We start from the raw sequence: 144,179 nt of genomic DNA on the forward strand, positions 1-144,179 counted from the left end.
GATTGATTTCATAAGTAATATTCCTTTGAAGTACCGGCAAATTCGTAATTCGTCCATGAACAGGAAGTTCATCTAGCTATGTAAACTGTCAAATTAAGTGATCCATTAAGTGCATGGCTTCCCTTGACAGCTTTGGTGTCAAACATACTGTTAATTTTAACACCAATTACCTTAGCTATAGGGAAAACGGTAGTATTTATTCTGCCATAGGCGACAATACTAACATTTTCTAAATTTACCAGTTTTTATAATAAAAACTTGGATAAAACAGTTATGTGTGGTGTTTGTACTTTATTACTGTATTCTAAAAATTGAAGCCAAATAGTATCATGACCAATTTCCAACGGAGCTGGTTTATGTTATCCATGCCCACCGTCATTTTGCACCAAATTAATGAAATTTTGGAAGCCTTTTCAAATAATTCTCTAGAAAATATTTCAATAGGTTTTAAAATTTATATTGTAAATATACAAACTGCAGTTATTCATAGATAAATAAAAAATATATTGTACCCTTACATCCAATCACAGCGCTCATAAGTTGACTTCCTTCACCTGTCTTGGGTACACAAAAGGCCAACCTAATGCTGGGAAAATGTAATACTACCGTTTTCCCTATACTGTGACACAAAGCTATAAAGAATTCTTATGACACCATCAATGCAATACTGGGTTATTGGGGAAACCTTGACTATAGTTAATACTTGTATATCCCCATTACTTAAAGAAACATGGATAAATGTATGTCCCCACCCCTACATGCTGATTTTCCTCTTTCTCTACTTCTTTCGGAGAAGGCTAAAGGAACAACCTGTTTCCAACTATATCTTATCTTATTTAAGAATAATAATAAACATTTCCATTTAAACAAATAAAAATGACAATTCCATTCAATTTGTATACATTTTATCCAAAATTTACAACATAAGCACAAATTCAAGGTTTGTCATACTAATCTCCATTCCATGCTTTAGTATATGCCATATTGTGGTTCAAAATTTCAGAGCTGGTTATAAAATCCATTATTCTATCTTGAGATTATAAAAACAAGGATATTAGACACTTAAAACATTAAATCTGCAAAATACTCAGCTGTAAAGTTGCCTTTGTTGCCTGTATTAATCTATGAAAAAACTGAATTATGTCCCTTGGGAGTATTAAATTCCAACAAAAGTCCTTTCAAACAGTTCAAAATGACAAATTGCATATGCCTGATATAATAAAAGATAGAAACTACAAAATGAAGCACTATTGAAATATTTGCTGCATGAGTTGCCAACAATGTGAGCAATTCTTTACACAGGAGAGTATAAATTCTATCTAAATTTAGCCTCCAGTGGGCTCTTTTTTTCTTAGATGAACAATTCTAACAGTGAAAATGCCTCTGGTATGACCAAATACTGTCTTACTATATAAACAGTACAAACTTAACCTGACAATATCCAATTTTAATAGATTGTGTCAAGGGAAATACCCAATTTATACATTTAGGGAATTACACAGCAAAAAAGGCAAATATTTCAGTTAAAAATATATGTCGCGACTTAAAATCTGGGTTTTCAAATTGAATTAATCATTGCGAATGGTGAAAACAAATACAAAAGAACAATACTTTGGTGCAGTTTATACAATATAGTTAATATTGACACCCTAGAATAAAGTTTTATATCAGTACCCATCAATTTGACTTATTATGATGACTCAGCACTTTTCTCAACACTGTACTGTCCTCAGATAAAAATTTCTATTCTTTGTGATAAAAATCAAATGTTCTTATCAAATGCTTCAAAATAGTATAATATGACTGAAGTCTGATTGATTTTGATTTCCCTTGCTATCTTGAGTATAGGGAAAACGGTAGTATTTATTCTGCCATAGGCGACAATACTAACATTTTCTAAATTTACCAGTTTTTATAATAAAAACTTGGATAAAACAGTTATGTGTGGTGTTTGTACTTTATTACTGTATTCTAAAAATTGAAGCCAAATAGTATCATGACCAATTTCCAACGGAGCTGGTTTATGTTATCCATGCCCACCGTCATTTTGCACCAAATTTATGAAATTTTGGAAGCCTTTTCAAATAATTCTCTAGAAAATATTTCAATAGGTTTTAAAATTTATATTGTAAATATACAAACTGCAGTTATTCATAGATAAATAAAAAATATATTGTACCCTTACATCCAATCACAGCGCTCATAAGTTGACTTCCTTCACCTGTCTTGGGTACACAAAAGGCCAACCTAATGCTGGGAAAATGTAATACTACCGTTTTCCCTTTAGGTCGTAGGTTTACAAAAATATTTCAACTTAGTAGAGTTACTTTCCCTTATTTGTCACCATTCAAAATTATTCCTAATAGTTACGTTTTATGGGTGAAAAAGATAAAATCATTAAAAATATAAAATTCAAATACATATTGGAAAATAACTTTGAATTATTTTTATACCTTTATACATTTTTTTTTTTTAAATTGAAAACTATTTTTTACATTTATACCTCCTTTAACTGTATTGCAATATGCATTTTGTTTAAATGAATTATCAGTAAGAAGGTCTAAATCAATCCTTATTCTATCTCATTATTGAATGATAATTTTTCAAATGTGACGCCATGCTGTTTCTAAATTTCATAAATTCAAATGTGGCATAACGTTTCTGCCTTTTCGTCATCGTATGTGACGTCACATTTTTTTAATTACGTTGACGCCTGGACTGATTCGGATGTGTGTCTATTTTGTGATAAACTCGGGTTTAGTTTTCTGTAATTAGTTAATACTTCAGTTTCATTATGTATATCTCTTTCATATTCATTTGTTAAAATTTACTGTTTGCAGTAGCATTAAGTGTTCTATATAATAAGGATGTTCTTATCCCGTGCATAAAAACAATGCCGTATTTGTCATAACCTTTTCAACTTTTGATCTTCAGTGCTGTACAACTTTGTACCTTTTTCACGTTCGATCTTTTATATCTAGACGTTATGTATTCAGGTTTAGTTTTCTGTAATTAGTTAATACTTTAGTTTCTTTGTGTATATCTCTTTCCTATTCATTTGATAGAATTTACTGTTTGCAATAGCATGAATTGTTCTATATAATAAGAATGTTCTTATCCCGGGCATAAAAACAATGCCGTATTTGGCGAAACCTTTTCAACTTTTGATCTTCAGTGCTGTACAACTTTGTACTTTTTTCACTTTCGATTTTTTATATCTGGGCGTCACTGGTGAGTCTTGTGTGGACAAGGCGCGTTTTTGGCGTATTAAATTTTAAACCTGATGCTTTTTGTTATCTATTAATCATATTTTTCTTTGTCTAATATGTTCTCCTATTTATTTGTATTGTAGTCCTGTAATATTATGTTGTCATTTTAATGTTATATTTAACTTTGCCATTAAAGTGCGAGGTTTGGCATGCCATAAAACCAGGTTCAACCCACCACTTTTATTCCCCTTTAAAAGTGTCCAGTACCAAGTCAGGAAGATGGTCATTGTTATATTATTGTTCGTTTCTCTGTGTGTTGCATTTTAACGTTGAGTCGTTTGTGTTTCCTCTTATTTTTGAGATATTGAGATAAGACGTGGCACGGTACTTGTCTATCCCAAATTCATGTATTTGGTTTTCATGTTATATTTGTTATTCTCCTGGTGTTTTGTCTGATGCTTGGTCCGTTTCTGTGTGTGTTGCGTTTCGGTGTTGTGTCGTTATTCTCCTCTTATATTTAATGCGTTTCGCTCGGTTTTGGTTTGTTACCCCGATTTTGTTTTTTGTCCATGGATTTATGAGTTTTGAACAGCGGTATACTACTGTTGCCTTTATTTTCTATATTTTATCACAGTCTAATTTCCTTCTTAATTATGTGATGGAAATTTTAAAAGCTACATAGCCTGTAGTTTCAAACATTTTAAAATTACATATGTAAAATAAATTTTAGTATTTGATAATCACAAAAAGTAAAAAACATAAGACTGTGTTACATAAATTTATAAAAAATCTTTTAAAATGCAATGAATTAATAAGATTTAAAATGACTTAACCAAGTGAACATGCATTGATGTTTTGGTATCTTTGATATACATTGTAAGAAAATGTACCATAAATACTGAAATTCAGCTCGAAAAAGTTCGTACGCGTTATGACCTGCATTTTCATCGTCACAGGTTGACAGGTATATATCACTATCAGGTTCACATTATATTTCAACCTATATTTATATTTAGCAATACACACTTATGGTTATATAACATTACAGTACCAAAATTGTACTCAGAAACCAAATTTGCACCTTTGAAGTAAAAAAAACTTCAAAAATATTGCAAGTTTTCTTTCACCATGTGGAGTTCTCTTATTATCATCTTTTTATAATGAGCAAACTAAATTTGTTACCAGCATCCTTTTCTTCAAAAAGTAATAGTTAAAGCATGGAATAATGTCAAATTATTCGAAATATTTGAAGAAATAAAACAAAGTCTGTTTATATCCCAGTTTTAAGGATTTGAAATTAATCATACATGAAATGATGTATGGAATTTGGGAAAAGACCTCATTACAGTATCATCATGATGGATTGTTTGGATGTAATTTCAAACCTATTTTTCAATGACTCTACATGGACTCAAAATTAAGTTTTAACTATATTTGAAAATGCCTGTACGAAGTCAGGAATATGACAGTTCTTGTCCATTCGTTTTTGATGCGTTTTGTTTTTTTGATTTTGCCATGTGATTATGGACTTTGATTTTCCTCTGAGTTCAGTATTTTTGTGATTTTACTTTTTTTTTGTAAACAAGGAAAGTCTACAAAATAAGCAAAGAATAAACTTTTGTCTGGTACATTTGTACATAAAAAAAAAGTTGGTGACAATTTAGGTGCAATTTGGGTATTCTCATGTTAGCAACTTCACAACAGAACTACAAATTTATTTTAATGAGTACAAAACTAAAGGCAATAAAATGTTTTGCCACGCATGTCTCGGGTGTCTTCCTCCATCTTGGATTTTAAATAAGCAGATATCTTTGGTCTATATATTTGATGAAATGTGCAAATTTTGAGAGTTGTATGTAAATTATGTAAAAGACTTTTGATATAAATATAGAAAATTGTGTGATTTAACATAACTTCAGTTGTAATTTTGTAAAAACGCCTTGTTTGTGTTTGATTAGATTTTTTCAAACTTTGCCAAATAAGGGGAGATAACTCTGATAAAGTAAATTTTACAATAGAAAGTGTTATGAATTTACCTATTTTGATATGTAGCAAGAAAACAAGTTCGGTGACCCCATTTTTTCTTTTGTTTATTTGAAAGCATGTTATAAGAGCAATATTCTCACATTTTATCTTAAAGTTCTTATAGTATGTTTTCGTTTTATCACACAAAATTTAATTTTCCATGAATAATCTATACAAAATCTGACAATTTTGCGCAACCTGTAGCGTGAAAAAAAGTCCGGTGACCCATACTTTTTAATACAGTTTTGAAAAAAGCATGATAAAAGCTTTATCTTGACAAGTTATCAAAAAATTCTGTCAGTTTTAATTAAGACGCCCTAGCCACCTTAAGCATATAAAAAACACCAAATTTTTTATGTCAGTTGAAATCAAACATATTTTAATTTTGGATCCTTTAAACTTCAATATGGACTAATTTGAAAACAGTTATCAGGTGAATCCACATATTTCTATTCAGAAGAAGTCTCTAACTACATATCTTCTTAATTTCATATGATAATAAGTCCTACAAAAATATTGAAAATGTGTACATTTAATTTTTTTTGTAGCTTCTCTCATGTGAAAGCAGTACCTTTTTGGTCACTATTTATGTGTTGCGTCTAAATAAGAATTGTAACACTTTATAGTGTCCGAACAGGTTAAACAAATTCTTCTGAAGAAACCGAAAAAGAAGACAACTTGAAACAGCACCAGCCATGCCAGTATACATGTATGTATGAATAAAAACTCAGATCAGAATAGCATGGACAATACAGGGGCGGATCCAGCCATTTTTAAAAAGGTGGGTTCCCAACACAGGACAAAGGGGGGAGGGGTCCCATTCAAATGCATTGATTGGCCAAAAAAGGGGGTTCTGACCCCAGGAACCCCCCTTTCAATTTCAATGCAATATGTTAGTTCTATGTCCTTGTGAATATATCTTGAGGAAAGTTATCAATAAATCTGCAGATAATGCAATTTTATCAAGAGTTTTGTACATTTTCTGTTATAATTTTCATACAATTAGTGAAACATTTAAACAGGCTAAACTAATTTTTTATTGCTGAAAGTGTCAAACAATGACAAGTGTTTTATTTACCACTCATGTGTTTTTGTGAGAGAACAAATCTTGTGCAATATTTGGAATTTAAGGGAAAGAAGATCCTTTTGCCTCGCACTAGCGCATGTCAATTGTGAATATATACTTACCAAATATATTTTCTTTATCTTGATACTCACAGAGACGTTATCAAGAAGTCCATATCATAGGAAAAATACACAAATTACAGATAAAATATTTAAAACACCCTATTTTAAGTGCATCTCCTCACAAATCAGTATTTGTTGCATCTATATATATACTAGATAAGTATAATCAATGTAAATAAGGTAATTTTTGGAAGAAAAGTCCAAAATAAAAAGAAAAATACCCCCAATAATGTTGTACCATAACCCCAAAATCAATTCTAATCTTCCTTTTGTGTATTGAACCTCCTAGTGAAATTTCATGGAGATCCATTATCTTATACTCAAGTTATTGTCTAACACCAAATGTGTCTTCTTGAAAACAACTATGACATGATTAAGCATTACTGGAAAGCAAATTTTTGACATGCTTGTATTTCCAATTTCCATTCTCAATTTTATTTTTGCTGCCATATAAGAACTTGAAAAGTAAGCTACATCATGTACATGTATAAACAAAAACAAATATATGCAAGAAATGACATAAAACCATAAAACCGACTCTGAATTAATAGTACATGATATTTATGTAGAACTCACAAACTTGAGATGATCAGAAATACAAATGGTTTTTATTCGAGTCAGATTTTTATTACCGAAACCCTTCAGCGATATCAATTAAAATTATTTATTCAAAATTTAACACTAGTATTAAGGTTTATCATAACAGTCAAATTGGCAAATATGGCCTTAATAATAATTATCACCTAAAAACAGACTGACATATGTGCGGTTTGGGAAGTTTTTATGTTTTTAGATATATAAAAGTTGAATTTATTTTGCATACCTGAAAGATAAAATCATTTTTGGTAAAGATCTTGATTCAAAATATTTTTTTTGTCCTATGCTTGAACAGATTTTTTATTCATCAATTTTGGAATCAGAATTTTTTTCAGGAAAAATAGCATAACCCCTCATGCCTTTTCAAGTTCTATGTTTGTTCCCTAAATATTTTCCATCTGAACTTTCTTTTAGACATAAACAATACGTTGATGTAGCCTTCTACATTCGTTCTGAACATGCATGAAATATTTGCCACTGGACGTTTAACAACAAACAACCATCAATACATAGGACATTGTCTTAGTTTAAAGCTGGCATTTAAGGTAGCGCCTTCCTCATATTAATAATATGAGAGGCATGAAAATGTAACTTTTCGTTGCTCTCACGATTCTACTACGTCCTCTTCATGCTTCTACAACGATCCCGCTACGATCATAACACGTTCTCATCGCGCTTATTCTGCGACCTTACTACGCTAATCAAGATCGTTCTACGCTCATCACGTTCTCACTACGACCATACCACGAATTATCCGATTGCAACACGATCTTACCACGCTTCTACTGCGATAATAGCACGTTCTTACCACGATTACACTACGTTCAAACCACGATCTTACTACGCTCTCCGCAATAAGGTCAACATCGTGTTCGATATCAATACTGTATCATGCCTTCAGTTATATTTCTGATTAATACGCAGATTTCTCGAGGAAAAAAAATACAGTCATGCCACCAAAATCTACAAGAACTCGTGGGTGTGGTGTTAGGGTTGATGTAGAGGCAGATGGAGCTCTGATAGTAACGAATCTTGATCAAGTAGAGATGTCGGACCGACCGGTCCAACCTAAATTTCAACCTTTTACTGGTCCATAAAGCTGAAATGACGATATTTTAGTGAACGATAGCAGATATGAAACAGATGTGTCAATAGATATAGGAAGATGTGGTATGAGTGCCAATGTGACAACTCTCAATCCAAGTAGCAATTTTTAAAAGTAACAATTATAGGCCAAGATACGGCCTTCAACACGGAGCCTTGGCTTACATCGAACAGCAAGACATGAAAGGCCCGAAAAACTACTAGTGTAAAACCATTTAAACGGGAAAACCAACGGTCTAACCTATATGAAAACAAGAAGCATGGTTGAGCCGTTAGAGAAAATGGACAAGAAGTCCCAATTACATACAGACAAACAAATCCTGGAGAGAATTAATATATTTTATGGGAAAATGACAATGAGAATAATGGTCGTAGTATGGACGTTGTCAGGTCGTAAGAAGAGCGTGGTGAGGACGGCAAGGGAGTGCTAGAATCGTACTACGGTTGTGAACAGCGTGGTATAGTCGTAGTTTGGTCGCGGTGAGAACTTGATGATCGTAGTGAGGTCTTAATAATGTCGCAATGAGATCGTAGCGCATTTTCTCCGAAAAGAATCACGCTTTCGCTACGCTCTCACTACAATGGTACAGCGACCTTTGCGATCTTACTACGATCTTAGTGCGCTCTCACTACGCTTCTATTACGACCTGATTTCGCCAAGACTGCACCACGATTGTTTTGAACATGTTCAAAGTTGGTCACGCTCATCACGATCTTGAAGACCTCACCACGACCTTGATACGACCTTACTGCGATCTACACGATCGTACTACAATCATCAAAATTTGCATTTGTTCACAGATCGTAGTGCGATCGTGGCCTAGTGGGACTGGGGTATTCTAAACTAAACTACGATCGCACCACTCTCACCGCGATCTAAAATAAACTTAGATCGTGGTGAGGTCGCGGTATGAGCGCCATGAAAATGTATTTTATCGTTGCTTTCACCATGCTAGTATATCCTCATTACGCTTCTACAACGACCCCACTACGATTATACTACGTTCTCATCGTGCTTATACCGCGACCTCACTACGCTTATCAAGATCGTTCTACGCTGAACACGTTCTCACTACGACCATACCACGAGTTATCCGATTGAAACACGATCTTACTTCGATTATAGCACGTTATTACCACGATTTTACTACGTTCACACTACGACTATCAATTTCATTGTCATTTGTCAGAATGAAATTATTTGTTTGCTTTCACTGCACAACCTTGCTTCTCGTTTTGCGATCGTGGCCTAGTGGGACTGGGGTATTACACATTGAACATGTAACCAACGGTATTGTATTCTGATGATGTTGCATGTTTAACTGAAAATGAAAATGATTTACAAAAACTGTTAGATACACTCAAAACATGGTGCAATAAAAATGATTTGACAGTTAATTTAGATAAGTCATACATTGTACATTTTAGAACACAGTCTGTTCCAAGTAATACCAGAGCCCGCATCCCCCCGTTTTTGGGAAAAAAATTGGTTGCTTATATAGGGAATCACTGAAGCGTGACGAAATCGGACCCCTTCCTAGGCTGCTAATGGGCCCCAACTTATGAAAAATTCTGGATCCGCCACTGAATACTTTTCAATTCTTATTTAATGGTAACAAAATAGATACTGTATCTCATTATAATTATCTTGGTTTACTTTGTACTGAATTTTTGAGTTATGATGATTTGGAAAAAGCGGTAGCAAAATCCGCTAGTAGATCGATAATTAGGGTTATTAATATCCAAGTGTTCGGCAAATCGAGGTTCTCAGTACTCCATATTTACAAAACTTTGCTGTGTACGAAGGATTTATCATTGTATTATAATAGTGTTAAGAATAGACACATGCGTTTTTTTCATGGGTATCGGAAAATACACATCAAATCTGTCATTATACGTGGTGATATGGGCTGGATGCCTTGTAGTATTAAGCAATGGTCTTGTGTATAACGTATTTAGAAACTGGTCACGATTAACAAAAATGTGTGATGAGAGGTTGAATAAAAAAGTTTTTTTATGGAGTAATTCCTACCGAAAGGGTTTAATAAAAAAAAAATGAAATTTAGAGTAAATGCCAAGTTTAATATTAGTCTTGGTATGAACACTAATTATATTCTATGTAAGAATTATATTAAAGATATCGAAAATGTATTATTTGAAAATTTAATGCGGGAGTGGTTAATAAAATTGATGTCTAATGATGCATGTAAATTAAGAAGTTACAGAGATTTCAAATGTGTATATATGGTGTTGAGAATGATTTGCTTGAAAATATGCCTGGTGCATTAAATACAGGAGAGCTATGACTAAATTTCGGTGTGGGGAACCTTGCACCTTTTAGAATAGAAACATGAAGATACGAGAATTTAGGTTTAAAAAAAGGTTGTGTTCTAATTGTCATGATGTTGAACTGAAATGAAAAATATGTTTTATTGCAATTAGGAGATAACTGTATTGTATTTTAAGCTCCGACGGCATCAATTGGGGATTTGATGGTCGCAAATTAAGTTTACTGGCGACGCGTTAGCGGAGACAGTAAACGGGTATTTGCGACCATCAAATCCCGAATTGATGCGTCGGAGCTTAAAATACAATATTGTTATCTCCATTCTAATGAAACTGACAGAAAACAACGTTAAAACATGTATTTAAAATCTGTCATATATCGTCTGCGCTTGCGCGTACGTCCCATAGCATCAATTGTCAATTGATGCCATGTAAGAAAGTGACGTTATCCAATCAAAATGAACGTTACAAACGTAGTTGCATTAGAATGTCCAATATATGCAGATTTACGTGATAGCTTTTTTAATCGTGCTTGTCACTTTGAGAATAGTTTTATTAGTATGCTTGATAATGAAAAACTTATATTTGTGTTTAATAATGATATATATATATATTTCTCTAACTCTATGGAAATTTATCCCTTTCCGAACCCATTGTATAAAAAAAAATTAATCAACGTGTGGTTGCTGGTGATCTCAAAAGATCATTCTAATGCAACAACGTTTGTAATGTTCATTTTGATTGGATAACGTCACTTTCTTACATGGCATCAATTGACAATTGATGCTATGGGACGTCCGCGCAAGCGCAGACGGCATATGCCAGATTTTAAATAAATGTTTTAACGTTGTTTTCTGTCAGTTTCATTAGAATGGAGATAACAATATTGTATTTTAAGCTCCGACGGCATCAATTAGGGATTTGATGGTCGCAAATACCCGTTTACTGTCTCCGCTAACGCGTCGCCAGTAAACTTAATTTGCGACCATCAAATCCCCAATTGATGCCGTCGGAGCTTAAAATACAATACAGTTATCTCCTAATTGGATGATTTTGAGGGTCATGACCTTTTAAGCTAACTGAATGAATCAAAATATGATAACAGGTGCTAATGAAATTGACAACTTCGTGCAATGTGAAAGGCACTCGAAGGGGATTTTCGGTTAACAAAAAAAGAAAATGTCTTTTTAATCATTAGAGAAACAGATTCTTACATAGTTACTCGTGGATTATTGGATTTATCCAATCTCGATAGTTAAATTATAAATTTTAAAGTCCTCGCCGAGGCGGCTCGGACTTTAAAATTGATAATTTAACTATCTCGATTGGATAAATCCAATAATCCACTGGTATCAATGTAAGAATCTATATTTATACTACACTCGTTCTATTTGAGCAGTCAAAATGCGTTGACTGTATATTTCAATGTCACATACAGTCTCTGACCGGATATCACTTTTCCTCACAAATATTTAAATAGAATTTGCCGAAATTATATTATTCATACGACCTCTTCAACCTGTTCTTTGTTCCAATGTTTTATACAACGATTCGTGGAACGACGTAAACCTGTTTCTTTTACAATTTTTGGAAAAACATGTTTCACTTGTTAATGTTTTTTGTTTGAACCTATAAATCATTAAGTTTTGTGCTTATTGTTGATATTTTAGTCACAATCAAACGAATTCGTTCACCATCGATTGAGGTTTTCAACAGGTTATGTAGGTTATGTACATTTCATTGTGCTGTTATATTTCTCCGCCTGCATTATGTGAGGTATTTTTATTGGGGGATTTTTTCCTAATATTTAAATCAAATAAATAACATTCAGTGGCGGATCCAGGGGTAGAGTCTAGTATGATAAATCATTTTACAAAAAAAGGTGCAAAAAAGGGGGCGCACGCCCACTACGCCCCCCCCCCCCTTTTTTTGCACTTTTTTTTGTAAAATGATTTATCAGACTAGACCTCGTGAACATTGCCGTTTCCTAATTGTATTTTTATGCGACAATTCTTTACTTTAAGATATTTGTCGCTCCGTATTTTCTGTTATATGTTATTGATTATGTTAAAGTCATGTGATTGATCGAGTATTGATCGGAAAATGATCGGATATTAGTCGCGCAAAGGTCGAGATGATCGAGTATTGATCAGTAAAATATTTGCATTCCGACCAAACTTGATCTATACACGATTTTCCGATAACTTCGAACGCTATACTCAACGAATATCCGGTCTCTTCTTAAGTGACGGGCCTCTGGATCCTTACGCGATTGTTTTTAACATGTCAAAAATTCTCGTTTTAATAACTTTCTTAAACTATTCTTGATTTCTACCAAACTTGGACAGCAGCTTGTTTATGATCATAAGATAGTGAATTTTGTAAAAAAAATATCCTGTTTTCCGTATTTTACTTATAAATGGATCTTTATTCGATTCATAAACTATCCTGGATGTTTACCAAATTTGGACAATCTATTAAAAGGTAATATCGAGTATAATATTAATTTTTGTTAGTTTTTTTCCCTCATTTTTGTTGAGCCTGCGATTAACAGCAAAAGTAGGCGAGACACTAGTTTCCGCAGAACCCTTACGAATTTCTACACCTTAACAGACAAGACAAAGACAAATTATTACAAGTCTCACCTTATGTACATACATCTAAACATATTAACGATATAAGGATGAGGCTTAGACACGGGGAATGCGAGGCTCTGCTTATGAGGCGTTGATATGTCAAGTCAATGCACTGTGGCACCGTTAAAGTCTACGATTCCTCCACAATGCACTATTATTGTCTTTATACTGCAATCTAAAAAAAATTGTTGTTTAACCCATTAATGTAAGTGGCGGATTCAGGATTTTGGAAGGGGGGCGAAGAATTTAAATTTTGCAGAGCAGAGCGAAACGAAAAAAAAAAGATTTTTTTTTGGCTAAAAAAACATAACATAAGTGTTCATTGCACTTTTTTTAACGGTTCCTGAATTGAGGCATGTATATTTTATAGTTAAAGTGATAGGGTAGAGTAGTGATAGGGTAGAGTATTTTTGATGCCGTATTCTCCCCGTTAATTGTCTATAATTATAAAATGATTGGATGGATCCAAAGCTATGTCAGTAAACAATGGACATTTCTCGTTTGTTGTATGTTTAGTTAGCATAACTTCACAGATTTCTTGTTTTAATAAGATATACGCCGGGCTATTCAATGAAATTTACAATACGACCGACACGATTTAAGAAAGAAAAACATGCAATTTTTATAAAAATGTTTGGTTAAAATGTTTCACCCAACAAGGGAAGTGATGGGTTCCAAATGAACCAAAGCCTACGAATGAGTCTGAAATGACAACGAATTTATGAATGACGGTCGACAAATGGAGATATAAAGGCCACACCCAGCAGGCAGGTTGCAGTCGGGCCATGAAAAAAGAATTCAATATGTCAGTTCGACGAAACAGACATTCCGGTCAGATATGGGATTTGCATGCCTTTAAAAAAAAATCGCCAGTTTTTTTATTAATCATGTTCATTAAATGCTAAATAATTCTGTTGGAAAGAGGACAAGATATCATTGTTTTTTATCCAGATACGTCCAGAATTTTTGTGTAAGGCAAAGATCAGGGTCAGATTTTTTTCTCTCAATTATCTCAGACTGTCCTTAAAATCAAAATTCGTACCTCTCGTTAAATATATATAGAGCTTAACTGATTCTGGGTCATTATTAAGCTATGTTATTAATAGGCTGGAGCGTTTGGGTAAATAATATTGCTATGGAAATTTTTTTCATGAGAGTGTATTAGAGTATTACTTTCTGTTTGGTGAAATTGGAATTGTGACTTAGAGGTCAATACGGTAATTCTTGCTCAATACCTTGTCGCTTTGAATGTGCCATGTCTGTCATCCTCAGCCGTGACCTTTGCGCGACTAATATCCGATCATTTCCCGATCATCGCTGACCTGTTTGATATGTGGTCCATTTTAATCGACCTATGCCTATTAGCTTCCAGATCACTGCGACTTCTATATTTTTTTCATTCCAGACAAACTCGGCCAATACCCGATCTCTATGCGTAAATTGAATTTCGTATGTACATAATTATTTCTGTATATATGTTACAGTGAATTTGTATAATCAGTGATTATGTAGAATCACTGAAATTTTCAGGGATTATGTAGAATACTGGCTAGTTTTGGGATTATATATAATCACTAAAATTTTCAGGGATTATGTATAATCACTAGCAAAAACGCCAGGGATTATACATAATCACTGAAATGAAAGAAATAGTATTTATTAAGAAAATTAATATAAGTCGAATATTTTTTTCTATCAAATCATTTTAAAACATCATTATGACATTAGAAATGTAAAATGTTAAGCATAATATATGAAAGTGATAACCCATTTTTTTTTTAAATGTAAGGAATGTAAGGCACAATATATTAATATGTTAAACACAATATATTGAAATAATATGCTTCACATCTGTTTTTACCACAATATCCACATTTTAAAAACCTAGTCCTTCACATATCGATTTTAGATTTAACGACACGCCTTAAAGAAATAAAGAGTTCTGTAAAAAAAAACTTCTGAAGGTACCACCCCCCCCCCCCCCCCTTTCCCAAAAACGCGCGAATTAGCAACATCTAACTGGTTCAAGCAAGATACCATATTTTGTGGCCAGGCGATATCCTTTATCAGACTTTTTTGTGAACAATTGCCTTTATGTTTTGGGTTTCCCTTTCCTTTTTTACCCTGGGGAATTGTTATGAGAATATTACACCAAATGCCAGCTTCCTCTTAAATGTTGTTCTATTGTCAATCCTTAGGCTTGTTTTTCTATACATTTAGATGCGTTAGTTCTCACAGTTTGAATTTCTTGTTAAAAAAATAAAACAAACAAAAAAAAACTATAAAAAAACCCTCACAAAACAGATATTTCATCATATTTTTCACCTTTATTTTACATGTACCACAAATAAAATGCTCTGTGGATTTACAAATAGAACATAAATATTCATTTGCATGACGCTGGCTTTTAATAAACAAACACTACATGTACATTATCGGTATATAAAGGGAATGAGAATATTATTAATTTTGAAGTCTCCAATTTTATCTCGAAACCCTGTGTTGATTAAATCTTTAAGATTATCCTCTGTGTTCAAAAGGAAAAGTAGTTCATCTGGAATGGAATATGAAAGACAAAAATTATAATTTGTCTTTGTTTAATTTTTTTTATCAAACAAAGGATCCTTAAATTATTGATAGTCACTGAAATCATACTAGGGAATTTGTTGATTAAAATTTTGATTATGTAAAATCACTGGTCATTTTCAGGGATTATGTATAATAACTAATGATTTTAGTGATTCTACATATTCCCTAAAAAATCAGGGATTCTACATAATCCCTGATTATACAAATTCACTGTAACATATATATACGGAATTCGATTTACGTATATAGTATACGTACAGAATTCGATTAGCGTAAACACGAAATTCGATTTACGTATATACACAAATCGAATTGCGTATATATATACAGAAATAATTTTGTTTATACGTAAATAAGTATTTTTGACCCTGATTCCGTGCCATAATCACTAAGTATAACTTTTGACAGTTACTGCATGGCTATGTCATTGGAGGGTCCAGGGGTCCGGGGGTTGGAACTCCCATTTATATTTTGGACGATCAATGGAAAAAGCGGTAGCAAAATCCGCTAGTAGATCGATAATTAGGGCTATTAATATCCAAGTGTTCGGCAAATCGAGGTTTTCAGTACTCCATATTTACAAAACTTTGCTGTGTACGAAGGATTTATCATTGTATTATAATAGTGTTAGGAATAGACACCTGCGGTTTTTTCCATGGGTATCGGAAAATACACATCAAATCTGTCATTATATGGTGATATGGGCTGGATGTCTTGTAGTATTAACCAATGGTCTTTAGAAACTGGTCACGATTAACAAAAATGTGTGATGAGAGGTTGAATAAAACAGTTTTTTTATGCAGTAATTCATACCAAAAGGGTATAATAAAGAATTGGCAATTTAGAGTAAATCCCAAGTTTAATATTAGTCTTGGTATGAATAGTTTATATAATACTAATTATATTCTATGTAAGAAATATAATAAAAGATATCGAAAATGTATTATTTGAAAATTTAAAGCGGGAGTGTCTAAATTTCGGTGTGGGCTTGCACCTATTTGATTAGAAACAAGAAGAAACTGACCAGAATGTATGTTTAGAAAAAAGGTTGTGTTCTAATTGTAATGATATTGAAAATGAAAAACATGTTTTATTGCAATGTCCAATATATGCAGATTTACGTGATAATAAAATTGAGAATGGAAATGGGGAATGTGTCAAAGAGACAACAACCCGACCAAATAAAAAACAACAGCAGAAGGTCACCAACAGGTCTTCAATGTAGCGATAAATTCCCGCACCCGGAGGCGTCCTTCAGCTGGCCCCTAAACAAATATATACTAGTTCAGTGATAATGAACGCCATACTAATTTCCAAATTGTACACAAGAAACTAATATAAAAATAATACAAGACTAACAAAGGCCAGAGGCTCCTGACTTGGGACAGGCGCAAAAATGCGGCGGGGTTAAACGTGTTTGTGAGATCTCAACCCTCCCCTATACCTCTAACCAATGTAGAAAAATAAACGCATAACAATACGCACATTAAAATTCAGTTCAAGAGAAGTCCGAGTCTGATGTCAGAAGATGTAACCAAAGAAAATAAACAAAATGACAATAATACATAAATAACAACAGACTACTAGCAGTTAACTGACATGCCAGCTCCAGACTTCAATTAAACTGACTGAAAGATTATGATTTCATCATATGAACATCAGGCACAATCCTTCCCGTTAGGGGTTTAGTATCATACCATCATAACATATATGAGAAGAACATAACCCGTGTCATGCCAACAACTGTTTTTAGAATAAATGTCTTTAGTTCCGACGCAAAGACCTTATCAGTGACTCAATATTAACGCCAAAATATGCAATCTTTAATGACTTGACAACAGTAATTATATCCCTTCTTAATCAGTCTATTTAAAGGTTTTGTAAGTTTCTGAGGTGAATACTGACACCTTTGTGCTTTATAAAGAATATTTCCATAAAAAAATGGATGTGAAATACCTGAACGTATAAAAAGTCTGCATGTTGAGCTATATTTACGAATGATGTCTTTATACCGATGATAAAATTTAGTAAAAGTTTTGACTAGTTTGTGATATCGAAAACTCTGGTGTAATAATTTTTCAGTAATACATAAATTTCTCTCGTTAAAATCTAAAACATTGTTACAAACACAAGCGAATCGTACAAGTTGAGATATATAAACACCGTAAGATGGTGACAAGGGAACGTCACCATCTAAAAACGGATAATTAACGATAGGAAATGAAAAATCATCCCTTTTATCATAAATTTTAGAATTCAGCTTTCCGTTAGTGATATAGATATCAAGATCGAGGAAAGGGCAGTGGTCATTATTAGTATTAGCTTTATTTAAAGTAAGTTCAGCAGGATAAATTTCATTAATATACATACTGAAGTCGTCATTATTGAGAGCCAAAATATCATCCAAATATCTAAAAGTATTATTAAATTTGTTTATCAGATGTTGTTTTGATGGGTCTTTGCTTATTTTTGTCATAAATTGTAACTCATAACAATACAAAAAGAGGTCCGCAATAAGTGGTGCACAGTTAGTCCCCATTGGAATTCCGATAATCTGACGATATACGGAATCCCCAAAGCGAACAAAAATGTTATCTAGTAAAAATTCAAGGGCATATATAGTATCAAAGCATGTCCAATTAACATAGTTTTTTTGTTTATTGCTACTAAAAAATGACCTAAAAGAGTTTGAACATATATATTGACATTCTGATTTTTTGAATGCCCATTTAATTAGGTGTGTGAATTTTTTCTTAATGAGAATGTGAGGCAATGTGGTATACAGGGTAGAAAAATCAAAACTTTGAACAGATTCAAAATCACCAATATGAGCATGCAATTTATCAAGTACTTCCAACGAGTTCTTGACACTCCAAAAGTAATTTATTCCACTATTTTCGAAGGTCTTATTTGAACAATTTATTATAAGGTTTTTAATTGTACCAAGTGTGCTGGTAAGAAGAATAGACAATTTAGTAGTTGAATAGCTTTTTTAATCGTGCTTGTCACTTTGAGAATAGTTTTATTAGTATGCTTTATAATGAAAAATTTATATTTATGTTTAATAATGATATTTATTTATATATATATGTAGGACTCTAAAGTGTGATGATCACGCTAAACGGTGTGATGGTCTACTCTAAAGTACGATGGTGTATCACGCTAAAGTGCGATGGACCAAAAGGGTATTGTTAAAGGGCTTTAAAACGGGATGTTAATAAGTTATCTTTTTTGGAAAAGCTAGTAAGCTAAGGTTTTATAGCATAAGCAATAGTCTTTATAAAAATTTAAAAGACCAATCACGTAATAATTGTTAAATATGTAACTTAGGAGTCACAAAATACTTTATTTCCTGATACCAAAATATTTATCAAGTCTTATTGTGCCTTCAAGTAGTAAACAATCATACAATACTCGACTTTCATCATCGGATAATTTTATTGTCCCTAAATCAAATACAGAATTATACAAATCAAGTTTTTCTTTTAGTGGTCCAAAAGTGTGGAATTCATTGTCCAGTGAAATTAAAAAATCAAAAAGTATATCTACATTTAAAAACTCTTACAAATCATTTTATTTTGAAAAGTGTTAAATTTTTAAGTTAAGCCACAATGTATTACTATACCATAGGTGTTTTTGTTGTTGTTGTTGTTATATTACTTTCTATACATCTATTCTTAACATGTGTGTAATAGTAGATTAATTATGTTTTATTCATATTGTTAACATTGTATGTATATTATAGAGAGCCTTATTGAAAATTGGTTTAATCCAAATAAGTTACTCTCTTTAAATAAAGCTATTATTATTATTATTATTATTATTATACGTTTGTACTATGATATATTTTTTTTTAATTCGGGCGTATCAAATATTTGGATAATTGGCGTAACTTGCCGTTCACACAGTCTATTACTAGTGTGAACATCTCCTCTAAAAGTCGTCATTGTAAATTACAAATACAAAAGTTCGTTCATTGTGTAACATTTATTTGTTAAATTCCTAATTCAAATAAGAGAGAAATGCAACTTTCTCCGCGCTTTCTCTTTTTTCGCAGCGAGTACAAAATACAGATTGAATTTTCATACATTGTACAAAGTAATGTTTAAGTGGACTGTTTATGTTTTACGCATGAAAGCATGGACCTTTATTTTACCGACTTCAATTTTAAATAAAATCGACAATATTTTAACGGCGACCGCAAAACAATGCTTTCGATGTATCTGTTAGCTTCTAATAGAAACAAGATATAGGATACTTATGCGTATACTTTGTATTTGTTAAGTAAAATGGTCGACTGCTTGACAAAAGTCCATCTTCCCGAACCCGAAAAAAAAAACACATTTGCCTCAGCCTACAAAAAGCAAGGTTAGGTTTAAATTTAAATAATTAACCATTCGGTTTAAAGTTGTTAATCAAATAAATTCTACATTTATAATTCGACATCTTCATTTTTTGTTTGTATAAACGAATGATCACGTCAAATTCCTTGTATGTTTATTACGTCTATACTTTCGCGGACCATCGAACTTTAGCGTGTGAAGGCATCGCACTTTAGCGAAGACTAGAGAAGACCATCGCACTTTAGCGTGACCATCGTACTTTAAGCGTTCCCATCGCACTTTAGAGTCTTACATATATATATATATATGTTCCAGACCGTATGAGTATTTGGACCGTACGCGTACGGTCTGTACCGTATGCGTACTTTTTTCAAAATACTCATTAGCATGTTGATCAGTAATCATGATTATTGAAATTGACGATATCGGAAGTAAAGATAATGTGGGAGGACATTTGTTTAGAATATTAGAAACTTTACAAAAACTGCAAATGCAAAGGAACAAGAATGAACTGCAAACATGTAAATGTAAAAAATATTACATTATTTGTGGTAGCAAGTGTCACCTTGGATGAGAGTACCAAAATAGGATTCAGATATACAATTGAACAAATATTTTCATTTCACTTGTTCATTTGTTCATTTTATCCATCTTATTGTAATAATAACAATCATAAAAATAAAAATAAAGAATGTGATAAATGTTTGTTTAAATTTAACCCATATATGATCCAATAACATGTATGGTCAGCTCAGTCGTACTGGACCATACGCGTATACTCATACGGTCCGACCGTACGCGTATGGTCGGACCATACGAGTATACGTATACGGTCCGGACCGTACGCGTACGGTCCAAACACTCATACCGTCTGTAACATATACACACATCGAATTGCGTATATATATACAGAAATAATTATGTTTATACGTAAATAAGTATTTTTGACCCTGATTCCGTGCCATAATCACTAAGTATAACTTTTAAAAGTTGCTGCATGGCTAAGTCATTGGAGGGTCCAGGAGGGTCCGGGGGTGGGAACCCCCTTTTTTTAAATTTTGGACGATCAATGCATCTGAATGGGGACATGTGGTTGGAACCCTCCTTTTTTGTCCTGGGTTTGTCACGTATAAAATTATTAAATTTAAATATTCCTCACTGAGAACTGAGGGATATGCTCAGACCTGGTAATGGTATATATGTTAACTTATGTTCCTGCTCATCGTGAATGGCAGTTAGTTTGGAATTTCCCATACAGAAAAAACTTGGAAGTGGAATCCAACTTTAAATGTTCATTTTAACAGTCTTACAAGGCATGCTCTTCTGAACAGGGACTAATTCCGGCTTTCTAGAAAGTCCCTGTTCTGAAACACACATTTTTACCCTTTTTAATTTATTGTTTGAAAAGGTACATAGTTAGAGCAGAGACCACATGCAGGCACTTGTTTTTATTCATCGGAAGGTCGAATATCCATATAAATATCTATTTATATGTATAGTTGACCTTCCGATGGATGGAAACACGTGCCGCTGTGGCAGACTCTGAGGTGGCAGAGACATACTACATTGTAGTTATTTCTCTGGTTATAGTGAATTAGTTACCCGGGATGCGGTATAAAAACCTTGGTTTCAAATTATCACCTTTTCCAGTTTAAATCTCTGATATATAACATTATATTTTTATTTTATATCACCCTATTGTATTATTGAACATGGTGGGGTCTTAACGCAAACTATGGTAATGTCCCGAAAAGAAATGGGAATTCCCCATACGATATGCGCATGCGTAAATGAAATGCACTTCCTTCAACACGGAAGTGTTGCCAGATGAAATAAGTTGATAGGACTTTTGATATTCTTGCGTTTTAGCAACTTTTTAATATATGGCAATATGAAGTAATTCACAATTATGATGTGTGAAATGTTTTGATTGCTTTCAAACTGACATAACATGAAAAAAACAAATTAAGACATAATGTCGCGTAAAATGGACGAAGATATGGAAATTTTGGATGACACGGGCGAAAGTTTAAACCTGGATTCTAGGTTAACATCTATCCCATTAGATGCTTTGCGAAGAAGTTCGAGGTCTAAAATTGCACTGTATTTAGACGATCAAAGTGATATCATAGACGACGAATGTGGCTATGTCACCGATTGGAATGGTCTTGCAGAGTTGATTGGATTTACAGCACTGGAAATGAGAAAATTTGGAAGACAAAAGAGTCCAACACAGGATTTGTTGGTAGACTGGGAAATGACTCCAGCTTTAAACCCAACACTTGGAAATTTGTGGAAGTATTTAATCGAACTAGGCCGTCTTGATGTGTTACAAGACTGCAGAAGCTTTGTCAGTGAGTAAAAAAAAAATTATGTCACTCAAAATTTTCATGTGTTTTTTCTGTGCAGTTCTGTCTACAACGTTTGCAGTCACAATTCATATGTCAATATTATCATATTCAGATCCAGTGTTGCCCAGTTTTGTGGGAAAAAATTGGTTGATTATACATTGTAAGGGAATCCCTTTTATTTTTACATTGATTCTCATGTACATGATGTATGGGAGGGAAATTCTAACTTTTATAGCTAATTATAGTGCTTATAGAAAAATTAAAAAAACCTTCAGGGTAGGCTGTTTTTAAGCTTAAAAATAGGGTATCTTTCATTAACACATATCTTTTATATTTGGCCTCATGGTGATTATGCAGTATTATGCTTTTATAAGTCATTGGATTTAAATGACATGTTTTTAATTGCACCTGTATATATTAAATTGCACCCATTCTTTTTGTTTATTAAATTTCAAAATTATTTTTGCGCTCACTCCTAAATGTGGCAGAATAGTCAACCAGTTGACGGTGGCCGCTTACCGGAAGAAGGAAGAAGAGTACAAAAAATGCATTTAGACAAATTAAAGGGGGGGGGGTAGGGTAAAAATGGTGGATGATATAGAAAATAGCTGGTGTACAAATGTACATGTATGACTGGAGCCGACCCCATCTTAGGTAGTCAGTGGGCATCCACTTATAAACATTTCTGGATCCATCACTGAAATGTACATGTAACAGGGTTTCCCCTGGGTCAATTATTTTTTTCGCCACCTCTTTCGCCAAAACAATATATTTTTCGCCACTTTATTATTTTTTTCGCCAAGTAACAAACATATTTTTCTTTTAAAATTTTCCTTTTTTACGGCCCCCCCCCCCCCCCCCCCCCCCTGTCCCTAAATAAGATGTGGTTTTTAAGTGAAAAAAAAACAGAAGCCATTTAACCATATCATTTTGTTATAAAATACAATCAACACCTTTATAAATTAGTCCTTTGATGTCGAAAGCTATGAATGCAATCAGCTGATTATTGATTGTCTGGTCAAAATCTTAACGAGTTCAAGATGAATTCCGAGTATTGTCTAATCGGTAAAGTCAGAGAAACCCGAAAAAAAGTAAATAAACAAGATGGCTGAAAATAAATCGTTATATATATTTCTTTCGCCAAATTCTTTCGCCAATGACGAATTTTAATCGCCACAATTATTTTTTTTTCGCAAATTGCGAAAATGGCGACCGCAAGCGGAAACCCTGATGTAATCAACAGAGATAGGAAGATGTGGTATGAGTGCTTAAGGACCCAATTGATGACTATTTGTGCATGCATACATGTATTTAAATTATAATGCTACAACATACTAGTATTAACATGATTATCTATTTTTGGGAGTGATTTCCAGTCCTGAAAAACCTGGGTTTTCCCACCCAGGATTTCCTGCAAGGTACTGGTTTTACTTTGCCTACCTGGCATAAATGTAAATTGCTTATGTAGAAGATATTTTTATTAATATATATACTATATGTATAAAATTAATTACATGTACTTCATTTTGACCTACATGTAATATACATGTAATATATATTTGTTTGGTAGCATTATAATGATTATAAACAATGATGGAGTTCCCAACATTAATATTGTATCGTTAAGAGTTATTTCCCTTTTATTATATTTCTAACCCATTTACTATGTCACTTGGCTCAAATTAAAGGGCCAAGTGATCTTCATTCATCACTTGGGTCTGTAAACTGTAAACATGTAAAAGTTTTCATGAGTTTCAAGCAAATTAATGATTTTTTTATTTTAAATCTTCCTCTCCTGAGTCTGAAATTTCAAGGACATTCACAAATTTTACCAAATGATCATCATACAATGTACATGTACTGCTACTTGAACAGTAACTTTGAAATTACCTATATACATGTAAGATATGGTTCTCACTAAGGAGAGTCTAGCAGTCCTGGAATCGTCAAAATCTGTCTGGAAAATGAGTGGAATCATCATTTTCAAAACTTGTGAGTCCAAAGATTCATCAAAATTATAAAATGTTGTATCAACTGAGCACATACGTACATGGAGACTGAAATTATATATCATATACATTGTACATGTATCAATACAATTTCATCCTCTCACTGCTGGACTTTCCATGGCAAAAAATATGAGCCCCTGGACTTGCCTTAAAAAATCATTAGTGATCACAGAACCTGGAATTGAAGTTGATACAACCCTCAGATTTCTCACTGAGGCGAGTTCATGAGTCCTGAACACCTCATTTCAAAATTTTTGAGTGCAAAAATGCAATAAAATTATAAAATGTTGCATCAACTGAGAACATATTTTATCATTATTTTATAACTAAAGTTAAAAAATAATCTAAATTTGATTTCATTTATTGCAAGAATCTTGTTTATGACCAGTAGATAAACAAAGACAAAATTTAAAGTCCCTAATCTCAGTTTTAGTTCATGTTTGCTAAAAATTTTATAACAAAATAGTCATGATAGTGATTATAGTGAAACTCTATCAAGCAAAATTGATCGGCAAGACGAGAATTATCCTAAACAGTTATGGGTACATGTAATATGTACAAATGTATACATTTTGTACATTCAACACAAATATGTTAAAGAAAAATGATAGCTAAACATTAACATTGTACATGTATATTGTATATATATATATATGGAATTGTTCATTATACATGTACTGTATGTACATTTGTACATGCACATGTATTTTAAGTTATGATTTTACATACATGATCAGTCATCATGCATGTCATGTTGTACATTTGTTTTTCATTGTTTAAAGCAAATTTAAGATATATATGTATTAATACATGTACATGATGTACATGCAGTAATATTGTTTGCCTTAAATTAATTTTTCCTCCATGGCCAATCTATGTAGTATAAAAATTGAAATTATATAAGAACAAATTTGTTTTTTTCTTTAAATTCTTTTCATATTTTGATTCTGAATTGTTAAGTATTTTAATGATGGCTGATGTCATGATCTGGATATGTGTCAAGTCAATAAAACAATATACATGATATATATATATATACCTGCGATGGATTTTGTGGTTTTAAGTTTGAATGTTTTTCATAATATAAGGAACTTCTATTGACTTCCTCAAAGTAGCATGCCCTTTAAACATGATAACTTTATATTTTAGGAAATTTATAGGTAAAAAGATATTTAAAATACATACACCATGCATATCATATGCATGTATATCATGTAGTCAATACTATAGAATAACAGAATAAAATCAATTTTTAAATAGCACAGTTTTCATGGCAGTTTTATTACATGATTATCAGCTGCATAAATATGTTGTTTAAATTTCTTGTCCTCGTTAAATATTGTTGTATATATAGGTTTACTAAAAGTATGATATAATGGAACATAAAGTACTTTGGTCTCGATAAAAGACTTTTATACACATAAAATATGGACTGGTAAAAACAGTTTTAAACATTCAAACAACTTACTTGTATATCAATGTATATATACAGTAATTCATACATGCAATGCATAGATACATGTATATCATGTTTATAGAATATCATGTGTCATAGTTCATACCACAACGATTGACAAGGCTGAATTTATAATAACATGCATTCATCCACTTGAAATCGTTTTAATTTTGAAAATAAAAAGTATCATTTAATGCGGTAAATTGGTAGAAACCAGCTACATGTACCTACATGACCTATTTATGAAATGGAAAAAAAAAACTGAAACAAATTTAAATTTAAATAGATTTGATGGAAATCATGCATATGGACAGGAATATATAATATATTTATCAATTTGATATCGGCCTCAGTTATGAACTGTTCAAAATGTTCTGAGCTACTGTACAATGCTGTACATGTGGAGTTGTTATAAGTCCCCTTCCAACAAAGTCTGTACAAAATGTATATATCCATGCTTCATATAGATGCAGGAAGATGTGGTACAATGTATGAGTGCCAATGAAACAACTCTCCATCCAAGTAACAATTTATAAAAGTTAACCATTATAGGTCAAGGTACATCCTTCAACATGGAGTCTAATGGCTCACACTAAGCAGGATTCTATGAATCGCCTCCCAAAAACCTTATGTAAAACCATTCAACGGGGAAAATCAATGGTCTAGCTATATAAAAATGAGAAACAAGAGACATATGACCTACATAAATAGACAACAACCACTGTGCATTAGATTCCTGACTTAGGACAGGTGCAGCGGGATTAAACATTTTACTGGTACCAAACCTTCTCCTTTTTTCTGAAACAATAGTATAACATCACCACATAGAAAGACACACGATAAAATATCAATTGGAAGTCTTAACTCAATCAAAACGTTTGATATCGTGACTTCCCTTATACACGGGTGTCATTCGGTTTATCGAGAGAAATGATCGTGAAAGAATATCTAACGGCGGTCAAGTATTGAGAGACGATCGTGAAAGTTCTGGTAACGGATCGTGAAAGACATTTAATCGAGAAGACATATGAAAGTTCAGTAAATATTCGAATTTAATTAATTGCACAGACACATTTACGACAAAATAAAACTGTCTGTCAAAATGGTTCAACATTATGATCAGCATGTCAGAATATCTAGTTTCAAAAGTACATAGTTATTACAAAACGACAAAAGGCAGATTGCTTCTCGACATTCCAATGACATAAAAAATGTAAACAAACACGATTTATGTACAAATTCGACTGGATAAACTACGTTTATCAGAATAAGGGCATTGTATTTGAATTAATTAAACGGTTCGCATAGTTATTTTGTATAATTTTAATCTGAAACTTTGTAAATAAAGAACTATTTACACAAAACTGATTTTTTGGATCGTGAAAGATCACGTACCGCATTTTTGAAGATCGTGAAAAGTATCGTGAAAGATCTGATGCTACGAAGACGTTCAAATTATTCTTCCATTATATGATAATTGATATTTGTTATTGGTATTGAGAAAGGCTAGATAGGTCAACATCCTCTATAGGTTTAAGCATTTCAAAGTATTAATATTTTCTGAAAATGAAAAGAAAAAGAAATAACAACTACGGCAATAAGAATATATATACCTGTATGCTATAGCGACAAGGTGTTTCGTGTATGGTGTACATATGCATGTCTGTCTGCATGTTTCTTATATGACCATGATGACTTCAATTGTGTTTGATTTATTAAATGATAGTAAGATGTCTATGTCTAGCTGTCGGTTAGTGTTCATATACTTTTGACCTTATGTTCCGAATTAACTGGCCACCATAACTTTTACATTTGTCAGTTTCTAAGGCATTGTAAGGGTCGGAAAATATTTATTTGGTGTACGGGATATTTGTAGAAATCTGTATGGAATGTTTCATCTGGCCTTGACCTTTGTATGAAACATTGACAATCTTAAGCGCATTTAACACTTATAGTAAAGCCCTTTATATTAAAGACGTTCAACAAATATACTATCATAAGTAACGCAAACAAGACATTACAACATTTGCATGTTCTATAGTATGAACTATATAGTTAAATCAATCCTTATCTGCGTTGTTTATAAAGAACTTTCACACTTATTTAGACACGTTATTAGTTTGTTTTTTTTAACTTTCGAGGTAAAGTGTTGATAAGAAAAAAAAAGATAATACCTTAAAGTTTAATGTTCATTCTTATCAAAATAGTAAGACTTCAACCACTTGCAGATTTATCAAATGGTAAAAGAAATATTGATTTCTGATTACTCGTATTAAGGCATCTACCATTTGATTTTCGGAGGGAGGGAGGGGCTATGTTTTTTTTAAAGGTTGTTTCCAGTTTTTGGAGAAAAAAATAATTTGTATTTGATTCTGAGAAAAAAAATAATTGTTTGTTTCACCCTCAGCTGCCACTATATGTAATGCTAAAATTGAAAGAAAAAAATTGTTTTCGACTTGTAGCGAAAAAAAAAGATTGTTTTCCGCCGCAGAAAAAAATTGTCCAGAAAAAAAACCCCATAGAAATAAGACGTTGCCTGATCTTTCACGATCAAGTTTGATGGAAATTCAACAAATTCAAGGTTTTCATAAACAAATTAACGCTTTTAATGGAAGAACATACTTTAATTTTACTGTACTATCAGATACACCAAAGATTAAATTTTAAATCTATCATGATATTCTGAAATATGACCATTATAGGTACAAAAAGCGTGTTATTTGTAATTAATTCATTGACGCGCAATGCGCCTTTTGTGTTTTTTCAAAAAGTATTTCATATTTTCTTTATCTTCTTTCACAGTTATGTTGAGGAAGTTAAACCATTTTGACAGACATATTTTTTTGTTCGGATTTGTTTCGCGTTTTGAAAATTAAGCGTTTTTTTCAAAGATTCTGAACTAGAATGTACATTAAATGTCTTTCACGATCCGTTACCAGAACTTTCACGATCGTCTCTCAATACTTGACCGCCGTTAGATATTCTTTCACGATCATTTCTCTCGATAAACCGAATGACACCCGTGTTATAGATCAAGTTCAAATTTTGTTCCAGACTGATGATTTTGGGCAATACATGTACATTCTGTAATGGTCCTTGGACTGAAAAAATTCACTTAAATAATCAGTTTTCATGGTTTTCCACACTCTTTTTTTGTTGTCATGCTTGAAGACATTTATTTGATTTTTGTTATAGATATATTTTATACCATGATAAAGATAGATTAAGTTAGAATTTTGTTTCAGTACTGTTAATTTTTAATCGGTAGGGGACTTAATGATAATGAACTCCCATGCTATACTCTCAGAATGCTTGTTAATGTTAGAAAATCTATAGCTACATGTAGCTTGAATAAAAAAAAATATATTGACAAATTGCTCTCCCCAGCCAGAAAAAAATTTAAATCATCATTAGGTTGTATATATTACCATTTGTGAAATAAATTGACAGTTCTGACATATTGATAAAGTTTATTATTGTTTGATTAAATCTGTCAATTAAATACATCATGCTTTTACAGATATATGAGTCAGTTTAATTTGAGGCTCATGTTATAATGCATTTGTATCAGCCAAAAGTTTAAACTATACTAAATAAAGCTTTTTTCAGGTGTGTCATATGTTCATGATATTTTTAACTATAGGAAAATGTACATCAGCTGGGACAGTCAGGGGACTTACTTAAATAAGTGATTTTCTAAATCACTGATTCAAGTATCATTATTTCCATAAAGGTTGGAAGTTAGAGTTGTCTTTCTTTAATAATCACCTATTTAAGTAGTACAAATTAATCACTAGAAGAAGTGATTTAATATTAGTGTAGCTTTAAATATAGAATACTAATGATCCAGGGCCTAATTATATTTCTAAACTTATCAGAACCAACATCTGTGTTGTCTAGGATGACCAGGTCATTTCAGGTGATGACCTTGTACTGAATCTAGGATAATGACATAAAAATCACTGGTTTAAGTATCAGACCTCAATTTCCTTCCCAAAAATCATGCTTTTAATAACCCCCACTTATTTCAACACCCCCGAACAGTGAAATTTTTATCATGAACAGTAGAATTTTATTACATAATCTGAAAGATGAAACCTTGAACTTCACAGGAAAAATACTCCCACTGCTGTGAAAAATCTTTTAAGAAAGTATCAGTTCATTATGTAAAGCCATTATTATAGCATTTTTTCAACTAAAATAGAATTTTCAGGTAAATGATATCATCAAAGGCATAAACCTTGCTACTTAAAAGAAGCAAAAAGTTCATATTTTTTATTTTTACTAATTAAAAGATGTTATTTAAACCTATGTGTTTAAAATTTTGAAAAAAACTACAAAATCCCAATTTGTGACAAAACCTCGAATTTGCTACTCAAAGAAAAGATTTAAAAATGTGGGACAAACTATTATCATGATTATCAAAATAATGATTAAGTGACTGCAGTGGCGGATCTAGAAATTTTCATAAGTGGGGGCCCACTGACTGGCCTAAGAGGGGGCCCGCTCCAGTCACGCTTTAGTGATTCCCTATATAAGCAACCATTTTTTTCTCAAAAAGGGGGGGGCCTGGGCCCCCTGCCCCCCCTTAATCCACCTCTGGACTTAGTGACGATAGGAAATAACCAAAGTTTGCTGAACATGCTGAAGTGACATCATGTGTTCATGCATTTGAAATGCAATTATAATTGCAATATTTCTTTTGCTGTAATGTGTATATTCAATGACAGCTGTTATACTTTTTATACGACCGCAAATTTTGAAAAAAATTTTGTCGTATATTGCTATCACGTTGGCGTCGTCGGCGTCGTCGTCGTCCGAATACTTTTAGTTTTCGCACTCTAACTTTAGTAAAAGTGAATAGAAATCTATGAAATTTTAACACAAGGTTTATGACCATAAAAGGAAGGCTGGTATTGATTTTGGGAGTTTTGGTCCCAACATTTTAGGAATTAGGGGCCAAAAAGGGACCAAAATAAGCATTTTTCTTGGTTTTCGCACCATAACGTTAGTATAAGTAAATAGAAATCTATGAAATTTAAACACAAGGTTAATGACCATAAAAGGAAAGTTGGTATTGATTTTGGGAGTTTTGGTCCCAACAGTTTAGGGAAAAGGGGCCCAAAGGGTCCAAAATTAAACTTTGTTTGATTTCATCAAAATTGAATAATTGGGGTTCTTTGATATGCCGAATCTAACTGTGTATGTAGATTCTTAACTTTTGGTCCCGTTTTCAAATTGGTCTACATTAAGGTCCAAAGGGTCCAAAATTAAACTTAGTTTGATTTTAACAAAAATTGAATCCTTGGGGTTCTTTGATATGCTGAATCTAAAAATGAACTTAGATTTTTTATTATTGGCCCAGTTTTCAAGTTGGCCCAAATCGGGGTCCAAAATTAAACTTTTTTGATTTCATCAAAAATTGAATAAATGGGGTTCTTTGATATGCCAAATCTAACTGTGTATGTAGATTCTTCATTTTTGGTCCCGTTTTCAAATTGGCCTACATTAAGGTCCAAAGAGTCCAAAATTAAACTAAGTTTGATTTTAACAAAAATTAAGTTCTTGGGCCTCTTTGATATGCTGAATCTAAACATGTACTTAGATTTTTGATTATGGGCCCACTTTTCAAGTTGGTCCAAATCAGGATCTAAAATTATTATATTAAGTATTGTGGAATAGCAAGTCTTTTCAATTGCACAGTATTGTGCAATGGCAAGAAATATCTAATTTCACAATATTGTGAAATAGCAAATTTTTTTTTAATTAGAGTTATCTTTCTTTGTCCAAAATAGTAATCAAGAAATATCTTATTGCAAGAATTTTTTTTAATTGGAGTTATCTTTCTTTGTCCAGAATCAACTTAAATCTTTTTTATATACAATATACAATGATATTCACTTTTTACTACCAACTGATAAATTTAAATAATTTTTACCATTCAGTGATAACAAGCAGTTTTTTTACATTTTATTTACAGTTTATTTTATGATGCATTTAAATGAGTAGTTATTGTTGCAAACTCCATTAGAATATTTTAATTGAGATTAGTTTTGGAATAAGGGAAAGGGGGATGTGATTAAAAAATTGGGTTCAATTTTTCTCATTTGAAATTTCATAAATAAAAAGAAAATTTCTTCAAACATTATTTTGAGAGGATTAATATTGAACAGCATAGTGAATTGCTCTAAGAGAAAACAAAAATTTTAAGTTCATTAGAACACATTCATTCTGTGTCAGAAACCTATGCTGTGTCAACTATTTAATCACAATCCAAATTTAGAGCTGAATCCAGCTTGAATGTTGTGTCCATACTTGCCCCAACCGTTCAGGGTTCAACCTCTGCGGTCGTATAAAGCTACGCCCTGCGAAGCATCTGGTTTTTATTCACATGATACACTGAGTTATGTACTATATATAATACATGTTTTATAAGTACTGCTATTTTACAATCAATGTGACCTAACAATGTAATAAAAGGTTTAAAAAAAATCTATTCTTGACTTTATTTTTATGATTAATACTACATGTAATAGGAAAGAGTTTTTAAATCGAACTAGAAAAATGATACTTGTACTTGTGTTTTACTCAACATCCGTTAGATATACAATTATAGACTAGAAACGTATTTGCAAATGTACTACGTTTTAATTATAGTACAGCCTACATGGCTTTTGGCATTCATCACACATACATGTACATGTATGGGGGCCAGTCAACTGTCATTGTTGAATAGATATACATTGTATAAGAAGATGTGGTATGTCAGTGCCAATGAAACAACTCTCTATCCAAGTCACAATTTATAAAAGTAAACTATCATAGGTCAATGTACGGTCTTCATCATCGGTGGCTCACAACAAACAGATGTTCCTGAATGATATGTGTTTCCATTTAAAAGTTGTACGTGTGGCAAACCTTTTCAACATTATAACTTGCTTCAAATTATTTTTCCTGGGATAGAAAAGTGTGATTGCAGACTTACACTGTAAATCATTATAAGTAAATTTCTAAAGACTTTTGACTTAATATAAGAAGTTTGACCTATAGTTTGTAACATCTAACTTAATTAATCTCTAGCATGTCTAGTGGATAAATATTTCATAGGCAATCACACCAAATCTTCTTTTTACATACATTTTGTTTTCTCCATTTTAGTAAAAGATGCAGAGAACTACATTTTAACAAAAGAAAGATTAGCTAATGATTATCTACCAGTGCAAGAAAATTCAGGTATTGTATAAGATTTAATTTATTTTACCTACAATCCCTGAGAACACATTAATAACATTCATCTAATTTATTGACTGGTGAAAATGCTTTGAAACAAATTTATGTGAATCTGATGATTGGTTAAAATGCTGTACAATACATTTACATGTATCTGATTTACCAGATACAATACCTGAAAACACATTCATGTCATTGTCTGCTTACAACACAGTTTGTACCTGAAAGCACATTCATCTGATTTTAACAGGTACAATATACCTGAAAGCACATTCATCTGATTTTAACATGTACAATATACCTGAAAGCACATTCATCTGATTTTAACAGGTACAATATACCTGAAAGCAAATTCATCTGATTTTAACAGGTACAATATACCTGAAAGCACATTCATCTGATTTTAACAGGTACAATATACCTGAAAGCAAATTCATTTGATTTTAACAGGTACAATATACCTGAAAGCACATTCATCTGATTTTAACAGGTACAATATACCTGAAAACACAATTGTTTATTTGACCAGTTACAATGCCTTTTAAAAAACACATTCATTTAGTTGACGCAGGCTACATTCATGACATTGCTGGTAAACACTTTCATATATGGTTTATACATATGATTATACATAGGATTTATACATCATGCATGTCATATTACATATGATTGACCAGTTACTTTGCCAGAAAACACATTAATTTCAAATCATAAATATCTAAACAAATTTAGTATATTTACTGAACATTCTGAAACTCCAACAAAACTTGGAATGATCATGATGATATACTTAAACGCAGACAGTATATAACAACGAAAAACGTTACCTTGAATTATTTTAGAAAACTGGTTACGAAATTCAAATATTGATGTAGTTTGCACCTGAACAATTATTTATGTATCGACAAAAGTAATATTAGAATAATTTTTTTTTATACAGTATCACAAAGTTCAGCTCCTGACCATTATGTGGATGAAACTCGAATGCTTGTCACTGGAGACAGTAAGTGCTGTTGATATTATATATATGTGAAATACTGTATTGTTATACACATGATAAGCATCTATAATACTAAAATTACGATGTCCAATTTGTCAGCCGTCATCACGTAAAAACAACGAATCAAAGAATTCAACTTTATATATAACTAATATAGTACAAAGGTGTAGATTAAAAATTACACCACTCCAGGCCCTTTTGTTTTCCACGTAATTAATATTGCCAATAGTTAAGAAGTTTCGGGTCGAGTCCGATACTGATACCAATAGTATATTCACCTGTTACCTATTTAGCCTGGGGTCCTGGCTAATCTTGTATCTCTAATGGAGATAAAAGGATTCTTCAGGATGAAAAATATGCACTCAAGTGAAGAACTTTTTTTATGCCCCACTTACGATAGTAGAGGGGCATTATGTTTTCTGGTCTGTGCGTCCGTTTGTCTGTCTGTTCGTTCTTCAGTCCGTCCGTCTGTCTGTTCGTTCGTCCGTCTGTCCCGCTTCAGATTAAAGTTTTTGGTCAAGGTAGTTTTTGATGAAGTTGAAGTCCAATCAACTTGAAACTTTGTACACATGTACCTTATGATATGATCTTTCTAATTTTAAAGCCAAATTAAACTTTTGACCCCAATTTCACGGTCCACTGAACATAGAAAATGAAAGTGCATGTTTCAGGTTAAAGTTTTTGGTCAAGGTAGTTTTTGATGAAGTTGAAGTCCATTCAACTTGAAACTTAATACACATGTTCCCTATGCTATTATCTTTCTAATTTTAATGCCTAATTATATTTTTTATCCAATTTCATGGTCCATTGAACATGGAAAATGATAGTGCTAGTGGGGCATCCGTGTACTTTGGACACATTCTTGTTAACCATGTTTACAGAAACATATACCTATTCAGGCATTCATTATAATTACATGTAGATGAAAATAAGAATGTGGGGAATGAGATTTCCATGTACCAGCAAACTTTAGACTTCTAATTAGAATATGAAATTGCTATGTAACTGCATCCATTGAATTAAACAATAAAGTTTATAAACATGATAAATAATTTTTACTATCTGCTAAAGGATTTATTGAAGTAATTTGTTTTTTTTATTACAAATATTTAATTTATTACCTGTGTTTTCAGTTGTTGAGGTGGTACCCAACACTTTCACTAAAATTAATTTGACTCGTTTATTTTTCATAAAATTTTGACAAAGTATTTACTTTCAGAAATATTGCACTGGTTATACATGTATAGCAATTTGACAAACACTGATCTTGACCATTGAAAAGCTTAATATTCCCTTAACAATATAATGTAATTAAAACGTTTAAATGATTTTACAGAGTTATCTCCCTGTAGTGTTGGGTACCACCTTAAATATATATTATACATGTATTACAAATATTAATAAACAACCTGTGTTTTTCAGTTGATGGAAGTATAACATTATTCGATGCTTTTGTATGCTACAATGCAGATTCTACTGGAAAGGACATTGTTTTTGTGAAAGACATGATTAAAAAGCTTGAAAAGGAATATGATCTAAAACTATGTGTACCAGGTAGAGATGATCTACCTGGAGGTTCCAGATATGTTACAGATGCAAAACTTATAGAATCAAGGTATTTTATCTGTAGTATATTAATAGACTAAAGCTAAAGTGAGAAAAGCAATCGAATTGAAATGACCACTGATAATCTGTTCATTATGGAAAGCCAACGGGGTCAAAATTCTTACTTCGTAACTTGTCAATTTGTTACTTGTAACTGTGTGATTTGTCAATTTGTATATTGCTGTTTTGTAACTTGTCGATTCGTTAAATGTCGATTTGTAAATTGTCAACTTGTATACATATTGATGTTTTGTAACTCAACATTGCCGATTTGTAAATTGTCAATTTGTGTATTGATGTTTTGAAACTTGTCGATTCGTAAATTGTCAATTTGTATATTGATGTTTTGTAACTTGTTGATTCGTTAAATGTCAATGCGTGATTTGTCAATGTGTGAAATGTCATCGTTGTATTATGCTAACGATCATTATGACGACAGATGGCGCTCGGTTTCTTCTTCGGTGTATAAGCCTCCTGTAAGAAGGAGCACCTCCATATGGAATATATATACCGAAGTAATTTTAATCAATCAATTACAGCAAATGCGTCTAAAAGAAAGCAAAACAAAAATTGCATGTTTACAGGATCCCAGTTTTATTTTATTTATTCACGTGGACTTTCATTCGAGAACGGAAACTATAAAAATACATCCCGGCTAGTCAAGTCCCACGACGTAAACGATCTTTCCTAATTGCGAGGTAATTGAAATAGTCGTTGGTCCGTGGAATATAACGACTGAATTATTCAGGTAAATACAATAAGGAGATGTGGTAATAAACCGTATGATTGCCAATGAGACAACTATCAACCAAAGCGAAGTTCAAATAAAGTCGATGTAAGCAAGTATAGGCAACCTACGGCCTTCAACAATGAGAAAACATAATACCAAATAGTCGGCTATAAAAGGCTACATCATTACTGGAAAACCCAGGTCAAGAAGCTTAAAAATTGCCGCTACCAGATTCCCGTTCTATAAAAATTTACAACCAAAAAGATCAAAATATTCACGAGTCCCTCGATCGCAACAGCTGCCTATTAACGCCTAGTATTCCCGATATGATCCCCACCCGGGGACACACCTCCTTATAGCCCGGCAACCTTACCAAATCTTATATTTTGTCGATCGGATCGTTAATTAACCGAAATGATTCACAATGTTAATCAATAAAGCTAAAAAAAAAAATGTGCATGTCATGTAAAATAAAAAAATCATTTGCAATGAATTCGTAACAATATAATCCTAACTCAATTGACAAACCATGCTGTATTCCGCCTGGCTCTTCTGTCGAGCAGTCAACCATGATCCCAGGTCGTGTTGTTGTCCCTTTGACACATTCCCCATTTCCATTGTCAATTTTAAGTAGGTGACCCGTGTAGTAAAAAATAAACAGTTTCATAGTTTTACGATTATGGTCATTAACAAACTATCCAGAGAGAAAACCTCCTAATATATTTCGATCTAGTACCATGATCATTCTAGATTTGTAAACGTATCTGTAGGAAAACGTTGTGGATAAAAACCCAGGCTTTAATACAACGATAGACAGAGCGCCGTCGATGAATTGACGATGCACGAGAGCAGTTTCTGAACGACTGTCAACGCTCGCGGTTTGCGCACTAGTTTCTTCAAGGTGGTTCCACTCGAATACTGTTTTTACGAAAAATAAGTTGGAATATTGTGGTATTTTGCTCGTTGAGATCTCAAAACACTTTTTGAAGTTCTTGATATGCAATTTTTTTCAATACATTTCTTGACTGATAATTGTTCAATCGGGCCCTTGGCAGCAATTGATTGTCCTTTTTTGGACGAGCTTTTTTTAATTGTCTGGCTCTATAGCACTGGAAAACTTTCTTATCAGGAATCCTAGTGTTAATTTTGACTTCTTGACTACGTTGCATTTTTGGAAATATTGGTAGTCCAATTTAGCTCCTAGTTTAGTTTTCGGGTTCCTTTAGATTTTATTACAAAATAGTGCATATTCAATACAGTTTTAATATATAGTATGCATTAATTAAGTAACTCATTTAAAAAAAAAACATTCAGTTTGTCTTTGCAAAGTTCAAATATGATTTAATAAACTGTGACATCTTTTACATGTTTTATCTACATTACTCAGGAGCCAAATTAATAAAGATTGTTCGTCTATTTGCTTCTTGTATTAAAACATCATTAGAGAATTGCATTCTTTTCTGAAATTTTTATATTGAGATTATAATATTAAGGAATAATGAGTGTCAAACCATTTCTCCCATTCATGATACATGGCAGATTTTACAGTATTGTGTTCTGTCTCCTACTTTCATGTTGCTAATGTGACGGAGACAAAAATGAGTAACGTTAGCGACATTTGGACATGTCACATGAGCAACAACTTCTTTAAAAGTTAAAATGTATGCACACAGTGATGTTTAATATATGCCTGGAGTAATAAAATTGTACAGTCTGGTTTAGAATTTCTAAATATACAGAATGTCATTTGCAGGTGTACTTTATATCAAAGGAATACACAAGAAACCAATTTGTAATAGTAACATTAGCAACATCTACTATCATGACATTACGTTTTGTTGCTAACGTCTTTTTGATGGACGGAATACATTTAAGGTCCTCTTGTAACAATATTACATACAACTTACCTTCTTTGCTTCCCCATCATGTGAAGGAACTGACTCCGAATCTATTTCTGCAAAGGGCGATATCGTAACTCCTATACAGGAGAGTTACAGATCTAAATATATGTTGCTCATGTGACACTGATTTGGACGGAAACCTCGAGCAGTAACGTTCGCAAAAATTAAAACAGCCAATGATATTGATTCCTCAAGTCCTTTGACCCCCTTACGTCATCCAAATTTAATATGATTGCTATTTTCAATTATTTAAAAAACCCGGGGTAAAAATAACTACAATGGGCTGTCTGAGAACCAAAAAGAAAATTGCGATCGTGACATATCACAATGGACGGAAAAGACGTGACGTTAGCAACAATATTATTAAATTACCTTTTTTAGCCTTTACCAATAAAAATCTGCCTTAAAGTAATGATTAAAACACAAAAGAAGACTTTTTCTTAAAATATAAGTCCATGTTATTAGGCTCCACTTATAAATAATGCTTCAAAATTCCACTCCAAATAAGCTGGATGTCAGTAAAGTAGGTCATGATGTCTATTCCATGTCCAATATTTTGAAATTGAAAACCCTCTAATTCTAACATAAAACACAAACACCATGAACACAGAGTAATTTTTATGTTTATTTACTCAGAAAGACACATTTTATTCATTAACATAATGCATTACTCCATTACACAGTCTGTTTCACAGTTTCAGCAATTGCTTTTTTGATGGATACAAAAAAACAATAATTCCTTCTTATTGTAAAATCTGCCACATTTAGTTCAAAATTTGCGGCCCAGGACACTATTAGTATAAATTTTCCAGCACCGTCTTATATTTCATGTATTTAGTCTTATTTTGACCCGCTTAAATATTAAGTATAAATTTCCTGCCAAGTGACAGTAATATATTTGCGAAGTTGATAAGGAAGCCCGTCTCAGCGACACATCTATGATATCTTAATACAGGATCCCATCCCAGGTTTGGTGACCAGTACAGTAAACTCTAAATAAAAGCAAGACCCTGATATACATGCTATATAAAACAAACAATGTATTTATTTATTTGTTTTCTTTTATATAAATGTGCTTTACATAATTGATTTAAATTACATTGGTATATATGTCATATGCCGGTGCTCCTACTTACAGGAGGCTTATACACCGTAGAAGAAACCGAGCGCCATCTGTCGTCATAATGATCGTTAGCATAATACAACGATGACATTTAACACATTGACATTTCACACATTGACATTTAACGAATCGACAAGTTACAAAACATCAATATACAAATTGACAATTTACGAATCAACAAGTTACAAAACATTAATATACAAATAGACAATATACAAATCGACATTAAACAAATCGACAAGTTACAAAACAGCAATATACAAATTGACAATTAACGAATCGACAAGTTACAAAACATCAATATACAAATAGACAATATACAAATCGACATTTAACAAATCGACAAGTTACAAAACAGCAATATACAAATTGAAAAATCACACAGTTACAAGTTACAAATTGAAAAGTTACGAAGTAAGAATTTTGACCCCGTTGGCTTTCCATAGTTCATCGCTATTTTACCCATGATGAAGTTGTTAATTTCAGTGACAACAGTGCATGCTCCCTTAGTTTCTACAGATATTTTTATGTCCCACCTACGATAGTAGAGGGGCATTATGTATTCTGGTCTGTGCGTCTGCTCGTCTGTTCGTCCGTCCGTTCGTCTGTCCGTCTGTCCCTCTTCAGGTTAAAGTTTTTGGTCAAGGTAGTTTTTGATGAAGTTGAAGTCAAATAGACTTCAAACTTAGTACACATGTTCCCTATGATATGATCTTTCTAATTTTAATGCCACATTAGAGTTTTTACCCCAATTTCATGGTCCACTGAACATGGAAAATGATGGTGCGAGTGGGGCCTTTGTGTGCTGAGGACACATTCTTGTTTTTTTTTAATTTCACTCTACTGTGCTGAGAAAATAAAATTATCAGGCAGTTACATCAAAGATGAATTTCGTAAAATAACAATAAATGTGGAAATTATGTTAAATGATTTTATCTGAAAAGAAAAAGGACGTTGGTGTTTACTTTGTTGACTCCTTTAAGTTATGTAGAATTTTTTAAGGATTACAAAATTTAAGTATACAATGTACCAATGGTTTGCAAACACTGATAATTTGCACACAAAATCGTGTTATTCTTCACTTTGAATTCTACCAGTTATTGCATGCACCTATAAAATCAATGAAAATACAGGTACCAGTAGTGCTGATTTCTAACAAAGTTAAATTAAGGATGTTTGCTCCTCTATTTTGGGAATTTTTGCCAGATTTTCGAAATCCTCTGGTTTTATCGATGTATTGCCAGTAAAAATATTTGCCCACTATATACCCTACTCTTCTTTTCATAATTTTACTTCATTAAGTTCAAAAGGCCATATTTCAAAATCTTATAAAATCCTTGTTATTTTTAATAGTTTTTAAACTTTATTAAAGGTGCCAATGTTAAATGATATAAAAATCTAGAGAAAATTATTTCCCGCCAAATTTTCTTGTGCTTATATCTCGAAACTAAGCACACGGACCCTCCATTTTTTTCTCCTTTTATTGTTTCTTTAAATATATACTGTCAATTCATAACGGTCTTTTAAAAAGCTTGTTATTTTTAAACGAAGTAGCGAACATCCTTGATCCCCCACCATAGGTATCAATTAAGGGCATGAAGTGTTACCCTTGACTTTTCTCTGTCCAATTTTTGTTTCTGAGAGACTAAGTATTGGTGGATAATTGTCTCCTAACATTTAACCTACATCAATTTAAATACAGGTATATTAATTATGAATCATCTTAAGTAACTACTTTTTTAAACCATTGATTGATAAGTTAGAAAATGTAAACATGTTATGTATTCTAAAAAAAGATTGATTTTTGATTTAGCCTATTTTTGGTACTGATATTAATTCATGAATTATTGTAAGGTTTTATATAACATGTATAATGGCAAATAATGCAAAAGGAAGAGTATCACAATAATAACAATTAAAATTCTGATTTCTCAAATGTATCTGTATGCAGATTTTCCTGAAATTGCAATAAATAATGTCATATTTTTGTCCATTCTTAAAAAATTATATAATAATTGCTCAGAATAATTTTTGAATTTCCAGTATTGTAGGCACAAGTCCAGTCTTTCAGAGAATAATTCTTATATACTTTCATTTACAGGACACTAGGTAATACTGCTACATTTATCATCTTTAAAATATCTTTTTTAATTGTTGTAGATGTAAAAGAATGATAATAGTTCTATCACATGAATATCTACATAGCTCTGCATGTGATTTCCAAGTCAAGTTTGCTCATGCTTTAGCACCAGGTAAGACATATTGTAAATATTATCAGAAAATTGAGTGGCCTAAGTCTGGAACCTGATGTTCAGTAGTTGTTGTATGTTGATGTGGTTCATCATTGTTCATAAGTTAATATTGAAACAATGATAGTGGAGTATCCATATTTTTTCAGTATTTTTTAACAAGTTTTAAAAAAAATCCAGAAGTTTATATATACAATTACATTAATACAACTAGATGTCTTTGTTTTATCTGTTTCTGTTGTAAGGTTTACATGTATAACTTTTAACTTATATTTTAAAATGTACAAACTAAGCGATGGGACACAGATGATTTGAATTTTGTATCACTTAGATATAAGAAATGTGGAATGATTGCCAATGAGACAACTCTCATTCAAGTCACAATTTGTAAAAGTAAACCATTTTAGGTCAAAGTATGATCTTCAACATGTAGCCTTGGCCTTGAATGCATGGTTAAAAGAAAATGGATGAAATAGCTTATTACCAAATCATTACTGATTCAAATAGTTATTTCCTATAAACCCTTGTCTACCTCTGGACTTTGTATGACATGTATAATGCCATTTAGTTCATGCATCTTTTCAGAGGAAGTAATGTAATCTTAGGGCTACACATTTTGTTGAGCTGATTGAATGAAAAAAACAGTCAGTCATGCATATTACCTACATAGACATTAGAGTAGATGAAGTGTAAATGTTAATCGTCAGTAAGTCAGAAAATGACCAACACAACAACGAAATTAGAACAGCATCATACAGCCTTAAAATTCTATTGTGACATTCATCAAAGCCTCTATATGTTATTATTCTTTGTAAGAATCCTGATATTTTCTGCATCATATATATACAATTTATTTGCTTGTAGGTGCAAGAAGTAAGAAGCTTATTCCTGTCCTCATAGAACCTTCAGTGCCTATTCCACAGATTCTTAGACATGTAACATTGTGTGATTATACCAAAAATGACCTTATGGAATGGTTCTGGGACAGACTAGCTAAGTCAGTGAAGGCACCGTTAGACCCTGAACCAAATCGTATGGGCTCTAGTGTAGAGTCATCTTTACCGATGTCCATACCTTCAAATTCTTCATCTTCTCTGCAGTCTCAAACCTCGCTTTCCCCATCGCAATCTCTGTCTTCCATTGAAAATTACCGTCTTACAAATGACTCAATAAAGAATGCACAGCGTCAGCTGTCCGAGTCGGCTTCAATGTCAAGTAACACGAGTAGTGACTCGGGATTTCACTCTTCATCATTCCAGTCTCATGGGGCCTCATCGCTTCAATCAAATCAAAGTAGCTTCAGTAACGAATATACATCATTATCTACTGAGAGTTTTCCTACTTCGTCAAGTAAGGCACGAGAAAAAAAGAAGGGTACTAATATATTTGGACAAATAAAAGCCAAAGTATCTGGAAAGAAGCACAATAATAATACAAGTAGTCAAGCTTGATTCATTGTGAGAGACTCTGTATAAGGAATCGTGTGTGAGGATACTGTTTGTTGAGTTTCAAAAGATTAAACATGGTATCAAACTTTTAAAACATGTTAAAATTTATTTATTTATGATACAATATGTGAACCTTTTTTTTTTAAAGTAATGCATGGTTATTTTTGAAATGTTTTGTTAATTTTATGAATGACAATTAGCATTTAGTTGAAAATGACCACTGTGAATTTTAAGTGATAGGACAGAAAACTAGCTTCAAGCATGCATATACATGTTGAGTTTGTCTTGAAATAGAAGCTCCTTTAGAATAATACTTCCAAAAGGAAGAAATATTCCGAAATATTATTTCTATTGGGAAATTTATAACAGTAATGATTTTTATCAGAATTAGCTTTATGAAATATTTGTTCCAACAAGAACAGATTGTATATCATTGTGTATAACAGACACTGTCTAGAGGAACTTCAATAATATGGAACACATATACATTAAAAAGATTACTTACTCAGAAACAAAAAGGAAAAATAAAGTTATCATTCCGAAAATCTATATTTTTTAACCCGAGTAAACTAACAAGCTTATGTTGTTTTGGCTAAGGTAAAAAAAAGAAAATCTGATTAAGGAGCGAGCACTGCTTGTTATTTCTGATTTTTTTTCCCATATATATTTCCGACAAGATGACAGACAATTCAGTATTGAGACCTTTTGAGAAGAGGGCCTAGGGGACTGGAGCCCCCCTTCCCTTTTCTGGGAAAAAAATGATAGATTATATAAGAATTCTCTGTAAGCATGACCTGTGTGGGCACCCTCTTAGGCGGTCAGTGGGCCCCACTTATGGGATTCACCACTGTTTTTAGTTGATGTGTAATGAGGAACTCCTGACTTTTTTGTTTTGTAAGTTTATGTGTAAAGGAAGTTTCCTCCTTATAAAATATTACTTCCCAGGGTTGGAAGGAAATAAAGATCACTTTTGCTGGTACATTTGTATGTAAAATGTTGAGAACAGATGACATATTTTTTTCTGCCAGTTAGACTGTTGGTATCTAGAAAATTAATCAATTTTATAAAATGATAGTTTAAGTTGAGATTAGTACAAAATGTAAACTGAATTAAAAAAAATGTAATTGCTATATATATGAGGCCCTGGATGGGCTTATTGAATAGTATTAATGGGCCAAATGTAAATAGAGAAAAAAAATGAAATAAAGAATAATGTGGAGTTGAAATATAAAGAAAAAAGAAAAGCCTAGTGTAAGATATAAGGAATAGAGAATGATTGGGCCTCACAATATAAAGAAGAGAGATAAAAGATAATAGAATACAGAAAGACTGATTAGATTTTATAAAAAACTTTGATTTTTGTTTATGATCTAAACTCAATCATCAATCTTTCAAACATCTGATAATACTTAAATGCGTTATTGTCTATTTCACGACTCTGAGGTAATCATACATGTACATATAAATGGCAAAACATGTTAATTAATGATTTATTTAAAAAATAAAACCATCATGATTAAGATCAGGGAATTTGATAAATCTGTATAATTTGTATTGTACCATATCAATTTTGAAATAGGCAGTAAAATAGGGCAATTAATACAACGTGCATAAAGTTAATTTGTATGTATACCATGTATACAGGTATTTGTCTAATTTCATTATGTTATGTAAAGCTCTTTTTTTACGTCCTGTTAACTGCTTTAAATTACAAAAAAATGTGGATAAGTAGTAATTATTTTCATTTTTGTGTTTTCTCAATTTTATCATTTGCATTGTCATATCTGTAAATGTAGTTGAAAATCTGTACTTAATTGAGCATTTTAACAGTATTTGGCATAACTTTTAGGATTTTTTAATTATGCATTGAACTTTTTGGTCTAGAACACTCCCACTTTGTTCTTTGTTTGGCCTTTTTAACTTTTTTTTATTTGAGAGTCACTGATAAAGCTTGTGTAGACAAACCAATGTCTGGCGCCAATACAAAATTGTAATTCTGGTAACTATGATGAGTTTATTTCTAATTTTTCAAAGATAAAGTGTGATATTGCATCAAACATTTTATAATATCTGTTAACATGATTTCTGAGTAGGTTCTGTAGGACCCTTTAATTTTTATGGCCCCAAAATATAGCAGTTTTACAAAATTTTGAAAATGTAATCTTTAAACTATTTATTAAATATAAATTGCAGTGCAGATCTAGGAAAGTACCCTTTTGATTTCTCAAACATTTGATCATGACAGTATCTATTTCCTTGCTGGAAATAAGCCCCCCAGCCCCTCCCTCCCCCTTCAAAAATATTCAATCTGTTCATGACTTGTAAAGAAATTTGAAAGCAGTTAAACCAGCGGGCAATTACAAATAGATTAAGTTAATTGATTGCATGTTGGTTGCTTAATTTTCAATCTGAGAATTTCAATGGCATTTACATGTGTATGTAGGCTAACAAAAGAAAATGAAATTTTAAATGATCTAAATGGTTATCAAAAAGGAAGAAAATTTGCTATTTAGTTGTTTTATTTGTTGTTTTATTGATATCATTTGATAAATATTGATTTGTTAAAGTTTTTTAACACATTGCAATTTCATGTCTTATTTTTTTCATGTCGGTTTAGTAAGTGGTTGTGAAAAGAATTCAACTCACTACATCACTATTTCATATTAAATCTGTAGAAATTAGATATTTAAAAAATCAATTATCATATGATCTACATTTCAAATGTTTATGTCATTTAGTGTATTATTCATAGCTATCAAGTTTTGTTTATATAATTATTTCCTCCTTTATAAAAACATGTATATGTATATATTTAAATTTTCTATAAAACTCAGGACTGGGTCAAGTAGATCTTGTGACTGTAGGCCACATGTCAATGAATGTTAACATTATGGTTAAAATTTGATCATATTTGGTAAACATCATGTTTTAATTTTATAATTTGGTTTTTTTTAAAATGGATTTTCAAATCACAATGATATTTTCATCTTGCAGATTAAGAAAGGGGGTATTTTAAATGACACCTTTTAATGACAAAATGAATCACTTTTTAAAACATCCTTTATTTATAACAAATCACATATTAAATTATTGAAAAGGTAGTCAAGTTTTAATCAGACTGACTCTAAAGTGTCTATTGTCAACATTTATGTATTATCAACCATGTGTCAACCGGTATGATGAACTGAAATCTTTTAACATTCCTTTGCACATTAAAAATGTAGCTCAGTGTGTCATTTTAGTACAAAGCAGGGTTAATATTCACATTTGCTCATCCTGAATATGTATTTGAATAGCTGCTTGTTGTAAAACAACCATCCATCATTATTATTATCTTACCTTGACTTGGTCCTAAGTCCCTTCATACTAACATTCCATATACAGTGAAACTTTGCTTCACCAAACCTCTTAAGGACTTTGTTTTGTGTTGGCCAATGTACGGTTATATCAGCTTCACAACACATACAATTTGATATGACGTTGCTTAAGAACAGGTTTGGTTTATACAGGATTTTGGTTTATACAGGATTTCGGTTTATGCAGGATTTTGGTTTATGCAGGATTCAGTTTATCCAGGTTTCACTGTATTGGAAACCTTTATTGCACTTAACTTTGTCAGTAGTATATTTAAGTCTTTGTATGAGATGTTCATGGTGTACATAATTATGAAATTATTACTTACTAATATTTATTTTTCATTTAGCATTTAAAAGGCATTATAAAACAAATGTTTTCAAGAGCTAATTGCAGAGGGTAGTATATCAATCAAAAGGGTGTTATAAACTCCTGGACTGGCCAGAGTGATTGAAATAGCTAAACTATTGATATCTTTGTACATAAAATACGCACATTTTTTCAAGTTTTCATTGTCACCAGTCCTTTTTGACAGAGTTCTCAAAATCATTTTCCTTGTTGTTCCATGAATTTTGTTTTTGCCCTTGCATTTTTTTATTGTAAAATACCAAAATTTTGTAAGTCCTTTGCTGGTCAAAACCTTCATACCACAACTTTTTCAAGAACTCTGCTTGTAATTATAAGTGTTGAAAACTAATATTGGTCACCCAAGAAACATACAAGAATGCTTAAAAAATAACACACAGAAGACTTTTTCTATCATGTTTTTTATATACAGTTAGAAATTGTAAGACTTTATATTTTTTATAATCCATCAGTACATTTTTGAATATCAACAATTATTTTTTTACTGGAGTGCAAAGTTAGAAATTATTTATAAGCCTCTGTGATATTTGTCTTAATGAAATATAATATAAAGAATAAAAATATTAAATGTCAAATTGTAAATAATCAACCTAAACAATATCACATATTTTTATTAAGGGGAATCATAACTTCATAATAATTTATTAACTTTCAATGCAGCAAAATGAGCATGAGATAGTTTTAATTTGAAGATGCAGATTACACCTCATTCTTCATATATATTGATAAACAAAATAATATCCAGAGAAGGTATTAAGTATCGAATAAATAGTGTTCATAAAAATTAATAGTATGTGGGTTTTTTTTTATTGTGTTTGAAGCACCCAATACAAAAAAAAAGTATGCAAAGCTATCATGCCTGAAGCTAAGCATCAGAATCCATGGTCTGATTATGTATAAGATGTTTGATGCATTCTGAAAGATATATATTAGTAATAGTTTATCAGAATATGTTAATATTGTCTATATGGCTAAGGTTTATAGCTACAACGAAAAACTATCTGAAGTAGACCATGATGAGATTTAGAATATGACAATTGTCCACTTAACACTGCGTATTTGATGATATTCAGTGATAATGATACCCTTGGTTAAAAGGAAGTAAATGCTTTAGGCATTTTACATGTCAATGTCTTTTCTAAATGAACCTATTTGACTTGATGATATTTTATATTGTTGGCACACGTGTATACTTAAACAAATTGTACATAGGAAGGAAATAATTGGTAACACATTTAATAGTTCACCAAGTAATAAAACTATGCTTTAATTGTTTAGATTTGTAATGAGTAATTTGTTAGTTTTGGTTGTTAAGTTATGTCATTTTGAATTGCTGATTTTTATAAACTAAATGCAATAAAGACATTCACAATATTTTGTTTTTTATTCTTTGTTATTTTCGGATCATATTTTTAGTTATTTGTTTATTGAGGGGCACCATAAATGTAAGAACCAAAAGATTAGAAAACTAAGATGCACCATCATTGATTGATTCATAAAGAAGCATCATTACAGATTTGTCAATTTAGAAGAAATATTTCATACATTTCAATTAAAAGGTGCCACCACATAATGGGTTTTTGCTCACCTGGGCTAAAGACACATGGGTAAAATGCAAGTTTGTCTTGAAAACCCCAATAGGTAGAATTTGACTGAGGAAAAACTGTTCAAGATGTTTAATATCAACCTACTGTTCTTTTACATCAAAACTATTAAACAACTTCCCAAAGGCAGTTATTGCACCAAAATGATGAGTTTTATAATTGTTTACAATTTTTTTGGCGACACACCTATTATCTTGAAAAGTTCAATTGATAGGTACTTTGTTTGATAATAACTGCCATATTCCTGACTTGTTACAGGACATTTTAGACAAACTGGTGGGCTAAACCTGATTTTATGTTTTTAGTTTTAACCCGAATTTGTGTTCTCGTAACCGGTTTATGACTTTTAAACACGGGTATACTATTATTGCCTTTATTTATGACTAACCAAACCTACCGCCTTTATGGCAATGTTAAAACAATAAGACATAATAAAGAAAATATAAAGAAATGTGGTATCTATATATCTCTTTAACCTGTATATTAACTCGGCCATTAAAGTGTAAAAAGAATAACGTTATGATATTTTGAAGATAGGAGCAACACCACTCAAATTGCAAGCTTTATGATAAATATTATAAGGTAGTTGCACATTTCTGCAGACTTTATCGTGTATATATAGGTTGCTGTCTACATGGTGTTTATTACGGAAGAATAGGGTACACTATTACATTTAAGGCTCATCCCTGTATTGTAAGATAATGTTCTGTTTCTAAATTCCTACGTGCGTAATAAAAGCCAACAGTAGTTTACCGAAGTTCCTTTTGAATATACATAATGTGTAAACCCCCCCCAACCACCACCACCACCACCACCACCACAAAAAAAAAAAGTGAGTCGCACAATGACGAAGTCTGGTGTGTTTAGATAATTAACGTTTCTTGCTGTGCATAGTAGACCACTCGTCATGTCAATCCATAGATTTATTTATCAAATTACAGTTACGCGTACAATTCCCGTGTGAGTCGAGCCACAAACTGATGTATGATGGTGACTTCTTGTAGAATTACTTATAACTTTAAAAAAAAATTATTAAAATATATCTGGTTTATTTTAAAAGATACGTCGAAATTGTTCTCTCGTTGTTATCTTACCACATCTCCCCTTTTCTTTAAAAGAGAGAGTACACCTTATAGAAAATGTTCAAACTAAGGCAGTAAAGAGAAAGTCCTAATGGTTTAAACCGAAAGATGAAAAATATCAAGAGTTTCCCTAATTTTTCTATGCAAAAACTAGTTTAACGTATTGAGGAAGCGGTTTTATAATTCAAAAAGAATTGAAACAGAAAATTTATTTACGTTCTAAAAGAAAATGAATTGTAGCATGGTCTTTTAATTTCTTTGTTAGGTGCAGGTAATAATAGATTAGCAAGGAAGTACATTTATTTAAATATAAATACAAATAAAAATTGGGGTATTTACAATACAAAGATCAAATTCTTGTACGAGGAAAACTTGTCCCCTTTCGGTGAACAAATCGGTTTGAAAACTAGACAATGACAATGATGTTTATGGTAATGCGATATTTTATGAAGCAGTTCAGTATTTTTTGTGTATTTATAAACTGTTTGTCTTTTCGTAGTTTTTGTTTTTTGCCTTGGCATTGTCAGTTTGTTTTCAACCTATCAGTGTGCATATCACCTTCGTATCTTTCAGTTTTAAAATCACCTGTTTCAAGATTGCCAGGTCCACACTTCACGACAGCACAACTGTTGTTATGTTCAATAATGCCCGGTAATAGTCCACATTTTTGTTCTGGAAACACTTCATGCAATAGCCGAGACAACACAGTTGTAAATCGATGAAAACTACTTGTCAATAGTCAAGATATAACAATTGTTTTTTGACGCTACTGGTGTATGGCAAATGTCGAGGTATCGCAGTATCGTTTGACCCAGGATACCCCACATCAGTCGAGTGTAGGTATACTGCCGCTAACTTAAACCAGATTAATTCCCGTGTAAGTAGATGATTTTTGTTCAATATTCGCCATATCAACAACAAATGCCTGGTATTAAATTTTGTATATTTGATGTCTTCAGCTGGCTGTATACCTTTCTCTAGCTACTCGAATATTCTTTCATAAGGATACTCATATTGATTTTATCGCATTCGTTGGAGTGCTTCAGACCGTACACAAAAGGTCCAGTTAACTTAAAAATACAGAAGATACACCAATTTAAATTGTATGTATTTCTTTGATAAATCAATGGTTGTTTTCGTACTAAGATTACTTAAAAATACAGTTGTTCATGTGGGGGAAGAAATGCCAAATGCTATATAACTTCTATTCTAGTAACACTGAATACAACTCCTTATCTTATATCATACAAATTCAATAAAACAAAACATGTAACAAAAGATAGCCAATAATGTGTATTAACAATGGGACGACTTAAAACATACCTGGAACAAGGAAGTGTTTTGAAGTCGGATAGCTACGAAAATAATTTTGTATTGTAAATTAAATTTTGTGATATAATTTGAATTGCCATATGATTTTAAGACGCTCAGATTTATACATTTATGACATAAAATAAGTGATAAACGTGCATTTCCTACAACTTGAAATAGTTTGACGATGCGTATTGCACAGGCTTCAAATAAAGTTTCTTCTTATCTCAATTGAACACTAGTATGTAAAAATCGATATGTTAACGTAGACAATATACATGTCTGGCGTCATACTAAAAATGTTATCAAATTGACCAAAGAATCACCATTTAAGTAAATTTGAGAATATGAACGACTTAGAATAAAAACTAGCTTTATAACCAATTACTTCTCCGTTCGTTTTTGATTTATCTATAAATCCATACAGCATGTTAACCAGGGACTATTTAATTCAAATATCATAATCACTTCCCTGAAGTCATTAGCATGAAGAGTTTGCTCTATTGTTTCATCTCATATCCATTTTTGAAGGTCATATTTATACTCCGTAATTAGGACCATCATAACACGTCAACAACACAATCAACAGCAAGTTGTTTGTTACTGTATAGTACATACTTGTGGGTGTGTAAGTTAACATATTTTTTTTCCAGATGATTGTTCTATCGTGTAAAGTACGAAAAAGTGTATATTCCTGTAAACTTTAGGACTGTGTAGTGCGGAAATATATGAATTTTTATTCCTGGATTTTACGTAACCACCCTCTCTAGTCATAATTAATTCAATCAACAACATGAATTCTCAATACTTGATATATAAATCGATGCTTACTTTCTAAATTTTTGAAAAGAAAAATTCCTAAACCAACATGTTTATATTCAAGATTAAAAAATAAAATATAAGATTTTTTTAGGAGACTTGGCTCTTCTGCAAGTGTATTTATGGAATCAAAATTTGTTTAAGAAAGTCGTTTGTTACCCTGCTTGCTAAGCTTTGTTATATCTTATGTAATTTCTTTTATTGTACCTCTCGCATCATATGTGTACACTATATTTATTAACAGGCTTTTAAACGAACTTTACTTATTACCGAGCTTGAACTTACATGAGCAAAACGACGGGTGCCACACATGGAGCAGGATAGACATACTTTCTCAAGCACTAATCAGTTTTGATGGGGATTGTGTTTCATGGTCTTTGGTTTTGTAGTTCTGTTGTGTGGACTATTGTATGTGTGTTTGTCTTTTCCCTTTTAGCTATTGCGTTAACTTTCTTTGTCAGTTTATTTTTGACTTATAAGATTGAATGACCTTTTGGTATTTTCGCAGGTCTTCTTGAGATCACAGTCAGAGTTGATATTGCTTCAGATAGATATACTGTTCAATTCAAAATCCAGTTTGTATAGAAAAAAGGTCTAGAACAAAACCAATGTACAGATAATTCAATGCTGAGAGAAAAAAAGAGTAGACCACCGAGGTACCATTGTCACACATGTTTTTTATATCTTATAACTGAAACCATGACAGTTCAGTTTAATCGGGCTATTGTTTTTTCGTCTTTTTAAGACGGTTGTTCCACATAAATCAATTGCTGAAAACTCTTCGTCACACATATGGCATCGTTGTGGTCTAGACATGATATTAAAAATAGACAAAAAGTATTGAAGTAAGTACTGACGTTGTGCATATGATCTCATTGACAAGACATGCTTTTAATAATTTGATAATAGATAAAAGAACTTGAAGTAAGTTCTGACGTTATACATAGGATGTCATTGTCAAGACATGTTACTAATAATAGAAAAAAAGAACTTGAAGTAAGTCATACATATGATGTCATTGTCTAGACATGATATTGATTATGAATAAACAGAACTTAAAGTGAGTACTGTCGATATACATATGATATCATTGTCTAGATATAATAGATTTGATAGAACTTTAAGAAAGAGTGCACACTATATATTTACCCTAGTTTAAACATATCTAAATATTTTTATCATTGTTCCCATAACTGATTATTGAACAAATACTATATATATCCTTATAATTTATATGTACGTCCTTGACACACAAAATTCAAGTATATAAGTACACACTTGTACAAGGAAGCACTTAATCATCTACACAATATTAGGAAATATTTCAAAATATTGATTATTGTGAAATGTCATTATATAAAGTACTAATACTTCTATGTATCTATGAGGGCCTCAGGGAAGATTAGTTTATTGTAACTAACTGAGTTTACCCTCTTTAAATAAAGAATTTATTATTATTATTATTATATGTTTTCTAAACATAATTTGATATAAAGAGCCATTGCTTAAATCTCAAAGATCAAGGACAATAAGTTGTTTGACACGATAAGGCAACATAACTCTCTTAAGCTTTCTGGTGACAGATTTAATTTCTTGTCCAATATCCATGTTGCCTCACTTGCAGAACCAAATTGTTTGATATATAGATAATTTCTTGTCATAAATACTTTTTGTAATAATCGCGACTGAACGTTGAGTAATAACATATTAAATTAGAATCTGTTGCCATCTTGCCGGATTGTAAATATCAGGAAACCTTAGATCCAGAATTTCAATCAAATTGGCAAAAATTGATGATTAGGACAGATAACTTATGTAATTTTGCATTTCAAAGAACAAATTTATGAAATTTCTACTTATAAATATACATATTTTTACATGCGTAGATTATTTTTGCTTTATTTCTCATGTTTTTTAAATTTTCATTTTAAGGGAAATAACTCTGAAACAATGCATTTTTTTAACAAATCTACATGATATTTTGTTATTTTATGTTTTAGCCGGGGGAAAACGTACGGGGACCTTATCTTTTCTTATGATATTCTCCAATAAAATTGAGAATGGAAATTGGGAATGTATCAAAGAGACAACAACCCGACCAAATAAAAAAACAACAGCAGAAGGTCACCAACAGGTCTTCAATGTAGCGAAACATTTCCGCACCCGGAGGCGTCCTTCAGCTGGCCCCTAAACAAATATATACTAGTCCAGTGATAATGAACGCCATACTAATTTCCAAATTGTACACAAGAAACTAATATTAAAACAATACAAGACTAACAAAGGCCAGAGGCTTCTGACTTGGCATTTTCTAAAAGCTAACTTATCAGTTTTTTAGTTTGTTTTAAAATTCTATCATTTTGTTTAGCTTATAATCACATAATAATGCTGTTTCCTGTATAATCCACACAAAATGTGTCATTTTCTCACAACCTGTATCCGGAGAAAATTCTCGGAGATATCATTTTAATTATATTTTTGTACATATCACAATATATACTACGTCTTGGCAAAGTATGAACAAAGTTTTATTCTATTTCATTTATACTCCAATACCACCTCAATCAGCCATATATCGTTTGTTTTGTATCAAATCATAATGTTTCTATTAAATTGTGATAAGTGTTGTTAGCAAATAAGTTTCTGACTGATGCATTCAGAAATCAATTATGAAATACCATCAAAACATGGTAAAAACCATATCGGACGAGACATCATTTACAAACGTACAAAGATCTGTCTTGACTTTTACAGACAAAAGTTGGCAGCAAAACAGCGGGAATACGTTTTAAGAGTGACCAACATTGTGATAACGTTAGGAAAGCTGTTCATGAGAGTGTTGAAACTTTGTTTTGTATTAATTTTCATAAAATTTCAAAAAATAAAAATGAACGTCGAGTGCAGAACTCTGACTTCTCAGCTTCTTTTAATTTTTAAGAAACTAAAGTCCACTATCATTTGAATCGAGAATCTTGCTTCAGATGAAGATATCCTTAGAGACAATTCGAATATTATCAAGTCTCAGTGATAGGATTAAAAAAAAGTTACTTAATAATAGAATTTGAAAAGGAACGAATGTATCATACCTGGGAACAAGGAAGCGATCTAATGTTTATACCCATAAAATTATTTCTGTATTATATCGTGTGATATAATTCGAATAGCCATATATATTTTAAAACTCCCAGATTTATAAATTTATGACATGATATGGGTCATGTGTATTTCTTACAACAAGTTATAGTGTTAACAATGCAGATTGCATACGCAATATAGTAATCAGTGTCTTAAAATAATATGATAAAAGTTCAGGTATTTAAATGTAGGGACTCCATGGTTTCACACGCAATTTATATCAAAGTGACCAAAGTAATTCATTTAGTATACCATTAGAATGTTCTTCGGAATATGAGCTTTTATATGAAAATGACTAGTGGCAAATTCTAACACGTCTTTTCTTCAAAACCCTTGTCTTATGAACAAGTGGCTGAATCATAACCCGTCTTTTGTGTGTAAGCCTTTGTCTTCTGCACAAGTGACGGATTCTTATTCGTCCTTTTTGTCCAAACCATTGTCTTGTGAACGACTGGCAGATTATAACCAGTCCTTTCTGCCAAAACCATTGTATTACGTCTTATGTTCTACTCTCGAATTAAATATCGTTATTGTGACATATTTAGTTGACTTTATTCTGGTTTGTTGTTTTCATCGATTTAAATAATTAAAGCAATCATTTTTAAAAATTCGTCTTCAAAGAAATATTATGCCATCGTCTAGACATGATATGATAACAATGATATATGAAAATAGATTTAAGTAAGTACTTTTAACGCATGGTTAACCCACTGACGTCACAGAGTGCGCACGTTTTGCCCTAATTTGAAAATGTATTTCTATTCAATGTTTCAGGAAAATGATTGTCGATCGAAAACTTATATAGGACTATTTATGTACACGTCCATGAAATTTTACAATTATAAAAGTACGCACTTGTGAACGGAAACACTTACATATCAATACAATATTAGGAAATATTTCAAAATGAAATACTATTGTGAAATGTCATTATATAACGCTTCAATATTCTAACACGATTTTAAAACGTGTATTAGTGAAAAAGGAGACAAAGAACTAACTGATACATTGATGGAATAACATTAACTAATGATCCTCCGCCCACGTCCCCTCTAAAAAGACACCAAAAACACGTAAAAACACTTTTGACTATTAAACATACTGAAACTTATCCATCAACAAAGTAATACAAAATTGAAATGAAATACCTTCCAGATCTAACAAGTTAAAATCCTAATCAAAGTGACTGACACGCAGCCAGTATCGGAATCGTTTCTATGCATATAATGACGATAATCATATTAATAAATGTTTGAATTATGAAAATACTCTAAACTTAACATTAATACCCATAAGTACATATATGTATGAAGAACTTTCACAAAAATTCTTTAAGCGGTCGATTGTTTCAAAGCATTTGCCCGTGGAAAGTTATTCAACATAAAAACGTTTTCAGTCACTGTTCAAATTCCCCGCCCTTATTCCATATCTTTCTATTTGCAGATCCTACCCGTTGGGTTAATTGACAGTTTTTGATTAACGTCAGTTCTAAAACATGTGATATTTGCCACTGGACAGTATCAAACAATCTTAAATTGGTTTCATTGAATCGTTTAAGAATAATTTTGTTATAAGGAAAATTTTATACTGATGTTAAATAAAATACTGTTTAAATTATACTGTAACAGTAATAATCATGAAATACCATACAACGCAATATTAACAATTACGAAATAATAATCATAGAAAAATGGACACAATTTGGTGTCGGTCTTTATTGCACACCCTTTAGAAACAAATTGATAGATGCTATTAAACTAAAGAAGACCAACATTAATATAATGTGTGCCAGGTAGGCTTTTCAAAACTTGTTTTGAAACTTTGTTTTGTAGTCATCTTCGGCTTACTTTAAAAATGGGTGACGAGAGCAAGCAGAATTCTTAATTTCTCAGCGTCTATGCATGAAGTACACTTTCGACATTGAAATTCCATTAAAGTTTGTATGGAGCCTCAATGGGGACAGACTACCAAGCAGCAACTCTCAATCGAATACAAATTGTGACCAACACTCCACTAACATGTGTATATAACATAAGTGGGACGGATGGAGGGGCTGGCAGTGTTCTTACAAGTGACTCTCAATCGAATACCATTGGTGACCGACGCTCCACTAACATGCATGTGTATAGATCCTCAGTGGGGACAGACGGAGGTGCTGACTCTCATTCGAATACCATTAGTGACCGACAGTCTAGATATAGGAAGATGTGTTGTGAGTGCCAATGAGACAACTCTCCATCCAAATAACAATTTACAAATTAAACCATTATAGGTTAAAGTACGGCCTTCAACACGGAGCCTTGGCTCACACCGAACAACAAGATATAAAGGGCCCCAAAATTACTAGTGTAAAACCATTCAAACGGGAAAACCAACGGTCTAATCTATATAAACAAAACGAGAAACGAGAAACACGTATATATTACATAAACAAACGACAACTACTGTACATCAGATTCCTGACTTAGGACAGGTAGCTACATTTGTATAGAGCCTCAGAGGATAACATCCTGAGTGATATACCGCGGTTCTTGCAGTTCCCCTAAAGTCGAGTATCAGCTAATAACTGCATTTATTGCCGACAGTCCACTAAAACATGAGTAGGAACAGACAAACGGTCTTGCAGTAGACCTCGAATTGAGTCTAAACGTTTCCATCAAAAGCGATCGACAGAACACTTAGATTTGTATCAAGTCTCACAGAAAAACATCATTAGGGATAGACCGAGGGACTGATAGTCTTATCGATAACATATTTGTTGATTTTTTAGGTAGACTTTCTAACAAATTGTCGGCATTCCTATTAGAACTAACTGTGTACCTCTCCTTGTCGTTATCGGAGTTCACTTGTCAAAAACAAGAAGATCAAATAAGCCAAAATATTTAATTTCACTTTCAGATATTGTGTTGGTGTTCTTTCCATTAACAATCCGAAATTTTCTGATTGGGTTCCATAAATATATCTCCAAAACTAGTAATTAAAGAAACAAAAGACACGGCTTCCTCCGTCTCTTTTCTATCCTTTTTTTTTACATGCATAATCATCTCAGTACCGAGACGATTTTTATTTTGAAATTATCATTTTTCTACATTTGAAAATGCATGTCCCAAGTCAGGAATATGACAGTTGTTCTCCATTCGTTTGATATATTTTATCATTTGATTTTACCATTTTATAAGGGACTTTTCGTTTTGAATTTTCCTTGGAGTTCAGTATTTTTTGTGATTTTACTTTTTTCTAACTAGTATCGAGTTAGAGCCGACAACATCCTTAAGGAAAAACCTTATGCAAGATACTAGGTTTGACTTTGTTATAAATAGATTTATCATATATTACACATCACAACTTTGATAAAACATATAAAATAATTGGAAATCCTCCAGAACACTCCTATTATGTAATTCCTATTCCTTTTTATTTCGAGAAAAAAACTGTCTATAAATTGCTTCTGTAACCACACTTTGACTATCCTAGTTTCCTGACTGATCTTACAGTCTTACTTAAACACATGCAAAGAATGGATTGTTCGAAAATATTATTTTGCTCAATCAAAAAACCATTAAAAACCAATACTTTCAACTGATTAGGACCTATTATTATTAATAAAATAACTAATATAAGATTTATCATTCATTCAAGATGAAAATGTCACAACAAAACTCGATTTACGGACTTTTTATTCAAAAAGTTATCAAAGGTACCAGGCTTATAATTTGATACGCCAGACGGCCGTTTCATCTACATAAGATCATCAGTGGCGCTCTGATCAAATATGTAGAAAGCCAAACAAATAAAAAGTTGGGCAAAATACGGATTATATAATATATATGTATGGCATAAGAACATCCTTAGTATTTCGAGTGATTCATACTTTTGCAAACAGTATTTATAAGCATGAGAATTTTTCTAGATTGGACGTTTAATTTCATATGTTAGAAAAGTTAAGAGTATTCATTTTTCGAGGCTCTGGCATACGTATGTATTCTTAACTTTGAGCACCATTACATTTTTGAATGTTTGTTTTGAACATTATCCTCTCCATCAATAAAACTAATTTATGTTTTAAAATTCAATCTAGTTAAAACTCAGATTGGTTTAAAGTTTGATGCATGTCATTTGTATACCACATCACATGATCCTGATGGTTGGAATGCGTGTCCTTAGTAAATCATGTTGTCATATTTTTTTTCCACAATTCATGACATTTGATTTAGACTCTCTCGTGTGTCTATACAACTATTCATATGCGTGTAATCAAACATCGTTATGTTAAGAAATAAAGGTAACAGTAGTATACCTCTGTTCGAAATTCAAAAATCGATTGAAACAAAAAAACTAAATCCAGGTTAAAAAACTAAAATTGAGGGAACCACATCAAATGTAAGAGGAGAACTACGACACAACACTAAAATTAACACACACAGAAACAAATTATAATATAACAATGTCCATCTTCCTGACTAAATCATAAGGAGCGCCTTTGTCTTTGCCTTTTCTTTTATGGTATAATTAAAACTACAATCGGTAATAAAACTGGCTCCACAACTACTTTACAGCCCGGAACCCACGTAGCTTAGGCCCGGATGCATACCTCCCAAACACGAAGCTGTGTCAGGCAGAACCGAAACAATCATAACACAGGAGCACGGAATCCAAAAATATTGCTGAAATAAGACTTGAACTCAATGACAAGATAAAAATAGAACCCAGAGCACATCGATAAAATAAGAATAGAGCGCTGAGGCCAAAGCCCGAGTCGTATCTGATTGAGTAAAAGCTCACACTTTTTTTCAACCTTGTTTAGCTACGATTAAGCACACCTCATTTATGCCGATATATATATATATATTCATTAAAGCTAGAACTGAATAAAACGACAACGGGACAAAAATGCAGGGATTGTGAACCCCGTTGTTGCTCCAATTATGAGGATATGAAATTTTATAGAAAAATCCGCAGACCTTCCCACCGTATTTTCTTTTTTGAAAAAAAACCAAATTGAACTTAAAGAGTCTTTTTTGATAAAGATATTAATTGAAACTATGTACAAAAATGAACTTTTGAACTTAGGGAATGCTTAATTTAAGTGACTCATCACGAGGTTTTGCAAAATTGCATGCCTCGTAGAGTCCACATGTCATGTCTGTTTTGCTAACAAAACATCAAAAAAAAAAAACCGCGACTTTCTGACGACTAGCCTAAAATTAAAGTAAAATAATTTTTCAAGATGTATACGGTTTTTTGGCCGTATATTATAAAGAGAAATTAAACTCTGTTGATAATATCCTTTTTGATATTCCGTAAACGCAACGCACAATCAAACTTATGCTCTGGTTTAAAATGGAACTATGAAGATTATGTTATTACTTAGGTAAATATACACAGTCGTATATCTACTTTTTGTGTAACTTGTTTTTTTTTTTTATTGCAGATGAAATTTTGTTAAAGACACCATTCCAAAATGGGTAAAAGTTAACACGTATGTGTTGACTTAAAAATCGACATCTTATCTTATGGTATACATACAGAATGTGTTGATCTAACAAAATATATATTTAAGAAATTATTTGACTGACTTCTATATCAATTGAACATGCAGTGTTCTGTGCGAGAAAGCACCGATTTTAAGAAAATTCATTAAACAATACTAGTACTTAAAAAAGGAGAGACGTTTGCCTGCCATTTTCTGTAACCCGCAATATCTTTATTTATTTATCTTGTAATTCAGTGTATATGTATTAAGTAAGGTGTTTTAAATATGTTATAGAAATTAAATGCCTTACAACTTTTAGGTTTTCCCCAGTTTAACAATGTTGAAATAGTATGCATGACAGTATATTGTCTTCCTGTTTACATGAAGTGGAAATTTCTACCTTACTGCCATATTTGGACGTATTTAAAGGGGGCTTACCCAATAAGCAGATCGCGGAAGTATTTAAACTTAGCCAAGTATCTAGTGTAATACATTGCACATTTTAGGTCATTTACGTAACTACTTTAAAACTTGATTCACAATCATTTTGAGTTTATTGTAATCTTTCGTTGCAGGTGTAATCGTAGTTGTTCAAAATGCATATGATTTCCAACTAGTAAAGGACTACCAGGAAAATGCACTTACACAAATTTTAGTATTTTATTATAAATTTAGTGTATAATTTATATAGCACAATAATTATAACACCATTCACTTATTTTACACATTTGAGGACAATTAACTGCAGTTATGCAGACGATAACAGACTGTGACATGGAGGAAGACGATAGAATCACAATGTTGGAACCGAGATTCAGTTCAATTTCTCTCCAGGCTTTACGCCCAAGTGCCCGTCGCCAAATAGCAATGCACATGGATAAACAGTTGACTACTATTAATGTAGATAATGGAATGCTCTGTGATTGGAGAGGACTAGCCGAAATAGTGGGATTCAGCAATCTTGAAATATCAAAAATGGAAAGATCAGGGAAACCGACTGAAGAACTTCTGTATGAATGGGAAACAAATTCAAATTGTGATTCTACTTTGGGACATTTGTGGTCTTGTTTACAACAATTAGATAGGAAAGACGTTTTATCTGACAGCAAATCGTTCGTAGGTAAGAGACGAGTATCATATATAACATGGATTTTTTTCTATCTTCTGAAACATGCTATCAAATTGAAAAATCAAAACAATCAAAGACAAACGTAAGCGTAAAAGCTTTTGTGTAGAATGCCTAACGATTTATAGGAAGGATGGTACAAGTATTAAACATTTAGATTTTTAGAAATCGTCTCATGGAACAGTTGAGATTTTCAGAAGACATTTTCTTCTTTTTTATTAAAACAAGCCATAATCAATATGAATCCGACATATATTTTATGCAGTTTGAATAAAGAACTATTGGCGAATTCGTAATTTGTATTGCGTAATAGTATTCTGGACAATTTCATTTGGCACTTTAACATTCATATATCATAATGTATACATAAGCATACAATTCAGAGATGCAGTTTACCAAATCTTTTTTTTCTTGTTTGATGTTGTTAAAGAGACGATATGATCTAAAATAAATCATACATTGTCAATAATCCAATTTGTAATTCGAATAAAAAATACAATTCAATATTTCATAATTGGAACCCATTCGATACCATTTCAATTTAAATGCCTCACTCAATTGTATTTAGCTCAATTCTTCGTAAAATGTTTAAAATTTAAAAAAGAAAACCACCTTCAAATGACATTAAATACAAAATGTATGCATGTTTGTTTTTCAGAACGAGATGCACAAACTTTTATCGACCAACAAGAAAGACTGAAAAACGATTATTGTCCATTACAAGAACCAACCAGTAAGTTTGTATTATCTCCCTTATACCAAATGTCGCTTCATTGTTCTGAAATGTTTTCACAACGATATAATAACAATGTGATATTGAGTATATATTGATATAAATTATATATTTATTAACTCCTAAAAAGTGTACAAAACAAGACCAATATGAACAAAAGCAAACATAAAAAGTAAAAACATATTCATATTCTAAAATATAAAAAAATGACGTTATTTATATGGCCGTTTACTACAGAAACTGCATAGATATGCTACAAATAAGAATAGTAATGTGCGATATGAACTGGTACAACTCTAAAATTTTGAAGTTGATTTTCCAGTTCATATTGTAATATATTAGTTAATCAGACATTTCTCCTTGCCAATGATACCAAACATACATCACTTGGCATTGCTTTTTTTATCTTTATGTTTCGCTATTTAAAGGCAATGTTAAGAAAAATTAAGATGTGTTTGTTATTTTTGGGGGTTTTATTATGCAACCATAGGTACCACTAAAAAATTACTTCGTTGGGAGCAAAACATCGGGTAACTTCAGATACAGGTAATGAAATACATTGAATTATTTTTTCTTAATTAATTTACTGTAAATTGTATTCATATTTTAGTATCATCAAAAATTTATATTTTAGTATCTTCAAAAATGTATATTTTAGTATCTTCAACAACCGTTCCAGCTAATAGAGACCATCTATGTGATGAAACCAGATACCTGACAATCCATGATTCTGAAAATCCAGGTAATGCTTAAGTTTGTTTACGTCACGAATTATACGATTGAAAATTAATAAAAAAAATCTGTTGCGAAAGAAATAAAACCTTCTCCGCGAATGAGTTCCTCCTTGTCTGGCTATTTAGATGTTTCCATGTTCAACTGTCCAATTACAATAGCTAATGTTCTCGTATGAGCTTATTCGTTGGAACCTTTAAAAGAGGGGTGAAAGATACCAGGGGAACATTCAAGTTTATTAATCGAAAATAAACTGACAACGCAGTGGCTAAAAAAGAAAAAGACAAACAGACAAATAATAGTACACAAGAAACAACACAGAAAACTAAAGACTGAATTCTTCCTTGAAAAAGCAACCATTCTTTAGTTAATTTAGCTGGACAAAAAAAATAAACTCTTAGTGATGAAAATACATGTTCCAATACGTCATATGATAAATGAATATATGGAAAGAAAAACAATAATTACTAGAATATATATATATGTAACGCCGGTATGAATCTTTATTTGCCAGATCATAAAATGAATAAGCAAGAATTGTTTAAAATGTCTAAAGGTATTTTTTCCAGATAATCCTATAATATATGATGCATTTGTTTGCTACAACCCTGATGCAGAGGGCAAGGACGGTTACTTTGTGCAACAATGTATCAAACAACTTGAACATAAACATGGTTTGAAACTTTGTATTCCTATCAGAGATTGTCTTGCTGGAGGGGCAAAATACATGATGGATGCTGAATTGATCAAAGCAAGGTAATTGAGGTTTATACTTTCATGTTTTGTGATAAAATTTAACAAGCATTGTAGTGTTTTTCTATTTGTTCCGTTTTCTTTTTTCCTATTATTCCTATTATTCTAATCTCGTAGTTAATTTGTTTCCCTCAGTCTTGGTATGTGATCCAGATTTGTTTAACTGAAAGCGATGTATTACTATTGAACAGTGGTATACTACTGTTGCCTTTATTTGACCATACTAATTCCGAGTGAATGAAATAAATGCATTTTAAGTACGATATATATAGTATATGTCTAAGTAAATTGAGGGGTTTCCGATTGCAAAATAAGGACTTTGTTATATCTTAAAGCTGTTGGACAAAGGTATTTTCGAAACTATAACCGACAAACTAAATTTCAATACTAGTAACTTGTTTCCAATACCTTCAATACCTAATGAGATTGGCAGTATTAGTATTTTTATTCTTTTTATGACATATTCAAGGTAAGCATTTTACCAAGCAAAACATGAACTTTTTGATTGGGGAGAGAGCAGTTATGGTGTGGGAGGTCTAGTTTATGATTTTTGTTTAATAAAGTTTATCCTATGTGTCAATGTTTTAAAGTAAAGTTTATCCTATGTGTCAATGTTTTAAAGTAAAGTTTATCCTATGTGTCAATGTTTTAAAGTAAAGTTTATCCTGTGTGTCAATGTTTTAAAGTAAAGTCATCAATGTATAAACGCTGTATTAGATGTCTCCACTAACATTTAGCTTGCGGTAGTCAAGCTTCTTCTATGTCCTCCTACAATTAATGTAAACAACATGTTATAAAGTTCATGCGTCCGAAGCTTTTTTCTGGATTAATCTACATCTGGAATGCTCAAAGCCGAATATTTAGAGCCAAGAACGCGATATATGAGAACCTTAACAGCTGAAGAGCTTTTTAACAGAATCATGCATCTAAGAATTCAGATTTTCAGTATTAAAACTTTAACATAAAGACAATAACGTTAACTTCAATATAAAAACGAAAATAACCAACAAAGATGGTTCAATATAGTCTAATTTAGTACAAGCACAGAATTGTTTGTTGATGAACCAGTGGAACTGGCGCATAATCCTTAGGATTGGCCTTTTTAACATACGTCGTAAAACCAATAAATAAAAAAAATCTGCATCTTTGTTACAATTATCTTAAATATGGAAATAAAAGTCATAAAACGACTATAAACTGACAACGCCATGGCTAAAAATTAAAAGGACAAACAGACAAACAATAGTACACATAACACAACATAGAAAACTAAAGAATAAATAACACGAACCCCATGTTCTGATAGCTGATACTTACAGATATTTTTTGCATAAGTAATCGTAATTATGTTGTCTTTCCTTTTCGCAGATGTAGACGAATGGTCATAGTAATAAGCCATGAATTTCTTCTCAGCCAAGATTGTGATTTCCAAGTTAAATTTGCACAATCATTAGCGCCAGGTAATTTATTCAAATATGCAATATAACATTATATTATATAATCAGCAAAAATAAATAGGTTTTACCTCAAAGAATGATGAAAACGAATTCACTCTTTGACCGAGCTCTGTACATGTATTACCCATGAAGGTAGGCCGCGATAGGGATCAAGGTTAAATTCACCATTACCTAAAAGAAATACGACAAAATGACAAACAACAATAGCCCACCTCTTACACAGAAAACTGAAGAAAAGAAAATGAAAGTTTTACGATAAACAGAAGAATAAGTGCAAACTTATGATACCAATTTCACTCAATATAGAACTCTGATTTCTCTATCAGTGTTCTGTATTTTAATCAGATTGTTATACTACTGGAATACCGATTTAATTAAAAGTAAAAGCACAAAAACTACATACTGAACTTAGAAGAAAATCAATTCGGAAAGTCCATAATCACATGGCAAAATCAACTAACAAAATATATACCTTATGAATCATTAAAGCAAATTTCAGTATAAAGTTATAGTGACGCCTTTGACCTGGGTTTTAGAAAAACAATTCATATCATTCATTTCCATGTTCAATAACTTTTTAATAATAACTTTATTGATGTTTTCTAATTGTCCGAGTGTTTGGTTCTTTTTGTTTGTTTATCAGCTTAACAACATAATTTTCTTATATGACCATGACGTCATCAACGTTTTTTCATTATTTGATATTCAAAATTAAATTAAAAATAAAATTATGCGGAATGAATAATATTTTTTCCGTCTATACGAGATAGCCTCACAATTGTGATGCACACTGAATAGCCCGCGTAAATAATTGAACATTAATGTTACAGTATCTGTCAGACTTTTACATTCATTGTCTCCTCTTTTGTATGTTTAAAGGTGCACGAAAGAAAAGATTGATTCCTGTTTTATTGGAAGAAAGACTTAAAATACCAGACATTTTAAGACATGTTACTATTTGTGACTATACTAAACCTGATTTAATGGAATGGTTTTGGGATCGCCTAGCCTCTTCAATCAGGGCTCCTTTAGATTCTGAACAGGAATTGAGTTTTGTTCCTAGAAAAAGTTATGAACGTAAAGAGTTATCATATTCTTCATCAATGGAGAAATTAAATATATCATCGGGATCAGGAAAGAATAATTCAAAAATGCCACTAAGTATAAGTTCACCGGAGTTGAAAAAGAGTACCCATGAACGGATCGAGAAAAAAACAAGTTCTTGGACTTTCCTTTCGTCAAAAAGATCATCAAGCGATTCGTCGAGCTCAAGTAGATTTTCTATGATATCAGCTGAGTCCCTTCCCGAAGAAATGTCTGTGTGCAAGTTGAATGACAATCAAAACAGTATAGGCAATGATGGGTCATCACCAAAACGAAAATTCGAAATATCATCATCATATGAATCATTTGATAAAATTTTACCAAATTCTCAAAATATACAACAGCGACCGGAGCACAAGTCAAAAGCGATGAAATTACTTTGTCGTATACAAAACGCACTCAGTAAAAGCAAATGAGACAAAAATGTATGTCACACGTATACTTGCCTAGATATATGAAAATGAATTTGTATAAATGAGTGAATATTTCAGTAAGCATGGTTTAAGTTGGTTTATTAATGATTGTGTGTGTAACATGTATGAAAGGCGTGTTTTTTCTGTGTACATTAATGATTGTAAGTGTGGTTAAGAAAGCGTGCATGATTTCAGTATGTACATTCATATTGATTGTCGGTTAGAAGTTTGTTCTTACTGTGTACGTTAGTTATTGGGTATGTGGTTAAGAAATCATGATTTTAGTTTAAACATTAATAATTGTGGGTATGGTTAAGAAGCCATGATTGAAGTTTTTACGTTATTGACTGTATGTTGTTGCGACGTTTGGTCTAATTGTGAACATTAATGATTGCGCGTGTGTGGTTTGGACATCATGGAATTAGTGTGTACGTTAATGATTGTGTGTGTGATTAAGAAACCATGATTATGGTTTGAACTTAAATGATTGTGTATCTGAATAACACAATATGGTTATTTATAGCAATGGATTATCTGTATTGTTTATATCTGCAGATCTAGAATTTGTTTTTATAAAACAGGTTCGAAATAAAAAATGTACGAATATATCATTGAGTTTTTTTTTATTTATGAAAGGGAAATAATAATTCGCGTTTAGCAAATAGTTTGTTTCAAGTTCGTCGAAATAATCTAAGAAACATCAATGATGAATTATTCACTTGCAAGTAAATAATTCGACCTCATTGAATTCATATGCATATGCAAACCCTTACCTAGAGATGGATAACACATGCTTTGTTCGGTTATTTAAAGGAAAAGAATGTCAACATTGGAAGTGAAACAAAGGCAAATAATTTGATTGACTGATTCGATCCACAAAACAAACCACTCTTATACAGTTAAAACTATAAATAACATATAATTTCAACCTATAATTTATCATTAAACAGACATAGAAATACATGTAAAACGAAGCTACATATTACCGAGCCCATGTCCTGTAAATGGTATATTTTAGACTTTATCTTAATCTGGATACATGGTTATAAATCAAATATGAGATTTTCAGTCAAATCGGTGAACATGGATTTGACGCGAATTATACAGATTGGATAGTTCATCAATAAAATAAACAAGAACTATCTTTAAAAAAATAGATATCCGACGTATTTAAATTTGTCGAGTATATGTTTAAAACTATCATTTCGATAACCTTCAGAAGCACAATGTCTTAATGATGCAGAACCTCTTTAATAAAATCGCCATCTGAATGTAACTACAAGATGTTCTTTACTAAGTCTGGTTATATTAAGGCAATAATATATAAGAATATTGTGCTGACACCTAAAAAAATTATTTGTAAAAAAAACCAGTGCAAATAACAAGAAACAAATATACATTTACTACTGTTTACATTAAAACTTAATTCAATGACATGGTAAACAAAGCTAGAAACTATTGGTAGTATAAGTAGTATCTTTCTGTTTACATTCACCAAAACCCCGCGGAAATCTCACATGCGTAGGTGCGTTCTAAAAGTCATGTACGTTCGTACAACAAAGTTTACATTAAAAATTATATAACTGTCCCGAATAAACAGCTGTCAGGGCCTGGATGCAAAGAGCTATTGGAGAAACAATTATTTTAATAAAAATATAAATCTTTGTAAGATCTAGTTCAACTATTTATAGTTTTTGACTTGCCTTCCATCACGATATAATTTTCGAGACGTTTCTCAAACACAACCAAATCACCCACCATGACAGCATTTTGTCCAATCACAGAAAGGATTTTCGAGCATGAGTATTCTGTTGCCATAGTTAAGCGTCCTTAAGTTCAAAGTGCACAAACCGAAACTATACCGACTACGTCGGAAAAACCGATCATTTGCACATTTCTTGTGGCTTATTGCTATTAATTGAATGAGCCTTGCTACTATCATTCGTCGTTTATCTTAACAATCATTGGTATCAGATTTACAAAAATATCATGTATATATGTTCCGGACCAATTGCAAGATTTTTAAGTAATTATTTAAACTTGCCTAATAGAAAGCACCATGGTCGTTTATACTTTAAATCTGTTTTTCCTCAAGGTAAAAGTAATCAGCAAGATCATTACAATTCAAGAGAAAAAGACAGAAACAGTTTTATCAACAAGAAACGATTGAATATATACACTTTCCGTGTTAGTAGTTTGGGAAAGTTTGAACACACAATATTCGTTATCTATGCCTGATCAAAATTGAGTTCCTATACTTTAGTAAAAGAGGGACGAAAGATACCAGAGGAACAGTCAAACTAATAAATTGAAAATAAACTGACAACATCATGGCTAAAAATGAAAAATTACAAACAGACAAACAACAGTACATATGGCAAAACATATATAGAAATCTAAGGAATAAGCAAAACGAACCCCACTAAGTTATTCTTGGTTGCTGTTTGTCGTTTTTGTTTGCCATTTATAATTTAATCTAAATCAGGCAGTTTTCTCATTTGAATTGTTAACGCTTATTTTGTCAAATCTGGTACCTTTAACAACTTACAATAAACTAGGACAATGGTTCTACTGTTACATATTACAATTAGAACAAACTTAAATAACTCGGAGAGATTTTCATTTTTCAGATCGGCACGAACACACAACAAAAACTGGACATTACAATCGCAGTTACTAAAACCTAGTTCGAAGCCTATTTCAAATGATAAATAAATCAATTTTGTACCGAATAAAAAAAATATCATCTTAAGAAAAGTAGACTATCCCTAACTTTGTTCAATTTAGAATATAATTCTCGACAGGATGAAGAACTTCAATGGGTATAATATTGAAAATGATATCATTTGATGTGTATTTCCTGATTCATCTTTTGTAAGTGGAAATTTAAACTACCCGTGGTCTTCTAATGAGAGAAAAAAAAAAAATTCTATTATGCATGTAAAATGAAATGGTTTATTTTAATCCGTTTTAGCAAAATAGCAAATGTCTAAAGTAAGAGTTACCATATAGTCAGAAAATTTGCTTAAGCAACTTAAAGTTTTGCAGGTGCCACTTTCCGTTTACTCAAATTAGTATTTATTAGTATTTGTATACAGATATTGCCAGTCTCCAGATAATATAATGATCATAAGGTTGGTGTGCAATTTATAAGACAACCCATATCAGAAGACAAGAGCGATGCGATCAAGTAACGTTTTCACTTTTAAAAGTAATAAAAAACTATATAAATGTACAAATGTACACAGGACTATCTTTTAATGTTTACAACTGCATTGTTTCTCTTTCATTTCACAAAACATTCTTTTCATATTTTTTTAATCCGAATCTTATGATACCATTAAACATTTGTGCTTTTAAGTGTTAATGTAGACATATTGCAGATTTGGATTGTTGTCCGTTGGTGGGATTGATGTAAAGAAAATAACACACAAACACATAAGTTATAGCTAGTTTTTATCATTGATATATAGACCATTGTATATCTCTGTCGGGTTCAATATGTTTTAAATGTTCTTGATCTCTTTAAACATTAATAGTTAACCTCTATATAAGACTATTGAGCAAAGTGTTCTCCAACGAGTGTTTGGTCTCGAGCTTGGGCTTATGGAAGCTAGTTCACGGAAAACAGATAAAGTTTCCACTATGTACCAATAGACTGGCCTATATAGATGCGTGATCGACTACAATATGCATTTTACCTATAGTAGAAAATGTTTATACTACAAATGTGCGTATGTTAAAAGGATGGTATTTCATAGACTTACATAACATTGAGTTGAGGTGCAAAAAAGGTTATATCTCCAAATGTTACGAATACAAATTGAGCCTGCCCAACACTGTAAATTCATGTATGCTGAAATATCCTACAGCTGGTTTACAAACTCGACTCGTGTGAATTTTCTATGGATTAATGTTAAAATAGGTTTTTGCAATGTGTGTCGACTGTCTTACAATCCTACAGTAGAAGATCGTGTCCGAATCATTTCAATCCATTATATATATCCTTATTTATATATTTTCTTTACAGTAGAAACGGTTACCTATGACAACAACAAATACACTTTCGTTTGTTCCATATTCAAATTAAATTACAGATTTGTAAACTGAAAAGAATTGACAATCATGTTTCGAGTGGACGTAAGGCATTTACATGTAAATAATTGTATATTGGTTAGATAAAATAATTCACCAACAAAATGTTATCCCCTCATCGTACCTAACATGTTGTTACGTTGTAAGATGTCAACATAAAAATGATGTCCCTAATCCGTCATTCATGCTTGATTTCACTTAACGTTAACCTGCGTACAGTGACTGGAAATATACATTTTAAATCTATACAAAATGGCTTCTTTCATAATAGTGAAATAGGAATAATGTATTTATAAGATTAACTGATGTAAAGTTTCTGTAAGTATATGTCTCAAATCATACTAATTTATTTCTATTAGCTGAAACATTTGAAAATAACATTTCTTTTTGTTTTGACGTCATTTTATCCATCATGTGATTACAGCTTGGTGGTGAGCCAACTTCCGCTGAAAACTTAAAAATCAAATAGATTAACTATGAAATTTCGAGAGTATTGGAGTGTTTTAATAAATGAAAATAAATGTATTTGATTATTTTGTTGGGTTTTTGTGTGAATGGTGGTTTTTTTTTCGTACTCAGCAATGAGCTTGAAATGGACAGGAAAATTTCGTCAAGTCATACATTGTCATATACATACATTTTATTTATGGTACAGTAACAGGTAACAATAACATTATTAACCAATTGTTGTTGTAAAAAGTTGTAAACATGTTCATAGTATTAAAAGATGAGGGGATATTTGGGAAATTGCGTAATAATATACGGCACGCCATAGAACAGACAAAGGCACTGAAAATGTTCAGAGAAGCAAGGTGCTCTGGAGAGAATGCAACATGATTTTCTCTATTGTTTTACACCTGTTGTATAGCCAACTTTTTTTTTTAAAGCATTAAGATATCTTTATCTAGATGTTTAGGATTATTGCTAATACTGTACACTTTTTGTCTGGGTTTTTTTCAAATCTACTTTAAATGTTTCTTATTATTTTATAAATTAGGGCATTCTACCACGCCTTACTAATAACTCCAATTATAAATTTATATTTGATGAAATTAATAAGATATACACCAGAATTCGTTCTGTGGAATATGAAGATAGAAGTGACCTGCAAAAAAAACAGTCTGCAAGTAGTGGAAGTGTCCTCTGGTCTTGAAACAGAAGTACAAACCTGTCGCATCTTCTCGATACGTCTCCCTTTTAAATTATTTCTTTCAAATATGATAACACACATATGGGTCTCTGAAAGAAGCAGTTATTAGATGTCAAACAACTCATATAACAATCATGCCTACTCAATCAGTGAACAAGGCCATTTTTATGGAAAGCATATTTCGTAACTATATACAGCTACATGTACAAATATACCTGTATATTTATAAATGTTGTGTAACATCATGTTGTAAAAAAAATGAAACATGACAATATTTACACCATCGCATGAAAATTCCTTACGGATGTCCACTTAACGTGATTTGAGAGAGAATGATGAAGTAATTTTGTTAAACTGGCATGCGAAAATGACGAACAGACTTTTAACTACACGTTTCATCTGTAGGCGATATTGTAAATCATTATCCCAATTGATTTGTATTCAATATAAATTAACATAACTAGAGGTCGGTCATTTAAAGACGTATCAACCGTAGCATATACGTTGACGTATCCGCATCTACAGATATTCCAAAAAACAGTATATGATCCCGAGCTTTAATTTTATGTACTTTCAATAATGCAAATCGGGGACTGATTAATTTATAATGCAGAAATTTACAAAGCAATAAGGAAATATCGAGTTTTTGTTGAATATGTAACCCTACTTTTAAGATATTCCGGATAGTTGGAACAGTTTACAGGCATGATAGGAGTGAATACGGTATGTGTATGAACTTGTGCTCACGGAGAACTAAATTGTCAATTGACAAATAGAGTGATACGCAGCACTTTCTATTACCTTTTATGATAAAATCGCAAATGAACAATATTCAAAGTTCCTTATATGCATATAAGTATTACATTAATGATTTGATTTGATTTTTTTTTTAGTTTATTCGTATAAGATCGTGAAATATTTTTTAACTAGAATACTAAAGGATTGTGTACGATATTCGTGTACCTGCCCTACATTGGCTCCTTTTTAAGGGCATGTAAAAGAAGTTGATAAAACCCTTTATATTTTTTTTTACAAAACACCACTATTACAAATATTGAAAGTGTATGTTTGATTGTTTCGAAGAGATTCCAATTAGTTTTGTTTTAATTGAAGTATGGTCTAATTAATAAGCTCGGGATCACATTATATTTTTGATATATCTGCAGATGCGGATACGTCAACGTATACGATACGGTTGATACGTTTGTAAATGACCGACCTCTACTAATAACACATTGGGTGTCATTTTAAAAATGCTCGCTACTGTTTCAAAATAACAACCTCTTTAAAGGACTAGCTGCTATTGGTTGATGGTATATATTTTAAGGAACTAAAAAAGTTGGAAAAAATAAGGGTCTATGTGCTTGTTTTCGAAATAAAACCTATTAGATTAATTGATTGATTGTTGGTTTCTTAACGTCGAGTGGCAAATATGTTATGCCTGTTAAGGACGAGAACAAGTTAACAATTAATACAATAGGTACATGTAGGTCTTGTAATAGGCGCCATCCGAGTTGATGGTCTGGGAAATTTGGACTGCCACTAGAAAATGAGGATATATTGTATAGGGACAGGAATTTTGCCTTGCAGCAGACGACTAACAGACCCCTCAAATAGTTGTTGCCAGGGTTATTTTACACGAGGCATCGGATTTAACGTCCCCATTCAGAGAGGACGTGGCTGCAAAATTGATACATCCCGCAAAGTCAAACGGACGCGCCACTTTAGCAAGCATTTTACTGCCGGTCGGAATAAGACCAAATGACCATATTTCTATTCCCCAGTTACCTTGGGGGAAGGGGGACATTATAAAATTGGCGGGAAATGATTCTTCCAAGATTTTTCTTTAAAATTGACGCCTTCTCTTAAACTAGCAAGAATTACATTTTTCCAATATAGATTTTTAAACTATATGTTTTAAAATATCTGGAAAAAATGCAACACAGACAGGACCGAACATCCTTACAGACACAGCAGTTGACACAATTGACACAGACTGGGCCGAAAATCTTTACAGACGCAGCAGTTGCCATAATTGACAGAGACAGGACCGAACATCCTTATAGACACAGCAGTTGCCACAATTGACACAGACTGGACCGAACATCCTTACAGACGCAGCAGTTGCCAGAATTGACATAGACTCTCATAGACCAAACATCCTTATAGACACAAGAGTTGCCACAATTGTCACTGACTGGACCGAATCTCCTTACAGACACAGCAGTTGCCACAATTGACACAGACTGGACTTAACATCCTTACAGACACAGCAGTTGCCACAATTGACACAGACTGGACCGAACATCCTTACAGACATAGTTGCCACAATTTTACACAGACTGGACCGAACATCCTTATAGATACAGGAGTTGCCACAATTGTCAATGACTGGACCGAACATCCTTACAGACACAGCAGTTGCCACAATTGAAACAGACTGGACTTAACATCCTTACAGACACAGCAGTTGCCACAATTGACACAGACTGGACCGAACATCCTTACAGACATAGTTGCCACAATTTTACACAGACTGGACCGAACATCCTTACAGACACAGCAGTTGCAACAATTGACACAGACTGAACCGAACATCCTTACAGACACAGCAGTTGCCACAATTGACACAGACTGGACCGAACATCCTTACAAACACAGCAGTTGCCACAATTGACACAGACAGGACCGAACATCCTTATAGATACAGGAGTTGCCACAATTGTCAATGACTGGACCGAACATCCTTACAGACACAGCAGTTGCCACAATTGACACAGACTGGACTTAACATCCTTACAGACACAGCAGTTGCCACAATTGACACAGACTGGACCGAACATCCTTACAGACATAGTTGCCAAAATTTTACACAGACTGGACCGAACATCCTTACAGACACAGCAGTTGCAACAATTGACACAGACTGAACCGAACATCCTTACAGACACAGCAGTTGCCACAATTGACACAGAATCTCAGATTCATAACATACTAAAGTATTTACAAGATTCAAAAGCCATATCTCGCTACCTTTAAATGGTTATGTATAGTTTCAGGAGTTTTCATTTTGAGCGTATTTTAAGCCTGAACGCACACTACATTACCGCTGCTTTGACCTTTTTTACATACTAAACTGGCTGCTAATAGCAAATTGTTAGTTCAATTTACATTCCACTTTTTTAATGTTTGACAAAAACAAACACTGTAGGCTGTTATCTGCTCGTTGGTCAGGTTGTTGTCTCTTCGACAAAATGATTTAATCATTATACATAATGACCAATTTTTCTAGGCATTTTACAAAATGCTTGAAAATACTGAAAGGCATTTTACAAAATCCTTGAAAAAATTGAAAGGCATTTTTTCAAAATACCTGAAGTAGTTTCTAGAATAAAATTTTAAAAAAAACCCAATTGAAAGCTTTGGACCCGAGCTTTGGACACCGGAGCAGTTTTATTTATCATAACTACTGAATTAAAAAAGAAGAGTTTAAATAATCAAGAATAATTTTACAGAATTATTTCAAATTCACAGAACTCGATTATTTATAATTTTTTCAAGATGTTTGGATCACAGAGCTAAGCACGATATTTGTCCTGAAATTTAGCAAGTATATATGTTACAGGCATTTTCTAAATTTATGCATTTTGTAAAATTACTGATTTTTCAGGCAATTTATAAAATGCCTAATCTAGACAGGCATTACTGATACAAAATGACTAAACATTCCTGGTCATTTTGCAAAATTACTGATTTTTTTAAACAAAAGGCCTATTTAGTGCCTGTAACATATATGTACTTGCTATAACTCCTTTTCTAATACAACAAACAAATGAAATTTTTTAACGACCTTGACTGGCTATACAGCCCTTGCACGGTCGGTAATTCCTTTTCTAATAGATCTTTCTTACTTATCTACATGTCTACTGAAAACCGCCAGTTTACTGATTGCCTTTTCCCTGTAGATGTCAGTACTTATGGAAATATCTTATTTATAGCAGTGAAACTGTTAAAGATGTAACATTGAAACAAAATAGTAGGAAGGGGCATGTAGAATTGTTCAAACCCCTGCTCATTTTAGTAGACAAAAAACAGATGATTTTTTTTTTTGCAGTATTCACAAGCGGCCTCCGGTTAGATCTAGACGAAGCAGAATTTTAACTAGTTTTTTTCTACTTTATACTCCTGGTACAGGTGTACACTATTTATCAACAATTTCCTTTCATACTATCGTGTTTACCTTGCACTTTCTGTAAAGGTTACAATGTTATTTCCTTATGTACAGGAACAAAACGTCTATTTCATTATCTCAATACACCAATCATACATTCTTATTTTTAAAAAGTAACCACAAGAGGAAAATTATTAAGACTTTTTATTCAACTTTTCATTTAATTAATTCATCGATTTCTAACACAATTATGTACATGCAGATCATATGTATACAACATGTAATACCTGTGGAATGATTTGACAAATATCTTGCCTCGCTAAAACAGATGGAATGAAAGGTCATACATGTAGTAATAAGTTTAATGACAAAGCAAAGATGGATAATTCATACTATTAATGTTATTTTTGTCCATTATAACAACTGTACCATAAAGAAATGATTGTTACGAAATGACCTATATATTAGTTTTTAAAAGTTAAATGAAAGGTCAATATTTTTTTACAGTTTTCGTCAGAAACCAATGTTCCTGACAGGCATATGCTGTGCCAACTTTTTCGCAATTAAAGGCAAATCTAAAGTTAGAAGAGATTAATAATTATGTCGTTCAAACTTAAGATTATTTTTCCCCAGGTGTTCCCTTATTTACTAAACATCTATTTAAAGACATATGTGTTAAGAAATAACTTTAGTTTGTATTCTATGAAGTTGAAAAGCGTTCCCTAAATGATAATTACCGAAAGACGAAAATACTGACTGATTATTTGTTCAAAAGAAATGGAGGATGCAAAGAGATGTTTTTGATATAGACCAGTTTTATAGTATTTTACCGCTGTTCAAGTCTCAAAAATCGAACAAGTAGAACGATTATTTGTATTTATAAATACTAGGTCAAGTATAAAAAAAACATATTTATATTGTGTGGTTTTAAGGTTTTGACTTGGTTAAAAAATGATGACAGTTATTGCCTTATTAATCGAGTTATAAACAAAGGCGCTTTTTTTTTATCATTAAGACCCAAAAATAATGTAAATGTACATTACAGAGATATGCTATTCGTTCAAAAAACGGTATCAAAATTTAAACAAACAGCTCCGATATATAACTACCGCAAGATATGATTCTTTGCAATATCATGTATTTGTTGTTAAATTTTCAAGGAGAGATAGAATCAAACTCTGGGGTAGTGGGTGGTTCTCCTTAATCCACAATACATCAGTTACGGAAATGGTTGGAAATATCATTATGATTGTTTGCTCACCTGGCCCAAAGTGCCTATTAATCTTTTCTAATCACGTGGCGTTCGTCATCCGTCGTCGTCGTCGTCATCAGCTTTTTTACAAACATCTTCCCTGAATCTACAGGGCAAATTTTAATCAAAACTTTGCAACAATCATCATTAAGGTATCTTCTTAAAAGAACAAGTCAGATCATTCCTCCCGCCAACCAAAATGGCCGACATGGCTAAAAGTAAAATATAGGGGTAAAATGCAGTTTTGGGCTTACATCTCTGAAACTAAATCATTTAGAGCAAGTACGCCATGCAGTAAAAAAAAATATCAGATTTTATCTATCCGCCCTAAAAATTTTAGACGAATTAGACAATCCTTTGTTGCCCCTGAATTGGTAATTTTAAGAAAACTTTGCGTTTTTGGTTATTATTTTGAATATTATTAAAGATCGAAATAAACTAAATTAAAACAGCAATAATTTTCTGTAAAGTAAGTTCTACAAATAACGCTGAATGGTCAATATTGTCATTTGACCCCTTAAGGAGTAATTGTCCTTTATATTCAATTTTTATCAATTTTCATCAATTTTTGTAATCTTTTACAAAAATCATTCTCTGAAACTACTGAGACAAATTTAACTAAACTTTAATATTCATTAAAATGTGTCCGTTGACCCCGCCTGCCAACCAACATAGCCGACATGGCTGAAAAGGGAATTATGGGGTAAATTGCAGTATTTTGGTTAATATCGCGGAAACAAAAGCATATAAAGAAAATCGGACATGAAGTTAAAATGTTCATCAGTTTAAGATTTAGCTGCCCTGAAATTTTCAGACAACCTGTTGTTGAGTTGATCCGCTTGAATTGGTAATTTAAAATGATTTAAAAAAAAACAACAGTAAATGAAGGTGAGCGACACAGGCTCTTGAGAGCCTCTTGTTTTAAATTGGACCTGATGAATTCTGACGACTATGTAATCTTTTAATTTAAAACTGCCATTGACACCTGCGTAGGTGTAAAACAATGATTGACTTGGAGTTTTCAATAATTTTTGGCTATATCTGACATCTTGACAGATAATAGTTTGTCAGTTTTAAAGATAGATTGAACCAGGAAGACATTTATCTAAATACAAACATTCTTTATTAATAATAAAGTTACCTTCTCCTGGCTGTACATACGTTGTTTGTACACATCCAATCTATTACATGGGACAGCGGAGGTTTACCTTTTACTTCTCAAGGATTTTCTTTGTTCTATAAAATTAATGCAAAAATATGAAACGATGAAATCAATAAAAATAGTAAATAAAATAGATTGCACTTGTTACATTATACATTTTTTGTCATGTAAATCAACCCCATACTCTTCGGTTTTATAAGTCCCTCTTTATTCGTCTATATTTTCAGTATAGACTTAGTTATTGGATATGTATCATGGGGTGTGTGGTAATGGTGGTGGTGGTGTGGGAATGGGGGGGGGGGGGGGTTGACGGCAACACGTGTATAAAAGGGATTGGGCTGAGGGAACTCACAGTCACAAAGTGAGTTGAACCCTGTAACACAATTTCTATTAATGACCCGTGGAAAGTTTACTAGTCACAAAGTATGTTAAACTGGTAACTTTATATAGATACAGGAATCCAGTCACTTGTCACATTTTTGTCTATTAGTACATGTATATACGAATTTTCAATAGTCTAAAAAGCCAAAAACATAACTACAGTTTAAAAGGCGATAGTGTTGCGCAAACTTCTTTAAGTTGATTAACTGCTGTTAGCTTAATTTCCACTGGCAGATATTTGAGGCATGTTCAGGACTACAAATGTAATTTGCGATGCATCCTTATTTGATAGAGTTCAACATACGTTGTAAAGTTGATATAGGTCAACACACGTTCTCAATGTCATAGGAAATCATATTCTGTCAAGATTAGAATAAGAACTTTTAAATGAACAAAGTACACTCTTGTGAAAAAGTATCACATATATCATTTAATTGGAATCTTTGTAATACATCATATGATTGATATTTGTTTTGTGTTCAGCGACAAGTAGTTCATGAATATTTAGGACGAATAGAAGGTATTTTACTTTGCCGGACCAAGATCAATACTTTAATATTTTAACTAGATATTGTTGAACGCAGTTAAACATTTTGTCTGCGCAGCATTAAGCCACATACGAACCTATGAAATCCTGTGATAATCATTGTAAAATTGTTATATTTGGAGTAGATTGGTTAATAAAATCATGAATTTTAAATCTTTGTGATATTTTCATAATTATTTCAATGAAACAGATATTATTTCTATTTTCAGTTAGAGAAGGAAAAATCTATAACTTTTTACGCAATATATATAAATATATATATTGTGACGTCATGGGCGAAGGAGTGCACCTTCCAGAAGAATATCATGACTTACCAATAAGAATACTTAGCTCTTCAACCAGACGTTTGATGTCAATCCATCTAGATCCACCAGCAGTTATACCGTCTTCGAATGGTGTTCTAGGTGACATGTCTGGTTTGGCAGAATTAGCTGGATTTGAGTTTTGTCATATTCGATACTTCGAAACTAAGTATAGCAGAACGTTTGCTTGTTTAGAGGAATGGGGATTGCGGCATTCGGGAACCCTCGGGAATCTACTCAAGAATTTGGTTATAATGGAACGATTTGACTGTCTTTCTGAAATAAAAGACTCCGTATGTAAGTACCAAATTAAGCATACTATGTATAATATATAATCATATAATATGGTATAAAAAGATATCGATATATTATATTTATTTGTCGCGAAAGAAATGCCAATTGGTGCAAAAGCCAAGCACTGATATATATATGTATATCAATAGTATAATCACAACAATAAGGCAAACCGTTATAACCTATCTATCTTGGTATGTTGAAGGTTTAAAATTCTCCTTCATTTTTTCTATCACATATTCGTATATGCATTTTAATTATTTTGTTATTTTGTTATTTTTTGTTGCTTTATGTTTTTTTTATATAGAATTAATCATCTGTTTGTTAAACATTGAACGTGTCTTTATTTAGTTTCTATTCAAGGACCAAATTAAATCAAGCAATATTAATGCTTATATATAAACTGGCATTTTAATTTTGTACCATTGCTTTGTAGTGAGAGATATAAAAAGTCACATCAAAAGGACAACACAAAATAGTGAGACGGTGTTTAATATCGGTAAGAACATATTTCTTATTTAATGATTTTTGAAGAAAAAAATGTATTTTTAAGAAAAAAATATTTTTTTTGTCAGAGTAATATTCTTTAACACGAGAACAACACGTGGTTTTTGGAATAAATTTCAACTGTTATTTTTCGTATTAAATTATGCCACCAAACATAGTTTTAATGCTTTAACATTTCTTCTATATTTGCTATTAAGAAACATACTGCAATTGTTAAACAAGAATAAGCATTAAAAAAAAGCCAACATTATATATTTTTAATTGGTTCAATTAATAATGAACGATTAAAGAAGATTTGACATTGCAGAAGAAAGAAGAAGCTAGTCTTATAGTACCTATATGAATTTAAAATAGGGTCTGAAAAGGCTGATCCCTCATTTCTTTATTCTATGATTTTTAAAACCGTAATTAACTATTATTTTTGCCAATAATTCTCTCTTCTTTATATATTAGTACCCTAATAGTCTCTATTCTTTATTTTCCCCCTTTATTTTACACTTTCTGAGCATTATGTTCTATCCAGTAACCTCGGTTCTGAACCCCTGTATTTAGAACTAATTTGTCAAACAATGTATGTATTCACTATAAGCTGTACTTGCTTTTTGAATACACTTTTAAAATACAATTTTAATATAGTCAAGCCGTATAAAAGGCTAAATGCAGTCTTTAACAATGAACACGTGTCTTTACGTAAATGACACAACAAACCAACGATGTAAATAATTAAAAGGCATTCAGAATACAGTACTCCAAAAAAGAGATGTGGCTTAACAATGTGTTATAAGCTGAAAATCAATAATTGTAATAATATACACAAAGTGTTAAGTTGTAAATCGATTTGTTCAAAGTGGTCTACACAATGTATAAAGTTGTAAATCAATTGGTGTATACACAATATGTTAAGTTTTAAATCGATAAGTGTCTACACAATGTGTTAAATTGTAAGTCAACGGGTGTCTAGGAATCTACACACTGTGTTAAGTTATAAATCGATAGGTCTACACAATGTGTTAAATTGTTAGTCAATTAATGTCTAGGAATCTACACAATGTGTTTAAATCGATAGGTCTACACAATGTGTTAAATTGTTAGTCAATTTTTGTCTAGGAATCTACACAATGTGTTAAGTTATAAATTGATAGGTTTAAACAAAGTGTTAAATTGTTGGTCAATTGGTGTCTACGAATCTCCACAATGTGTTAAGTTGTAAATCGATAGGTCTACACAATGTGTTAAATTGTTAGTCAATTGATGTCTAGGAATCTACACAATGTGTTTAAATCTATAGTTCTACACAATGCGTTAAATTGTTATTCAATTGATGTCTAGGAATTTACACAATGTGTTAAAAGTTATAAATTGATAGGTCTACATAATATGTTAACTTGTTCGTCAATTGGTGTCTAGGAATCTACACAATGTGTTCAGTTATCAATCGGTAGGTTGAATCATAATAAAATGCTAAAAAACAATTTTTCTATTGTAAACATAATAACCACAGATATTGTTTTACCAATTATAATTGTATTGTAGGTACTATTGATAATGAAAACAATCTTGATTCAATTACTGGATGTAAAACTGTAACATCGTTAAACACAGATCTCAAAATAGTTGGTGAAAACAACTTGTCAGATAATGGTTTGCCATTGCTAAACACAGATAGAAAGATCATTGGTGAAAACAACTTCTCCGATAACTGTTTACCATCGTTAAACACAGATACAAATGTTTTTGGGGAAAACAACTTGTCCGATAACTGTTCGATACAAGAAGATGAAGGTTATAGAACGTGCTCGTTGAACGATGAAGAACTTCAATCCTTAATAAATGGGAACGAAAACGAGGCAGTGAACCTTCAACCAAATGTTGAGAGGACAATAAGTAGAGTTAGTAGCGAGAATACAATAAGTGGAGTTAGTAGCGAGAATACACTAAGTAGAGTTAGTAGTGAGAATACAATAAGTAGAGTTAGTACCGAGAACACATCACACATTACAGATCACAACAGAAATGAAACATCTAAACTTGCAAAAATTACCAATACAGAAGATATAGAGATAAATGTTCGATGTGCAGTTGAAAATAACAATCTCAAAAAGTTAGATAAGGTTGAAGACACAACGAGAAGCATATGCGCAGATGATGGGATTCGTTATCTTCTACCACGTCCAGTCAGTCCAGTTTATGAAGATGATGGATTTCTAACTACGGACGATAGTAAGTTACATTTATATTCATATTTTATCATTTATCATTGTTAAATAACTTCTTATCGTTTTTTTCTGTATCATTTATCGTTAAAAAATGTTTTTCGTTGTGTCTGTATTATTCATCATTGTTAAACTAATGCTTTGTGTAGTCAAATGTATCAGAATAACGAATTCTTCATCAGAATATGAAGTATTTTTTTTATAATTCATAATATAAGATATGACTAAATGAAAAACAATAACAGTTGACACTCTGATATGTAACAACAACAGTTGACACTCTGATATGTAACAACAACAGTTGACACTCTGATATGTAACAACAACAGTTGACACTCTGATAGGTTATATGAACAGTTGACACTTTGATATGTAACATGAACAGTTGACACTTTGATATGCAACATGAACAGTTGGCATATTGATATGTAAGATGAACAGTTGACACTTTGATATGTAAAATGAACAGTTGACACTATGATAGGTTATATGAACAGTTGACATTTTGATATGTAACATGAACAGTTGACATTTTGATATGTTACATGAATAGTTGACACATTGATATGTAACATGAACAGTTGACACTCTAATAGGTAATATGAACAGTTGACACATTGATATGTTACATGAATAGTTGACACATTGATATGTTACATGAACAGTTGACACTTTGATAGGTTATATGAACAGTTGACACTTTGATATGTTACATGAATAGTTGACATATTGATATTTCAAATGAACAGTTGACACTCTGATAGGTAATATGAACAGTCGACACTTTAATATGTTACATGAATATTTGACACATTGATATGTTACATGAACAGTTGGCATTTTGATGTGTAACATGAACAGTTGAAACTCTGATAGGTGATATGAACAGTTGACACTTTGATATGAAAGATGAACAGTTGACACTCTGATAGGTTATATGAACAGTTGACACTTTGATATGTAAGATGAACAGTTGACACTCTGATAGGTTATATGAACAGTTAATATTTCAATAATTATCATAATCAGTAGACACATTAATATGTTACGTATATTTTAGTTATCAGACATTTTTCACCTGAATGGTACTTTTCGGAGAGGGGGAAAATGATACTTGATGTATTGAAAACCACATGTGTTACAAACAGCATGTTGATTCTGATCAGAAAACCGGATCTCAAAAGTGCTTTCTAATAACGAAATAATAACATGATTACGATATTTACAAACATTTCTACCAATGTCGTCACTATTTGGGGAAAAACTTTTTGGGAGGAGTTTTAAGCCATTTCTTTTAGTAGTTGGATTATTTTCTCTAGGGGAAAAATTTCGAATTTCGGCTGTAATTTGAAGCAAACAATAATATCACTAACTTTATTTACTTAAAGACAAATCCTTCTATTCAGATCTACCAATAATATCTTCTTTATATTTTATATTTACTTTAGGTTAGGTAAAAGCTTCAAAATCAGCAAATAAAATAATGGGGTCACCGACCTCGTTTTCGATTTAGAACGCCGTCTTTTTCATGGAATTTGGAAATTGGGACCTCTAGTCAATAGCAGTGTAATATTTTTTTTTAAAGTTGGTTTCCCATAAAACTTGTTTGTTCTGTTAACCAAGTTGTTAATACAAACTATTTTAATAATATTACCAATTTCTGAGGGCAAAATAATAGCGATAAGTTGCTATAATAATTTTCCCGCCTTTATTTATTGTGAAATAACTATGAAAGAATGATGTTTAAAAAAAAATGACCAATAATTTCTCGATGAGTATTCAACAGAATATGCGTTGTATATTTCTAGATAAAATCATGAAATAAAAAGATGGGGTCACCGGCATGGAAAAAGAGATATTTCTACAAAAGGGTTAACAATTTGAAATGGCGGGAATACATTGCGCCAATTCTAATATAACGTCGAAAGCCGTTCCGCCGGTTTTGGGCGTTATTCCTATACAAATTACGGACAACACAGTTCTCGTTATTTGCTGTTATGTTGTTTGTTTGTTTTAAACTACTTTTAATGCATATTAATTTACACGTGATAGTACTTAGAGTTTTCAATCAGTTTCACAGACACGTAATATAAATCCGGTGGTTGGAAAACAATGCGTTGAACAAATGTACACGCGAATGGATTATGCTTCTATTCAACTTATTTAAAGTGCTTATGTGTTGAACAGAAATTCTTCTTAAAATAGTGAATACATTTGTTATATCATTTCATAGTTAAGTCAAAGTATATCTGAAAGACAAGACAGACCTTTGCTTTTGATATCATGAATTCTAATTTCGCGGTTAAGAATGTTGTTCCTTTTTATTTTGATGATAATAACTTAAAATCAATATAAATCTAAGACCCCTAACAATAAAGATCGAGGTGCCGATAATGCAAATATGACTCGGAAAAATCGGACTTAAAAATACCACTTCCAAATGTAGTTTTAAAAAGATTGATTTGTTTATGAACCGGGTTCCGTTCACTATAATAGCGGCTACGTATTATAGATTTTGATCTTATGAACGAGTAGCTAGGCTAGCTGCAATCAATATCTATGTAGCAGCTAGCTTAGGCTAGCTACATGTTAAATAGTCATAAATCTACGTAGCCCTATGTAGCCGCTACGATATTGAACGCAACCCTGATTTTTGTTTAAGTTTAAACGCTTAGATAAATCGATCTACAATTCAAATTGTTTTATGTAGATATCAAAATAAATCTGCGCATGGTCAGTTTAATATATTCTTATAAGTAACTGATTTCAGAGTTTCATCCGTATACTCAAATGATTTGACAGAACATGAAGATAAAAAAAATGTATACGTCGTTTTTTTGCATCATTTTTCTGATAGATAAAGATATGATAGCAAATAATACAAATTTCCACAAGAGACCAATTGACACAGGAACTATTTATAATAGATCACCGTAATGCCTTCAACAATGAGCAAATTTCATAATGCATATAAAGCTATAAAAGGTCCAGAAATAACAAATGAAATACAATTCAAACGAGAAATAACGGCTTAATTTATGAAAAAATAAAAAAATAAATTGAAAACAAATATGTAACACGTTAACGACAACAACGTAATTACAAGCTCCTGACCCGTTTCATTGCTCGACTGATACCGTTACTTATTCGTTCCGTATTCGCTAAATATACGTGTGTTAATCGGTGCACATTTTAAAAACTGTCATTTCAATTGTATTTATTCATTATTATTTTTTTTTATTATTTTCTGTAAATTACTCATCTTCAAACAAAATGACCGTTATAAGTAAAATTATTCTGACATTTCTTTGTTTTTAAAAGGACTTATGTATATAAATCAAAAAGATAATTAATAAATGCAGAAGCACATCTTATGAACCAAATATTTCCTTATTCTATTTACTAAGAGTTTTTTTTTAACGAAATGACCGATTATTTTAGGATTGCAATGTATACTAAATTAAAATCACAAGTTCTAAAAAGATCGTAAATGAGAGATGTTCTTAAAAGATCGATTCAATTTCGTGTAAGTGTTAACGGGGTCTATTTAACATACTACTGTTTTCATCATTCATCCATAGGCATCTATTATGTCAAAATATTCCGTCATATTGCTAGAAACTCAGTCTAAGTATACTCATACAGTTGTCATATCGTGATTATGAATGGAACCTAGTCCGACTTTTTTCTCTCAAATCAACTATTGATTGTTTATGCCCCACCTACGATAGACTAGTAGAGGGGCATTATATTTCCTGCTCTGTGCGTCCGTTCGTACGTCCGTCCGTCTGTCCCGCTTCAGGTTAAAGTTTTTGGTCAAGGTAGTTTTTGAAGTTCTTGTTGCTTATGATATGATCTTTCTAATTTTAAGACAAAATTTGACTTTTGATCCCAATTTCAAGGCCCACTGAACATAGAAAATGAAAGTGCAAGTTTCAGGTTAAAGTTTTTGGTCAAGGTAGTTTTTTGATGAAGCTGAAGTCCAATCACTTGAAACTTAGTAAACATGTTGCTTATGACATGATCTTTCTAATTTTAATGCCAAATTAGATTATTTTACCCGATATCACTGTCCATTGAACATGGAAAATGATAGTGTGAGTTGGGCATCCGTGTACTTTGGACACATTCTTTTTTCATATGCATTCCTCTTTAATTCTTCCACAGGCAGGATTATGTTGGTTTTTTTTTATATAAAAATTGCGCACCTAGTACATAAATATAAAATTTGGCAAATTGGATCATACTCGGGAGTGGTCAAATACAAAAACCTACAATGTTAGAAGCGTAAATGTTAACTTCTCTAGATGGACTTTATTTTACACGTATGCGTCGTTGGGTTACTGATTTGTTGGTGCTTATCAGAAATCTGAATATTATATTTGTGTAAAAATGTAATCGCCTTACACATTCAAAATACGTATGTGCAATTTGCCATATCCATATAGGTACGTAAGGTTTCTAATTCTATAGATACATTGAAATTTGATGACATGATTGATGATTTTCGTATTTTCTTAATGATTTGTGGAAATATAAATACAATTTAAAACCTAGGCTACCAAAGAGAATGTCTCACTAGAACAGATAAATCCATACACGTAGCAAATTATGGAAATTATTTTTATATTATAATATATGATTGGCCAATACCTAAATCCCGGACTTAAAAAAATCGAAATCCCGAGGTCCCGAATTTAAATAAAGTAAAGTTAAAAAGGATTCCCGGATCCCGAAATCCCGAGCTTAAAACACCCGATCCCGGAGTCCCGATAAAGGTCCTACCCCCCTCCATCTTGTTGTCGAGTATCCAGATTTTTGTTTCGTTTCTTGACAGTTGTTAGTGTGCTGTATATATAGTTGACTCTCTTTTGATCATATATTTTATCGTTTGCTGTTTTGTTGTTTGTTTCAGATACACTTAATTCACATAATTAATTTATATATCCAATTCTGGAACATGTCTATTGTATAAAAACAATTTTCATTTTCTTCTCGGAAAATCTACTCAAAACGTTTGTCACTCTCTCAATCGGCTCAAAGAGGAATAACTCTCATTAACGTTTCAAGTTCGCGGAAACCACGACGTCATAAAACGCTGACGGCATAGTACTGTTGCGCTGGTATATGCGCATAAACAATAGAGGGATTTGTCTGACATATATATATATAGACAAAGGTATACGTCAATGAGACAGCAATCGTAAACATAAAAACGCAAAGACATCCAGATTATCACATGATCCCCTACCCCTACACTATTCTTAAAAAATGTAATTTGATTTTAATAGAGAATTTCTTAGATCTGCCAGCAACATCAACCACAGGGACTCGGTTAGCATATTAAAATTTTGTAAATCAATGTTTTTAATTTAATTTTTATTATTTCCTGTCTATTTGCATTACTATAATAACGTATTTAAAGTTGCCATCACTATTTCTTTGTTTTCTGGCAATGTGCAGTTTACTATCCATATCCATATACTTAAAAAACCTAAAGGGATCTAATTCGCCATCTTGAATTGCCTTCCCTACTTTAGATAAAAAATAATTAAAAATATGAATAAATTACTATATACCTTACAACAGCCCTCATTTTCTTCCGAAATAATTCTTCTATAACATGCATATTTTGATTTGTGGATTAACAGAACCCTTATGAAGTTTCAGTTGCATTCGTGTCAGAATATTCAAATTTCCCGGCGAAAGCAACGTATCATTCGGAAACTTCCGGGTTGATGCGTTTACCACAACGATAAATCCTTATAAACAGACGAGTGATGTCCCCTAACTTCATACCTAAGCCACACCAAGATATCCCTCATATAAATTAAATATCAAACAAAAATGTCTTTGAACAGTTAGTGCATGTATTGTTTCAATATCAGATTATCCTCCTATCCTTCTGCCCATTGAAAATATCAAATGATTGTCCCAAACTATCGGGTTGTATTTCTGACATCCTGATATTTTTCAAATCATGGATTTATGCAGTACAACACTTACACTTATATAATCAGAAGAGTATGTATGTATATGGAAAAGGGGCCTTCCGATTGAACTTCATACATGCATGTATGATAAGTTAATATACTTTTTCAAAGTATTACTCCAAGTTGACCTACCAACCGGCCCTCCCCCTTTTTTATATCCTGGTACTGTTAGTAAACCTTATAAATCCCTTTGAACGTGTCAATATTTTTAGTAACTTCTTTATTTTATTGATGTGTCTTCGAAAAAGTCAATGATTTATGTTACCCCGTTTGAAGAAAGGTTCTATTTGTTAACTTTGCGCTCGATATGTAATAATAAATCAAGGGACAGCACTCGTCTGTTTATAAGGATTTATCGTTGTGGTAAACGCATCAACCCGGAAGTTTCCGAATGATACGTTGCTTTCGCCGGGAAATTTGATATTCTGACACGAATGCAACTGAAACTTCATAAGGGTTCTGTTAATCCACAAATCAAAATATGCATGTTATAGAAGAATTATTTCGGAAGAAAATGAGGGCTGTTGTAAGGTATATAGTAATTTATTCATATTTTTAATTATTTTTTATCTAAAGTAGGGAAGGCAATTCAAGATGGCGACTTAGATCCCTTTAGGTTTTTTAAGTATATGGATATGGATAGTAAACTGCACATTGCCAGAAAACAAAGAAATAGTGATGGCAACTTTAAATACGTTAATATAGTAATGCAAATAGACAGGAAATAATAAAAAATAAATTAAAAACATTGATTTACAAAATTTTAATATGCTAACCGAGTCCCTGTGCATCAACTTTTAAAAAAAATATTAAGATGGTGGAGTTAAACTACGTCCCTTTTTTACTACAAGTAGAGGATGGATAAAAGTTTACTATACAACGATTGGTACAGGAAAAGAGCTAACCTCTACGATAAAGAAAATTGATGCAAATAAGAAATAAAAAGTTTTAAAAAATCCCAATGAACTGTATTTTTATAAAGAAAAATATGCATTAAAAAAAATGGTAGCTCCCTTAGAGGAAACTGGTCTTGGTAAAAATACAAACCTTATATAGGGAATTGCACGAACTCCCAAAGGAGCAAGAACGTGTACAGTGACAGGGTAAAAGCTCCTGCTTTGCATGTAGCATCCGTCAGTTGAATAAACGAAACTTCAAAATTAAATGATATATTATTTTATTTTTATTTTAGGGGAAGGCTTTCTTAAGAAATATTCTGCTTGCATTTGTTGTGCTGATGAAAATATAAATCTCGCTAATGATATCATCATGAAGTATAAAGACCAAAAGGCTGATTTCTTCTTGCCTCAGGAAGCATTGCTAGGTGGAAAATACGAATTTGAAACCTTAGCGGAAGTGATAGAAACAAGGTAAATTACCTATTCATTCCAAAACAGTGAAATATGTTTCATGTTTTCCCCAAGCTCCTCTGGCACGAAGAAAAACAGATGTTACAAGCACCAGATTTAATATTGGGACATTGATCATAATTTAAATACACATTTGATATATACTGTATTTATTTCTCTTTCTTGTATCATGTTGTGGAGAGTTGGCTATTCAGACTTATTATCCCTTTTTTGCTTTTAAGAGACGAAGTCATGCACTTTTGTAATGTATATCTTAATATTTGAAAAGAATGCACAATTTTCTTTTGGTATGACCATATGAGAGATGAAGTCATGCACTTTTATAATATATATTTAAATATTTGAGAACAACACATTTTAATTTCATTTGTTAGAATTTAGATATTGAAAAAAATGTAACATTTTATTTTAAATTGAATTCATCTTATGAACAATGTAGAACAATAATTTTGCATTTAAATAATGATCACGGTATCGATAGATTCCTTCTTCCTCAAAACCAAATATTTCCTCATTTCGTTTGGGGTTTCCCGAATAATATTTTCTGTTTAATTTCATTACAAAATAATTTTACATAGAAAGTAAAATGTCTAGATTTATGAATTTAATTTCATTCCTTTCCTATCAAATTGATAGATTCCATATTTTATAAAGCCTTCTCTTGTTTGGTTGTCAATGATTTATCATATTCGGACATAAACCTTTCAATTTTACATCACACAAGGTGACAATTTGCATTTAATTGTCAATTATTCTGTAAGTGATTCATAATATATTTAATAGGTGTGACAGCAGACTTATAGTTATTCTGTCTAAACATTACCTTACCAGTCCTGCTTGTGTATTTGCAACACAGTTCGTCAAGACGCTCGACCCAGGTAAGCCTTTACAATTTACAGAGTAAAAAAAAACGAGAGCCTTATACTAAAATGAAGTCGATGGAAAAAGATAACATTTAAATAGAAAACCGCATAGCTTTATATATAATCGATGAAACCAGAAAAAAATCATAATCTTTAATTTTGTATCATGTCGACGGGCATTGATGCATCATTGCTGTTATGCCGTCGAGAATTGATGCTGCATCACTTTCAATGTCGGAATCTGTATACATAACTAATATTTGTTTTAGAAGTGAAATACTTTTATGTGCATTTCAGGTAACTGCTTCTCTTTTCCAGAATATCTTAGTCATACGGTCTTTGCATGGATTCGTGTTGTATAAACTAAAATTGTTCCAACGGTAGCTTTTGTGGTTTATTTTTGTTGTGTTATCTTCAATTGTTCCTACCGTAGGTTTTATTGACTATTATGATTTTTTATATCTCTTTAAACGATAAGAAAGAATAAAGGGTTTTCAACCGTGTCACAAAATCAATGCATACATTTTTGTATAAAGCAAAAAAAAAACCACGCAAATAGCAAAGAAACATAGCTTTATTGCTGTTCTTCAAAAGAAAATGGTTGGTGCTGTGGAGGTCGCGTTATTAGAGCACCAGCTCCTAAAAATTTTAAAAACATTAAACTTCTTTCTTTCCTTTCAAAATTATGTCAGTTTATCATTTAAGGTCAGAATGACACATCTGGTGTACTGGGAACGCGGTGATTATATGTTTGCTTAAACTTATTTTATTTGATGCCAATAAACCTTTTTTTATGAATTTGAAGACTTCGATTTTAAGGGAGCAAAACATTGTATTATCATACATTGAACAATTCAGTAAAGTTGCAAGATTTCAATCAATGCAAATATCAGAGCCTTAAAGTAGCTGTTGGTACCCTCTGGAATTGAAAATTAGCTATCAACGGTACCAGCAATGACAGGAAACATTGTGAATGGACGTTTAAAAAGAAAAACATAAAACTGCTTAAAAGATTTATTCCTGTTTTGGTTTTGATAAGTAGTGCAGATTTAAAATAACACATTTACATTAATTAGATGTTAATTTTAAAATATATATCTAGTGAATGTATAACATTCATGGTATTAACAAATATAAAGTACATGTAGTATTATAATTAGTTTCATTTCCGGTTGTAAATGTCTAAAAGCAGACAATTTACAATTGTTAAGAACATTGAACTATTTGTACAATGTAATATATGCGTTTCGACTTAAAAGTAAGTTGTTTCTGTGCCATGCCCTCAATATGTTAAAGATAATCGTTTCATAATGAATAACTCTTGCACTTAGTTAATGGTTAATTGTCCTTGGGGAAAATATTGGAGACTAGTTCAACCAATACCATAATGATTATTGTCTGTTTTACTTTTGCATTGTATTCTTGTCTTTGCTTTTTTGTTATAGGTAATTTAATGCAAATATATTTTTTTTTAAATCGATTGATTGAGTTTTAAAACAGTTGCGTTAGTTTTGTTTTAGGAGCATAGTAGGCATCACAAATGTTAAAGTTCATGACAATTATAGGCAAGAATCTTTAGAATTTTAGGTCAACCAAAGCCTTCTGTCGTTTGGACATTAAAATCTGGATCACTAAGATCCAAACATACGCTCTTTACCATTATGAAACAACAAAGGTGTATATATACAAACATAGCTATCCAACTTTTTGTATGTCAGCTTTCACTGGCAAAGTTTCTGGGGAAAATTAAACTTTTCAACTTGAAAAATAATTTTGCTAAGTAAAGCTGTATTATATAGTGATTTATTGTTGCGTCATTTGTTTCATTGTCAGTCAAACCATAAACTGATCTATAAAGTATCTAATAAAAGGCTACATGCAAGGTAAATGCTTAATTTTGTGTAAATGTCTGTCCATTTAATGTGTTTGAACTTTGAACTTTGATTTTACTATTTGATAAAGGACTTTCCGGTTTGAATTTTACTTGGAGATCGGATATTTTTGGCAAATGTACTTTTAAAATGGTTTATCCTTCGCATATATAAAACGATTTATAAAATAAAACCAGAAATACCTGTATTGTAATATTATCGTATACTAGTTATCTCCCTTGAAACGCAAAGTTTAAATGCATACAAAATGTTCGGTCCTAAATTGCCTTCAAATCGTAGTTTTTAACCTTGAGGCAAACCAATATCATTCTTTTATTCATATCTTTACATTTATGTGCTAAAATCCGATGACAAGCTGGGTTTTAAGACATTAATTATAGGGCGCCATTTATTACAATGAATTAAATTAATTTAGGTTATTTTATCAAAAGGTTAACTTAATAAAAAAAATATCAGTTTAAAGGACAATGTGTGCATTGTAGACTTGAAGATTTTTCAGTGGTATTTCCGTTTTTTGTATTATTATTTAACATTTTTCTTATGTTATGCTTTATATATCAACTAAATCTTCAGTATCCTAGAGAAAGTTTCAGTTTTTGAATCATAAGGGTACATTACCATTTTGTGTGTATTTTTTTAACCCCCACCTACTGATGTTCGCCAAAGTACGTACATTTCCCCTAAAAACCGAATCAGTGAAAGTTGATATACAATCATAACCATTGTTATGCGTTATTATAAACAATTGGCAGTTAATTTGATTGTATTACATGAACATAACGATATTTAGATATAAGAAGATGAGGTATGAGTGCCAATGATACAACTCTCCATCTAAATCACAATTCATAAAAGTAAACCATTATAGGTCAAAGTACGGCCTTCAACACACGGAACCTATAAAGGACCACAAACAGTTACTAGTGTAATACCATTCGAACAGGGAAACTAACGGTTTATTCTATATTACAAAAAAACGAGAAACACTTATGAACCACATCAACAAACTATAACTACTGAACATCAGATATGCATATTTGTTTGGTATTTTTCAGATGCTAAACGCAGAAAGATTATTCCTGTACTCCTAGATGAAGATGTATCTTATCCCCGTGTCTTACGTGGAATCAGCTCAATTAAAGCCCGGCGGCTAAAGTTTGGACATGCATTTTGGAATTTACTGAGTTCGTCGTTACGTCTTAAAAAAGTTAATAATGATGAAGAAAATGTAAACAATGACAACAAACACAACATGAACAGTTTTAACAAAACCGATCAATTGTGTGCACACAAACAGAGTGATACAGACCAACCGATGGAAAAGTCAGAACGGAATAATTCTGTCCAGAAACAAATAGATCATTCAAATTCTACGGAAAAAATGTCGTGTGTTCTTACTTATGATTTTCCGTCTGAGAAATCTGTAGCGAGTGCTGCTTGCTGCGATCTTCCAAGTGGTGCCTCAGGAATATGTCCAAGAGAACAATATGCGAGTCTTGCGACTGGAAAGAAAGACAAGAAAAATCCGGGACTTAAAACTCTTCGACGGATTATGAAAAGTTTAAACATCATTGACCGGAAGCCAAAGTTACAATACACAAAACGGTCTCATTCAACAGGAGAGGCTATACCCCCACCATTACACGAACATGTAGAGCCGAGATCACATTCTACTATTGTTCCGCCTACCACATATAGCTCTGATGAACTGGGTCATACATGTTCATCACCTGTTTTTAACATCTGTCATACAGAATCAGAGCTAACACTTTCAAGTGATAGCGATACGTTATCGGGGCCAAATAGCACTAACAACTTGTCAACCTGTGAGTACAGTGAAACTAAAAATAACTTTTCTAATGATTTGCAAACATTGAATAAGAAGAGTAGTACTAATTCGTCAAGTCAATCTAGTGGTCAAAATATTCTAAGCCCCAACATAGAACTGCTATCACCTAAGGATTTATCAACAGAACCGAACAATCTCGATTCTACAGCAAGACAAATATCAAGTGATGATAATGTGATACCAGATACCGGATCTACGTCATATGATACCACGAGCATCTTGTCCGGAATCACAAGTTCAGATAACAATAGTATTGTTTCGAATTCTAGAAAGGCATCGTTAGACAATTGCAGCTATGCATCGTCTTTTCGACAAATGAAATTTGGGAACGACAGTCGGCAGACCTCTTTCGAAAGTAATAGGTCAACTTCGTTTGACGGGAATAGTATGACGTCAATCGAAGACAACATGGCTGCTGATAAACAAACCGGATTTTTATCATGTGAACAAATGGTCAATAGTGACAAGGGAACTAGAAGGAGATCCGGAGTCGTGTTTGAAATTATGCTGTAAATAGTTATGTGTTGCTAAAAAGTATGTGTGTTATTCGTTTCGAATTAAACAGAACGTGGAAAGATATAAATATAGCTATGTATGATAAAAAGTTGAATGGATTAAACAGAAAAGTTTCGAATTAAACAGAACGTGGAAAGATATAAATTTAGCTATGTATGATAAAAAGTTAAATGGCAGATATGTTTATAAAACAAATTCGTTGCAGTCCAACAAATGTAAACTTTTTTTGTTGTGTATGTTAAATTGTAAAATGCTTGTTTGTCACAAAAAATTATATCAATAGTACCATTGTATGATAGAAATTTTTGATTTATTTCATAACGACTTGGATATAAAAGTGGGGCGAAAGATACCAGGGGGACATTCAAACTCGAAGATCGAAAACAAACTGACATTGCCATGGCTAAAAAAGAAAAAGACAAACAGACAAATAATAGTAAACAAGACACAACATAGAAAACCTTAAAGGCAGGTCGACAGGAACCCCACAACACAGTGCAATAACCTACAACGTCAAATTAGATTCGCTTTAAAGTACATTTGTACCGTATGATGTCAAATAATGCACCACCGCTGTTAATTGTACAGCAACGGTAGTCATCTTGGTAATGTGTGCAAAGAGTTCAATGTACCGACGAATTTGAACGCTAAAATAATCAATGACAATACTGATAAGTTTCGATAAGTTTCCCTTTTTATCTTTAGAAAACGTCACGATTGAAAGAAAACGTGGGGTACAGTAAAATGATACAGCAAGGAAACGACAAAAAGAACTCACAACATACTTGAGGTCAGCATATAAAGGTCTTCTAGAATTGACAATATCCTCATAACATATGTAATTCTGTACCACCACCAACCTGCAAAAATCCGTCGTAGAAAAATTGGGACTAGAAATAAATACAATATGTTCTGCATTCAACAACATTCTCACCAAACAACAACTAAAGTCGTGAATTCGGTGTGGTTTATGAGTGTGTTGGTGTTTTCATTTCTGACACACCAGCGTTCCGTCAGTATTAATAATAGACTTTTTATGAGGTTGATACAATCATTTAGCAACCCCAGAGAATATGTAATTCGCCGAGGCCAAAGGCCGAGGATGAATGTCATATATCAAGCGTTGATAAATCATTGTATCAACTGAAATCAAAAGCTAAACAATTAGACCGTTGGTTTTCCCGTTTGAATGGATTTACACTAGTAATTTTGGGGCCATTTATAGCTTGTTGTTCGGTGTGAGCCAAGTCTCCGTGTTGAAGGCCGCACATTGACCTGTTATGGTTAACTTTTATAAATTGTTATTTGGATGGAGAGTTGTCTCTTTGGAACTCACACCACATTTTCCTAAATCTATTAACTGACCACGCTTTGGCTAAAAATACAAAAAATGAGCATAGAACATTGAACAGCCTACAAAACTCAATATGAAAACTAAAGACAGCTGAGCAACATGAACCATACGAAATCACCAGGACGATCACTGGTGTTACTGAAGGGTAAGCAGATCCTGTCCTATATGTGACACCCGTTGTGTTGCTCATGTGCATAAAAACCCAGTGACCAGTATAATTCGATAGGTGACGTTCGGGGGAGGGGGGAAAGAACAAGTTTGTGGTTGTGATTATTTGGTGCTCTAGTCGATAAGTATAACGTTCTGACTAAAACCACTTCAAATGAGTTTTGTGGGGAAAATTGCTTGATTATATAGGAATCACTGTGGTATGACGGAAGCGCCACCCCTTCCCACCTAAAGTCAAGCAGAGGGTTCCCCATTATGAAAAGTTCTGGATCCGTCACTGCATGGTGCGTTATACTTACGTACTAGTATATATGATGGTCGTGATAGGTTTTACTTATAGGGAAATATTCTACAGAAATTATTTTAAAAATGAGAATAGAGAATTATATGCAAACAATATAAAGAAAATGAAATAAATGGCTAAAAATAAAGACTACAAAATTGAGGGATCCTCCATCAAGACCCTCCTATATCACTACGTCTTTCGGTGCATTGAAATGCTATTATTTAAAAATGACTATGGAAAAAAAATGTTATATTGTTGCTACAGTTTTTTTACCTAATTGTATTTTCAACGTTGCAAACGGTGTTGATATAGAAACAAAATTTTGCTCTTCTTAGTAAATTCTAAGCAGGGGTATAGGAGTTAAAAAAAAATCTAATTCATGTGTATATATCAACCAGGGATATTTCAAACATTGTACAATTTATATATAGTTTATATGCAAGTTTCCACTTATTTTAATGTATTCTGGTCGAACTTGGAAGTCTATCCATACAGCATGTATGAAAATTTTGCCGATCATTTTTTTGAAAAGTTAAGCTGTTAATTGTCATTGCATTTTTGCGGGAACATAATATCTGGAGTTTCCCCAGTACATTAGTCTTAAAAAAAATTCACAAGACTTCATTTGTCAATTCATATGGTTTTGCTCATTGTTGAAGGTCAAACGGTGACCGGCAATAGTTGTTTCAAATTTCGTTCTCCCGTTAGTGTTGGGAAGTATTCTCAGCTGCAATCATACATAATCTCCTTACTTTGATATTTTCATTTGAATAGTTTGGTTCATTTTTGAAACGATAATATTCGCAAATTGAAGAGACATTGTGAAATCAATTTAAACGAGATATACATATTACCGTTAGATTTGTTTGTTTTTGTTGCCTTTTAACTTTTGTATGGTTTGAGACAGCTGCTTACATGTAACTCATACAATTGATACAGATCTATACAGGATGTATAAAATAAAATGGATAAATATAAATATATATGTAATATAAACCGTGCAGTTTGTTTTGTCAGAGTCCGTCATGCATGATTGTTATTTGTAGGCACTGGCTACGGTTACATGGAAATGTAACAATAACTAGAATTGCCATTGCAAGCAATAGCGGATGTCACCCTTCCCCCATTGCCACTAAGCGGTAGCCATTTCAAAATAATAAAACAGTGAATACAGATCTATGAATTGCGATATATCTTTTTGTAAATTTTGAATTGATTTAGAGGATTGACAAAAGTTTCACATTTCTTCTGTTTCCATGGCAACGGCAGCCATTTTGGAAATTCCAAAGTCAAAAGTCTCATCTGTACATGCCAGTTAACAATAATACTAAATTTCATTAAGTTTTGAGCATTTTGAAAATATTTGACATTTCTGCAGTTTCCATGGCAACGGAAGCCATTTTGGAAATTCCAACTTCAAAAATCTCATGCAGACCTGACAGTCAACAATCATATTAGGTTTCATCAATTTTAAAGCATTTTGAAATTTTGGAAATTTTTGACATTTTGGTTGGTTACTATGGTAACAAAGACTTTTCCAAAATTTTAGTGGCAGATACCACATTGGTTTATGGGAGGGAATATACCATCAGAGTTTCAATGGATTTGACCTACCATTTTAAGAGAGTAAATGCCACTTTTTAAGGTTTTTGAAGCATTTTTACCATTTTTGCATTGTTTCCATGGTAACGGTAGACATTTTCGAAATTCCAACGCCAAATTTCACATCGTCCCATGTTGCTCATCATTACTGTGAAGTTTCATAAAATTTGGAGCATTTTGATATTTTGGAAATTTTTGGTGTGGTTTCCATGGCAACATAGTAGTTCCAATGAGTGCCAAAAATCATCCAAAAGAAGTATATAGTGGGCACCTACAATGTATCAAAATATAATGATTCTAAGTATAAGCATCTCCAAATAATTAACCAAAACCAAAAAGTGGAATTTTTCACATTTGTTCCGTTTCCATGGTAACGGCAGCCATTTTTAATGGTCTTCAGACCCACTGCAACCCGAAATTTTTTGTTCCTCATTATAGTTTACTATAATCAAGAGTCAGGTTTCATTGTCTCCAAAAAAGCTGCCGGACAAAAATCATTGGAAGAATAAGAATAATAATAACAAAGAAACGGAGGAATAACAATATGTCACCCGACATTGTCGATCGGGTGACATAATAAATATATTAATGTTGCATTGGAGACTAATTGCCGGAATGCTTTGTTGGGTAAGGAACCGATTAATTACGAATATAACAATAATTATTGAGGCGACGGTTACATGGCGTTATTGTTACATGAAAAACAGCAATGTACGATGGGACTAGTTATATGGATAATAATGGTAATAAAAGTTAAAGACATTTATTTAATATACCATAAAAACAATAATAACATATAATTTCTTGATTTTTAAAGGCAGTGCTTTAAGGCCTGACTTTTAAGTCATGAGGTTCATCTTTTCATACGCTATCTTTGCAGGGGGTCTTTTGGCCAGAAATAGATCCGGAAATGTTCGAATTTCTCCTCTTCTTTTTATGGTATAATATGGTTTTTGTTTCTTTCATTTACATTGGGGACTAAAGAAACGATCAGTGTGTATTGTTCGTTTTTTAGAACTTGTTATGAGTGTGTATTTTGCATTACAAGCAGTCAACCTGACTACAAACTATCATTATGTGTATTCCGTGTGGAAAGAGGTCGGGTCAATTTCGAGTGTTATCTGACATCTAATGTTTCTTTAATTAGTTCAGACGTTGATATAACAATGAAAAGTCGACTGAACATGATTAATATTGCATCTTCTATAATTCAAAGCGGAATTCGGTTTATGAACGAGAAACCGTAAAGCGTTTTCAATTTCGGTTCTTGTTATGTATGTTGTCCACGTTTTATCCTGGTTCCCGGTACTACGTTCCGGGTATTAGCTATTTGATATATGTGATGTGTAACATTACGATCGGGTACCAGCCAATCTACGTGTGTATGTGTACATGATTTCCCGCCAAAATGACACTTCCGGCAAATGACGGATAAAACCTAATCGACGATCCCGGGTCAATGGACAAAGCCAATGCAATGTTACGCGACTCGGGTTCGCATACTTATTTTATTTATTTTGGTAATCGATCTATTTCCGGTATCATGTAATATTTATCGTCATGAACATTGATGTTTTTACTTGCTGAACATTTGTTTCTCTTACATAAATTAAACATCTCTATACGTTTTGAAATTAATTTTATGTTTTTGTTGGATTTCAACTTTGTCTGGTGTATTTTTTTACTTGTCCACGGGCAACCAAGACAAAAATAATTACTTGTCCGGTTGTTCAAATGTACGAGTCGGGCATAGCATTTCCACACCCCTGGTTATAAAACTTTTTTTTCAGGGCACAAACCCACTTTTAAGAGACTTGTCTACTGCCATACCCATCCTATTTTCATGCACCATTTGCAAGCAAGAGACTGAATGGTTTGCAAAATTAAAAATCAGGACGGTGTCCAATTAAAACAAAAGAACTAAACTGGATGAATATTGTAGGAGAAATCTAGAGGAAAGTTTTGATTTGTGAAATTGGTTTTCCTGAAAAGTCATTCATCCTAGCCTACAGAAAGGAACTATATATTGAACTGTCCACCACCAACTGACGAGCTAATGTTGAGCTTCACATATGGAATTACTCAAAAACCAATGTCTATGTTTTCAGCACAGATTTCACAGCTGTTATGACACAGCTGTGCTTTTTTTTTATACTTGTTAAAGAGTTGTATACTAAATTTTATTTTTTTATCAATAAATATATATTGTGTCATTTAAGAACTTGTATTTTGCCAAAAGATGCATACTAGTGAATGAAAGTGGTGCAGTTCATTTTGCTTTGGTATATAGAATTGAATTACAATTGTTCATGTTATTGGAATGCTTATAAAAATAAGGAGATGTGGTACAATGTATTTGATATTTAGTGAGTTTATCAAGCAAAAGTGAATAAGAAATAGGTATAAGCAGTTACAGGTACTACTGTACAATCTCAAACAATGAGAAAAACTCATACCGTAAAGAGAATTTCATATTTACAAGCAAGTTTTGTTTTTGCGTTAAATATTTTCTTCTATTGTTTTAATTGCAAATATGGGAAGTGGTTAAAATGCTAATGAGACAGCTGTTATGGCCACATAGCCTTAATTGAAATTTTCTTTTTCATTCATACCGGTAGATTTTGCCTGGAGTTAGAAACATATCTGCCAACTTTTCAAAATGCACATGGGGGTTTTACGTGAAAGATGGTCCATATAGTCATACAAAACCTTCAAGGGGGCCTTCAAATGGAAGCAGGACAAGTTGCCCCACTGGCTAATCGCCCCACTTTTTAAAAAACCGCCACAAACTGATTTATCAAATCGCCCCACATGTGAAATTGGTTAAATCATGTTTAATATTACTCCTGCCAACTCGCCCTACTTATAAAAAAACAGTAATATTTAGATTAATATATATACAATCAAACATAAAAACTCGCACCATTTTAATGAAAACTAATCTACACAGAATACAAAAAAAAACGAAAATTAATTTAATTACTATTATTGATATATACTGAGATTATAATTCTAAAAAAAAATGATTGTTGAAGAATAACTAAGTTTTGAAGCTTAGTTATTTGCATAACAATTGAAAAGTAACCAGTTAAATGTATCAAAATGCAATATAAGGAATTTAACTTATATTCAATGGAATAACATCTTTTTCCATAAGTGGGTCGAGTTGGCATTACTTAATTCATCCTGGTTAATAATATATTTATCTAGATTTCACCCATTTCCATTAGATGGGACCAGTTGGCAGGAGTAATATTAAAGGGATTTAACACAGTTCACAAGTGGGGTGATTTGGTAATCCAGGTTGGGGCAGTTTTATTGTCGAGTCGCTCGACAGGGATAGTGATACGGCTGCGGCGATGTTAGCTCAGTTCTTAAAAGCTTTATATTTTAGAAGGTGGGAGACCTGGATGCTTCATACTTTGTATATGGTTGCCTCATGTTACGAAGATTCCGTCAGTCACATGTCCAATGTCCTTGACCTCATTTTCATGGTTCAGTGACTACTTGAAAAAAAAGTTAAAATTTTTTGTAATGTTAAATTCTCTCTTATTATACATGTAAGTAATTGGATAACTATATTTGGTATGTGCGTACCTTGCAAGGTCCTCTTGCCTGTCAGACAGTTTTCACTTGACCTCGACCTCATTTCATGGATCAGCGAACAAGGTAAAGTTTTGGTGGTCAAGTCCATATCTGAGATACTATAAGCAATAGGTCTAGTATATTCGGTGTATGGAAGCACTGTAAGGTGTACATGTCCAACTGGCAGGTGTCATCTGACCTTGACCTCATTTTCATGGTTTAGTGGTTATAGTTAAGTTTTGTGTTTTGGTCTGTTTTTCTTATACTGTTTGCAATAGGTCTCCTATATTTTGTGTATGGCATGGTTGTAAGGTGTACAGGTCTACCTGGTAGGTGTCATATGACCTTGACCTCATTTTCATGGTTCAGTGGTTTAAGTTAAGTTCTTGAGTTTTGGCCTTTTTTTCTAATACTTTATGCAATAGGTCAACTATATTTGGTGTATGGAAATACTTCATGATTTACATGTCAGTCGCACAGGTTTTATTTGACCTTGATCTCATTTTTTATGGTTCATTGCTCAGTGTTAAGCTTTTGTGTTTTGGTCTGTTTTTCTTAAACTATAAGCAATTAGTCAATATTATTTGTTGTATGGAAGAATTGTAAGCTGTACATGCCTACCTGTCATGGTTTATCTGACCTTGACCTCATTTTCATGGTTCAAAGGTCAATGTTTAGTTTTCTTGGTTTATGTTAAGATTATGTGACAGTTGTAATAACGCTTTATTATTAGGACTATCAACAGAATATCAATGATTAGTAAAGAAGGCAAGACATTTCAGTGTGTGCACTCTTGTTTTTAAAGTGAGGCGAGTTAGTGAAAAAGTGGGGCGATTTGTCATGGATTCCCTTCAAATTCTAATGTGGTTTTTGGCTTCTTCGTGCATTAACAAGCTCATAGCCATTGTTGAATTAATTGTTTTCCTTAAAACAGTCGACAAAATTGCTCTCACAAAATTTCCATTTGGGAGCCTTGAGCTCGATGGGGGAAATACTCTGCAAATACTGACAGTTGACAGGTATGGTCATCAAAAAAGTTGACATGTTACTATGTACATTTACCATTATGTTACTTGATGTCCTTGCTATACACACAGTACAGAGACTAGTCAATCTTTGTGAACTATTTTTTATGGGAGTCATAAAATATGTGTATACAATCAATAATTAAAAATAGTCTATTTATATTGAAAAGGAAAAGTTCTTATATGTCTAAAGAAGAGGGACGAAAGACACCAAAGGGACAGTTAAACTCATAAATTTAAAGCAAACTGACAAGGCCATGGCTAAAAATGCATTTCATGGGAGGCACAGAAAATATACTGTAAACAGTAGACTAGATATAGGTGAACTAGGTACAAAAGAACTCTAAATCTTAAATTCTACAAACCACCTCTGTTCTATGGAAGATAATGATATAACTGGACTAGAAATACACACAACCTGTAATTAACTGCCTTTACAGCGCTTTCGCGCTTTGATTTTATTTACAATAACAGTTTCTACATATCCAGTCTTTGAAGTGGTTTTTCGAGCATGTTCAAGTCCTCCAAATTTTTTGATGAAACAACTCCAAGCAATATTCGTATATAGGTATATTGGTTAAAAAAGGGGGAAAAAACTCTGGTTTGGATGAGTTCCATCTGATTTTGAAACGAAATTACGTCCTCCATGGACGAGATTGATGATCGATAAATCATCGTAACATGTATACAGAAGTTCATAGTATTTAAGTTCACAGTTAGCATACTTTGCTTTTGATGTATATATGAAGTTGTAGGTTTGTGTCTTGATATTGTTTCAGTTTCGTTTCAAACGCATCCCAAGTTTTAATGTTTTTACCCAATACAAAATTGGTAATAGGAATCTCTTCGTCAATTGCTCAAAGTATAATGACAGTTATAAAAGTAGCTGTGCAGTTAAATACTTAGAAGGGCACACTTTTTTTTCAGCCCGAGATCTCAACAACAAACCATCATGAACTATATTGTTCGCCTTTGACACTACTTATCTGAAGTATTATATCTTTAAGAACATCAAAACCATTAATACGTAAAACTATTTAAACACCATTTTGTTGAATAATGATATTTATTATTTATCATTAAAACAAGTAGTACTTAGTACATATGAAAGTATTAAGCAACAAAACTATAGAAGATTTACGTTTAATAAATCTAGCGTACATTGCTGTTTTTCATAACAATAACGCAATGTAACTGTAGCCTTAATAAGTATTGTTACATTCGTAATTAATCAGTTCCTTACCCAACTTTGCATTCCGGCAATTAGTCTCCAATGTAACAATAATATTTTTATTATTGTTACATTTCCATGTAACCGTAGCCAGTGCCTTATTTGTAAGGTACATCATGTTGAATATCTTGCAAATATATGTATACTTAATGAAAACTGTTAATATGTAAATTCTGACTAAAAATGCTCTTTTTGTCAATGTATATGTCAAAATTAGCAGACATGATATGATCATTACTTGAGTTTAGTCATTTATTATCAACGTTCAATAGAGCGCAACGACCAACGGTAGGCGTTTAAACTTTCAGTTATTGCATCCAAAATTTCTTAATGCAATTTTTAACACTAAATATGTTGAGCATAAAATAATAGTTTTTGGTAGATTGTTGCCAGAGACGGTCTGTAATTCTTAATTTTACTTTTTCTTCGAGTATTTTGTTCTTCAATGCAGGAATGAATCTTTGTCTTCACCTGAAATGGGCACACTGGTTTGTTCTATAAAACTGGAAATATTATGAGCTAGGACTCTATGTTAACAGCATCGATCTTCGTGATGAAAAGCAGCAATACACTATTGTTGGAAAAAGCATACCACCGTATCCCAATTTTCCATTTTACAGATAGAACCCAGTTGCATCATTAGGTAAATCATATAGGGACGAGGTCCCCAATATTAGTAGAAAAATCAATAATAAAAAAAAAAAATCGGGAAAATTTTCCCGAAATTTTCATGGTGCTAATGAACTCAAAATCGGGTAAAAATGTATGTCGTGTTTTGAAATCCCGCATCTGCGCAAAAATCTACAATGTACTTCCTTTTTTCCGGTCTCGTTTGTATGAAACTTTGAGTAAAATATATATTTATCAGTCTAGTATAAAATAGGAAGCAACGCAATATTTACCAATTTCATTTTTAATAATCGTTATCTATCTATCTATCTTCCCGTCAAGGAGTGGAATCATTTTTGAGTGTATATACTCCAGCGTGAGCGAACAGCTAAAAAGCTTCAAGTATGTACAATTAAAAAGAGATCTGTATGTACAGTTAAAATCAGTGCTGTATAAATTTAGATGTGGAGTAGTGTCGACACGCTGACATCTTGGATGGCGTGTCGAAAATGTTCCACAGACGAAGAAGCTCGGATATCTGGAGGTATGTTGTTCCAGGAGATGATTGTGGCTGGTATGAATGAATATTTGAATCAATCCAGTCTGGTCCTGATCTGTCTGGTGTTGTTTGACACGGAACCACGGGTTCTGGTGTTATGATGGCTGAGCAGGTGATGTACAGGAACTTCTACGATATGGTTTATGATTTTGTAGAACATGATGACTCTGTTCCTAGCTCTCCTGTGTTCCAGTGGTTCTCAACCTAGATGCTGAGTCATTTTAGTTACGCAACCAGGTTCCCTCGAGAAAAAGTCCCCCATTGCAAATCTGGCAGCCTGGCGTTGTACATTTTCCAGTAGTTGGATTTGTTGATGCTGGTAAGGATCCCACACAGCAATGGCGTACTCGAGAACAGGTCTCACTAAAGTTGTGTAGGCTTGACTTTACACTTCCTGAGGACAACTCCTGAGATTCCTACGCAGGAATCCAATAGAACTGGAGGCTTTGGCTGTGGTCTGGTTAATGTGCTCACGCCAAAACATGTATTTGCTGATGTAAAAGCCAAGGTATTTCCCACCTGGGACGCTTTCGATGGTGTTGCAATGCAGGTGGTAGTCGCATATGGTGGGTTTGCGTTTCTTGCTTACATGAATGGCGGTACATTTTTGTGGGTGGAATGCGATTTGCCAATCATTTTCCCATTTTTCCAATTTGTCTAGGTCGTCTTGTAACTTGGTGGAATCGGTAGTGGATCGAATAGGACGATATAACAAGCTGTCATCAGCAAAAAGTGTCACGCTCGATTCAACTGATTCAGGGAGGTCATTGATGAAGACGAGAAAGAGCAGGGGTCTCGTTACTGTACCCTGTGGTACACCAGAAACTACCTCTGCTTCGTCTGACATTGTTCCCTCCACTAGTGCATGTTGTTTCCTACTGTTTAGGAAGCTCTCCACCCATTTGAGAGTAGAGTCACTGACTCCGTAGAATTGGAGCTTATGGAGAAGTCGCTTGTGTCGCACCTTATCAAATAAAGGCTTTGGAAAAGTCTAATAGCATTGCATCAATTTGTTGGCCATCTGATAGTCCATTTGCCAGTTCATGAATAGTGGCAATCAGCTGTGTCTCACATGAGTGTTTGCTGCGAAATCCGTGTTGGGCTGGTGTTAAAATGGAGTGATTTTCTATGTGTTCCATTATCTTCGAATGGAGTATGTGCTCCATCACTTTGGAGCAAATTGCTGTTAGAGACACAGGACGGTAATTTGCCGCAGTACTCTCCTTTCTTGAAGAGGGGCACCACATGCGCCATGCGCCAGTCATCTGGGACTTGCCCCACATAAATTGAAAATTGAAAAATGTGTGCAAGAGCAGGCGCTAGTTCCGATAATAACTCTTTCAGGAAGCGAGACGATATTGAGTCAGGTCCTGTTGCCTTGTGTGGGTTTAAGTTCTTTTAAGAAGCTTGGCAACACCTGTGGTTCCGATGGTAATCGGTGCCATTTGTGGATGATACTAGGTCACTTATCTGGTATTGTGTTAGTATCCTCCTCTGTGAAGACAGATTTAAATTGGTTGTTGAGAATATTAGCTTTTATCTTCGGGTCGCTATGGATCAATCCATCAGTGTTCCTAAGTGGAGCAACACCTGAGACTACCTGTTTCTCACTTTTTACGAAGGACCAAAACTTTTTGGGGTTCTGCTTCGCTTCTGAGCTAATGATGTCTTTAACATAATTGCTGTGAGCCTGTTTGATGCTGCGTTGACATTCTGCTTTAAGATGTTTATACCTGCGAATGTCTCTAGTGCTCTTAGTGGCATTTGCCTTTTTAAAAAACTCGGTCCTTGCGTCGTGCAAGACGGCGTGTATCTGTGTTCATCCATGGATTTGAGTGTCGCGAGCGAGTGAGTTTATAATAATGAAAATTAATAATAATAATGAAATTTATAGAGCGCCCTTTATAAAAAATAAAAATTACTCTAAGGCGCTGTACATTCAGCATGGTAATAAAAACAAATCAAAGACAAAAACATAAACATAAAACATAAAACATACACTGTGTTAGATTCAAGTACTAACATAAAATATAAAACAAAAATGCCTACCATAATTTAAAAGGTCCATTCAAAAAACACATTGTAAAACAACAAATTAAAAAATAAATAGCAATCTAGGTTAATAACATGCAAAACAAGCAAAAATCACAAACAGAATGCATTAAAAGTTTATACAAAACTACATAAACTAGTAAAAACCCGTAAAAGAGAAAGGAAAAAGTCTGATTAAAAAGCAGTGCGATAAAAATGAGTTTTTAGTTTGGATTTAAAACACTCTAAGGATTTGCATTGTCTTAAACTGTTCGGGAGATTATTCAAAAGAGATGCCGCTGCCCAATCGAATTGTCTTCCACCGTACGTCTTTGTCCGCACTTCTGGAACGGTAAGTAGTTTAGTTGTGCTTGAACGCAGAGATCGGTTTGGTACGTGCAAATTGACTAGTTCTCAAATGTACGCAGGACCAATGCCATTCAAAGCGCAGAACACATAAGTAAGTATTTTGAATTGTGGTCTGTATTGGACGGGTAACCAATGTAAATCGGCAAGTATCGGCGTAATATGTTCATGTTTTCTTGTCCTGGTGATAAGACGAGCTGCTGTATTTTGTACCTTTTATAATATGTTCATCGTAGTTTTGTTAATACCGTTCAGCAGAATATTCCCATAATCAAGTCTGGATGTAACTAGACTGTTCACTTATGTCTTGCAAGCGGGTGTTGTTATATAGCTGCGAATACGCCCAAATTAATGTTACTGGTGTGAAAATGACAAGATTTTACTATGGCAGAAACTTGCCGTTCCATCGTAAGGTGTTGATCAAAATATACACCTAGGTTTTTCACGCAGGATACACTACTTATCACTGTATTGCAGACTTTGAGTTGGATATTTGGTACACTTGCCTTCAGATGCTTCGGTGTGAAAATGATAAGTTCGGTTTTATCTTGATTAAGTTTGAGCATATTTATTGACATCCATGAACTAATGTCGGAATTCAAGTTTGGAAAAATAATTATACCAGTTGTCTATCGGCTTGATAACCATGTAAACTTGTGTATCTTCCGCATAGCAGTGATATGTCATGCCATGACGACGGCATATTTCCCCTATTGGCTTCGAAAAAAGACAGTACAATTTCGGGCCTAGCACGGAGCCTTGTGGAAACACCGAATGTAAGATGACATTTCTTCGATGTAGTTGTTCCAATTACAACACGCTGATGTTTATCTGTCAGATACGACTCAATCCCTTCGAGAGCGCAACCAGTTATGCCATATGCAAACGACAGACGTTCCAGGAGAGTTCTGTGATCTATGACATCGAATGCAGCGGAAAGGTTCTGAAGCACTAATACCACTGATGAATGGTTGTCTAAAGCTGCATTTATATCATGATGTACTCTAGCTAATGCTGTTTCAGTTGAATGGCGTGGTCTGTATGCTGACTGAAGTGGATCACACAATGAGTTAGAGTCCAAATGAACATCACGTCTCTTATCAACTACCTTTTCTAGAGTTTTTAAAATAAAAGGTAAATTTGACACCGGTCTGTAGTTTTTGTAAATTTCAGAATCAAGTCCCGGTTTTTTCAGAAGAGGTCTCACAAGAGCCTGTTTGAAACCTGACGGCACGATTTTCTCGTCAAATGATGCATTCACGATATCTGAAATTAGTGGCACGACAACTTCGGAAGACTGTTTCAAGAGGTTCGACGGAATCGGATCAAGCTCGCAGGACTTGTTAGGTGCCTTTTGTATGATAGTTCGAATCTCATCATTGGTTGTGTGTTTAAATGACAACAAAGGTGTACCAGTGAATTCAACATTAGCCTGTAGAAATGTTGTCACCCCTCACTATGTTTTGGTCTCTTAGTCCATCTCTTATTGTGACGACCTTATTGACAAAAAAATCAGCAAATGAGTTTGACAGTTCTAAATCCGAAGATGAACTTGGCAACGGGGTTTGTTGTTGTTTACCCATTAGATGTTTTGTTAGTTTAAATAACTGTTTGTGGTCATTTCCATAATTCTCAATTTTAGAAGAGTAATAAGTTTCCTTGCCAACAGTTTTACGTTTTTCCTTTAAAATTTGATGATGAACTTCCAATTTCGAATCCCGCCATTTTCTCTCCGCTTTTCGCTTATCTCTTTTGGCAGCCTTAAGATCGTCTGAATACCATTCTGTATTAGGTCTTAAAACAACTGTTTGGTCGTGACTGGGGCGTGTTTATCAAAGATATTGGTTAAATTATCTTTATAACGTTCGAATAGTTGCTCTACAGAACTATCTATTCCAGAACATGAAAAAGAATCTACAATGTCCTTCTTAAGTTCCGTCAAGTATCATACATGTGGAATGTGCTTGTCCATCAGGGTTAGGACTTTGTCCCGGAATGAAGTCCAACAAATGTTCATGTTATGAGGTGGCTGTGAGACAAAGTCAGATACAAATAGGGTGACATCTGCTTTCAGGGATGGAAGGTTGGCTTTATCCCATAATTAGATTTTCCTTTTGGTAGGCTTTGCACGTTGTGGTTTAGCTAGTGTGTCAATAAGCACCGCGTCATGATCGCCAACTCCTGGGATAGATTTGCACTTATTTACCAGAGAAGGATGGCTGGTGAAAAATAGATCAAGTATATTTTCTCCTCTTGTAGGGATCTTGACCATTTGTTCAACCCCTCAACAGATGGCTAGTTCAAGGTACTCAGAAGACATACGAGCAGGATATTGGTGTGACGTGATTGATTAGCTACTCCGATCTATGTGGGAGAGGTTGAAATCACCAGCAATCCAACATTCACTCTTTGGGTTGTCTGATCAGATTTTGGACAATTGATCAACAATGTTTCTGGTGTTTTCTTCAGACGTACAGTTTGGCGGACGATTAAATGCAGAAATGATGGTAGATTTCGTCTTTGTATGATGCAGTTTGATAGTCAATAGCTCTGAGTCTTTGCTTTTGTGGACAGGTCACATGTGGTATGATTGCCAATTTGACCTACAACTCTCCAAAAAAAAGGAAGTAACATAGAAGTGAACTATAAAGGTCAGTATACCGTCAATTTATCTACATTCTTTGTTGCGCAACATTAAAGACGGATATAAATCTTTGATCCATTTAAACGAAAATATTTAGGTTCAACCTAAATAACAATGTACAAGTAACTTTTAAATAGCGTGAAAAACAATTAACTTTGAATAATTAAACACGGTGATGTCTCGGAAAATTAAAAAATATGGACTTTAATAATAAACAAAATTGAGTCGGGTCATGAAATCACTCTATAGAAAGTGTGAACCGGGAAACCCGTTTCTCATGCAGAGTAGCGATATTCTATTTTATAAACAAGAAGCATTTTGGGAAAATCACTAACGACTGTCACATTTCAAGAACAAAAGAACATTTACAGATTAATTAATTTTACAGCTAATAACAGAGCAAACGCCGTACGTCATTTACCACAATCCATACACCTTAGAAAGATATAAAAAGCTTCATCAAAATTAATTAAATGTATTTGAAAATCAGTCAAATGAGAAAACCAACGGCCTGGTTTATGTTCAAATAAATGAGTGAAAAACACAAATCTATTATTCAGTAACAAACGACAGCCACTGCATTACAGACTCTGGACATCGGACAGGCACATGCACATGCAGCATGTGGCAGGGTAAACATGTTTTCGGGCTCCTAATCCTCTCCTCGCCAAATATTGCCAGTGGTGTAACAACACACCAAAGAAGAAAAAACCATAATTATAATACAACTCATTTGAAAATTATTTGACTCAAAGAATCAAGTATCTTAAACAACAAACACACAAATTAAAAGCCGATCTGTGAGTACTCGTATTTAAAATAGTTCCAAGCCAAACACAATTAATAGAAATATTATGAATCCCAAGATTAACTTTTTTTTTCTCGTAATATAATTCTGCTGCCAATATTCATCTTCCTTAATCTTATTCACTGGTACATGTATTAAGAACGACGATTTCTTGTCTTGACGGGTCAAAAGTAAGGTCGTTCGTACACAGTATAAGTATATGCGTGTATCTTTAAACTTAAATTATATTTTCAATCACATTAAATAATGTACAATTGATCATACTAAAACTAGACCAAACACTGTCTTTTTAGAAAATTTAAAACTACTCAGAAAATGATAAGGCCACTGTAAATTAAACCTAGGGATCAAGGTCTTTCCATTTCTGTATGCAAAACGATAACTTGTTCATGCAAAATGATATTAGTGGCATTTTTTCATTTCATTGAATGATGTAACACAGACTCCAAAACTTCTTGTTCATACAGTTTTCAGAAATTCTATGAACAATTTGACATTTTTCAAATTTGTTGTCTTTGTTACATCAAAAATTGATTAATTTTCAGAGTTACATCATATACTGCAGTATCTATATTAGCTTATACTTTCATGGACCTTTCTTTGTATTAATATTGTGGTACAGCGTGAACTAATCTCCGTGTATAAATTGGGTTACTTTCATTCATGAATTTTTCATTAGCCTAAATTTAGACGAACAATTTAGGGGTGTAACAATGAAACCACATTCTACACGGACTTATTGCAGCCAAATGGTTGTACTTTTCGTCATCTATCATAAGTCTGTTTACATCAAACTTAGCCGTACCACATTTGTCAGGTTAACAATCTTGATGATATCAGATTTAGAAATAACAAAATTTATCACAGTAGTCCTCCATTACATGTATATTTATGTGGAAAATATAACTGAAATATTTCATGTACATGATGTAACTAATCTCTGGTTTGCACTTCCTTCAATTTTGCAACCTTGTTTTTTTTCCATTGAAAGTTGAAAAGACTGCATGTGTTGAATATTGTTGTACATTATTATGACATAATGTCATAAGTTTTTCAAAACATCAATTGCATGAACATTGCTATAATGTTAATTGGTGCTCTTTTATTTAATTTATTAGTGTTGTATATAAGATGTAACAAATTGACACTATTTTCATGGATGTCCAACACTTGCATATTTGAAGTTCTTCTAGGAAAAACAATCCTTGCACAACATTATAGCCGAATGTTGGAACAGTTTATCTCCGGGTAAATCTGCATGTTTTGACAGGGAACATCTCAAAGCTGTATTAAGTAACATTTTTTGGATGTAACTTTTATGATACAAAATGTTACATCTTCAATTTCTGCAAATATAACCTATTTTCTGGTTTTAATATGGCATGTATACCCTATTAAGCACCATCAAATAGTTCTCTAACACCTCGTTTTGATATTAATATTCACATAGCAAAGAGTATTTGAAAGATACAATCAACTGAGACGTATTTTTAACCACATGATTTTTACGGACACGATAAATTGTCCACCAAAAATCACATTGAAATTTAGTATAAGAAACACTTGCATCAGAAAAAGTGGAATTCTATTGGGACTATTTATATCATCATCATGTAAGTTTTCTTCCATTTTATGTTTTATAATTCATTCTAAATCTTAATTGACTATACATTTTAAGAAATTGTCAGATGTAACACAAATTCCAGGACAGTAAATTCTGACCCATATAAATATAGAAAAAAAAGCAGAAATAAATGGAGGGTCCGTGGGCTTGTTTTCGAGAGATAAGCCATTAAACCATTTGGTGGGAAATAATTCTCTCTAGATTTTTAATATATTTAACATTGGCACTTTTTTGTTTCACAAACAATGAAAAATATAATATATAGTTTTCATAGTTTTCGAAGGTGCCAATGTTAAATATATTAAAAATCTATTTAATATCCATGTATTGCGATTAGCAAATTTTGCACACTAACCCCTACTTTTCTTTTATATTTTTATTACATAAAGTGTAAAAAGACATATTTCAAAGTCTTATAAAATCCTGGGAAGTAACCTTGACTAAACCATGACCATCTTAACTAAACCAAGGAGATTATAACATACTTGACTAAACTATGACAAAATCACAGAAATAAACGCTACTCGATACTATGACGTTACTATCCCCATCCCGATGATGTAGCCTTCTTTTTCGTTTTACAGATACACTTGATTCTTTTCAAGGGATGTTATAATCGATTTCAGAATCGTTTGATTTAAAGTTGGACATAAAAATCTCCTGTCTGTCAGATGAAGTAATTCCAGACGCAATCCATCGAGATTTTTTTAATATTAAACATATTTTTCATTGCAGAAAACATATTTTTGGCATGAAGTGTTTACATATTTTCGATTTCTTATTTTTTTCGATTCGCACTTTCCAGATACTGAAAATACTAAATCAATATAGAAATATACTGTTAATATACATTAAATGGACATATCGTGATAATCAAAAACCAATTATTTTTGTTAGTTACCTTTTTGAACTTTAACTATTTATGTAGAACATCCGGATCTTTTGTGGATTTAAATCATCCTTTCCAATTATTCGGTTGATTAATATAGGATACATTATTCAACAACACCCTCTATATTATTTTTACAGGCCAACTTGACATGGAACATCTTCTGCTGTACCGTATTGTTGTTCTTGTTTTATTAATTGCTGGATTTGTTCTATGTTTCTTGTCTTTGATACTACCTTATTGGATAAGGTTTAACACGGATTTCGTCTCTGGTTACCAGGGATTATTCTTTATATGCATCTACAATCATGGCGGTAGTGTTCCTTGCAGCAATATTATGGACTCCAAGTTGAACGTATACGGTAAGCATGCTTTTTATTTATTTATTACTGAAAATTCAGCTTTGAACTTCCTATCAGTGACTGCAAGAACTCTCTGATCGGAACTTCCCATCAGTGACTGCAAGAACTCTCTGATCGGTATAACTTCCCATCAGTGTCTGCAAGAACTCTTTGATCGGTATAACTTCCTATCAGTGACTGCAAGAACTCGCTGATCGCTTTTTTGTACCTTTTATCACTTTGAAAGTTATATGATTTTTTTAATCTTTTTTTTATTTTTTTTTATCTTACGTGGCAAGTCCTTTGCAAATGATTTTGTTTGTACTTATGTTCTGTTGTCACATACTCTAATGTCGGATAAGGATTAAGCACCAATTAGCACACAATTTTCCTCCTCTTATTTTATGAGTACGTCCTAAGCCAGACGCTTGGTATTGATAACAAATGTCCTTGTTTGCTGTCTGCCATATTGGTTTGTAATTGTTGTTTAAAAAAACCCAACCTAAGTGTAAAATGTATCATAAGTCTAAAATAGTCCTTAACAATTCAACGAAATATTTTTATAGTAAGAATGATTTTACACTTAAGTTTTTTTTGTGAAAGGACTACTGGTCATTTGTTGGAATCCTGGATGGGTTTACATAGATATTAGATAAGTGCAAATGAGACAGCTCTCCATCCAAGTAACAATTTGTAAAAGTAAACCATTATAGGTCAAAGTACGTTTTTCAACAAGGAGCATTGGCTCACACAGAGCAGCAAAGCTATAAAGGGCTCCAAATATGACTAGGGTTAATCACATGGAGTCGTTTAGGAGCCTTTATATCTGAATATAGGCTTTATGTTTTGCTAATTTTGCTAATTATTGAAGGCAGTTTAGCGACCTGCAATTTTCCAAATTCCTTTTCAGTTGGTCTCTGGTGGAAAATTGTCTCAATGGCAACCATTCACATCTCTATATGAATTTATATATAAATATATATTTGCTATAATTCTCATGACACTTAATCGAACGCGGTCTCATCTCATGAATAATATTGACGGCTAGCTTTATGAATATTCACGCCGGCTGGCATCACACAAGTTCGTAAATTCGTAATATGTTTGTTTTTTATAGTGATTACGTCTATGTACAAAATATATGTATCGTCATATATATCAATTGGAGAATTTCCATCACTAGGATGTTATATTTTTTTCTCATTACACATTTATAGCTTTTTGGAATTTTGGATCCTCAATGCTCTTCAACTTTGTATTTATTTGGCTTTTTAACTATTTTGATCTGAGCGTCACTGATGAGTCTTATGAAGACGAAACGCGCGTCAGGCGTATAAAATTATAATCCTGATACTTGTGATAACTATTTACACCACTGGGTCGATGCCACTTCTAGTGAACATTTCATCCCCGAGGGTATCACCAGCCCAGTTGTCAGCACTTCGATGTTGACATGAATATCAATTATATGGTCATTTTTATAAATTTTCTGTTTAGAAATCTTTGAATTCTTCGAAAAACTAAGGATTTTCTTACCCAAGGAGTAGTTTACGTTAGCCGTGTTTGGCACAATTTTTTGGAATTTTGGATCCTCAATGCTCTTTCAACTTTGTATTCATTTGACTTTTTAACTATTTTGATCTGAGCGTCACTGATGAGTCTTATGTAGATGAAACGCGCGTCTGGCGTATAAAATTATAATCCTGGTACTTTTGATAACTATTTACACCACTGGGTCGATGCCACTCCGGGTGGACGTTTTGACCCGAGAGTATCACCAGCCCAGTAGTCAGCACTTCGATGTTGACAAGAAATATCAATTATATGGTCATTTTTATAAATTTTCTGTTTAGAAATCTTTGAATTTGTCGAACAACTAAGGATTTTCTTACCCCAGGAGTAGATTACCTTAGCCGTGTTTGGCACACCTTTTTGGAATTTTGGATCCTCAATGCTCTTTAACTTTGTATTTATTTGGATTTTTTAAACTATTTTGTTCTGAACGTCACTGATGAGTCTTATGTAGATGAAACATCCGTCTGGCGTATAAAATTATAATCCTGGTACTTTTGATAACTATTTACACCACTGGATTGATGCCACTGCTGGTGGACGGTTCGTCCCCGAGAGTATCACCAGCCCAGTAGTCAGCACTTCGATGTTGACATGAATATCAATTATATGGTCATTTTTATAAATTTTCTGTTTAGAAATCTTTGAATTATTCGAAAAACTAAGGATTTTCCTACCCCAGGAGTAGATTACCTTAGCCGTGTTTGGCACACCTTTTTGGAATTTTAGATCCTCTATGCTCTTCAACTTTGTATTTATTTCACTTTTTAACTATTTTGATCTGAGCGTCACTGATGAGTCTTATGTAGATGAAACGCGCGTCTGGCGTATAAAATTATAATCCTGGTACTTTTGATAACTATTAACACCACTGGGTCGATGCCACTGCTGGTGGACGTTTCGTCCCCGAGAGTATCACCAGCACAGTAGTCAGCACTCCGATGTTGACATGAATATTAATTATATGGTCATTTTTATAAATTTTCTGTTTAGAAATCTTAGAATTTTTCGAAAAACTAAGGATTTTCTTACCCAGGAGTACATTACCTTAGCCGTGTTTGGCACACCTTTTTGGAATTTTGAATCCTCAATGCTCTTCAACTTTGTATTTATTTGGCTTTTTAACTATTTTGATCTGAGCGTCACTGATGAGTCTTATGTAGACGAAACGCGCGTCTGGTGTATAAAATTATAATCCTATTATAGACAAGAAAATACAAGACATTTTATATGTTACCTATTCCTTGAATGCTGACAAAAAATATTACAATGGATGGTTATATAATAACAATTATATACTAGGTATTTTTATGAGTATTTAAACTGTTAAATTAGGAATTAAAGTTGATAAGATTTGCAAATTTTATCAGTTTTTGATTAGAAAAAAAATAAGACTTGTTTTGAAAAGACTTAGTGATGTTTGTCACGTTCGTCATCAAGTTAAATGCAGAATTTCCAGCACAAGGATGTTAAAAACAATACATATGATAAAATCATTAAAACATTGTGTAGAAGAAAAGATATTTTGTATGTCACCGTTAAGTGCCGACAAAAATATTACAATGGATGGTTATATGATAACAATTATATAGTAAATTAGGAATTAAACTTGATAAAATTGCTAATTTCATCATTTTTTGATTTGAAAAAATCGAAGATTTGAGGTATAAAATGATTGCGAAATTTTAAGAAAAAAACACAGATATTTTGGGAATGGAAATGTTCAGGAACACAATACATATAAGAAATATTAAATTTTCTATATTACACTACTAGTTGTTACTTTATGATATGATACAAAAATTAACCCAAGAAATCGGTTTGGCCCCAGATGACTTTTAAAATGTTCATATCATTGAAAAAGCTCAAAATTATCTACCATCGGTGCAAAAATTCTATTTTTTTTTACTCGGTGACCTTTATTTTTTTATTATTCTTTTCATATAAGCTATACATAAACTAAATAATTGTAAAATTAAAGCGATTTCTGTAATTAAGTCCTTTTTTTATTTCGATATTACCTATTTTTCTCTTATTAGTTCAACAGAAAATAAACATTTACAAAAATGTATGCTTCTTTCATAGGCAGATTGTGAGCGTAAATGATCGGTGACCTCGATTTATTTTTCTATCAGGTATAAAGATAAAGTTCATTTATAGAAAAAAAACTAGCAAAATCTTATATGAAATTAAAAAAAATGATTTAGACTCAAAAAGTGTGTACTAGTATTATTACTAAGAAAATATCCTGAACATACCGAACAAAATTAATGAACATAGAAATCTAAGGCGTTATACAAAGAATTAACGAAATTCGACTATGCAATCAATCGGCGTTACGTTTCCACATGAAGATTTGTGTATACAAATAAAACAGTACATGTAGAACAGTTTACATATTTGTCGAACTGAAAAACTTGCCAGTAGTCAACTGACTTTATGGAGTCTAACCTCGTTGTATCTTGACCCTACCATACTTGACAAACTGTTCTGATACGAATTCAATTTGTTCGTGGTCTTTTTTACGAACTAGTGCGATTGCTGATGAAGACCGAATTTTGATGCAAGTTGTTGTTTAGATCTTCTGCAAAACGTCCATAAATAAATATATATACTTGGGTGACATGCATAGAAATGGAATTAAAATGAGAATGAAACGATTACGAACCACTTTTCGGTTCCTTTGGCTCCTGCGTTGAGAGTAGAAGCCCATATTTGCGGTGGTAACTTATGCCTCGTTCACACGTACATTTAATTCGAATAGAACTGAATCGAATGCGAATCGAATTCGGTAATCTCCTTCACACACTCTTCTGTTTTAATTCGAATTGGCTTATTCGAATTAACCATTTCGCATTAGGTTTACGTTTTTGTTAATACGAATTAAAAGTTAACGTCGTTATGACAGTAAAGCATTTGACGCTCATTGCAATTCGAATTAGAATTGACGTTAGGACGCAAAACGTTTCGAATGCGAATTAACCTAAATAAAATAAGTTAAAGCGAATCGAATTCGAATTACGTGTGAACTCAGCATTAGATTCAGCGGCAACGTTCTTTTCTAGGATGTAATCAGGAAAAAAGTCTTATGTATCAGAATAACCGTTTTTTACAAATGAAATACAGGTAAAAATGCGGAAAGATAGTATCTATCTATTTTGGAAAAGTAATGCACGAAAATGCGGAAACGTGAAACTGGAATTCTTCTAAAAATGCGGAAACGTTATACGCCCCAATCAATAAAGGAAGATATTACATTACACAGAACTATAGACAAATTGAAAAAAAAAAACTTCAAAGTCCAAAGAGGCTATTGAAGTCCTGGCAATACGTAGATGTGGACTTTGTGATGCAACACTTTTCAAAGTTTCATTTTGAGAGAATTCAACTTAACAAATATGAAATAGATGTTCCTTATCTCTTTAATTAGTATAATTGATTTGATAAATATGCATTTTTGATGTGATGATGGTGTCTTCATCGAATTCCATTATATAGAAAAAAAGAAACATCACAAAAATACTGAACTCAGAGGAAAATCAGTTTGGAAAGTCCATAATCACATGGCAAAATCAAAAAACAAAACGCATCAAAAACGAATGGACAAGAACTGTCATATTCCTGACTTGGTACAAATGTAGAAAATGGTGGATTAAACCTGGTTTTACTATTACCTATTCCTTGAATGTCAACAAAAATATTACAATCGGCAATTTATTTTCCGGAAATTGGCATTAATTTTCCGAAAAAAAAAAATTCCGTGAAAAAAGTCTACGTTTCCGGAAATATATAGCTTACATTTCCGGACAAATAGTAACGATTCCGTAAAATTAAGCTATTACTAGTCTTTCCGAGAAAATAATTAAGAAATTATACCTGTTGAACGAAAGCAAAGTCACCGATTTCAAGTTCTTATTTTGTACAACGAGGTCTATCTTCTGCTGTTTATATTTTCGTACGGCTGCGTTAAAGGACCTTTCAGGTACCATTTAGGTATTGAACTTAATTCTCGATTCAAAACTAAAATCAGAACTATAAATGCTTGTCCAAAAGGTAAAAACACATACTTCGGGGTATACCGCATTGAAAGGAGTAATGTCAAGAGCAACTAATCCGTCTGTATTAGTTAAATTATACAAAACTGTAGTCTTACCAAGCGTTTTTTATGACTGCGAAGCATGGAGTAACCTCAAATTCTGTGATATAACGACGCTAAATTGTTTTCAGCACTTCATTGTCAAACACATTTAGCTTCAAAAACTTCTTCCAGATCTGATATGTGCGAGAGGATTATTGGAATTCTACCGATTACGAGTTTTATTCACAAGAGAAAACTATTCTTTATTTCAAAAACTGTGTATGTTAGATAACAATTAGCTTTCAAAATAAACTCATCATAGATACCAGGACGAAATTTAGTATATATATACGCCAGACGCGTGTTTCGTTCACAAAAGACTCATCAGTGACGCTCGAATCCAAAAAAAATAAAAAGGCCAAATAAAGTACGAAGTTGAAGAGCATTGAGGACCAAAATTCCTAAAAGTTTTGCCAAATACAGCTAAGGTAATCTATGCCTGAGGTAGAAAAGCCTTAGTATTTCAAATAATTCAAAAATTTGTAAACAGTAAATTTATAAATATAACCATATCAATGACAATTCATGTCAGCAAGTCAAAAAGATTTTTTTGGTTCGACTATTTTCATTCCTCACATACCCTCACCGCCGTCACTATGGATACATGTTTGATGTTCTTGACATTCTAAGAACATATGAACTAACTCAATATCTTACTGAATATATCGATACAGGTAGTTTCCCATCAAAAAGTCAATGGAAATCGATTGTTCACAAAAAAGTTAACGAACAACAGTCAGTTAACTGGTTAAACCGTTTTACGTTAGATGACAATTTTATACGTTTTAGAAATACCCACAAAGCAGTTTCTATGACAAAGTTCTGGACAAAAAAACACAATCATTGGTAGACATACGAAATTCATATTTTATTACAAAACTGTTAGCTGATATACCAAATTCATCAGGAAATAATAGCGACGCATGCGAAAATGACTTTAATGATCATGTCTATGTACATGCATGTTGTTCCTGCATTTGCACTACAGAGCGGCGCGATTTGTGGTTGGATATGAACATGAATAGGACTAAAATAACACGAACATAATGCCTATCCATGTTAAAACTACAATAAAGTATAGCTTGCATCAATTATTTCGATTCTGAATAGGAAAATTAAGGTAATCTTTATGTCGGATAAGTATAAGGTGTAACACCACTAATTCGGGCCCAGCCAGAAAGCATATACCAGAAAGTAGTACATATTTAACACAAAATAGTTCCTACGCATGAGTGTAACTTTTGAAATATGAAGAATATTTAGGTTTTTTTTGTATCAAATGAAAGCTGAAGGACTGGTGATCATTGTAGAACACTTTTGGACTTTTAATTTTGAATATTAAAAAAACTGCACCAAATTTTAAAAAGAGGGTACATTTTGTCTGTTTGTCAGATCTAGAGTACCTGTTTTGGAACATTCGAAGTTCCGAGAACCAGTTCTGTCTTATATGCCATTAAAGGTATGTTGATTTTTTCGGTACAAGTCATCATAAAGTGTTGCTTTCAATTGAAATGATTGCCACTTTATTTGAAACAAAAGAGGTGTGTCTGCTTGAAACGGAGGAATTTAAAGCAATGGGACCATGAATTAGTGGTGTAATCCATAAGTGTAAAAGCGTTTGTGTAGGCTCTTCCATGAACCTCCCTTTTTTTTGTAAAACTGCCCTGTGATTTTTCAGAAGGGGTAGTTTGAACAGCCAGCATGAACAGTTGTTGTATCTAGGTCAAATATGTCAATTTCGGAATGCAACACATAACAGTCATAATAAATGAATTAGTAACATCATAAGCACCATTTAAGGGGGGACTCCCGGGTATAATTAGATATAGGAAGATGTGGTGTGAGTGCCAATGAGACAACTCTCCATCCAAATAACAATTTAAAAATTAAACCATTATAGGTTAAAGTACGGCCTTCAACACGGAGCCTTGGCTCACACCGAACAACAAGCTATAAAGGGCCCCAAAATTACTAGTGTAAAACCATTCAAACGGGAAAACCAACGGTCTAATCTATATAAACAAAACGAGAAACGAGAAACACGTATATATTACATAAACAAACGACAACTACTGTACATCAGATTCCTGACTTAGGACAGGTGCAAACATTTGCAGCGGGATTAAACGTTTTAATGGGCCCAAACCTTCTCCCTTTTTCTAAAACAATAGCATAACATCACAACATATAAAAACATACGATAAAATATCAATTAGCAGACTTAACTCAATCAAAAAACGTATGATTACACAAAGAACGAATAAATTTGATCTGCGATATCTGAATACAAATGCACAGTTAATTAAATATTAGAGACAAACAGTCATGACCAAAAGGCTATCAAACAAATTCAAACACACTGAGAAATATTTAACCAATCAATGTTCACTTTAGAAAAAAACCGGTTTTTGATAATCTTGAAGTTTATACAAATGTTGTAAGAATAAGTGAAAAATTGAAGATATTACAAATAATCAAAGCTGGTATACAGCCAAGATCCATATAAATAAAAAATGACAAAAAAGCATTATAAACAGTATCAACAGGTCGAATTAACAAGAAAATACGATTTGAGAGTACTCGCAGTTACTGACAGCTAGTTAAAAGCCAAAACCAATTAATAGTAAAAAATCATGCATCAGAGACTAAAATCGACTAAAACACATCACAGGAATTTAGTATTTTAACGTCATTAATAGTCAAAGAAGACATGACTTGTGCAATGCCAAAAATAAATGTATCGACAGGTAGTAGTATAGTGAAGAGCGACTTCTATAGAAATAAAAGTTAACGTGGCTGTGTCCCCTATACATCTCGCCTCAAAAGATAATGAAATTTAGTTATGTTTTAATTTGCTAATGACAAAATCAATATTAGTGCCAATGTGAACTATATTCAGAGATCTAATTACAATATTGGTACGATAACCCTTACTTATAAGTTTGTTTAAAGGTTCGATGAGTTTACAAGGATCACATAGTGATTTCCTCGCTTTAAGTACAATATTACCATAAAATTTAGGATGAGAAATACCATTTTTAATAAGCTTTCTACAGGTATAGCCAAATTTACTAATCAAATCTTTGTATCTATGAAAGAATTTAGTAAAAGTTTTAAGTAATTTATGGTATCGAAATCCCTGACACAACAATTTACCAGTGATGCATTGATTACGTTCGTTAAAATCTATGACATCAGAACACACACGGGCAAACCGAACGAGTTGCGATATATAAACACCGTATGATGGAGCCAAAGGCACATCGCCGTCTAAAAAAGGAAAATTAACAATAGGAAATGAAAAATCGTCTCTTTTGTCGTAAATTTTAGTGTGAAGTTTCCCGTTTGAAATTGAAATGTCTAAATCTAGAAAAGGACAACTGCTGCTGTTTATGTTAGATTTAGTTAAAGTAAGTTCGTTTGGGTAAATTTCTGAAGTATATTTAAAGAACTCTGGATTATTCAACGAAAAAATATCATCGAGATAACGGTAGGTATTTTTGAATGTATCAACCAAATGTAACAATGATGGGTCTTTACTGAGTTTGGTCATAAACTGAGATTCATAGCAATATAGAAATAAATCTGCTATTAAAGGGGCACAGTTGGTGCCCATAGGAATACCTACTACCTGACGATACACTTTATCGCCGAAACGTACATAAATGTTATCAAGCAGAAAGTTTAAAGCTTCAATCATATCCTCACATTTCCAGTAAGTGTATCTAGCATACTTTCCTTTTTCGTTACAGAAAAAGGCCTTAAACGAGTTACAGCAAATAAAATTACAATGAGATTTTTCGAAAGACCATTTTATCAAATACAAAAACTTTTTCTTTATAAGATTGTGTGGAAGTGTAGTGTACAGAGTAGAAAAATCATAACTGTCAACAGAATTGTAAGGACCATTGAAAGCATGTATTTTATCTAAAACCTCTAAAGAGTTTTTAACACTCCAAAAATAATTAATACCATTATTTTCATAAGCTTTATTACAAAAGTTAATAACCAGTTCTTTGATAGTAGTTAGGGAGGTGGTTAGAAGCACTGATAGATTAGTAGTAGAACACTTACTCGAAGCGGAGATGAAACGGAATTTAAATGGTTTTTTGTGTAATTTCGGTAACCAGTACATGGTAGGGACTTTCAAATGTTCGGAAGATGCTTTAAGCTGGGCAGTGGCAGTGGTATGCTTGTTAACGATTTGACTCTCTGTGGTGCGCACTGACCTGAATGTAGAGGAATTTATTATTTCGTTTTGAAGAACTTTCGTGTAGTATATGCGTCACACCACCACTACATTATTTGCTGCCTTGTCTGCCGGTACGAACACAAACCGCTCTGCGAGTACCTTGAGTTTGTTTTTTATTCTAGAAATGGGTATATCATGGTTCCTATTATTAATTTCAGAATTGTTTTCTAAATGAGATATTCGAATATCAACAGTATTCATAATTTTATTCAAATAACTGTCTAAAGATTTTTTATCGGATTTTTCACGTTTGCACCAATTTTTACAATAGGCAGACAGAGCGTCTTTAATGACCTGACGACACTGTTTCCAATCTATTGTAGATGGAGGACGGTATTTCGGTCCTTTCTTTAGAAAAGTTATGACTTCACGGTTATCGACTATGTTGAGGTCTCCTGTGATAACATGACCATAGGGAACATATTTAAAACTAGATGTTTCGCAATCTCAAGTGGAAGGAACATTATTTTCTATATTGACGTCTGTTGTAATTGACGTATAATTGAAAATCAAATTTCTGCTCGGTTTTTTATAAGAATACGAAATAATGGGTTGTTCTATATTATCAAAATATGGAGGTATTAAGCTATAGACAGAAGAGTCATTGAATATGCTAGACAAATTAATAAAATCAATACCTCTATTTATATATTTTAATTTGAGAAAATGTCGTTTACGATTTTCAGGTTTATCAATAATAGGAAAAAGCCTGTGATGACAAAAGGCTGTAATAATACGGGTGTATTCATAAAATGGGCTAAAAAAAGAAATTTTATCACACTCAAGAAAAATAGCATATAATTTACTTATAGGTATCTGACCCAGTTTGCATAATACTTGATAAATCAAATCTTTTTTTTTCTAATATAGGATTTCGCTATATTTTTTATAAATGAACTTTATCCTTATATATATGTGCTTAATAGAAAAATGAAATAAAAAAGTAGGGTCATTTAAACTCACATTCTGCTTCCGGAAGAAGCATACATTTTTGTTAATGTCTCTTTTTTCTGTTGAACTAATAGAAGAAATAGAGGTAATATCGGAATGAAAAAATAACCTAATTACAGAAATCGCTGAAATTTTATAATTATTTAGTTTATGTACTGACAGCGTATTTGAAAACAATAATAAAAAATAAAAGGTCACCGATGAGGTAAAAAAAAATCTTTAAAATTTAATGCCATAAAAAAATGGCTTTTTTGGCACCAAAGGGAGATAGTTTGGAGCTTTTTCAATGACTTAAACATATTAAAAGTCGATTTTTTGGTTGATTTTTGTACTAAATCACAAAGTAATAACTAATAGTGTAATAAATAAAATTTGTAATGAAAAAATAAAGGTTGATTTTTTTGCAGAATTGTTTGTACCCGCGAGCCTTCTTAAGAGTTTGAAAGTGCTTTCAGTTTTGGGAAATGTATTAAATGCATGATAATTTGATAAAATTCATTATTCTGAAGAAGTCAATATACGCATGTGCAAACAAATTTTATTAAATTTAGAGCGTGGGTTTGTTCACGAAGCGTTTGAAGAACGTCATATCATAATTTGTTATTGATTACAAGATTCAGGATTCAATAGTTTTTTTTTTTTTAACTTTTTCAATGTTGAAGGCCGTACGGTTGCCTATAATTGCTTGCATATTACCTAGTTGCTATCATACTTACACTTTTATTATGTTTGAATGTTATTCACTTGCATACATTTCCCTTGATTTAAAACTTAATTATTGCGTTTTCTTTTCATGGTAAATGCATTTCCCCCATTAAAATGTTTGATGATGATTTTGACATATCTAATTTGAACTGACACATCGACCTAGTAGTGAAATACCACTTAAGTTCGATGAAAATGTCTAATCAATGTTATTCGTTATGCTTAGTCAAATTAAATCCATAAACAACCTCAATAGTAGATCATGATATTTTGTAGGTGATAAATATATATTAGTTAAAACACGACAAGTAATATAGTTTATAACAAAAGGCAGCCGGCCATAAGAGTGATATAATCACAAATTTATTAGAAGAACGTGACTTATAAAAACACATTTTAGAAGTTAAAATCACGTGGTTTGATGCTGTCACCAGAAATTATTAAATCAGGTAAAGTAAATAACTTTCCTTGTCCATGATATAAACAACATTGGACAACATTTTGATATTAATCCTTTGAATAATTCCTGCTGTGCTGCAAGATCCAAGTAAATGCCACATTCTTTATGTTCATGTCCCAAATAAGGGCCCTGTTATTTCGTGGTTGTCAATTGTTTTTTTTTTTGTTGTACATATTTGTTTTCGTTTATTATTTTGAACATAAACGAGGCAGTACATTGACTACGGTTTTGTAAAGTGGGTTTATGGATTTTTCATCATGAATTATTACACGACAATCCTTCTTTATTTTCCTTTATTCAATTATAATGATTTGATTAAGTGCATCTAGGGATTTCGAAACAAACCGATGCAGTTACAATATGAATAAAAATAGTTGATCATGTCAAATCATGTCAACAGGAACACATAAACACGGAATGCAAGAAGGCATGTTTATGTATTTGTATGAACCAACATCATTACACAGAATACAAAAAAGATCTGTTCATGTTTTTATATGAACCATAATCATAACATGGAATACCAAAAGACATGTTCATGTGATTATTTAAAATGTCAAGTTATAATTATCCCGTTTCTAAAAAAAAAATTTAACAACTGTTCAAAGATTTACTTTTCCAACCTGACTGCAAAAAAATCACTCGCTCGGGAAAATATATGACCATACTCATCTTCTGTAACCGACATCAATAGAAAAAAAAGTTTCATAAATGATTGTATACCAAAATAACAGAACATAAGAAATCCTTTTTGAAAATCGATGAAAAAAATAACAAATACAACAAACAAAAATATACTACATAATCTATTAAAGTAAAGTTCATAACCCTGTTGACATTGAATTCTTTATGTTTATAATGCTTATTATATATTAATGTAATGGCTTGTTTTATTTGAAGTCGTAGTAATGCGTAATAGGTAAATTAATAAAATATCATTACTTAAGAAAGTAATGTCGACCGTGCTATCCTGTCATATAAAAGAAAGGTTTTCAAACCTCTCTTATAATGAGCAAATTCAAAACATGACACAGTTTTTATTGAAGTTGAATCTTCAGTAGGGCAATCGTATTTCTTGTATAATTCTTCCTTGTGCAAAAACACTGAGGCATAAGTATATCAACTGCAACAATTACGGCTATAAAATTAACGAGTATCATTACTACGTTTAAAACTTGAACTATATATAACAATTCAAAACATCAAACAAAATAGAATCAGAACAACAAATATACTACACTATTTAAATGCATGAGCCTGCTGATAGTTAAATTTATTCCGCAATTGGGTGTTCTACTATAAAGATACAGCCCTATAGATATCGCTATGCTGTTTCTGTATACAGATTTATTTAAGTTGAATCTTCAGTAGGGCAATCATATTTCTTGTACGTTTCTAGCTTATGAATAAACATTGAAGCATTAAGTATACTTATTGCAACAATTACGCCTGTAATAAAATGTGTAACAAAAACAACCATGTCAATTTCAGCATGCATGTTTACTAATTGTCAAATATGGACAAAAATGAAATGAACCTGATTGTTAATAACATGTGTGACTTATTTTTGAATTCTGCTAGGGCAACATTTGGGGTAACCAAAACTAGCGGGTTAAAGAAATATAATAACAAGCCTGTAAAATTGGATAAAGAATGGTTTGATTATGATTGTAAATTTGCTCGCCAAAATTATTGTAAACTCAAAAGAAAATTTAAGAACATTAGTTCTGAAGAAAATCGTCAATTATGAAATCTTCGGAGAAACAATACAAAAAAACTTTAGATAAAGCAATTATTGCTCATAGAAAAAAAATGGCGAAAAAAATAAACACATTGAGATCCAATAACTCAAAAGAGTATTGGAAATTACTTAACAGTAGAAAATAGAGAGCCCGACCTGACATCCCTATCAACAAACTATTCGATTTTTTCAAAAATCTGAACGCCGCCCCAGAAATTGAAGAAAATACAAATATTCTAACTCTAAACCGGAATGATGTCTAAACAGAAGAATTTCTAAAAACGAAATTCTTAGGGGATCAAAAACCTGAAAAATGATAAAGCATTTGGGGATGATCGTATTATAAATGAATATATCAAGTCTTCAGCTCGTTTATTCATTGAATTTTACGAACAATTATTTAACATTATATTTCGCACTGGTATTATACCTGACAGTTGGCTAGTTGGTTACATTAAGCCTGTTTATAAAAATGCAGGTAACAAGTTGGACCCCAAAATTTTTAGACCAATTACCATTTTGAGTTGTATGGGAAAACTTTTCACCGCAATTTTATGCGAGAGACTAAATCTTTTCTCTGAAGAATTCATGATTTTAAACGAAAACCAATGTGGGTTTAGAAGGGGTTATTCAACAACCGATAATTTATTTGTGATTCATACATTGTTTGAAATTTTAAAACTAAAAAAGAAAAAACTATTTTGTGCATTCGTCGATTTCGAAAAGGCTTTTGACACGATATGGCGAGATGCACTGTGGTACAAAATGCTTTTAAACAATATGAATGGATGTATGTATAATGTAATTGTAAATATGTATCATGGTACAAAGTCATGTATTTCATATAACAATGCCTTATCTGATTTCTTCCCATGTAGTAACGGTGTTAGACAAGGCGAAAATTTATCGCCTTTTCTTTTTTCTTTATTTTTAAATGATCTTGGTTCTTTTTTGCAAAATTGTAACCTAGAGGGCCTAAAATCAGTGTCAAAAGAGCTTGAGAAAAACTTGACATTTTTTTAAAACTTTTTATCATTTTGTACGCTGATGATACTGTTTTGATGGCCGAATCAGAAACTGAACCCCAAAAACTTTTAGATTGTTTCCAAGATTACACAGATGTATGGAAGCTAATTTTCAATTTTTATTCAATGGCAAAAAACTGGATATTGTTGATGAATTTAACTACTTAGGAATAGTTCTAACAAGAACAGGCAACTTTAATAAAACAAAACAGTTTAATGTAGAAAAAGCTACCAAGGCTCTGTACGAAGTGTTAAGACTAGGTCGACTACACAATCTTTCTATATGTAGTCAGCTGGATTTATTTGATAAAATGGTAAAGCCAATACTACTGTATGGTTGTGAAGTATGGGGTATTGGCAATAACGACATGATAGAAAGGGTTCATCTAAAATTTGTAAATTGTTATTAAGTCTGAAAACATTTACACCCTCTTATATGATTTATGGGGAGCCTGGGAGATATCCTATAGACTTGGACATAACAATTAGATTGATTTCATTTTGGGGGAAATTAAACTCTGGTAAAGAGACAAAACTATCATATATTTTATATAAATTGTGTTATCACATGTCTATTAATGACAATGTGAATTTTTCATGGTTAAACAGAATAAAGACTACTCTGAACGAATGTGGTATCCCAAATGTATGGGAAACTCAATCTTTTATAAATTGTAAGTGGTTAGGTTCATTCGTCAAACTTAGACTTAAAGATCAGTATGTACAAGTCTGGCATTCTTTACTTGAAAACTCGCCAAAAGCATTAAATTACAGACTTTTTAAAGATTGTTTTGGAAAAGAAGGTTATTTTGAAATTCTTGGGAACAAATTGTCTATTGTTTTGTGTAGACTTAGGACCACAAATCAAAAGCTCCCTATTGAACAGGGTAGATGGAACAATATAGTTAGAAACCATAGAATTTGTCTTCTATGTAATAAAAATGATATTGGTGATGAAATGCATTATATATTAGAATGTAAATACTTTGAAGAAAACAGGAAACATTGTATGTCAAATTATTATTTAAAAAATGCAAATATTGTCAAATACAATCAGATTATGTCTTCAAAAAACAAATCAGAATTGATTAAACTATGTAAATTCATAAAGATTATTAACACAGGTGTATGTGCTCCTGGCTGAAATGGACTTCATATATTGTATTAGCAACTATTTTGTTTGTTCTGTCTTGTTGTAAATATTGTACATAATTCATTGTCTTCTCTATACCTATGTAATATGGTTTATTGAGAATAAAGATAAAGAATTTGAAGCGTAGGACAACTCGTACACTCCTGTTTCAAAATGGACAATGTTTTGTTATTTGTTTTTACTGTTGAAATTAATGTTTATGTTAAAATAGATAATTATTCACATCGATCGATGTATTGTTGTTGACCATTCGGGTCTCAAGGAATTTCAAATCGAAAACAAATGAAAGTGTTTTTGCGTCTTTCAAAGCACAAATAATTTACAGAATTAGTTGCAGGATAAAGACAAAAACTGTTAAGTGTCTTTAAATATCAGCTGCATTTGTACGAGGTTAGGAAACAAGGTGTACATGCGATTTGACCATGAGGCCCGTGTAGTAATACGATACAGTAATCACACATTCTGCTTCAAACGGGTTTGCAAAAAAAGAATCTCGAATGGTCAACAATAATACATCGCTCAAGGTGAATAATTATCTATTACTATTTTCAACAGTAAAATCAAATAACAAAACATTGTCCAATTTGAAACAGGAGTGTACGAATTGTCCTACGCTTCAGACTCAACATTCACTAAACATGCATGCTGAAATTGACATGGCTGTTTTTGTTACACAATCATACACATTCAAGTTTTGAAATCGATAGTTGTCATCGTAGAAAAGACTGCTGTTCATGTGTGTATGTTATCAGTAAATTGGTGTGATTCTTATTGCTCTAAAGAAATGTTTGAAAACAAACAGAACGTATAAAAGTAATCGCAATTGATATGTCGTTGGAATGCGACTGCAATACACATTCTGAGGTCACGCAGGTTTATATAATACTCAGTCTGGCAGTGGGCGGAGCTTTAAACCGATATCTATATAGTATACAGATACAGCATAGCGATATCTGTAGTGCTGTATAAGTTTTATAGAACAACCAATTGCAGGATAAACAAATATATGATCGGTATTGTTTGAAATCTTTGCGATACATCAAAGCGAATAAAAAGATTGCTTCAAAAGTAGGTGATGTTTTGCCTACACCTTTATACTGTTATATGAAAAGTGAAATCACAAAAATACTTAACTCCGAGAAAAATTCAAAACGGAAAATATCAAACTCAAAATCGAAAGCTCAAACACATCAAACGAATAGACAACAACTGTCATAATCCTGACTTGGTGCAGGAATTTTCATATTTTGAAAATGGGGGATTAAACCTATATAATATATATATGAAGACTATTAATCCATAACTTTATGATAAGCAAATTTCAAATATGACACAGATTTATTTAAGTTGAATCTTCAGTAGGGCAATCATATTTCTTGTGCATTTCTTTCTTATGAATAAACATTGAAGCATTAAGTATAGTTATTGCAACAATTACGCCTGTAATAAAAATACACATTATTGCACATTTAAAAGTTAAATCATAAATTGTAAAATAAAATAACTCTATCCCTAAACCTAACCCTAACATGCATTGAAACACTTATTTCTATAAATGTACGACATAATACAGGAAAACATTCAATTAGTGAAAATTTTGAAACATGGATACCCCTTTACTGTTGGAAAGTTTTCACCTCAGCTTGGGATTATAATTTTTGTCTTATGAATTACTGTCCCAAAACTCCTCACTTTAACATTTTTGATCTGAGTCTTATGTAGACGAAACGCACGTCTGGCGTACTAAACTATAACCCTGGTATCTTTTATAACTATTTCTGGATTTTTTTTGTCTATAGTTATTTATATTTCGTTTGAAGCTACATGTGCGTTATTTTATATAATTTTGAAAACAATGAATCTGTTTAATTGAAAAATATCTTAATGTGATAATTTGCAATCTCTCTAGCAATACCAATATTCAGTTATATTTTCTGCTCACTGTTTATATCATGAAGTTAGGCGGAAGATAAATCATGATTTCCATGCTGTATTTCAAATTTACACATTTAACTCCGCATACACAGTGTATGTAAAGTGCGGATCCTAAAATATCATTTTTACTGTATATGCCATAAATGTCTACTGTAGAATGATAAATAAACAGACGAACTTTTTTTAATTTTTGAAGAAAATCAAGAAAATTAGTTAAAATGTATATGTTCAGAAATACATAATACTAATAAAACAAAGTAAGAGATGCGAGCGGGGTTTTATCGCGCCTAAAGCCATCCAGTTGTTAAATATATACCAAAATAGGTGAATATTTAGGACATTTCACGAACAGATCGTGCAGGTGCTTTATAACTTACAGGTTAGATGTTGTTGCAGTAAAAAATATTCATTTTAATACAATTATTAAAGTTGTATAACGTAGAATATGTTTTGTCATTCAGTTTCTTCATATTTAACTAAATTCCACTATGATGATTTCGTAATGCTAGTCATGTTTACTGTCGAATAATGATACTATTCTTTCATTTTCACTGTGGAGCGAATCATTATTATTGTATATGCGGTGCATTTTCACTGTATGATTTTATTTTATTTTATCTATTACAGCTCATTTCTTTAAGCATGTAGAGCAAGACTTTAGTTGATTTGCTTGCTTTTTTTTTTATTTGATAATCATTATGATAACACCCAATTTAATTCAAATATTAAAAATACAGGTTAAACTATGGGGCCGAAACTATGCCTATTCATATTGTTTAAAAATTTCAATCTTATTTACAAAGTTTGTATAAACAATTATACAAACAAAGCAAGCCAACCAAAGTTTTGCTTTACATGCAGTAGGAAATTAGCTGTAAAGCCTTAATTTAGCCGACTTGCTCAAACAATAGATAAAGTAAGAGAAAGATTTGATCAAATTTAACTTACGGAGGAAAGTTTGGTTTTAAAACACTCTAATAAATTCAATAGAAATAACATTAATTTCAAATGTATTCCATTTAGTTTCTTATAAAGCGTATATGGATCTTTATCCTTATTTTTTTATCCATTTCCATGACATTTCACCACTAATTACGTACATCTTGATATAGATTGCACCTTTGTTTTCCCGTTTAAAAGGTTTTACACTGGAGCCCTTTATAACTTGCTGTTCGGTGTGAGCCAAGACTCCATGTTGAAGACCGTATTTTGACGTATAATGGTCTACTTTTATAAATTGTGACTCGGATGGAGAGTTGTCTCATTGTCACATACGACATCTATATATGGCTCAAAAACGAAACGAGACGGGATAAAAAGGGATAAAAGAATCTACGCTACTTTTTTAATATATTTATAATGTGATTAATATTTGTCAAAATAGAGTAAAATAGTGGGTCGCATTTGGGTATAAGCGTCACGCCGGATTGCCGATTTTTTGCAAGCGTGACAGGTGAAAGTCAAATGATTGTGTAGTGAAAAACGGGAAATGAAGATTAGCGGAACACGGATAAAAATTAGAACTGCATAGTAGAAGCGGGATACGGGAATCTGACAAAACAATAAGCTGAATACGGGAATCTGACAAAACAGTAAGCGGGATCCGGGATCAGAACCCCCCAATGAGACCCAAGAATAAGATATTTTTGTATATTCATCCTATTGTTGCTGTCATGCCTTGAAGAACAAATGTATCCGATGCATGCATATTTTTTTTTTTATATTTTTTGTCCCTTTTTCAATTTTGTGGGGTCCAAATTTATAGACAAAAGTCCTTTAATATAGATATTTGGAATTCGTTGACATGCTGAATCTAACCGTGTATCTAGTTTGGGGATTTCTTTTGCCTAGTTGCTGAAATAGCCCACATAGAGTTCCAAAGGGTGTAAAATCAACAAAAATGAATTGTAGCATGCATTTCGCGTACAATAACCCAAATGTGCATGGTTTTACCTCTGCGGTAGTATCCATTCGCGGATCTACAATTTTTCATAAGTAGGAGCCCACTGACTGCCTAAGAGGGCCCGCTGCTGTCACCTTCCAGTGATTCCCTATATAAGTTAAAATCAAGGAGAAACGTAATCTGAAGAATACAATATGACATTTTGAGAATCGCTTGTGTTACAAGTTTGAAAAGCTATATATTTGATGAAGAATGAATGAGGAGTTTGTATTTCAATTTGAAAATACATGTTTCATCAATCCTAAAGTCATCAACTAAGGTTTTTTTCATTTGTTGCAAGTGCATTTATCACATAATTCTACAATGAAAATTCCTCGCATCTTTGAAAATTCTACATTAATAATGACTGCACTAACAGTGATAATTCATCGCATCTATAGTTAAAATGGATCGCTTTCAATAATCGATATGCTATATTATGATGCTTTTATAACACTTATTTGAACTTTAATGCTATGCTTGTATATTATAAAGACATATCACAATGAAAATATGTTAAAACTTAACTTAAAATCCTTTAACTTGATATTTTCAAAACGTAAACAAATACAGTTTTCCCATGATCCTTTATTCTACAATAGACATACCCGCATATAACAGTAAAAATGAACTAGCTGGATTCGCACTTTATATACACTGATACAGGTATACTTTTGAAAATATCCATCAGAAACAATTTTCCATTTGTGATCAGCCGTATCTTGAACGAGTTATTATTCTAGTTATCTCCCTTTGGTCGGTCGACAATTTGGACCTGTTCAATGATCTTCAATCGACACACGACCGGTTAACTAGCAATCTTCGATGACAATAGTCAACCATATATAATTTAAACACATACATCATAAATTGACTAAAGAAAGAAGTGTATGTTTGCAATATGCTTAGTGGCAAATTATATATATAAACTATACACTTGTAATCAATTTTGGAGAGTTAATCTATAAGGTATAATAGCATATATGTACTGAAAGTGTTGAGAAAAATACGTTTATTTTTTTAGTTTGATTATGATAATCAAAAAAAATGTGTATTCAGTTGCATTAAAAAGTAAAATCACAAAAATACTTAACGACAAGGAAAATTCAAAATGAAAAGTCCCTAATCAAATGGCCAAATCAAACAATAAGACAGACCAAACGAATGGACAACAACTGTCATATTCCTGACCTGTTACAGGCATTCTGTTGAATGCGATAGAAAAAAAATCAAAGATTAAGTAAATAAATTATTATTAAACCTTGGTATTATAATGTTATAAATTACCAGGCAAAAGATTTACGACTTAAACCATCTAAGATAGAAACATTCATAAACATGTAACTGTAAGGAAACCGGAAACAATTGTTATTGAAAACTTGATCAGAATTAAGACGGCTACAACAAACTTTGTATTCGGTGCTAAAATTCTAAAGTCAATCAAACAGATATTGTAACACAAAGATCGTATGTAATGAAGAACATGATCATATATTGTTATACATTTCAGGGAGTTACAAGATTCCGCAAGTGTTTATGAGCATCGGGTTTTCTTTCTACTTCATCTGTGTTGTTTTGGCCTCTTTGACATTCTTCTGGACACGTGACCTGAAAAAAATAAGAGGAATCAAGTTTGCTGCTGCATCATTTGCTTTTCTTACAGGTAATGTAAAAGATTTAATATCACCGAATCATGGTACGTCACATCCGATTTTATACGAAAAATGATCAAAATTAAAAATACTCCCTTGAATTTGACAGTTGTAGGAAATACATTCTGAATTTTATTGAATATTTATAAATCATAAACATTATACCGTGGGTTGATTGAAAGCACCATTACTTTTAATTTTGGTGTTTCTAAAAAATATTTTGAAAGTCAAATCTGAGATGACATGGTAACTAAAACATTTAAACAGGGAAACAATGTTTATCATCTCTCTATTTGTTAACTTATACTACTGTATATAGTTATCAAAGGTACAAGGATTATAATTTAATACGCCGCCAGACGCGCATTTCGTCTACTCAAGACTCATCAGTGACACTAAGATCAAACTAATTATAAAGCCAAAAAGGTACAAAGTTGAAGAGCATTGAGGAACAAAAATTCCAAAAAGTTATGTCAAATACGGCTAAGGTAATCTATTCCTGGGAAAAGAAAATTCTTAGTTTATTACAGTGTATGCAATGGGATTTTATTTGAAATAAATACTGCAACACTGGAAAGGAAAAAAACTTAACCCATGTTGAGAAGGTCTATATTTGAAACAAAGATAAATTCTGCACATTGTTTTGAAAAATATCCGTTTGACAATGCATGATAGGCGAAAACAATTATGGTGGTACATTGTAAAATCTTCTTTGATTGATGAATGTTTTGGCTTAAGCTACCAATCTTTACTTAGTTTGCTTTGATTTTTTTTTATGACGATTTAAAGTTTATTCCAATAGAAAAAAACTCGCATATCTACATGTGATAATGAAATCTTAAAAAAAATTATTGACGTAATTATTTAATAACAATGTTTATATAATTAATATCAACATAGTAGCAGTACAGTATCAATCACGTTCGACAAAATAATTTTTTTTTTAACAATATAATCCCAACTTGATCTTATACAGATCAACTGGTAGTTCTCGACATTCCAACCCAAAACAAAAGATAAAATCTTTACTGAATCGTAGTTTGCCTTGTTTTTCAAAAGAGAATTGTTTCCTTGATTCGCAATCCTCATGGTAATGCCATTAAAAATGTGATGTCTAGTACATATACAATTAAAATGTTGTCGAAAGCGCCGTGTTATTGAAATGTTGCATCCGGGAAATGTGAATGAATTGATGTGTGTGTAAAAAGTAGATTATAAGTATATACTTTTTGGGATAGAATGCCCAAAAAAAATTAACTTTGCTTTTAAAAAAATAACATAAAATTATTTTTTTATTCCGATCACCAGGTGTGTGTGAGAGAATGTGTTTAATAATGGTTTATTAATTCCAAGCTATTTTATTACAATTTTCATATTTTTGTTTACAGCGATTTGCTTGGTAGTCGCTGTTGTTGTATTCCACAACTATCATGACAAAGAAACTAAAACTATAACTTATGGATGGTATATTGCAGTTATAAGTCTTGGTTGTGTAACTTTAGCCTGTCCATGTTATATTGTTGATGGTTGTCATACTATCAAACAAAAAGACGAAAAAGTTTCGACAACAAATACAGCTCCCTGTCCTACTGCTCTCACTGTCTATGAAAGACAGAAATTAATAGATGGCTTTAATAGTCCCTGTCCTACTGCTCTCACTGTCTATCAAAGACAGAAATTAATAGATGGCTTTAATGATCAAATGTCAAAACAGCAAAGCCAGTTACCGGAACCACTTGGATTAAAAGGTAAATTTGCTGTCTTATATGGTGTAACAACCTTAGAACTCCCTCCACCAAGACCAATAACAACTGATGACAGCGATGACGATACTTATAAATTAAGGCCAATGAAAACTTTAAAACAAGCAATGGTTGTTCCACCGGTTTCTGGGTATAGCTTTAAAACGATAAATGACTATGATAACAACGAAGAAAGTTTTGTTCATCCACCTCCGAAAATTGTCAGTTCAGATTCTCCTCTTAAAGACATTTTACGCAGAAACTTACAAACTCATTCCGGTTATGACAGTGATGTATCTAGACAATCTAGTTGTTATAGTTTAGAGAGTGGCCAGATTGATGATAGTGACCTTGAAATCTATTTGCTCACAAAAGGTTCTAGGTCAAATATGGGAAGCGATAAAGATCGTCCTCCAAGTCGTGAAGCATTCGGTAAAAGGAAAATTAAAACAAAACATAAAGTTTCTTCACGAATTGTTGACGGAAAAAATGTTACAGATATCGCACATGAAGGATTACCCACTATACATATCATTGGTCCAGACAGAGAGTCAAGTGACTATAAAGAACCCAATCCTTTAGGTTCATCAAGTGCACTACCAAGAGAAGATGAAGTACTATTACCATCTGAAGCTGAAAATGATGACGACACATATTACAAGGCTAATAAGAAATCAGCATCTACACGATTGAGCAGACGTCATAAACAAGAACATGACAATGAGGCTTATGCAAAATCAGACGATGAAATTTACAGAGCAAGATATGGTACACGTTCTCCATACACGGAAAAGAAAGATGCACATCGAGAAATGGGGGAATATGATGACAAACCACAAAAATCTCGAAAGAAATCTAGTAAGAGCAAGAAACATCGCAGTAGAAAAGAACGTAGGGAAGGAGAAAGTCCAATGTCTCTCAGAGATGTAAATACAACAAAAGAAGACAAATCGAACAAATCAACCGCAAAAGGGGATGATGTATATAATAAAGGCGTTGAAGTAAGTACAGGACTACCAAAAGAAAATACAAATTATTCGGACCAGACAGTAGATCGCTCTAGTAAGCGCATAGACCAAAGCGAAAATCGGCATGTCGAAAAATCTGAAGAACAGGTCTTTGAAAAAAAGAAGTACGACAAACATGATGCAGACAGGACAAAAAGCCATGATCAACTGTATGACGATGAAGGAAACAAAATCACCTACAACCAAAAAAACGACAAAAAAACAAAGAAACGCCATTCAAGTAAAAAGAAGCATACTAAACCCTATGTCGGTACCAATCTTACATATGACAAGGTTGACACAGATTTGGTCAACGGTGGTTGTGATCATACAGCTCAAATACAGCAAGATGAAACATTCGCATTGGTAGAACAAATACTGAAAATCGAATAAATGAGGAAAACGACGAGACAAAGTTATAAAGAATTGCAATATTTATTAGGAAAAAATAGATAATCTTATATTCCATTATTATATTTTATCTATGTAAATAATGCACAACAGTTAGAATAAGATTTTTTTTTATCCCTGATGTATATCAATTTGATCTGTTTAATGTCTTGACTAAATATTAGAATTGACAACAAGTAAAAAATATATAGATACTAGAACACCCCCGTGATGTCGCGGGTCCGTGACTGAATTAAAGAAATAAAGAACTATGCGCAAGCCTTATTTTAGTATTAGTATTGTCATCTGATAAAGTCATGCCGATTATAAGATACAGTTTTCTCTGCTTTCAAATCTTTCTGTTTGAACCCGTCGAACTGGAACTTATCAATTATTGGTAATATTAATTATTTGGAAAACAAAAGGTCCTGGAATGGAGTATTTTTTAATCAACAGCATTGTCCTATATTATAGCTATAAATAAAGTTGAATTCTTTGATTCGCTGTTTTACGTCATGCACGCTAACAAATTAAAAACTGCACCTATACGCCTTATTTTTTAGTCCAGATTTTTAGTATTCCTATTGTTATCTTAGAAAGTCTTACTGATTAAAATACTACAATAGACCTGTAACAATTTGACAATTTAGTAGTGTCAACCCTATGATTATGACCCGTGTATATAGCATATCAATCCTGAATAGGCATATTAATCATGAATACACCGTTTGCTGGTGCGCCTGTCAGATGCGGAACGTACAGATAAGGTAATAGGTAACAGGTGAATATACTATTGGTATCGGTATCGGACTTGACCCGGAACTTCTTAATCATTGGCAATATTAATTACGCGGAAAACAAAAGGGCCTGGAGTGGTGTAATTTTTAATCTACACCTTTGTACTTTATTAGTTATATATAAAGTTGAATTCTTTGATTCGTTGTTTTTACGTGATGACGGCTGACAAATTGGCCCTCGTAATTTTAGTATTATAGATATATTCAATGCATATATCAAGCGAAAAGAGGATGAACAAATTTGTTTTTTTATGAGTAAACACTACAAAACTCATTAGTGCAAATGCAAAAAAACACATTTTAACCTGAAACAATTTTCTTGCACTGTTTAAAAATCAAGAAACTTAATATATATATAATGTACATAGCATGTGTTAAGTGTCTCATAAGTCAAAATGATGACTTGGTATTAATTGTTTTATTGAATACTGTGATATGTAAATATTTGTCAATCAATATGTGACACTATAATAAAATAAATATTTATTTTATTTATTTATATCTTTATTCGACTACACAAATCGTATAGTTGTTATATCAGATAATTATAAATGATAATTTTAATGGTAAGCTTCTCTTACGTGTTTTTTTTAAATGTTATTGAGTAATGTAAACGCGACTATGATAACGGTATCGATACTCGATATTTTCAAATGAAAAAGTAAAATATGAAGAAAAAATGATAAAAATTAAAGGTCCAGGTCAAATTTCATCATGACCTGACATTGACCTCAAATTGAAGGTCTAAAACTAGTGATCATTTTTGCAGTTTATAGTATGTTTATATATGTTACCATTAAAAAGATATTCACACAATTCTATACTTTAAAGAATCGTCCCGTCGTAACTTTTGAACAGACAGTCGGACATAATTGGGCTTTCGTATAAAATGTAGCACTCGTCGAAAGGAACATTTTATACGATGTATGTATGCAGCAACCTCTTATCGTTTTCTTAAGATTGAAATTGCACCTTAATGTGTGTTCGCACTCAGCAAATTAAAGGTCACATAAACTAAATATTATTGGTAAAGGTTCCAAGTCACTACGACTTCCGCTCCCCGAGTTAGGAATTTTCAAAACTTTTAATATAATCTTTAAAGAGAAATAACTTCCTATAAGGGTTGATAACAAACTAATTGTTTATGTTCGGACTATTAACATTGTCATCTGTTCCTGTACATGTTGCCGGTTTCAATTCGATTCTATCTCTAATACTGTTTAGGAAAAATGCAATTAAAAGAAATTGCTTCAAGGGGATATAACTCTCAAAGGGAATGATGAAATCCTATGCGGCCTCATATGGTAATACAACATGATGATTTTTACTTATAGTCATATCTTTAAAAACAACGAGGGGGGCATGTTGAAAAAAATCAATAAAAGAGAAATTAATTCTATAGCAAATGATGAAATCCTACAAAATTTCATCTGGTAAAAGTTCACGATGAGGTAAATCGGTGGTTTAAATTTAGTATTGATAACTCCAATAGAAGCGGTAGGATGGTCTGTCAAAAAAATGCTGGAAGAAAAAAAAACATTAGAAAAACAATAAGGTCTTTCTTCGCCTAAAAACAAGTTGTTGGTGTTGCATTGGGGTAAATTCAGTTAAACAAATCTCTCTTTAACTTTAATGTTAACATAAATCTTTTTATTCATTTAAAGTTATAACTTTTTCCCATTTAGAAATAAGAAGTTTTCATATGGCATTTACTAAAGTACAAATGTAGCTCAATCTTTCAACACATAGGATCGTGTGGCATTTTTTAGCAGTCAACATGGCTTTGTTTACAAACATTTAAGTTTCGCATTAAATTACTACAATGACCCATCACATTTCAATCCTGTATTAAATAGTTTTTAGATGCCTACATCGTTATTTATTTTACTGCATGAACCTTAGTTTTGATCCATCTAACATGTCTAATAAAAATACATTTACTGGGTCAAATTTACATTTGGCGGGGTTCGTGTTGCTTAGTTTTTAGTTTTCTTTGTTGTGTCTTCTGCACCATTATTTGACTGTTTGTCTTTTTATTTTTACCCATGGCGTTGGCAGTTTTTTTTTTCAATCTCTGATTTTGACTGTCCATCTGGTATCTTTCGTCCCTCTGTTTCTGAAAACTTTATAGATCTACCAATCATTGCAGCACATGTCTTCCATTTTATACTGAATGCTCTCCCACAAATAGGTCCTTGATGACGCATATTTATTTATTGAATTTACTCCTATGTCCAATCAATCAATGTGTATGAGAACTTTCAGGCCAGATGATTGAGACGACTGCGAAGGTGGGATTTGAGATAACAAAATGCGGTAAACTGGATAAAATTTGATACAAACAAAAGAAGACAAAAATGTGATGCGTCAAAATCCTTTCAATGTGATTTTAGTTCTAAAACAAGCTTTAATCAACTATTTTCTACAAAGGGAAATGCATGTACGAAGTCAGGAAAACAGTAGTTGATATTCAATTCGTTTAATGGGTTTGAGCTTTTGAGTTGGGCGCATTACATTTGAGCGCTTTTGGGGATTAAAATGTTTCACGTTTGTACCCAGCTTTTAATTATATTTGCGCGCATATATCTTACAGGTAAACTCAGGTTAAAAAGGAAATATAATCACATATAAATAATATCAAAATATAAATGACTATAATTTCCATACTAAAAATGACTACAAATCATGTATTAAAACATTTACAGTAATTCGGACATTAGGAGGATATCCCAAAACCACTTACCCATTGCGTTGGCAGTTTATTTTCAATCTCTGATTTTGACTGTCCCTCTGGTATCTTTCGTCCCTCTTTTTCTGAAAACTTTATAGATCTACCAATCATTGCAGCACAGGTCTTCCATTTTATACTGAAAGCTCTCCCACAAATGGGTCCTTGATGACGCATATTTATTTATTGAATTTACTCCTATGTCCAATCAATCAATGTGTAAGAAAACTTTCAGGCCAGATGATTGAGACGACTGCGAAGGTGGGATTTGAGATAACAAAATGCGGTAAATTGGATAAAATTTGATATAAACAAAAGAAGACAAAAATGTGATGCATCAAAATCCTTTCAATGTGATTTTAGCTCTAAAACAAAGTTTAATCAACTATTTTCTACAAAGGGAAATGCATGTACGAAGTCAGGAAAACAGAAGTTGGTATTCATTCGTTTAATGGGTTTGAGCTTTTGATTTGGGTGCATTACATTTGAGCGCATTTGGGGATTAAACTGTTTTACGTTTGTACCCATCTTTTGATTACATTTGCGCGCATTTATCTTGCAGGTAAACTCAGGTAAAAAAGGAATTATAATAAAATATGAATAATATCAAAATATTCATGACTATAATTTTCATATTAAATATGACTAAATATCATTAACTTTGAAAATATATTTTAATCATATATTGTTTATATTGAATTCTAAGACAAACTATAAGGTGTTTATGATAAATTCCGTTATCACTTAGAGCATACACGTAACTTCACGGCTAATTTGTCAGGGTGAACAAGTACCCCGAAAAGTGATCTCTTTTAAATTTGCAAATAATTTAAGTTAGTTTGTAAAGTTTTGTCTAGGCACGAACAGTTGAAGGTAGTTGTTGGTTTTTTTTTATAGCAAATCGTCGGGGGGGGGGGGGGGGGGGTCATTTATAGTATATTATTAGTCACATGGTGTGTTGATGACATAAAACGAGATATATGGGATCAATAAATTCCATATGGGGTGAGAGCGAAGCTATATATTCAATATTGCCTATTTAGTATTAAGATCCTATACTTCCATTTGTCTATACGTCAAAAATGCCAACTATAACAACTTTTAGCTTTAAATTCATTATATAAATTTATTTCAAGCATGCCTTATTTCTTCTTCTGTTGAATCCTTTCAGATTTTTTGGGGTTTTTGTGTTGAAAGGGAATTATTCCAACAGTAACAACTTGTTAGCTTTATTAAGTTTTATGAACCTATTTTAACCTTTTATCGTCATTTCGTCTGTTGAATCCTTTTCCTAAACACCGTGTTGGTTTTTAAAGCGTTTTGGCATCTTTTTTTATTTCAAAGGGAAGAAACTCCTTACTAAACCCATATGGTTGCTAACCATATATGGTAACTAATCATGTGACACCATATATCAAATATAAAGTCACCACGTGTAGTCCATTAACCAATCATATCCCCATAAATCTTTTTTAAAGGTAAGATAAGATAGCATATAATGCAAGCGACTTATCTGCTTAAATGACACTTCCACCTCCTTGTGGGTGAGTAGGTGAATTAGACTAATGAAAAGGGTTCTTAAAATATTTAAATTATATATCAATATACTAAATAAATAAATGATTGGGAATATGTTAAAGTAATAAAAAGTCAAGAGAATTTCAGAACGCAATTTGGTTCCGAACAATATCTATCACGCTTTGTGCATGCAGACTCCACGCGGCCTTCACGTGATTTTACTATTTTTAGAATAATTGCATAGTAACCAA

The 144,179-nt window shown here is 32.4% G+C and overlaps 4 protein-coding genes across 4 annotated transcripts; all 4 read left to right on the forward strand.

Moving 5' to 3' along the window:
• Positions 1–21,765: 21,765 nt before the first annotated feature.
• LOC134708443 (myeloid differentiation primary response protein MyD88-like) lies at positions 21,766–48,173 on the forward strand. Its single transcript, XM_063568967.1, has 6 exons — positions 21,766–22,331; positions 32,952–33,026; positions 33,964–34,026; positions 35,446–35,638; positions 41,543–41,634; positions 42,496–48,173. The coding sequence occupies exons 1-6, from the start codon at positions 21,953–21,955 to the stop codon at positions 43,080–43,082; spliced, it is 1,389 nt and encodes a 462-aa protein (XP_063425037.1). The 5' UTR covers positions 21,766–21,952; the 3' UTR covers positions 43,083–48,173.
• Positions 48,174–60,697: 12,524 nt separating this feature from the next.
• LOC134708444 (myeloid differentiation primary response protein MyD88-like) lies at positions 60,698–67,149 on the forward strand. The gene is made up of 6 exons (XM_063568968.1): positions 60,698–61,343; positions 62,008–62,082; positions 62,741–62,824; positions 63,384–63,570; positions 64,936–65,027; positions 65,904–67,149. Exons 1-6 carry the CDS (start codon positions 60,974–60,976, stop codon positions 66,542–66,544), a joined length of 1,449 nt encoding a protein of 482 aa, XP_063425038.1. The 5' UTR covers positions 60,698–60,973; the 3' UTR covers positions 66,545–67,149.
• Positions 67,150–70,834: 3,685 nt separating this feature from the next.
• On the forward strand, positions 70,835–95,185 carry LOC134708446 (uncharacterized). Its single transcript, XM_063568969.1, has 7 exons — positions 70,835–70,954; positions 79,509–79,898; positions 80,332–80,394; positions 81,936–82,622; positions 89,801–89,978; positions 90,762–90,856; positions 93,789–95,185. Exons 2-7 carry the CDS (start codon positions 79,571–79,573, stop codon positions 95,093–95,095), a joined length of 2,658 nt encoding a protein of 885 aa, XP_063425039.1. The 5' UTR covers positions 70,835–70,954; positions 79,509–79,570; the 3' UTR covers positions 95,096–95,185.
• Positions 95,186–114,029: 18,844 nt separating this feature from the next.
• LOC134705557 (uncharacterized) lies at positions 114,030–139,094 on the forward strand. Its single transcript, XM_063564274.1, has 3 exons — positions 114,030–114,241; positions 135,605–135,757; positions 137,135–139,094. The coding sequence occupies exons 1-3, from the start codon at positions 114,031–114,033 to the stop codon at positions 138,886–138,888; spliced, it is 2,118 nt and encodes a 705-aa protein (XP_063420344.1). The 5' UTR covers position 114,030; the 3' UTR covers positions 138,889–139,094.
• The last annotated feature ends 5,085 nt before the right edge of the window (positions 139,095–144,179 follow it).

Source organism: Mytilus trossulus, chromosome 2 (assembly GCF_036588685.1).
Source record: "Mytilus trossulus isolate FHL-02 chromosome 2, PNRI_Mtr1.1.1.hap1, whole genome shotgun sequence".
In the NCBI taxonomy this organism is placed as follows: Eukaryota; Metazoa; Mollusca; class Bivalvia; order Mytilida; family Mytilidae; genus Mytilus; species Mytilus trossulus.

Coding starts and splice junctions, on each gene's coding strand:
- LOC134708446 (XM_063568969.1), top strand. CDS start 79,571: ATGGGCGAAGGAGTGCACCTTCCAGAAGAATATCATGACTTACCAATA. Junction 82,623..89,800: donor ATTTCTAACTACGGACGATA/GTAAGTTACATT, acceptor TTTTTATTTTAG/GGGAAGGCTTTCTTAAGAAA. Junction 90,857..93,788: donor CGTCAAGACGCTCGACCCAG/GTAAGCCTTTAC, acceptor GGTATTTTTCAG/ATGCTAAACGCAGAAAGATT.
- LOC134708444 (XM_063568968.1), top strand. CDS start 60,974: ATGCAGACGATAACAGACTGTGACATGGAGGAAGACGATAGAATCACA. Junction 61,344..62,007: donor TGACAGCAAATCGTTCGTAG/GTAAGAGACGAG, acceptor TTTGTTTTTCAG/AACGAGATGCACAAACTTTT. Junction 65,028..65,903: donor TGCACAATCATTAGCGCCAG/GTAATTTATTCA, acceptor GTATGTTTAAAG/GTGCACGAAAGAAAAGATTG.
- LOC134705557 (XM_063564274.1), top strand. CDS start 114,031: ATGGAACATCTTCTGCTGTACCGTATTGTTGTTCTTGTTTTATTAATT. Junction 114,242..135,604: donor CTCCAAGTTGAACGTATACG/GTAAGCATGCTT, acceptor TATACATTTCAG/GGAGTTACAAGATTCCGCAA. Junction 135,758..137,134: donor ATCATTTGCTTTTCTTACAG/GTAATGTAAAAG, acceptor TTTTGTTTACAG/CGATTTGCTTGGTAGTCGCT.
- LOC134708443 (XM_063568967.1), top strand. CDS start 21,953: ATGTCGCGTAAAATGGACGAAGATATGGAAATTTTGGATGACACGGGC. Junction 35,639..41,542: donor GCAAAACTTATAGAATCAAG/GTATTTTATCTG, acceptor TAATTGTTGTAG/ATGTAAAAGAATGATAATAG. Junction 41,635..42,495: donor TGCTCATGCTTTAGCACCAG/GTAAGACATATT, acceptor ATTTGCTTGTAG/GTGCAAGAAGTAAGAAGCTT.